The sequence below is a fragment of the Babylonia areolata genome, chromosome 1, assembly GCF_041734735.1.
Source record: "Babylonia areolata isolate BAREFJ2019XMU chromosome 1, ASM4173473v1, whole genome shotgun sequence".
NCBI lineage: Eukaryota > Metazoa > Mollusca > Gastropoda > Neogastropoda > Buccinidae > Babylonia > Babylonia areolata.
The window spans coordinates 71,717,434-71,861,612 of NC_134876.1; the positions used below are offsets into that span (position 1 = coordinate 71,717,434).

General features: G+C 39.6%; 4 protein-coding genes across 5 annotated transcripts in view; 2 read left to right on the forward strand and 2 right to left on the reverse strand.

Moving 5' to 3' along the window:
• Positions 1-4,571: 4,571 nt before the first annotated feature.
• LOC143286947 (serine/threonine-protein kinase/endoribonuclease IRE1-like) lies at positions 4,572-38,384 on the reverse strand. Its single transcript, XM_076594919.1, has 22 exons — positions 38,171-38,384; positions 27,775-27,883; positions 26,571-26,607; positions 25,910-26,049; positions 25,414-25,542; positions 24,227-24,269; positions 23,655-23,713; positions 22,793-22,852; positions 21,665-21,851; positions 20,582-20,666; positions 19,367-19,523; positions 17,757-18,025; positions 16,866-16,998; positions 16,223-16,313; positions 15,657-15,786; positions 14,688-14,847; positions 13,895-14,088; positions 12,634-12,775; positions 12,052-12,179; positions 11,157-11,280; positions 6,758-6,825; positions 4,572-5,983 (listed from the first exon to the last, which is right to left on the reverse strand). The coding sequence occupies exons 1-22, from the start codon at positions 38,270-38,272 to the stop codon at positions 5,798-5,800; spliced, it is 2,733 nt and encodes a 910-aa protein (XP_076451034.1). The 5' UTR covers positions 38,273-38,384; the 3' UTR covers positions 4,572-5,797.
• A 247-nt stretch (positions 38,385-38,631) lies between these two features.
• Positions 38,632-65,713, forward strand: LOC143286955 (testis-expressed protein 2-like). 2 transcript variants are annotated; one of them, XM_076594932.1, is made up of 9 exons: positions 38,632-38,701; positions 43,794-44,942; positions 45,684-46,316; positions 46,859-47,125; positions 48,586-48,818; positions 49,943-50,032; positions 50,661-50,861; positions 51,839-51,959; positions 56,890-65,713. In XM_076594932.1, exons 2-9 carry the CDS (start codon positions 43,800-43,802, stop codon positions 57,019-57,021), a joined length of 2,820 nt encoding a protein of 939 aa, XP_076451047.1. In that variant the 5' UTR covers positions 38,632-38,701; positions 43,794-43,799; the 3' UTR covers positions 57,022-65,713. The 2 variants fall into 2 exon arrangements, with proteins under 2 accessions (XP_076451047.1, XP_076451057.1); XM_076594942.1 differs by lacking the exon at positions 38,632-38,701 and adding an exon at positions 41,941-42,057.
• A 5,479-nt stretch (positions 65,714-71,192) lies between these two features.
• Positions 71,193-119,722, forward strand: LOC143286966 (uncharacterized). The gene is made up of 11 exons (XM_076594954.1): positions 71,193-71,473; positions 81,362-81,424; positions 82,460-82,571; positions 84,643-84,774; positions 87,060-89,074; positions 89,662-89,778; positions 91,084-91,167; positions 92,103-92,160; positions 93,650-95,182; positions 96,239-96,303; positions 100,684-119,722. Exons 3-11 carry the CDS (start codon positions 82,562-82,564, stop codon positions 100,696-100,698), a joined length of 4,029 nt encoding a protein of 1,342 aa, XP_076451069.1. The 5' UTR covers positions 71,193-71,473; positions 81,362-81,424; positions 82,460-82,561; the 3' UTR covers positions 100,699-119,722.
• A 10,270-nt stretch (positions 119,723-129,992) lies between these two features.
• Positions 129,993-144,179, reverse strand: part of LOC143286974 (uncharacterized) — a 92,471-nt gene continuing 78,284 nt past the window's right edge. The window contains exons 6-9 of the mRNA XM_076594966.1: positions 140,538-142,138; positions 138,108-138,260; positions 135,667-135,886; positions 129,993-134,334 (exon numbers count right to left, since the gene is read on the reverse strand). Of these exons, the coding sequence (XP_076451081.1) occupies positions 134,093-134,334; positions 135,667-135,886; positions 138,108-138,260; positions 140,538-142,138 (2,216 nt within the window). The 3' untranslated portion in view covers positions 129,993-134,092. The remainder of the gene's footprint in view (positions 134,335-135,666; positions 135,887-138,107; positions 138,261-140,537; positions 142,139-144,179) is intronic.

A 144,179-nucleotide genomic window follows, 5' to 3' on the forward strand; every position in this document is an offset into this window, starting at 1 on the left:
TGACATTTATACACACAGGCACACTGACTTCTGTGCAGATATATACATATTTCTGCCTAATCTTGATTTTGGTGGATTATTTTACTTTACTGTTCATTGGGTTTTGTATTGAAGGCATTGTACTAAAAGAGAGCCTATGAGTGTTGATGAAAGATTGTGTCATCATCATTCATTGTACAACTTGCAGTTCAACAGCTATCAGTCTGTTGTGGTTCTTAGTACCCCATGGGTCATGTTTGGGTGTCAAATGTTTCATCAAGTGGATTGTTTTGTATGTGCTCTGATTGTACATTGCAGCTTTTGATTGTTTGCTTAAGTCTTAACCAGTAAACTATTTTGTGTATGTTCAGCTGAAGCCAGAATTTGTCTGTTAATGACAAAATGCCTGTGATGCCTGCTTAAAAAAAAAAATATATATATATATATATCTACAAACATGCTTGTCCAGATTAGCAGCATACTGGTTGCTTTTTTTCATTTATCTTTGGAGTGGGTGGGTTATTATGATAACTGGTGAACATTTCTGCTTTGGAACATTTATACTGTTGTGAGTGTGTTGCAATGTGCTGCATGGACCGTTTCGTTTCCATGGGTTGTGTCTGTTATGTGTCCAGGTATCTTCTATACAAGTGTACCTGCTGGTATAAGCATCCATACTTGTTTGTCATTCAGGTGATTATCAAAATAAACAGCATGTATTGTTTTCATAGTTTGTTTTCATAGTTTGTTTATGCCTCTGTGTGCTTGTGCGTTTGTGTGCACACATAAATATGTGCATTTGTGTGCACTAATGAATGTAGACATGTGGGGATGGTGGAAAGTGTTAAAATGAATATCTTTTGAGACAAAACGATCAAAATTAAAACCATCAGCTCTTCAAAATATATGGTTTATTTGTTATCAAGACATTAGTTTAACATGATCACTTCGATAGTAATGTAACAAAAATATGGGATAAGCTTACATGGACATTTTGTGGCAAAACAAATTGTCTTCCTTGTTTCCTTTTAATATTAAATCAGAAGTGCATGGCTGAACTATAAGTGTTAAAGTAGCAATCATGCTTGTAGTTGTATATTCAAAAAAAAAATTTTTTTGCAATACCAAATAGCATTGAGTAACGTGCTGGGTTTGGTAATTCCATAAAACCAGAATCTCTACCTGGGAAAATTATTGGTATTTCAGTTGAATTGTCTCCCCCCCAACCTCCCCTCCATCCCCCCCCCCTCCCCCCCCGCACCCCCCCCCCAAAAAAAAAAAAAAAACCCTTTTTTTTTTTTCAGTGTAACTGGGTGTTGTTTTTAAGGCTTAAATATATCTTTTTTTTCATTTATTCATTGAGGCAGACTGTCCAAATTCAGCATTCTTCCTTTTTTTTCTCCACTGATTGTGGGAAGGAGAGGGGGAAGCAATGGGATGGAGCCTTTTTTTTCTTTTTTTTTCCTAATCCATCAACAGAGTTGTCTGGACTTTGGATAATAGCAGACTGATGTACAATCTTAAACAACAATAATATGTAAAAAAAAATAATAATAATAAAAAAAATAATAATAATTAAAAAAAAATAGAGAGAGAGACAAAACATTCAACAGTGTCCATTTAAAATTTCATTTGAAATAACTTGAGCAAGTCATTACAAATTAACATAATTTGTATCAACTTGAGCAAGTTATTACAAATGCACATGACAAAAACAAACAAAAGAAACCAAACCTGTTCCACAAGTCAGAGAACATTGACTATTGGGGGGAATGTACTAAAACATTAAACACACAATTAATGAAAAACGATTGCCAGTTGATAAAATTTGTCACTAAAACCTAAGCATTCACACAATCTTAATATAACCTTGAACTCGATAAATTATCTCATCATCAAAGAACTAAGTTTGGGAAGTTTCAGTTTCAGTAGCTCAAGGAGGCGTTACTGCGTTTGGACAAATCCATATACGCTACACCACATCTGCCAAACAGATGCCTGACCAGCAGCATAACCCAACGCGCTTAGTCAGGCCTTAAGTTTGGGAATCTTCTGATCTTCCACATACATAAGAGAACAGCTAAACATAATCATATTAAAAGATGAAAAGCGACAGTTTAAAATTTACATCACTTTGTGAAATGAGGATCATAAAAAGAAATATGAAAATGAAATTTCATCAATGGCATGAATATGCTCGTCTTTGAAAGAGTGTGTTCACTTGTTTCAAGGTAACAGTTGACTCCAATTGCATGCAACCAAATTTTGAGTGGTAATACTTTCGATTAACATCTTTTCACATATGATATCCAAAAATAATTTTTAGAGTGTGTGCATGTGCGCGAGTTCATATGACTTTCTGCACCGTTACATCAAAATTGCAGGAGGAATACTGTTGCACTCTGGGAATCTCGTGCCCAAATGTGATAATATGTGGGATCCATCTCATCATGAAGATGCCTGTGCTAATGCTGAGTCTGTGGGAATATTGTGTCAAGAGTTCTGATGCTCACAAAATTTAAACAGAAAAACACAGCTTTTTACCTGTATAACTTGATGAAGTCTGTTAAGGAGAAAAACAAAAAGAAAACAAACTGGTAATGCCAGAACACCAGAAGAAACTCCTTTGAGCCTTTGTGTTGTTGCTGACATACCATTTTCTGTGACAGCCATATCATCCAAACCCTGATATCCTTTGTGTTCCTTTCAACACCTTCTTCATCTCCACATTTACATTATATGTATTGGTCTAAACACATCAAATGCACAAAAATACACAACAAAATGGAAAATAAACAAGGACAAATGGGAGGCAAAGTTGAAATTATGCAAATGTGGAAATGCAAAATCATACATTTTAACATTCTTTTTCACCTGTATAATCATGTTGATGTTGCAAGCTTTCAGCCCCCTCTCAAGAATTTCAGAATTAAAATGCTTTGACATCTTGGGAAGCAAAATTAATGGGGGAAATACATACTGATACATCTTGGACATGGAGAAACCAACTTCAGGGAGAAAAATCAAGAAGCTTAGGAATGCAGTTATACACAAATGCACACAGATCAGATATGTCATGACCACCTGAAAATCAACAGTGCAGCATTTGTATCATGTACAGCTCGACAATCTTGCTTCTGAATGTGACAAAGGACAACACTCTTTCTGAAGAAAGGTTCATGAGAACAGAAAACCAGAAAAACAAACTACAGGAACAGTTTCCATGCTTTGTGACTGCACAAACTGAAGTACTTGACCATTTATATGCTTCTTATCAGATAAACTGAGAAAATATTATGTTCTGCCATTTCTCTTTTCTGAAACAGAAGCAAAGAGCCGAAATGCCCATAAACATTTGTCTGACCATATGAAAAATGTTAAACATTGCAAATGTAAGAAAGCATGGTTATGTACACATGAATTAAATAAAGGAAGGAACATTGGCATAATGTCCATATGTTCCCTGAAACACTTTGAAAGAAGTCAGCATCCATAAAGAATCAGGTAACAATCACATCTTCACCTGGTGTGCTGCACCTAGCATTCTGCAGAGGACAGAGATTCTCCCCATCAGTAACAAACCTCCACCAACAGTTTGGGACAGAACAGAATTCCATGCACCCTGAGAGGAGAGGACCAAACAACCAGCCAAACACCCTGCTGTAGGTGTACAGCACTGAAAGCTCACACACCCCAGAAACAACCATGTTCAACAAGGTTTCCTACATTAATTAACTGCAAAGAAAAAAACGTGGAGCACACATTTGCTGGAAACTTCTGTTTCACTTATACAGCTCTCCTCTATCTAAATGATGCAAAATGGTGGTTGTAATTTACTGATAGACTCAACATAACATGACTGAACCACTGTCAACCATTAAAATTTCAAGGAATAAATTGTAGACCAACTAAACCATCCCACCTACCCAGTTGTTCAGTTTATTTAAAATACTGTCCACCCGGCACCAACAGACGCAAGTCATGCCGTTTCATCAATTTTTCCATTTTGTGCTGTCAGAAAAACCATAAAATGTTATTTGTCAATCTAAAACAAAAGAATAATGGCTGTTGGCACTTGTTCATGTTATACACAAGGAAGATGCATTCATACAAAGAGGTAGTAGACACTTCTGATTCCCAAGTCACTTCATCCTGAGGAACTTGCATAACACACACGCATGGAATGACTGAATATGGAATGTGCTATCATAATAAACTCAATTCTGATCCACTCATTATCAATAATAAAATCAAAACTGTTCTTTCCTCAAATATTCAAATCCACAAACAAATTAAACTTAGGTTTAATGTGAGTGCTTTAAAACTAGGTTGATGCAGGTTTTGGGTTGTTTTTTTTTTGGTTTTTTTTAAAAAGAGGAAAATGCTCACTTCTGGGCAGTGCTTTCTTTAATGTTCGCATTACTGATAAAATTATATATTTACTTCACCAATAAAACAGAAAATAATGTCAGAATTTTTGACAGAGACTAGCAATGGTCTAAACATTCCCTTATTCAGACTTGGTCTTTTCCTTCTATTTACTTGTCACATCAGCTTTAATAAAATATGGTATTCAGTTCTGTACCCATAAGAATTTTCATATGCATCCTTATCTTTCCACCTTTACTCTTTTTTAATTTTTTTTTTTTGTACAAACCATTGTACCTTCCCCTAAGTCACATTAAAAAAATCAGCTTGAATGTTAAGCACTCTGGACGGACTGATATGTCATGATTTTTACACATTCAACCCAATTTCACACACTCACATACATACTACATCTCTGCAGTTAATATATAAGGCTCAAGCAATCACAAAATGAAATCAACAGCAGTGCTCTTTAGCTTGTCAGAATACTGAGAAAGTACTAAGTATGAATATGCAGAAATCAATTAGACTGGACACATATAAAAACAATGCATTCATTTTGTCTTCGGCAAAGTTACAGTTTCAAGACATTCATGGTCTATTGGCAATCAAACAAGAGCAGGAAAAACCAAGTTTACAAAGACTGGATTTTTCCACTTGGTTTGCCTTCTGCAGGCAGGGTCAGTTTGTGAAAGACATCCCAGTCACTAATCTACACACAGGACACTGCTGCTACCACTTTTTGGCTAATGATATTTGAGGCTGGACTGAGTAAAGTGTGTTGCAGTAACCTGTTAATTGACAGTTTTAACTGTAAGTACAGGAGAGTGTCATGTCATCTTAATTCCACACAGAACACTCAAGTACGAACTGATAATGGATCATGATCAATCCAATGGTAACTTTCAGTGTGCCTGGGAGAATAATGTGCACTGTATGCTGTCATCTCAAGTACAGTGAATGGGTTTCTGAAATAATAAATAGCACATATTCAGACATCATTTTCTGGTTCAGAGACATTGCACATATCCAAAGCCATACATAAATAAGTTCAGATAATCATTTCAATGTAGACCAACACGCACTGATGCTTTATCCCAACTCAGCTAAGGCACAATGGAACTTCATTAATGGTTTTGTTAAGTCAGTTACTGATGAAGGATGATTCAATGGCACTTTTCACAATGAATTCTGACAATTTGGACATGATTTTCATGTTTGAAACACAGTGATTCTTTGAAGAACAGCATCAGTCAGGACAGCCTCCTCGGTAATGTTCTTAGCTCAACTCAAGGAAGCTGTTTACACACTCCCATACAAAAACATGCATGCTCAAAAACACTGGCATATGCATATACCCACACACGTACGCTCACACATAAAAACACACACACCCTCTCTCTCTCTTTGTCACAGATACGGCCATCAATTGAGCACTGCCTCGCATATCTCATGTCTGAGCTGAGGAGCTGTGATAATATTGTCTCAGTGTTGACTCATCCTTGCAGATTTCCATGGCAGTATAGACATGCATGAGGAGCCGTGGGAAGCGTGATGTGAAATACTGAACAAATTCATCAGGAACACGTCCCAGTGATGCCTTCACTTCCTCTGGAAGCTCCCGGTAATGGTGTTTCTGGATAAAACCCAAACATTTTGTTTTTCAACATGGTTCCTGTATATTGTTCACAAGTTTCTGTGGGCACACATTACATTTGAAAGAGCCAGTGTCAAACATACAAAATTTCTATTTCAAGTTAAAGCATTTGTTTAATACTGTGCTAAAATAATTACTTTTAAGTCTCTTTATCTTTAATATTTTCTTACAATTACCTTTTGTCTACTATGAAACTGTAAGTGGAGCCATGTCCAAGTGGTAATGTGCCTGACAGGGAAACAAGAATGCATAGTCTGGGATTTTTACTCCCACTCAAGTAGACCTTCAGTGGTGTATGTGTGTTAGTCTTTCAGAGGAGACAAATAAATGAGGTCCTACTTGCAGCATGCACTAAGTGCACGTCAAAGAACCAACAGCAATGAGTTGTGCATGGAAAAATTCTGTCAAACAAAAAAAGAAAACAAAAAAATTCAACTTTTATAGCAGACCACATACATTTGCAGACAAAACCAAATGGTGGTGCTGGATTTTGTTGACATGCTCTCCCTGGGGAGAACAGCTTGAATTCCACACAGAGAAACCTGCTGTGGTTTCAAGTTTTATGTAGTCCAATACAAACCACATGCACCAGTTGATTAAAATACACCATTCACATGTTAAGGAGATATTATAATACAATATAATACAAACCACATATACAAATTGATTAAAATAGCTTGCTGACAGAACATAAGAGAGACACTGACAAGCCACTGTGCATGAGTTGTTGTTTTTTCATAACTCTTTACTTACTTTGTTTCGCATAGCTCGTAACAAATCCCGAACAGAACGGCCTTTGTAAGTGCGAAACCGTCTCAGATCTGAAACATGACAACAATAGATAAATAAAACAAATTAAGATAAAACAATACATCTTTACTCATTCAACTGGAAATTGTGCATCTACAGGCTCGTCACTCACACTGCACAATCTCTCAGCCCACAGTTGAGTCTAACAAAAATAATGGCTGGACTAAAAGGTCAAAAGGTAAAACATATTACCCTGAATGCACACAAGCAAGTAACAAAACACTGCTTAAGATTTATCAAGCAAAAAACCAAAAAAATTTTATAAAATAACACATATTTTAGGAAACAATTTTATAAATTAAAAAATCACCACAAAGGGTTCCTAATGTACGTAGACTACATAGAACATACACATGGAAGAAACTGAAATGATGTGGGGCTGGAACAATTTCAATCAAGGCCTGGAACACTGGATCGGCATGGCAGAGGATGTACTTGTCAAGCAAGGTAAAGAATACCACTCACTTTACTGCACTGTGTGTCTAATGTGTCACTGCTTTATATTGTCCATTAAGTGAACATAAAAAGAGTGGGCATGGCACAAAGAGGTGTGGCAGCTGAAGGAAGCACGTACATGAATGTGTGCATGCATGCGTGTGAGTGTGCTCATGAGTGTGTGCATACGCGAGTGTGAGTGTGCGTGCATGCATGTGTGTCTGTCTGTCTTGTGTGTGTGTATTATTTGTTGAGAGCAGATGAGAGCAGGCAAAGAGAGGTGTGCACAGCAGAGGAGCTGCCCAGCAGTAGGGCAGAGAGCAAGGAGTGGTCCTTCATCACTGTGCTTCATTCTTCACTATCTGGTGTATACAGTGTGCTGTACTTTCTGACAACAAATGTATTCTTCATTACTAGTTTTCTTGAAAAACTTGACTCAAAGAAAAGTTTGCTGTCTACATTTCATTTATTGTGTGAATGCTAGACCGAATGTGTACAGAACCAGAAGTTTGGATTATAATTCAAGACTATGTTAACATGTTTCAGAAAATTATGTGAAATTTGTTTATCGCACATGTACAGTTCACTCACTGCTAATGGCATCTATACTTGATTTTAAAATGTTCTTTTAAAAACAAACTTTTTTTTTTGCAATGGTGAAAAAAAACAAAAAAACACCAAAACCAACAATTATATGATGATATGCAAACATAAGCAATGCATGCCACAGTGCAGTTCTACATGTTCAAAAGTTAACCCTCAAAGTGCTGGATATAATAAAAGGTGCTTCCAGAAATCATGCTTAAAATTAAGGAAAGTTTGCCTCCGCTACCCATGCTTTGCTTTTGGGCATTTGTATGCTTATTAGTAACACTAGATAGGTAAATCTATACATTTTTGGAAACTCGATAGAATGAGGAATCAGATAAAAATAAGAAAAAGACTGTACCTTGTATGCAGCTGGAGATAATCCACAGAATAAAACCACCAAGTTTGCACATGGAGTTTCGAAAACATCAACAACAATGTTTGATAGTTAATTTCATATGTGTATTACAGTCAAAATCACAAAATTCAAACAAAACTGTACAAAATAATGTTTCTGCTGCAGGAAACAGCCAGTGGTTAGTTCATGGGCTTCTTGTGGTATGCAGCAAAGCAGCCTGAGCAGAGTCCCACATCACAAGCACGGCACTCCCAGCTGGAACGAACACGTGTGTCATGTCCTGCCACACAGTTTCTTTTCTTTCCAACTGGGAGCTTGACCAGGTCATGTCCTTGCAGGGGATGAGAGCGACCAGGCTGAGGGGCTGGTGGTGCCACTTGGGGTTGGGGGTTGTCTCTGGCAGCCCTGATCTCAGCAACTGTACGCCTCCTGCGCACAACTTTCTGTGGCGGGTTAGTTTCCAGCCAGGCTTTCCACCACAGACACCATAAACATATACCTGGACAGCTTAGGGGCATCACTGGTGTTCTGCTGGTACAGCAGGTAGCTGTTGAGCACTGCCCTGCCAAACAGTGAAAATGCCACTTTTGTTGACCACTTCATTGTCTTTCAATCTGCCAAGTACTGGTAGAGTTGTGCATCGCCGAGATCCACTCCTCCCATAGTTTTGTTGTACAAAACAACAATGTTGGGCTTCTGGACCATGTTGCCCCTCCTGTTCTGAATCTCTGTGAAGCCTGCTGTGGCAGTTGTTGACAGCATAACAGGCTTTTTCCTGCCATCCTGGTATGCCACACACAGCAGTGGACCCTTTCTCCGTTCGGACACCTCCCTGTTCCTCAGTCTCCTCCTGATGCTTTCATGGGGAAGGCCTCTTCTGTTTGTCCTCACAGTTCCAGTGGCAGTAGTATGTTGCTCATACAGAGCCTGGAACAGCACTGGTGAGGAAAAATAATTGTCCAGGCAAAGATGGTGGCCTCTGTTCAACAAATCTGCTTCACGCATCAGTCACATTACAAGGGCGTATGTCACTCCATGTAAATTTTCTACATCCAGTAGATAAAAGGCCCATTTGCATATCTCAAACCTGCAAAGATAGCCATTTGTACTATCTGACAGGCACCACAGCTTGATACCAAACCGGGCATGTCTTTTGTTTGGCATATACTGGCGAAGGTGAGGCATCTTCCCCTTATAGCCAATCATACTCTCATCAATGCTGATGTCTTGATGAGGGTGGTAGTAATACAAAAATTTATGTTGCAAGTGTTCAATTACTGGCTTGATTTTGAACAGCTTGTAGTTTGGATCCTGCCTGTCAGGCACATTTTCATTATTTGCAAAATGTAGGAATTTCAGCAGCAGATGAAAACGGCCCCTTGAAAAATGTTCAGTGAACCATGGTGTGGATTGGCTTTTGTGGGTAGAATCCCAGTATGCCTGCAGATTGGGTTTCTGGATGAGTCCCATGTTCAGTATAATGCCAAGGAAGGCCCTCATCTCTTCTGTGTTGGTCTGGCCTAGTTTTATCCACATGTGGACCCGTGACTGTGGACTGTCTTGCAGATGCTGCTGATGATCCGCCACCCACTGATCTGCATAACTGTTAGTCTCATTGACTATGGTTTCCACAAAATTTTGAGTGAAAAACAAGTTCACATAGTCAATGGGTCTGGCATCATGTGGGGGGGCATGCTTGGGACCAGGGACAGCTGTGAAATCCACAGGAGCAGGCCCAGCATCTTCACCGATGATGGGCAGCCACGCACCTCCAGCACGGGCAGCTCCACCAGCTGCTCCTCCATTGCCCTCAGCACCACTGTCTTCAGCACCAGTGTCCCCAGATTCTGAATAGGAATAAAAGAAAGTCTTATGAACATTTTGCTTCACTTATATCAGTTTGCTGCAATCTGTCTTTCTGGATGATCAAAAGTTTCCAAACTGTTTATTTCAGTTGCACAAATTTTACTCTTAGTTTGCTCCTGAACAGTAGTAATTCTCAACAAGTAAACTGCTTTATCTGTGCTCACTATGAAATTAAAATGATGAATCAAACAGCACAACAAAATCATGATATGAATAAAACAGTACCAATGAAATTATAAGCATTATATTTTTTGCTTGAGACACGCCCACCCACACCACGCCCACTTCCATCTTCAATACTTGAAGCAATCAAAGGCAAAAACTGAAATAAAAGTTTTCTTTTGGATCTTGTTGCTTTCATAAGCAGCAAGAATGCTGTAAATCATAATAAATCATAATAATTCCCTATGTCCTAGCTTCATTTGGTCAAGAGACACCAACTGACCCACTTAGCCCCCCCACTCCCCCCAACCCCCAATTCTCCATCCCCCCCACTTGCTGTGGCTGGAGTGAGTCAACAACAAGCAAGCCAACATGCAAAAGTATCAAAATAACGAAGCCACTTCACTCACCACTGTCACTTTCGCCAGAATCGCTGTCAGCAAATGAATCATCACTTGTGACACTGTCACTCATTTCCCGAACTTCGTCACCTTCAGTATCACTCATTGTTTTCAAAATAGATGGAGAGCCGGTCAAGTCAACTTGGTCAATCCTTTGTGTAAACACAAGCGGGATAGCGTGGTATCAGAACGAGGCAGTTTTGCGAAGGCTGCTGAGTCTAGTCGAACGATCACGGACCTTAATGTTAACACAGCCATGATAGTGGCCCATCGCACTCCACCGGGAAAGCCACGATCGTGGCTCATCACGCTCTCTGGGTTAAAAGCAAAATAAATTGAAAATTGTTTTCCGCCTGCTACAAAACAGAATGTAGCATTTCTCTGCTATGTATATTCATCTGTGACCTGTTCACACAATTGACCCTTGCATTTATCAGGACTGTACGTTACAAGAGTGTGTTCCATGAACAGAACACAGGCAATCGAAGGATCACATGAGCTGAAACAAACAAACAAACAGAATAACTGTTACCATTCTGAAGCTCCACTGTGATGGCTTTGCGCCAGTCAAACTTGACCACAAACAGTCCATTCTTCTCCAGATTCTCCACCACAGGACTGGTTTCCTCCTCCTTCTCTATTCTGTCACTGACATCCTGCATACATGCACGTGCACGCATGCACACACACACACACGCGCGCGCGCATGTACGCACACACACAAACACACCCACACACATACGCACGCATACACACACCAAAACAGGATTGAAATATGCTAGAGTGAAAGACACTGTTCATGATTCCTGAATCTTTTCTTTTTTTATCTTTTTTTTTTTTTTTTTTTTAAGTAGCAGAGATTGTGTCATTTTTTTATGGGGTGAGTGGGAAGGAGTAAGTATTCTGTGTTTTTACTGCACACACACCATAACAAAACTGTCACAAAAGTAAATAAATAAATTATATTAGATTTTCCTAACTCATCTGATAATGGTAGAGTTAGGAAAAGATTTCAACATCTCAGTGTAATTGTATTCTCACAACTGCATGTAATTGTATTCTCACAACTGCAAGTGTAGGTTTGCTATTAGCTATGAGAAAAAGCCAGATAAACAAGTGCCTTCAAAATAAATTTGAAACCAGATATGATGGCACTAAATTATTCTGTTTTTTATCCAAGGATTTAGGTCTGTTTTCGCTCAGAACTGTTTTATATGTTATTCCTTTAACCAAACTCATTCAGTACTTTGCTTCCAAACTAAACATAATTCCTGAATCATCTTTGCCTTCATCTTCTGTGTACATTTTTGCAGAAATTCATTGAAACTACACACACACACGAGTTAAGATTTTAAAAGAAAAAAAAAAAAGAAAGAAAAGAAAAAACAACAACAAAAAAGGAAAGGTACAATTTAAAGGTTTCAGACCTGAAAGAATGCAAGCTGCCTCTCCAGACTCCAAAAGAAGGGGTGCTTTAACACAGCTGATGCACACGGTCGGGTATCAGGCTTGAACTGAATCATTGACTCCACTAATTCCCGACACACCACGTTTTCTGCACACAACAGTAACCAAGTTCAATCAATGCCAATACAATACCAAAGCATCTTTTATTGCAAATATAAACTAACATATTGAATAAATATGCTTCACTGATTATTCTCACATGTAGAACATTCTATACCAAGTGGGATTTTTTTAACATCCAAATGTATGACTGCATTTTGCTCAATTGCTTTCTACAAAAAGATAATAATCAGAATCTGAAACACCGCACTTACTGACACTGCACCTTTCCTAAACTGCATTATTTAAAGCTTTTCTACATAACTTTTGCAGCCAACCATTTCAAGGTTTAATCACTTTGCAATCACACACTCACACAGAGCTATTTAAATCCAGAAAATTAATCAACTTTGACCACACACACACACACACACACACACACACACACACACACACTTTCCTTTAACAGATAAAATGTGAAAAAGAAATGTCTGCAGCCTTACCATCTCCTCGTAAACATTCCAAGTAAAAATCCCCCATCATGATGTTCGACTGCCGCTTCAGTGAATCACCAAAGGGATGTTTTCCATTTGTCACAGCATAATATATCACACAGCCAGCTGAGAAGATGTCCACTGCACAGGTCTGAAACATGTCCTTGTTGATTTAAAGCCGTGTTAATGACAGGTGTCATCATATTTTTCCAGGCGGTGAAGAACTTTCGGAAGATTATTAAGAACGCTTTTCTTAAGCCAAACCTGAGACAGTAGATATGAATTCACTGCCCTGATAATCATATAAGGCTATAGGACTTTCCCTGATAGTCTATAAAGCTATGGGATCTTTAACAGTTTTATGCACATTTCCCTTTTTAGCTGACTTCAGAGCATTCTGTGCCAGTGCAGCTCCAAAGAGTCTGTCATCATAAGCCTTCTCAGAGGTTCTATATGCTATTCAAATTGTTTTGTTGACATCTTTATGTAGTATACTGAACCAAATACTTTGAACAGTGCAAATGGTGAGAACTACAAACTGTGAAGACTACATCACCAAAATTCTCCATTTGCACAAATGAATAGATATCATTATTATGATACTTGGGCATGACTTATCTAATACTGGTTATATATTATGCTGTGTAAGCTTGTTACGTAGTAATGTGCTACACTGACTGATGCAGCAGATAATGAAGTTTTTTTAAGTTTAAAGTTAAAGTTCAAAATAACACAACTGAGCAGGAAGGAAAAGCTCCCACTTTAGCACTGCCATTCCACATGATTTTCCTTCCTTGGATTATACTGCACTGACAGTTTATATCATATCATATCATATTAATAGATTATTTCATCAAGACTATGAAAGATTGATATTTTCCCTCCTCTTTTGGTGTTGACTAAACTTATGGCCCATATAATAAACAATCTCAACAATACAACTTTGCTATGGTGTTTGATTACTACACAGAAAGTGAAGAGCTTTTCAAACAGTGTCAGAAATCCTCTCTGTATGCAAGACTCAAATAAGGACAGTAGGGACAGAATATGCTGCGATGCTTTCTAACAGTCCCCTTTGTTTCGTAAAAGAGCTTGGTATAATTTAGTCAAGTGCACCTTAAACTACCTTTTTTTTTTCAAAATGGTTGTTTTATCACTGCTACTGTTCATGAAATATCCATAATGACTGTGGGTCAAGGAATGCTGGTGAAGCTGAGACAAATACAAAGATAAGAACTTAGGTGATTGTGACCACCCAACAAACACTCACTGTTCTAGAATCTTCCTCAAGCATCTCTGGAGCAATCCAACCCTCCGTGCCTGCTGCACCAGAGCGCCGAGAGAAAGACAGTCTGCCTGCTGCCAGTTTTTTGCACAGACCAAAGTCAGATATCATGGCGCGCACCTGGCCTTTGGCATCTGGCATGGAGATGAGCACATTGTGGGGCTTGACGTCCCTGTGGACTGAAAGCACAGTACAGACAGTGTGTTCTGTGTCCATGTTAATCAAACATGTCCCTTTAGTACATAGCACCCAGTTCTCTTCTTCAAATTATCACTGCTGCTAAGACATCAACGCTTTCTTCAAGTTTTGCTTATACCACAGCAATCCTCACATCTGACTAGCAAACTAGCAAACTAAATGCATACGCTCACTGTTGGGTTTCTTTCTTCTTCTTTTTTAAATTCAGTTTTATCATAAATGCACATACACAAAATTTACTGCAGATTCTTTACATAACTGCATCATGCAGATAAATACCAAGAAGCTTTTTTTTTTTTTTTCAAAGTGTGGAATAGCAACCCAGCAGCGACTTATGCTTTCATGAACTGGATCTTCCCACCCTTTCAACCTCTGATCAGTAAACAATCACCACATCAGAGAAGTACATTGATGTAACACAGTCTTGTCTGTGTGTTGCTTTCATGCACAAAAGCGATGACACTGATCAACAGGAGACTTCTCTGCTAATGTTATAAAACGTATCTGTTACCAACAATAAATACAAACCTATTCTGAGAAAGCTTTAACACACACAGACACATACACAGTCTATACTGACCAATTTCTAAGGAGTGGAGGTGAGCAATGCCGTTCATGGCCTGGTACAGTATGGTCTTCATGTCTGGCATAGGACCAGGCATGTCTTTCCCTGCCACAAAGTCAGCTAGTGTGGCTGCACACAACTCAACTGCAATGTAACGAAACTGTCTGTCTGCTTCCTGGAACAACAACAAAAAAAAAGAAGAAGCAAATTATGATAACTTCACAACTCCATATCTCACTACAATTTGCACCACACTGCGCCTGCTGTCTGTATTTATGCCAATACACTAGAGGTTAGTTCACATGAATTATCAATAAATCAAACACAAAAGCTACTCTTATCAGGACAAAGCAGTATCAGTAGCTCAAGGAGGCGTCACTGTGTTCGGTCAAATGCATATATGCTACACCACATCTGCCAAGCAGATGCCTGACCAGCTGTGTAACCCAACACGCTTTGTCAGGCCTTGAGAAAAAAATAATGATAAAAATAAAATAAAATAAAATAAAATAAAATTTAAAAATAAACAATAAATAATTAAATAAATAAAAAGCAAAAGAAAATGTATTGTGAGGTAAGACAAAATCTTTTGCAAGGGTTACTTTTGTAAAGGTTATGATTCAAGTGCTACCTAGCATGCAATTTCTAATAAGTTTAAAAGTGTTACTACATTCTGATGTTTGAATGTTGTGCTGTGAGCACTCTTAGGGAAGTAATGGGAATAATTACTCTCTAAGCGACTGGAAAATGCCAAGAATCACAAAAGCGTATAATACACTCTGAACATAGCCAACAGATAGCGCATAGTTTAAGTTCATCAAACAAAAGATTTTCTACAATTTAACGCTTCAAATGTATACCAACTGTAGTTGTCTCAAGATGGAGAATGTTCATAATCTTTGCAGCACTGGATGTTCATTGTACATTCTTTCAAGAGAAACAACATGCACAAATACTCTGAACAAGCAAAGAAAAGATACAAACCATGCAGAAGTAACGAACAACATTATGATGTTGATCAGACTCTCTCAAGAGCTCCACTTCACGATCCGCAAAGCTGAAACATTCTGGCAGCAAGCGCTTCACAGCAACCGCACGCCCCTCAAAAGTACCTCTGTCACATAAAGAAGAACGGACTGACAGTTAAATTTCTGTTAAAAGTTTTGTGCCTTCCTCAGAAGATTATTATTTAATCAAAGCTCCAACTCTGACCAATTTCATTAAGTCTCATGCGCACGTGTTTTAAAATATGCATGACTTCAAATCACAAATGACTTGATGAAGAGTCTCAACAGCTTAAACAATCAATCATTATGTGAGATTAAGTCATAAACTCATGTTTGTAACTTTCTCCTGCCATCACTGAATTGTTAAAAACATTTCTCGCTAAATCTTAAACATATGTTCAGTAATACATCAAGCACCCAGGAATGCATATTAGCATTATTAACAAAAAAGATTACTAAAAAAAATTTTTTTAAACATCTATTAAAGTCACCAATTAATCAAACAATACACGCAGATTCCAGGTGAAACACAAATGCACATACCTATAGACAAATGTTCCCTCACAGCCATGCCCCAGAACATCCTTCGGATTGAATGTTATTTTGCCTATCTGAACATGACCGTTGGTCAACACTGAAACGAAAAGCAATCAGAAAACAGTCTGGTTTTATGAATACAAGCAGGAACAACAGGAACCTGAAAAGAAGTCATCAGTCTAGAGAGGTCAATCATAACACCATCTCTGGTCAGTGATAAACAAGAAAAACAGAGGATCAGAGGCAGTGAACCACCATACAGATCTGAGTCTATAAAGCACTTGTGTGCAAAATTGTATGTAACATATACATATATATATCTCTCGAGTCATTCAGACTTCATTTTACTTTATAGGAAGTTTGAAAACATACATGCTTCCTCAGTTGTTTTACTATTTAGTTCAGAGTACTGAGAATGGAATCAAGGAAGCGTACAAAAATAACCCGCATTTACTTGCAAGTCAGCCTATCTGAACGGTCAGTAAGAGAGATGAAATTCCAAAATTCATAACAGCAAAGCTTTTATTTAATCCAGATCTAAGAGATGCTTGAGAATGTGTAGCATTTAACCATAAGCCCCAGACGCTGACACTGGGGTAAAAGAAGGTAAGAAACTGGATTCCCTGACCAATACTGACTCTGCACTCACCTGTACTGACTCCGGTGTGATGCAGTGAAAAGGTGGAGTGTGCTATGGACGGAGGAGTCATGCCCATCTGCAGGTGTCGCTGCTGCTCCTCCATTTGTTTCTGTAGTAACATCTTGATGGAGTTCTCTGTTTTCTATCAACACAAACATTAACTATGTCAAATGAACACACACATACAAACACACACACACACACACACACACACACTCACTGACACAGAAATACAGACGTACATACACATGTACCATACCACAAACTGCAAAAATAAGGCTGACATCAGAAGTCATGTTATCTTTGAATGTATGAACAGTTCTGAAATTTTAGACAAAAGATTTTCAGCTTCTATTTTTTCTTGATATACTATTAAGTTACATAGAGCTGAATCCTTTGAAGCTAAGAGCATGGATACTCTTTCTGGCATGATGAGATCATTATAAAAAAATTTTTTTTAAAGATTTAAAAAAAACAAAAAAACTTGAAAGTGAAAGTAAGATAAAGTTAACATCTTCTACTTCAAAACAAGATTAATACCCATCTAACAAAATAAATGTTAACATCCATCTAACAAGTTCTGTACAAGTGGATACATACCCAGAAAAAACTGCTTTAGTACCTCTTCCTGCTCCCTATCCCTACCTGGAAAAAGTGCTTCGAAAAACTGCTTCAATACCATTTCTTGCTCCCTGCTCATACCCAGGAAAACTACTTCAAATGTTCAATACCTTTTCTTGCTCCCTATCCCTACCCAGAAAAACTGCTTCAATACCATTTCTTGCTCCCTGCTCATACCCAGAAAAACTGCTTCAAATGTTCAATACTTTTTCTTGCTCCATACCCCCCAAAATAATCAATCAACAAAACAAAAACACTTGGTTATATAAGATTTCTCACCTTGGGATAATAGTAGAGAGCGCCAACAAGAGTGATCAGAGATATTGTCACTGTCACGATAAACTTGAACTCGCTTCCAATGAAGGCGATCACTTCATCTTTCATTGTCAAAGTGTTGTTGTTCTTCACCTCTTTCTCCTCTCCGTCTGGTGGTTTCACCACTGCTGGCTTTTCAGGCAGCACAGCAGGTCCTGTTATCGTTGACCCATCAGTGATTTGCCGTGCTGTTGAAATCACTGTCTGACTTTGTACAGGGACTTCATGGTAACCTGTAGATGTTGATATATATTTGAATTAAATGAACTTCGGGGTGGAGGAGAGGGGAAAACAACAATGTTTCAGTTTGAAATTTCTTACAACTAGACATAAATGGAATAACTGAATAGGCAGTGATACATCACCTGATCAGTCCACCAATATATCTCCATACCACCTCTCTCAGTGGTACCTTGTTTACAACAAAAATAATGAAAAATGAGTTGTGCAGATAACACTACCAATAAGATAAAGTAACTTTCTGTTTTCCAAAGACTTAACAAGTATCATGCAAAGGGCTTTCCTGAGAAGCTAAGGTTCCTACCCATTGTTGTGAGCATGGTCAACATGACCATATGTGAAGTTCTCTTTGGAAATAATAACAGCTGAGTTGACTTAATACAAGAAACCAACTGACAAGGTCTTAGACAGACCAAAAACTGACGAGGGAAATTCCAACAAAGCACTACCCCCCACCCCCACACCCCCAAAACACACACACACATGCAGGATCTCTGTTCCTGTCTAGCCACCAGGGCCAGTCCACAATATGCAACAAAAAGCAACTTAAACAAAATTATTGTGGTGTTCTGAAATTACATCAGCTGATACAATGATATGCTTGATGGCTGCAGTTAGCATGTGTTATTTAGATCTGAGATCTATAGCTGAAGTACTGTGGATCTGACCCCGTGAGAATAAACCTTGCTGTGTTGTATTCGGGACGATACTTCTGTGTGTAAACAAGCTTGAACAAAGAATTGAAAAGGTTTTTTTTAATGAAAACATGTCTTTTTTTTTCTTTCTCTTGTTCATGACAGACAATATTAGAACTAACCTCTGTGTACAGTAAAGCTGGAATAACCAGAGATTAGTGCCAGAACCAACCTGTGTGTGCTGTAAAGCTGGTATGAGTCTCCTAAGATGAGTGTCAGAACTAACCTGTGTGTGCTGTAAAGCTGGTATGAGTCTCCTAAGATGAGTGTCAGAACCAACCTGTGTGTGCTGTAAAGCTGGTTAAGTCTCCTAAGATGAGTGTCAGAACTAACCTGTGTGTGCTGTAAAGCTGGTATGAGTCTCCTAAGATGAGTGTCAGAACTAACCTGTGTGTGCTGTAAAGCTGGTTAAGTCTCCTAAGATGAGTGTCAGAACTAACCTGTGTGTGCTGTAAAGCTGGTATAAGTCTTCTAAGATGAGTGTCAGAACCAACCTGTGTGTGCTGTAAAGCTGGTATGAGTCTCCTAAGATGAGTGTCAGAACCAAACTGTGTGTGCTGTAAAGCTGGTATGAGTCTCCTAAGATGAGTGTCAGAACCAACCTGTGTGTGCTGTAAAGCAGGTATCACTCTCACTCACCTAAGATGAGAGCGGAAGGTGGCCCCCTGGTACTGCGTGACATGGCGTCAATGGGAGACTTGCTCTGTTGTTGCTGCCTGTCAGGCTCTGTGTGGGTGTCTGCTGTGTTGTGGTTGTTCTCAGCTGGACCTTCAATCAGCAGCAACTGACCTCGGGGCTGCCAGACACATCAAAACATGTCAGAGTCCGCTGTCTGAAAAATCTGTACAATGCTAGCCATACATAATTCTGCATATATATCCAAAAACAACACAATGACTGAAGTGCTGACCTTCATGACAGGAGTAATTAGAAACCTCCTCAAACATCAAAATGTTATATACAAAAAATGAATTAAAAAAATAACTATTTTTAACAGAATGTATTACTGCAACATAACCAAATGGTGACAAAATGTTCATTTTCAAGCAATGTAAGTACTGGAACTAACACTAATTCTGAATCTTGATGGGGGAAGAAAAGAAGTATAAGAAACTGGACATAAATATATTCATTTCAATAACAGTAAGCACCTGATTCACATTGCTATGAAAAGAAACCTTGACAAAATAGCTATTAACTTGTTACCAATGTAAAACAGCTTTTTATAAATTCACACAAGTAAAACAGCTATTAACCGTTTACTTAATATGTAAAACAGCCTGCACATTTTAAACATTTATCTAGAGCTAACAGGAGGAAGGTGGCAGAATGGTTAGGGCGCCCAGCTGCCCATACGAAGAGTCCGTGAGGGTGTGGGTTCGAATCCCGCTCGCGCCCTTTCTCCCAAGTTTGAGGGGAAAATCTTGGCGCACTGAACAGGAACCCATGGCAATGAGAATGTTGTCCTATGTTAAAAAATTTTTTTTAGAAGAAATCCACTCTTACAAGTACACAAATCTATAGGCATGCACTCAACGCCTGACTAAGTGCGTTGGATTATACTGCTGGTCAGGCAACTGCCTAGCAAATGTGGTGTAGCTTATATGGATTTGTCCGAACACAGTGACACCTTGAGAAACTGAAATTGAAAACTGAAACTAGAGCTGTAAAACAGCTATTAACCGTCTACTGATGTAAACAGCTACTAACTGTCTACTAATGTAAAACTACAAATACCTGTCTAATCAAAGTTGACTATTCCAAAACCTGACGGACAAAGAATTCATTAAGTTGATAAGACTCATTAAAGTTAATAAATAAATGGTTTAATCAAACAAAACACAGAGGACTTACAGCTATGGAATTGACAGTTTTCTCATCCACAAGTGAGCTCAGGGCAAATGCTCCTTGGTCAAACTCACCCACATACAGAGTGGAACTGGAACACAGGGTACATATATATATATATGCATATGTGTGTGCATCTGTGTGACTGAGTGTGCAAGTCTGAGTATTTGTCAGTGCGTTAAATAAATGAGTGCCATGATCCTTGAACATGTGTGTCATTTACAAATACAAAGTATCCAATCAAAATCAATTCCTCTGTCAAAGGTCATCCCATAAATAGTCTTCCAAGGCTCTTACAAAGTATCAAAGAAAATGCTGACAATGTTTATAGAATGAACAAAGCTGATTCTCTTCATTCATCAATATCCTTGTTCATCAGCTAAATCCAGTTAACATTACCACAGAAGTGTGTTTATTCATGAGATAATAACAGAATAAATCTTAATATAATGGGCTTTCACATTAACACACAAGCTAGGCCTCCTTTCTATCAGTTGGAACACACAAGGAATGGATAATCCTTATCTATCCTTGACAACAGTAAATGCCACAGATGCAACCGCTGTTCAGTATAAAATAAATGTAGGTTCCCTTTTATCATATTTTATTTTTCACACAATTCCCTTACCCATTGCTGTACTGTGTTTAGATCATGGGTCAGAAAGATAGGATAAATTTGGGGGGAGTGAGTGTCTAGTACAGAATAAGATTTAATATTCTTAACTATTTACTGAATTCAATTAAATCAAATAAGTGCATTTTTAATCTGCACTGATCTGTGAAAATTCCGTTCTACTGACAAGAATACGCATGCACAGACACTCAGGCATGTACATGAATACACGAACAAGCACACACATACATACACACTGAGCACACCCACACACCCACTCACACACAAACACAGTGAAAACACATGCAAATAAAAAGGTATTTCAAGTAAAAACAAAAACAAAACAAAAACAAAAAAGAAGAAAGAAAACAACTGAAAACAAAAGCAAAGAAAAAAAGACTAAATTAATCTTCTTCTTTTTTTTTTTTTCAAATGGTCAAAATAAAATAGGAACAAACACACATATGCCCACTCACTAGAAGGAAGGTTTGGAGCCCAGTTCAAGAAATCGTGTGCGCCAAGCAACATCGGTCATCTGCCCTGTCAGGTGTTCCAGAGTTTCAGGGGCAAAGCTTGTGAAGGGGGCGCGCTGAAGACTGTCTCCCTTCAGCATGTACAATGCTACCACAGGGGAGTCAAACTGACGATGCCACAACACCTCACCTGCCAACAGCAATGTGCTCTTTCACTGCATGTTCCCGGACTCCACACAATATCACATGCAGGCTAAACCAAACATTTTCTTCTGTTTTCAAACTAAACCAAACATTTTCTTATGTTTTCAAACTACACATTTGCTAACATCCACTTCACTTTTGCAATTTTGTGACTGACAGTCTGAAAGTAGATACACCCTTTCTCAATCACTTATCACCTGAAAGGTGAGGATCTTCTGAGGTGCACTGTTTTCAAATGTACTGTTTTAAAACACTCTTGCTAACATCAACTTCACATTTGAAGTTTGGCAACAGTTTAAAAGTAGGTCAGTCCTTTCTCAATCATTTATCATCTGAAGGTGAAGATGTTCTGAGGTATTACCTTATTATGAACTCTTGGCATTAACCCATTTTAATCTCAATGCAGGACTCACCACTTTTTCTTCCTTTTCTACTGTAGTTCCCATTTTCAAAAGGCATTCCTTCATTCATTCTAATGTAAGAGAGTAAATCAAGTGCAGAACAATCAACAATCCAGGAGAAAATTCACACACATACACTCACACACACACGTTACATGAGTTATATAAACATACTCCCACACAACCACCACACATACCAAACTGATTTTCCTTTGTAACAAAATAAATTCCGTATTTTATTAACAAGAAAGAAATTAATTCAGTGTTTTACTAACAATTTCTTCAATCAGTCAGTGGAAACACACCAAACACTGTCTCCATGCGCCAACAAGAAGAGAAAATACACAGGAGATTAAACAAATATGTACTCTTAAAAAAAGTGCAAGAGTAAAAACGACACAGCATGATACATAACATTCCTCACCTTTTAATGCTTTACTGCATTTATTTCATCAGTAAAATTTCTGTAAGATTTGCAACATCAAACAGATGTTAAGGTGCTTTCAATCAGTAACAATGAACATACCTGTTCTACTGTCTAAAGTGACAGCCATGCCATTGGAACTGGCAGTGAAATGCCTCAGATCTGAACAGAATGAAAAAAAAAAAAGATCAAACTCACACATGCACACACACAAAGCAATCATACATAAACTGACAAGATGTACCAACTGGCTTGATTAAGTAATTCATCATGCCTTGATGGTCTACTTATAGGCTGGCTGGTGGTTACTGACAGTCTATTTGAACACAGACTGACTAAACGAGTGATCACATAAACAAAAAAGAAAGAATTTTTCTGCACACTTTAGTTTTACAGTGAATACAAAATTTCACATGTTCTCTGAAAGGACAAAAGAGCAATCTACCATGTAAGATGTTAATAACTGATAAATATGATATTGAAAAAAGAAAGTACCACCTCTCTTAATAAGACAAAGGCACAGAACTGTATCTTTTTTCTTATCAAGAGCAGCAGTACTCATTTCTTCTTTCTCCTTGCCTCACATGTTTTCCAAGTAAACCTAAGCCGAATAATGAAAAGACTGAAACCATAACAAGGACTCTCTGAATTAACAAAATTATCCATTCCAAGATCAGATTCTTTCAAAATTCTTGGTGCCAGCACTCACACATCATACGACAGAACTACAAGTGTAAGATTTAATGGCAAAGCCAAAGGGATAATCAGTTAGGATACAAAATCTAGTTATTGGCAATCAGTTGGATTTGTTAAATTTTCTTCTTTTTTTGTTTTTGTTTTTTGTTTTCTCTTAACAGCCTGCGATGCCTTACCAAATGAATAGCACATAAACTGACAAAAACATTACTGTAACTATTACCAAGTACAAGTAATGAAGTAAAAAGGCAGACAATCTGAAAAATACCATAGTCCTTTGGATCTGGGGCGATGTGGGAGGAATAATCCATATATGTGGCATTCCAACTGTAACAAACATAAAATGATGCATCAATGTTTTGTAAAAATCTGGTATTGTGCTTGCCACAAAAATGTCAAGGTACCTTTCACAGCAATCAGCTGGAAAAAAAACACACAAAACAAGTGGATTCACCTGGTTTACAACAGTGTGTAAAAAAAAAAAAAGTTTGTATGTTTCCGTATCAATGAACTTTTTAGGGCTCCCTACTGCAAACAATAACCTGTCACTAGCTTTTTAGAACTCCCTTATGCACATAATTACCTATTCAGAAAATGAAAAATTGGTCACAAACAGTGTGTGACATAGCAACTAACACAATCTTATTTTCTTTCACACACACACACACTTATTCACAAGTTTACTTACTGACACATTATGTGCAAAATAAGATACAATAAAAGGGAGAGGAAAGGGATAAAATAAAATTTGTACTACTTGTATAAATGCACACATATTATCTACACCTCTAATTAAGTTTCATTTAAAAACTTTAAGAAAAAATATTGCAAACATCTTACCTCTTTTCCCCTGTTTGAGTATCAAACATGACGATGGTATATTCTGAAAATCAAACAAAAGATGATCAGTTCTCTGAACATATAAATCATTCACCAAAAGCATGTACACCTATTTTGCACATATCCTGTTTTCATCAAGCAGATATACACAGTCTTCCATACCACAGATTTTTTAAAAATCAAATCCACATGTAACTTAAATGAAAGACATAAAAAATATAATTCAGTCACATAAATATGCTTTAGAAGCACAAGTTGTGAAAAATAGCAAACTGATGAACATTCACACCACCAATCCCTTCTCAGTGTGGTGTCTCCTTCCCCACTTCTCACTGTTACACTTTTCTAAGTGTCTGCCAGAGGTATATCTTGACAATCAGTCCTACAAACACTGCCTAAGCTACAGTTGTTGCCTGCTCTGAATGCTACAGTCATTTTGAGCTTGACATTTAATGCAGTATTCGTTCAGACTACTCAGAACTAAATAGTTCAGACTACTCAGAACTAAATACACGGAGATTTTAAAGACACAAATCTGAAAGAAAATTTTCAAAAATTCAAAGGTAAATTACGTAACATGACACTGGTTGAAAATAATGCAGGTAGACAATTTTTTTTTTTTTTATGAACAACCCTTCCATTATTAAAAATCACTTTACAAAGATGTGTCAAAAAATAAACAATAATAATAATAATAATAATACTTAATAGAAAATAGAAAAATCAAATGCTTTTTCAATTTCACATCAATATTCCACAGAGCTAAGTCGTTTGATTTGCAGTATGCAAAGACAATTTCCCACTGCCAATTCAGTGATTCCTGGCACATTTGTATTGGAAGGCTCTTTCATTTTCTTTGGTACTTCCGTTTCATTTGGTACTGGGATCAGATTGGATGTTTTGATATCCTTCCACTTGTTGTTGCCAACTGCTCTAACAAATCTAAAATGGCAGGCCATACAATACCAGAAACCAGTATGAATGAGTAGATGAACACAAGAGGTGCTTCTTAAAAATCAATTTTGGCTGCAACAAAAATTTTATTCGATGTTGCTAGTGGTTCTACTTGACTGAAAAAATTTACAAAATATGCTAAAATTGTACTGGCCGGCAAGTCTAAATTGATGATGTTCAACAAGAACTCCAATGGACCTCTGGAACGAGATCCTGTAAAACGACCAGCATACCTGTGCGCCCCAAATACAGCAGGTTCTTGGAGGAAGAGGGACAAGTCCTTTGAGCTCCATCCATGGTCAGTGTCTGAACTTTCATCCCACTGACTGGATCTATTGCCAGCCATACATCCTTTTTTGTACCTGTCAATCCCAACGCAAAGAATGTAGTGTGGATTCTGAGATTCGTTATTTGTTTCAAATGTCTTCAACATAATCTTATCATTCTTCTCTAAGCAGAAACAAATGCCCTCGGCACAACTTTACTATTTTCTTTAAAATGGAAGTTATTGTTAAGCAATATATTTTCTTATGGAAAATACAAAAAGAAAAATTTCATAAAATTCTTTCTTGGTATGTACCACAAATACCTTGGTAAAAACTCCAACATATTAAATTACTAACCTTCACATACGTCTAAGTACAGTTACAAAAATGCACATTTCTAGTGGACGTTCTAGTGACGCTAATTATCTACCTGTCCAGTCTGTTCGTTTGATTAACAACTGACCTGTGTATAGAATTCCTTCAGAACTCTTGCAGGGTGAGGCAGTGACCAGTTCTGGTATGGTGTAGGGCTGTTTTATAATGCCATCCACTGGGTTCACCCAGTACAAGGAACCATCCTTTGGGTCTGGTAAATAAGGTACCCTAAAAACACATTAATTACCCACAAACCATTGGTTCCATGAATACAGAAACATAATATAACAATAACTTGAATAAGCCTATTTCCTGATCAAGATAAATTATAAGATAAATCAATGAATACTGTTTGCTTTTTTAATTAAATTTAAAAATCGCAAAAAAGGCAGTGTACTGTTTTCTTGTATCCATCTGAATTGTAAACACGTTCTTCACATGTCATGAAAGAAGTCTTGACAGCTGACCACTGAAATTTCTATGTAAGTGCAAAGGTCTAATAGCTTAGCGTTCACAAAATATTATTAACTAGGATGCTTGATATCTTTACAAATCTGACAAATTACTTGCATTCAGTTGCATGATGTGTGATCATCAATAAAGGTTGACTGAGTCAGTCAAAAATGTAACTCACACTAACTGCCATGACAACAAACAACAAATAACTTACACATAGTAAATAAATTGAATGTATGCTTGAAATTAATCATAAATGCTACAAACTAGTACAATCAACAGTTCCAGCTTACCCAGTAATATCATCATGAGGCATTCGCAACACAGGATCTGCAATGATAAACAAATCATCAAGCATTAACATGTTCAAGCTACAGTGCCATTTCCTTGAGACAAGCATATCGGGCTACATTGCTGGGCAGGTATCTGCTTAGCAGATGTGGTGCAGTGTGTTTTTACATAGATTTGTCCAAACAGTGTCCAAACTAACTGAACAGAACTGAACTTGTCACAATCATTTTCTTTCTTTTGTTTGTTAGTTGACAATAATTGTTTTTTTTAGTCCAGATGCATCATTATTGTTGCATACCAGTAAACATGGAATTCTGGAGCAAAACCACATGTGTGTGTGTGTGTGTGTGTGTGTCAGTGTGTGTGTGTGTGTGTGTGTGTGTGTGTGTGTGTGTGTGTGTGTGTGTGTCACTGTATGTGTGTGTGTCACTGTATGTGTGTGTGTCACTGTGTGTGTGTGTGTGTGTGTGTGTGTGTGTGAGACTTTGTGTGTGTTACTATGTGTCACTGTGTGTGTGTCACTCTGTGTGTCACTCTGTGTGTATGTGTGTTTGTGTTTGTGTCAATGTCCTGTCACACATACTGGTGATTGTAGACATTTTGTTAGAGTACTGATTTTCACATTTGAGTGTTATCGTTTACAAGAGGAGGGGGAGGGGGATGAATGTTGAGTTGGGGGAAACCGGGTAAATGGGGTGTGGAATTTGAAATAAATATATAAATACAATTACAGAAAATTTTTTGATGGACTTTGTAAATCTTACATTGTTACAAGCGAAACAACTGATAATGAATGCAAAAGTCAAAATCATCAATGTTCTCAGCCGCTTGTGATGACACTTTCGTGCTGGTAAAGCATCATCAAATCACAGTAAAAAATTATATGCTCAATTGTCACATTAATGAAGTATATATGCATTTGACTCTAGTCTAGAGCAATACCTAATTTGTAATGAATTGGATAATAGTCTGAAAATCAAACTTAGAATTGGTCTGCGAATCAGACCAAAGTCTGAGAGAGAGAGAGAGAGAGAAAGAATGTGTGTGCGTGTGCGCGCATGTGTGTGTGTGTGTGTGCAAAAGGTATCCCAATATATAATATTGTAAATATCAATTATCAGATGTCATGGACAATTTCAAACCAAAAAAAAAAACTATCAATGTAGTCAGGAACATCACCTAAATCATTAAACAATGGAGTCTGACCTTCCTTCAAAGACCAATGGATCCGACCCGAGCTCTTGCCAACAGCATAAAAGGATCCACTGAGTGTTGACACAAACAGAATAGAGTCATGGACAGACAGCTGGTTGACCTGGAATCAGTAACACCAACAAGAATGTTTAATTACAGAAATAGCAACACTGAAGAACAATAGTATAAAAAATAAAATAAAAAATAAAAAAGCAAGAAATCAAGAGGCAAGGCCTTCCAGATTTACATGGGTATACCCACTTAATCCCCTCCCCTCACTTCCTCCCCCAAACCTGCAAAAAAAAAAAGGAATTATGCCATATGATAAATGGGTTTCAGTTGCTGTTCTTGACAATGAATTTTGACCTATCACTCATTCACTACCTATAAATTATAATGTCTGATGTCGTGATGAAGAATGAACGCAAGAACCACCTTCAAGCTTTTCAGAGTTTCCTACAAATATCATGTGCCATATGACATTCACACATACACAGTGACACACACAGTGACTCACACACACACAGAGTCTCACACACACACACACACAGAGTCACACACACACACACACACATACACACCATCTAATTTCACTTATACTGAAACAACACTTATCCAAAAAATAAAATAACAAAAATAAAAAAGAACACACATGTATGCATATACAGACACACTGAACAGCCCTTAAAAAAAACAAAAACTTTTTTTAAACAGGAAGAGATTGTTTTTAGCAGGAAGAGAAATTGTACAATTTTATTGCAATACATATAAACTCGTGTTTCTACTGGTGTGGGTGGGTGGGGAGGTGTGCGCGTGTGAGCATGTGTATGTACTTGCACTATATATAAAAATAAAAAGTATGCATATATCATGTCAAAAATCCTACTGTATTTATGTTTCTACAATCATAATGACTTCAGATTCATGTTTGCATGACCCTGATATATTTGGTAATAAAAAATATTCTATGGATTCAATTCTATGCACTGAGCAACATTCGATAAAAGATTAATGTGTGCGAACATCTTGTCCACAGAAAAACAGTGACCTGTACATCTGTGGTTCGTCCATCAGGATCGACGAGGACCATCTAGTCATCCTGGGGGTGGGTGGGTTGGGCTCTGTGGGTGCGCAGATGACTGGTCAGGCCAATCCGCACCCGGAAGGTTCTGACGCAGTGTGGACAGGGGATGGTGGCGGCTGTCGGGGACTTGCTGGCACTGCTTTTCCTGGCCTGTCTGCATTGCTCTGCTGCAGCGATTCTGTTGGGCTCACAGGATTTGGCGCCTTTGTAGACAGCTGAACGCCACTTTGGTCTGTCCAATGCATTCAGCTCCCATGTGTCATGGCTGATGTTGAAGGCCTTCAGAGAAGCTCTCAGAGTGTCTTTGAAGCGCTTCTTTTGGCCTCCATGGGAGCGCTTGCCATGTTGGAGTTCGCCGTACAGCAGTTTTTTGGGGAGCCGGTGGTCTGGCATGCGAACTACATGGCCTGCCCAGCGCAGCTAGGCCTGCATCAAGATGGTGTAGATGCTGGGCAAGTTTGCATGAGTGAGCACCTCTGTGTCAGGGATCTTCTCTTGCCACTTTATGCCGAGAAGTTTTCTGAGGCTGGTGGTGTGGAAGTGGTTCAGCTTTTTGGCGTGGCGTTTGTAGACCGTCCATGATTCACATCCATAGAGCAGTGTGGTGAGAACTATGGCCTTGTATACTTTGAGCTTCGTCTCAAGGGTGATGCCTCTCCTGTTCCAAACGTTCTTATGGAGTCTGCCGAAGGCAGCGCTGGCTTCGGTGAGTCTGGCATTCACCTCATCGTCGATGACAACTGTGCGAGAGAGTGTACTGCCCAGGTATGTGAACTTGTCCACCGCGTTCAGTCGTTGCCCGCTGATGAAGATGTTTGGTTCAACGTAAAGCTTTCCTGGAGCTGGCTGGTGCATCACCTCAGTCTTCTTTGTGCTGATTGTGAGGCCAAAGTTGTCAAAGGCAGCAGAGAACTTGTCGACGCTGTGTTGCATGTCTGCTTCAGAGGCAGCGTTGAGAGTGCAGTCATCAGCAAACAGGAAATCGTTGATGGTGTCTGTCCTCACCTTGGTTTTTGCTTGAAGCCTCCTGAGGTTGAAGAGTGAGCCATCTATGGCTGAAAACATGAGACTGAACAGGGTGGGGGCAAGAACACACCCTTGCTTGACTCCGTTGGACACAGGGAATGGTTCTGAAGTCTCTCCGTTGTCTTGGACTCGGGCCAGCATCCCATCGTGTAGTTGCCGTATGATGGTGATGATCTTTCTGGGACATCCGTACTTTGCCATGATTCTCCAAAGGCCATCTCTACTAACAGTATCGAAGGCCTTGGTCAGATCGACATAGGTGGAGTAAAGGTCGGCGTTCTGTTCCTGACACTTCTCCTGGAGCTGCCTGGCAGCAAACACCATGTTGATAGTCCCGCTTTCTTTCCGGAAGCCACACTGGCTCTCTGGTAGGTGACCTTGCTCAAGGTGTGCTATGAGACGGTTGAGTAGCACTCTGGCCAGAGTCTTGCCTGCGATGGACAGCAGGGATATTCCACGATGGTTGTTGCAAGCCTGATGATTTCCTTTGCGCTTGTACAGGTGTATGATGGAAGCATCTTTTAAGTCCTGTGGAACTGCCTCATGCTGCCAGATGAGCTGGAACAGTTGATGAAGCTTCTCAGTCAGCGCCATACCACCTTCTTTGTAGACCTCAGCTGGAATGGAGTCTGAGCCAGGGGCTTTGCCATTGGATAGCAGACGGATAGCTTTCTGGGTCTCCTCCAAAGTTGGAATGGCATCCAACGACTCACTGACTGGCACCTGGGGGAGTCGGTCGATGGCTTCATCATTGATGGTGGAAGGGCGGTTCAGTACACTGTCAAAGTGTTCAGCCCATCTCTCAAGGATCCCGTCCTTGTCAGTGATCAGGGTAGAACCATCAGCACTGAGGAGTGGAGCAGATCCGGAGGTGGTGGGACCGTAGACTTCTTTCAGGCCGTTGAAGTTCTTCATGTCGTTCCTGTCTGCAAAGCCCTGGATCTCATCAGCTTTGTTGCTCAACCAGGAATCCTGCATCTGCCGCAGCTTCAGCTGGATGGTGCTGCGTGCACTCTTCAGTATATCTTTCTTTGACTGTGACTTGGGATCTTCAATGTGGGCTCTGTAGGCTTGGCGTTTGTCTTCCAGCAGCTGCTTGATCTCAGTGCAGTTCTCATCAAACCAGTCTTTGTGCTTCCTGGCAGAAGGCCCCAGGCACTCCATGGCAGTGTTGTACACCATCTCATGCAGTGCGCCCCATGCTGCCTCCACATTCTGATTGTCCAGCACGGTGGACTCAAGGCGTTCCTCCAGGGTGTCAGCAAAGCTCTGCTTGATGTTGCCTAGCTCCAGCTTGTTGACATTCAGGCATTTGGGTGCTTTCATGCCCTGAGGCCGTCTCTTGGGCTGGATGCAGAGGTTGAGTTTGGAGACGATAAGGCAGTGGTCTGTTCAGCACTCGGCACCGCACATGGCCCTCGTGACTCCTAAGTCCTGCCTGTCCCTCTTCCTGACGATGACAAAGTCGATGAGATGCCAATGCCCAGAGCGAGGATGCATCCATGACGTCCTGTTATGGGTAGTGAGGCAGAAGACGGTGTTTGTGATAAGAAGGTCGTGCTCGGCACATGTCTGGAGAAGTAGTTGACCATTGCTGTTACACTTACAGTTACCAACCCCATGCTTCCCAATCACGCCTTCCCAGGTGCTGCTGTCACAGCCAACTCTTGCTTTAAAGTCACCAAGAATGATGAGCTTGTCTGTGTTGGGAACAGTGGTGATGACAGCATTCAGGTCCTCATTGAACTTGTCCTTGATCTCATCCGGGTTGGTTATGGTGGGCGTCTACTAGTACTATATATGCCATTTGTGGGCTTTCTTTTTTTTCTTTTATACACACACACACACACACACATATATATATTATTTTATACAACCTGAAGCCCTGTCTTCATTTTGCAAAAGGAATTTTCCCTGGATAATGCAGATTACTTTCAAGTTTAAAAAGAGAAAGTGTACTTTGTAAGACACCATTATCCAAATAAGACACCAGTAACAAAGGATGCATAGGTGCAACTGGCAGAAATTAATAATAACTGAAAAGTTGGGGTCCAGGTGGGGTACATGGGCATAGCCGTGTTAGGGGAAGGGAGGATCAGGGGGGTGGGGGTCCCTGAACTGAACCAGAACGCATTTGGCTCTCAAGCAATCAAAAGTATACAATTTCATCTAAAAAAAAAAAAAAAAAATAATAATAATAATAAAAGTATTTAACAAGGTGCATGCTGAATCACTGAACTGGTTATACTTAACCCATATGAGCTGAAAAACAACACACAACAAGAGAGGCAAGGCCTTCAAGACTCACTTGTGATACACTTTTTAAAAAAATCCAAGCTTTTTATGTACTGAGTATAATTTCAAAATGTAATGTTTAAGATGAGAAAGATCAGTTTAAAGCAAATTAACTCCCCTAGCATTAATCACAGAGTAATTTCCCTTTTTTACTATCTGCACCAAAGACGTTTGCAAAATAAATAAAACTTCCATGCTTAGCAAAAGAAGTTCCTGTTTGAACAGAAAATGATAATAATGACTGCTCTTGTTGTTGGGTCAGAATATCAGATCAAGGTGCCAAGTTTAGAGAATACAAAAAATATAAATATAACAGTAAATGCAGTTTGCATATAATTAGGCTTCATTTTTGACTCACTTGTGTAAACAAAGTGAGTCTATGTTTTAACCCGGTGTTCGGTTGTCTGTGTGTGTGTGTGTGTGTGTGTGTCTGTGTGTCCATGGTAAACTTTAACATTGACATTTTCTCTGCAACTACTTTGTCAGCTGACACCAAATTAGGCATAAAAATAGGAAAAATTCAGTTCTTTCCAGTCATCTTGTTTAAAACAATATTGCGCCTCTGGGATGGGCACAAAAAAATAAAGAATGAAGCCTAATTATATGCAAACTGCATTTACTGTTATATTTATATTTTTTGTATTCTCTAAACTTGGCACTTTGATCTGATATTCTGACCCAACAGTTAGAGCAGTCATTATTATCATTTTTTGTTCAAACAGGAACTTCTTTTGCTAAGCATGGAAGTTTTATTTATTTTGCAAACGTTTTGGTGCAGATAGTAAACAAGGGAAATTACTCTGTAATGCTAGGGGAGTTAATTTGCTTTAAACTGATCTTTCTCATCTTAAACATTACATTTTGAAATTATACTCAAAACATAAAAAGCTTGGATTTTTTTTTTTTTTTTTAAGTGTATCACAAGTGAGTCTTGAAGGCCTTGCCTCTCTTGTTTATCTTTTTGTGCCCATCCCAGAGGTGTAATATTGTTTTAAACAAGGTGATTGGAAAGAACTGAATTTTTCCTATTTTTATGCCTAATTTGGTGTCAACTGACAAAGTATTTGCAGAGAAAATGTCAATGTTAAAGTTTACCACGGACACACACACACACACACACACACAACCGAACACCGGGTTAAAACATAAACTCACTTTGTTTACACAAGTGAGTCAAAAATGAAAATTCTAAAATCTTGATTGGTATGCATGCATGCAGGAAAGAGTGCAGGTTTGTGTCTGTTCATGTTTCTGCATTACTTTCAATACAACTCTGTGTGTGTGTCTGTTAAACTGTGTGTGTGTTTGTATAATTTGTGTGTGTGTGTGGTGTTTAACAGAACTCTGTGTGTGTGTATGTGAGAAAGACAGATGGACAGACAGACGGAGACAGACAAAGAACTCAGAACTCAAAATGTTTTTTATTCAAGGATTAAGATTTTAGGCATGGCCCATTCTTCCAAAAATCCAATCTGTCCTTGCTAATCTACATCAGTAACAACAGCACATGCACCCATGTATTTAATGGAAAGGGGTGAAAGAGAGAAGAAAAACTAAACAAAAAAGTTCTGCAGAAAGAATATGATAAAGAACGCACACATGCACACACACACACACACACACACGCACACACACACACACACAGACTGAGAGATGGATAAGAGAGAGAGAGAGAGAAAGGGGAACATTAAGAGAAATATGTCATCAGCATCAACAAAGAGATATAAATGTGGATGTGGGGGGTGGGCGGGGGGGAAAGAGGGGGCTGGGGGGTCATGGGAGGAAAGAGTGTTAATTTGTATACATGTACATATGTCAATGTATGTGCTTTGCCAATTGCTGTCAATACAAATTACAACTCTGTGTGTGTGTGTGTGTGTGTGTGTGTGTGTGTGTCTGTGTGTGTGTGTGTGTGTGCAAGGTTATGTGAATTATATAATTATGCATTAATTTTAAATACTGTTGAATAACAGCTGGTTTTGATCATGTACATCATTGTTTTAATTATACTTATACTTGTTATAGTATAATATCTTAAAGTTAATCTGTTCTCTTACTATCCTTATCGATTTGTTGTTTTGTGATTATTGTATGAGAATATTTAGCATTAACTTTGCATTTACGCGTTTCATGTTCCTTATGTATTCATGATAAATGACTGAAAGTATGTAATCATTACATGTGTGTGGTTATGATCATTGTCGAAAAGGTCCGCATCAACACGGCATTTCAGCATTTTATGTCTTTTAAGTTTTATGTATTCACATTGAATGACTGTTATTTTCATGTATTGTTTGTATAGCATACACCACACATGAATTTATCTTATTGAGATAACAAAGTAATCTGTATATTGTATTTCAATCAAGAAGTAGCACACAACCTTCAACATTGACAGAAGCTGAAATTTTACTATTTCTGTTTTTGATTTAAAGTTACATGTAAACTGTTGCATCCTTCGTCTTGAGACTTCAGCAATTTTTGTCAAAATCATATTTCAGTCATTTTGTGAAGTTCAGTAGCTAATAATGGTTGAGCAGTTGCTATAGATTTGTGCCTGAAGTGAGGCACCCCTTCCCATTGATGCAGCCAGGCTAAAACATGCCAGGCTGGAAGGGTTGCACAGGCAGAAGACTATTAAAGGGCTGAAAGGGTTAAGCTCTCTGTGAGAAAGAGAGAGAGAGAAAGAGAGCATGTGTGTGTGTGTGTATGTGCATTTGTGTGCCTCTGTGTGTGTGTGTGTGTGTGTGTGTGTGTGTGTGTATGCGTTGTTTCAATTCAACTCTGTATGTGTACATGCAAGAAGAGAGAGTGCGACTGAGTGTTTGTGTTCTATCAAACTATTAATTAATCTCTTGTGATTGTGTGAGCCCGCTCATATGTGTCCATATGTATGAGTGTGAAGGAGTGAGAGAGAGAAAAAAAAAGAAAGAGTGTGTTCATGTATGTGTGCATGCATGTGTATTCTTTTCCAAGCGTGTGAATGTGTATGTATGCATGCACTCACATTCAATTCAGCTCTATGTCTATGCGTGCGTGTGTACCTTTGAGAATTTAGCTATGGACCTCAGATCTAAATAAAATAAACTCACTCTCATGCTGCAGCATCATTGGCTGAGGTAATTTCAGAAAAAAAGCATTGATGTCAATTGCTACAAAGTTACTTGTGCATTATGAAGCATAAATGTTTGCAGCTTTTGTTTAATGAACACAGAGGGTCAAGCAGATGAATCAAAAGCCATAATGGCTTGACTGGGATGGAGATCACGTACACTGGCACTTACAAGTTACATGTAGAATCAGAATCAGAATCAGAATCAATTTTAATGTCAATTAAACCTGAACAAGGTTTATAAGACACGCATGCAAAGTTAAATGAAACCACGCACAAAAAGAAAAAAAAAAAAAGCAAAACAAAAACAGATAAATGCTGAACAAGACACTGAATCACTCTTGCACGCTATGGTGTTTTTGACAGCAGTTACTGACAAATTTCCCAAACAGTCCCTCAAGTTTGTCTTCCAGTATTAGCTGACTGGGTTTAATAATATTTGGAATGTAATTTTGAATTTTTTGTATGAATTCTATTCTAATTTCTTTGTATAATTCGCAATCATCTAAGAAATGAAATTCATCCTCTATTGTTTGACATTGTAAACATAGTCTCCTTTCTTTTGGAATGTTGAAATATCGGCCTTTTTCTATTGCTAAATCATGACAGGATATTCTTAATCTGCACAATAACTGTTTTTGATTATAATTAAGATATCCTTCAAGCAAATAAGGCTCGGTTCTGTATTCACGAGTAACTTTATTATAGAATAGTAGTTTAGATTTATTTTCAGATTTGTTTCTCTTCCAGAATAAAACATACCAATATTCTAGTTTATTCATTATAACGTGGCTAAGTCTATGAATTTTGAATGTTAACTGATTATTCCAAATGTGTCCTAAACCAAGATTCTGTAATATAATTTCAACGAAATTAATCCATGTTCGCTGTTTTGTTTCCTCTGTAAACATGTCATCATACACAATTTGGGGGCCTAGGCAGGTCTGACACACACAAACACAAATGTGCATGCATGCATGCACAAATGTATGAATTTGTGCATGCATGCATGCACATTTGTGTTTGTGTATGACTGTGTGTGTGCATGCTTGCATGTGTGTGTGTGTGTGGCTGTGTGTGTGCTTGCATGTGTGTGTGTGTGTGTGATTTGCTTTTCACATTGATATCAACAAATGCCATGTAAGGATCGCCTTCTGTCATAATCAGCATACTGACAACTGCAGGCTTGACTTCAATTGATCGTAAAAGGACAAGCTCGGCACTTCCTTTTTGATGAAGTGTCTGGGGTTTGTTCCTATATATACCTTTTATTTCACAGAAACAGAAATGTTTGGCTATAGGCTAAAAGCCTTTTGCCCTCATAATCAGTGTCCATTTACGTGCTTTTGGATCACTTGTTGTGAACAGACCCTTGTTTAAATCTGGCATAGTGTATACTACATTTATCTACAGCTCAATAAAGATTTAACTCTGTGGAAAATACATGGTCCTTAAACCTTTTGTCAATGTGATTTTTGAAGGCGTTTACCGATGGTGCATTGATGATGTCATAGGAAAAGTTATTCCACAGATTTATGATAAGGTCAGTAAAAAACTTGCGGAACTGGTTAGTTACGAAATTAGTTGTTTATTTTGAAGTTGTGCCCTTGAGTTTTATCGTAGTTAGCCATAGTAAACAAGGAAGAGGTGGTGCAAGGATCATAAATATTGTGCATGATCTTGTATACGTCAATGAGATCACCTCTTAATCTTCTAAACTCTAGGCTAGGCATATCAAAAAGAGCCAGGTGCTCCTCATAACTAAGATCACGAGTACTATTAGTATTACTAGTTATACACTTGGTAAATCTGTGTTGAACACCTTCAATCATATTTATGTACTTTTTAAGTTAAGGGCACCATACTGAGTTTCCATATTCAATAATGGGTCTAACCAGAGCTTTGAACAATGGAATCATAATTTGGGGAGATTTATTAGTTATAGTTCTCACAAGAAGACCAGAAATTTGATTTCCCTTTTTCACTATATTATTTATATGTGCCTCAAAGCTTAGTTCTGGATCCATCGTGATCCCTAAATCTTTTTCGCCAATTGTACTATCCATTGTTCCTACAAACAGAATCGGTAGCATAAGCAGCATTAACTTGAAGTTGTGTACCTTGTAAATGGAGAGAATTACCACTCTTTACTATTTGTTAATGATTTGTCCTCATTGTTTATTAAAGTAAAAAATACCACAGAGGCAACCATGTGTTTGTTCTGTATTTTGCATATATTCTGTGCAGCTTATTCAGGATGAAAAGGCTATGCCAGTATTGAATAAAAAAAATTAATTTGTGTTTGCACATTTCTTCAGTCATTGCTGCTGTGTGCACATGTAAAATGATCAGTTTTAGGAAAACCATGTGCTTACTTTTTTGAGGAAGTGTCTGGGTATGTTCCACTGTACCTTTCAAGTGAATGGAGACAGTTACCACTCTTTACTATTTTTAATCATGGGCAGTATCCTTTTCCTCTCAAGACGAAATGAGTACAGAGCAGCGCTGAACAAGACGGCACGGACGTTCATTCCGCCAGTCACAATGAGGAGTGGTGGGGATGACATGGGGATAAAGCTGGAAACATGCAACTGTTCGATGACCACCCCCTCGCCCTCCACCCAACCCCTTCCACTCCCTCCATCCCTATCCGTCTTCCAACCCCCTTTCTTCGTTGAGAATTTTTTTTTTTTTTTTTTTTTAAATGGTGTGTTGCTAATATGCTAAGTTTTTCCTTTGGTATGGCATTTTCTTTATAGCTCTCACTGTTTCAGTGTTTGTTACTTCTGACGGTTGACACACTCTCGCGAACGAGTCTATTCAGGGTTTAAGGGGGGAAAAAAAAGTTTTTTCCTAATTGTTTACACTACAGATGTTTACTGTTTTCTTACCTGTCTTCCTGCAAAACAAAACGTGGCTGAAAAAATCAACAGTATTCCCAACAAAGCGACAGACGACGCACGCTTTCCTGCTTGATACATCATTTCGTTCATAAAATAATATTCTCATACTCTAAAAGGTCACAATTCATCTTCAACAATTGTATTTCTGTCGTGTACAGCAGTTGTTGCTTATCCTGAATGCGTTCACGCTGTCCACACAAACTATCGCCATACTTGTATTCACAATACGGGATATAATAATCCTTGTTCTTTCATTTGTCAAAATTGGTCAAATAATTGCATCAGATTTTAAATGAAATCAAAAAATTACAAATACTTAATCCATGATATGAAAATAAAATTACAATCCATAATACAACGAAACATTTGTGTAATCTTTGTTTATTTTGAATGACACGTCTTGTTATGTTCCGATGATTTCTTTTCAGTGCGGATGTTCTAAACAGGAAGTTTGTTTTCGACAAGTGTGTTCGCCCACGGCCGACTGTTGATTGGACACAGTTTCTGGAACCCGTTTCGGTGAGCTTTTTCAATGGTCTGTCTTGCTCATACCAAGAGAATATTTCCTCTGCCTGCCCCGTTTCTTGATTTGATAACTGAGGTGGTTGCATATCAATTACAGTCTAGTTTCATGCAAGGTGGAAGTTTCCTGGTTTTGTTTGTCTGGGAAACAGAAAACATAGATTTAAATCCCCACAACCACTCCCCCGATCTTACCAGATGTTAAAAAATAAATAAATAAATAAATAAATAAAGGGGGGGCACTGAGAAGTGGTATGCGAAGAAGAATAATGGGCCAGTTAGAATGCGAAGGAAAGTTGTCATTTGACTGACTTGTTTGAATCTAAAGCCCGTTGAATTGTGAAAACTTCTGTCAAAACTGCCTTAACTTCGGACACCCCAATATCTCCGAGCTAAAACCTGCCTGTTCACTAGTTAGTATCGTAACCACATTTGGAAAAAATCAAAACAACACACACACGCGTGCGCGCATATCTATTTTAGCGTCCTAAATTCAGGAACCTATTTTCATACACATACACACGTTCTTAAACACACGCACAATCATGCGCACGTGTGCACACATACATGCATGTACGCATGCAGACACGCCCATATAGTCGCATCTCCCTTTCTCCTGCAACCCCAACCCCCTGCTCTTCTCCCCTCCACTATTTCCCCCCATCAAATATAAGTGAAAAGATAGAATACAGCTAATATTACTACCACCACCCCTGATCCACACCGCCACCCCCCCATCCCCCCCCCACCCAGCACACACACACATGCACACATAAGAATTGGCTAAATCATTTTCATGACACACCTGGATCTTGCCTTTCACAGATACAAACAGGATGGTTATGAATGCATATCATGCAGGTGTGTTTTTGTGTGTATGGGTGTTTGTGGTGACTGGGTGTCAATGCTGAATTGAAAATCAACATGATTTATAAACACTGACTAGATGTGTAAGAAAAAGTACTTTCATAAACTCCTCTCCCGATCACCGATTGCAAGCCTGAATGGTTTGACAGTATCACCATGAAATCCTTCTTTTTCCCAAATACTTGGAAATCATAGGTAACATTGAATCATCAAACTGTAGATAACATTAAATCATCAAACATTGACAACAGCCAGCGTATATGCATCAATTAGTTGCTATGGTGACCCAATATCACTGCCCCCACCCTCCACCCCTATTTCTCAATTCCCCCTCTCAAGAAAAGTATTCACACTCTGATCCATTAGAATCCAAGTGAATAGAAAATTATAAAGAAAAAAAATATATATATAATAACCCGAAAGTTTGATCATCCTTTGCATGCCTTAACTGGCTTTAGTTTCTCTAGTATTGAAGGTAAATGCCTCTCAAAACAAATTAACACACGAATAAGGGGAAATGCACCATCACTCCAAGTGAAAGTAGTTCATCCCCTTTGTGTGTTTCACATGTATGTAAAACATCAAATACACACACTAAAGATTCTGTAATTCATGTCGGCTTTGGCAAGTTATTTGACTATGAATATACCCAACATGTGCAACCCTGAAAATTAAATATGGCTGTGTATATATATATATATATATATATATATATATATATATATATCATGGTCAGGTAAAAATGGTCATACCCATAAAAATCCACTGTCAGTTCTCACAAGTGAAAATGGGAGTTAAACCTTTGAATGCATAAAGAATGAAATATTGTCTTTGTCTTTTTTGTATGTCTAGTTCCATTTATTAAATTAGCATTCGAAACAATGTGTTGTCATACTAAGTACTGGTACATCAAGTTTATGTGAGGGTTGGAAAATGTTGGACACATTTCATACTATTCAAATTTAGCTCTGTTATTAATGTCTCAGGATGGTTGATCAAGTAACTTTACCCTGTTACATTTGGCAGCATTGAAATGATTGATGCTTGGTTTCTATAACAGGAATGGAAATTTGCTCTCTGGAGCTTTTCTCACATAAATTATTATCTTGGTTGCTGATAAAGTTGTTGTTCACAGTCAGTAAGTCTGGCATTTGAACTTCAATTTGAATACTGGTACCAAAAGTTCATGTGATGGGGTGGTATGAATCACCCAAACTAGTCAGTGCTATGTCCAGTTTGTGGGCTGAAAAATGTTTTGTACAAAGTACGTGAAGGGTTTACTTGCATGGCAAGTCTGTGTTCTCCCTTCAAGCATTCAACAATGTATGCTGTATTACAATATTTTTACTGCCTACTGAGGCAGTACATTCTCAACTGTTCTAAAAAAGCTTTGTCTTTGTAAGTTTTGTCAAAGCATTTTATGGATGGCAGATAGATTTGTCGCCACACACACTGCTATCTCCTCTGAGTTTTCTAATTTCTGTCTCTGTCTCTGTCTGTCTGTCTTTGTCTCTGCCTCTGTCTCTGTCTGTCTGTCTGTCTGTCTATCTGCCTGTCTCTCTCTCCCTCCCTCTCTCTCTCTCTCTCTCTCTCTCTCTCTCTCTCTCTCTCTCTCTCTTTTCTGTGCAGGAGTGAACAATATAACATGGGTTTGTGATGTTTGAAATGATTTGTGCAAATTTGGTTTGGGGATAGTTTGGGAAACCAAAGTATGGGGGATACAACACTGTTTTTGTCCAAATTAAAACAAAAGCTTGTAGACTGCTTAAAACAAGATTTGTCCTTTGCTATGGGTGCACAATATTTTTACAATGTATATAATTATATTCAACATACAAGACATCATTGTAACTTGTTGTGTACTTAAGTCTTAAGCTATGTAAATAATATTTCTTGCAATTTAGCAGCCGCACAGATACAAAAGATTCTTATCGCCCCATTTATGTTCCCAAAACAGAGACATGTACATTTTTTGTCCAGAACACAGTGGACTCATGATTAATGAATTCCTGTTAGCTATCACAGGCATCCATGTATTCTATATTTAAATGTGTGTAAATGATGGCTGCAGAAAACAAACCAACAATGCCAAATGTTGCCAACTTTGTACATAATGCTCTAGGCATAAGAAAGCACAGTTTAGGTTTGTGATTCTTTCTGTATAACTTAATGTTCACTCCACATGCACAGGCCAAGGCCCTTGTCATGTTTATTGTCTGTCTCTCACTCTTGTCTCTGCATGCATACAAAACAATACCACATGTACCTGTCACCAGAAAAAAATGTGTTGTCTGTTTCCTGTACAGTCAGTAGGGCACTAGGAAGTAAAATACTCAACTCTTCATAATATTGCACATGAACAGATAAAAAAAAGACCCAGTTATTCCTTCCTGTGTCTGTCACAAGGAAACAAATCACCATTCTGTTACTTCTGACATCCGTTGTTTGCTATTTCTCTTTCTATAATTTTTACCTGCTCTGTGAGAGTAAGTTGAATGTTAAGATTTTATGTCTTTTGTCTGTCTTTCCATTTTTCTTTTTGAGAAGGGGACAAAATCAAACTCCTCCTTTTGATATTCTTGTCTTGAATGTTTTTATATTATGAACATTAAAAGAGGTATGCACACATAATGTTCATATGTAATTTTTTCAGAAAGTATTTTTGTTCTGTTTGTATCAGTTTTTCAGCATGTCACTGTCTTTCCCTGTCTCTGTCTCTGTCTGGGTGTGTTTGTGTTTTTGTAGGGATGTATATGCATCACTGGGTATTTGTGGTCTTTCATAATTTTTACTCTATGATTTTGTGTAGATTGATATCTTTTTGTTGTTGTTTTTGTTTGTTTTTTGTTTTTGTTTTTTTTATATATAACTTGTTTTAATCACGAAGTCCATTAAGTCTTCTTCCATAATCAGAATAATTTCCAAAGCCTTGTATGTTAGGTCATTTTGTGTTGGCTTTTGTACAGTCCATTCAAGTCAGGCTTGTAACAGCTTGAATGTATCTGTCAGTGACACTTGATGCTTACCCCTATCAGAGACGTGTGGAAATGCACAGCTGTTGGCAGTATTGGGTGGAACTTTCCCAACTGTGCTGTTACTGATTACCAGTGTGTGCGGCTGTGTGGAGCTTTATTTTGAATTCTACCTGCTCTGGGTTGGTGTTCTGTTCTGGATTGTTGTTCAAAAAGATAATTTGTACATTTGGTGTACTTAAAACTGCTGCTGCCTGCAGAAGTTGATAGGTTATTCAGAAAATAATGGCAGATTGAGGCCAAAGGAGAATGATAGTGAGACAAATGAACAAGCAAGCAGTGGAACAGCAGATCATATTACAGGAGGCAGACAGATGAGATACACAGTGTAAGTTTACATTAGTTCTTCCCACTTGATTTTTGGCTGTTGGTGACCACATGACAACAAAAGTGATTATCACTTCTTGTGAATTTTTTAGGCTTGTAATGACCATCACCATATCATGATGTAAGTGAATATTATTAAGTTTAACAAGATTTATTGCTACTGGTGACTGCTAACTAGATTTGTTGCTATTGGTGACTGCTAGCTTGATTTGTAGTTATTGGTGACCACTAAAATCTGGCAATTTGTGAATTTATTTACAGCTTAGTCTTTTATTAAGGACTATGACTCTTAAACTTGGCAAGATTGCTCTGGCTCTTAGTGTTGCAGCCTTGTGGGCTAGCTGGCCTTTGGGAAACATCCCAAAGAATGTAACTTTGGCAAGACACTATCCACATTAATAAAATTCTAGCCCAGATAGACAGAAGGTGCCTCCTCTGTTGTTCTGATGGTCATAGCCAGGCACAGCTGACTATCATACTACTTGATTAGTAGTTGTTGTTGACCACACACAAGATATTGGTGACTACTAGCGTATCGGTGGCTGTTGGTAGCTATCAACCAGATTTGTGGCTGTTGCTGTGTATTGGTGACCACTGACTTGATTTGTGGCAGTTGGTGATCACTTGTTTGATTTGTGGCTTCGGGTGTTTACTAGCTTGATTTGTGGCCATTGGTGACTACCAACTAGATTTGTGGCTGTTGGTGACCACTGACCTGATTTATGACTATTACTGTATTAGTATTAGTGACACTAACTAGATTGAAGGCTTATTTTAAACCACTGACTTGACTTATAGCTATAGTGACCACTGACTTGATTTGTGTGTTTTAATGACCACTCTCCTCCTTTGACTGCTTTCAGATAAAGATGAGCTCAACTTCAAAACAGAAACCAAAGCCTCCGGCACGACCTCCCCTTCCTCGTGGAAATCTGTCATTGGGGGGAATATCCTTCAAGAAACTAGAGAAGGGGGATGAAGAAGAGGAGGAAGATCTCACTATCACAGACAAATATAGCAGTCAGCTGCATCAACCAGATGTTATTGCCTCCTCAGATAGCTCAAGCCCAAAGAACAATACTCCAAAGGCAGGAACAATTGTGGAGAGAGAGGAGGGAACTGCATCGTTTCCACTGAAGAAAGGCAACAAAACTGTACTTGAATATAAAGAATTGTTGTCAGGCCTGAAAGGAAAAATCCAGGAAAAAATTACTAAAACCATTGAGGATTCAGCTGCCTATGAATCATTGAGCAAAAAGCTGGGTGTGGGTTCAGGCACCACTGACAGTAGTAAAGAACGTGCCACCAAGGCACCAGTATCAAAGCTGCAGAAGTCAAGCACAGATCCTCTCATCAGACCCCCAGTGCCTGTTATGGAACGAGCAAAAAGTGAAGAAAAGCAGGACCTGACAGAGAACCCACCACCTCAGCCAGTGGAGCTCAGTTTGGTCACAGATGAAGTCAGTGGTGAGGAAAACATAGTAGTCATGGATAAATCCTTTATGCAGCAACCGCCTGAAACACCAGACAGCAATACTGCAATTCGTTGTCGTTCCAAACCTACAAAAAACACATACAGCATGTCAAGAACTGCTGCAGCTTTGGATTTGCCAGGTGATAGCCTGCGGCAAGACGTTGATAAGAAGGATAATATATCAAAACCTGATCAGTCTGAGCAAGTTGATAAGTCATCTAAGACTGATGGGTCTTTGACATCACCTAAGCCAAAACCAGTGTGGTATTTTATCAGCCTTGGTGGTCGCTTGTCTCTACGGCAACAACTGTTGGTGGCTATGTTGTGTTTCTGTGCTTTTTCCATCCTTCCCATCCCTTCCTTCATGGCGGGGCTGATCATGGGGTGTATGTTGTCATCGCTGTGCCTGTCACTGTACAGCTACATGATGTGGCCGGGGGAGGCCAAAGAAGACATTCCACTGATCCCACTGGAGGATCTGCCACCAATGGAAATACCTGAAATGAAGGAAGCAACCCTGCTAGATGGTATTTATAAAGTAAGTGTATATATAGACACATTAAAGAGAATGCTTGGAAAAATGTTTTCCACCATAAGCTTTTTCATGCATATGCAGCATGCTTACAACCATGATACAAATATACACACACATGCACACACACACACAAAATGCGCATGTGTGCTTTAGAACATGTTAGTGACATGATAAGTCCCTCCTTAAGCATGTCATCCCATGAAATGAATTTGAACTCTTTTAAGTTCAGTATGTCCTATATTCATTAAAAGTCACTTTGAAATGTTCTCATGCCCACAGAATGTAGAAGTAATTATCTATAAGTTACTACTAAGTTACTGCTTAGCACTTTGAATACAAAATATTAAAAAATATATTACCTGCAGTTGCTCCAGCACTGTTTTGATTCACAATTTGTGATTTGACTGTTCAGTTCTCAGGTGGTTGAATATGAGCACAAGCTACAGTAATATTCAAGGTGTTTTCTATTATTCCCAGCAGTTTATAATCTGTCTGCCAATCAGTCAGTAAGTTTGTCTGTCCATCCACGTCTGTCTGTCTGTCTGTTTTTCTTCCACTAAATTTTGCTGTAGAAAATTTAATAGATATTTATTTGATGGTAGGTTTATGTTTACAGAAAATAGTGTGTGTTTGTGTGTGCACATGCATGCAAGAGAGAGTTGTGCAAAAGAAGATATTGTGTATGTCAGTTTAGTGTTTTGATCTTTCTGCTGTCCTCAGCAATAAATTGACTGTCTGTTACAGGGCTGGATGAATGAGATCACCAGCTATAATGTAGAGGAGTACCATATCAATCAGACAACCACCGTCTTCGTCACTCTCGAAGGAACAAAACTACGATTGCAGAAACCCAAAAACTCTGTTCCCAAGCGGGCCATGCATGATGAAAACATTTCTACTTCACAGTTTGTTGAACAGAGAAGTTTTGAACTAAAGGGGGGCCGTGTTTCTCTGCTACCTCCAGGACTGGTCAGAAAGCGAGTGTGGAGCAAGAAATACCCCATCTGCATAGCTCTTGCTGAGCCAGGAACAAAGATGAAGACTCTGGGTAACCTGTCAGTGGACCTGGCGCACAGTGATAGTTCTGGTCAAGGGACCGGCCTTGAACTGTTCCCTGAGGAGAAGTGTGACACCAGTGTCTTGTTCCTGTTTGCTCGTACAGGAAGAGAGAAGGAGGAGTGGTTCCATCGCTTTAATGCAGCCACACAGGAAAAGCCTCTTGCCAACGCCATTCTGGAGATGCGCCAAGCAATTGAACGTCATCGACAGTCCCATCCAAGGAGGGCCAGCTTGGAAGGCCTTCCACTGCAGCGACGTAACTCTGAAGACTCTCAGTCATCAACAGTGTCAGATCCCACAGAAAGTGCTGCAACTGAAGTTTGTATTGATTTGTGGTCTTGTGTTTTTACTTTTCAAGTTTTTAAGAACAGGAAACAGTTTACAGTAGGAGGATCAGGTCACATGAGTTTTTGTTGATAGGTTTTGTCATAAACTGGTGGGGCTTCAGTGCACTGAAGACAATAATTTCAAAGAAAGGTCCAAATTCAGCGGTACTAATGGTACAAACACTCCATAACCAAGGTGCATCATACATTTTCTATCATTGTATGCTTTGCTGCTTCAGGTTAACCTAATTGATATTTCTAGTTAATGGATTATGAGTAATAAGTTAATTAAAAACAAAGACTGGTTTTTGGTTTTATTGTGAAATAAAGTGTGTGTGCAGGTGGTCAATAAGTAATTATCACAGATAGGTTGTTTTTTTTAAATGTGTTCTGAGTGCATGGATTATTACTGCATAATAAATCATTTCTTTTGTTGTGTTGGTTTTTGGTTTTTTTACTTATATTACATCAATTATGAATCACAGCATAACCACAAAATCATTCATGGAAGATGTACTTTTTTGTGTGAAATAGATGGAAATCGTTGACCCAGTTCTGGAATTCACTCGCTACATGGGCCATCTCATGCCAGCCACCACATTCTCTCAAATCCTGTCGCCTAAGAACAGCAAGGAGTCTGGGGCCACGCCGCGACTGCCATTTCCTGGCTCAATCATCTGTGACAACCAGCTGTATTGGCTCAATGCACTGATTGGCCGCTGTTTTTTCGACTTCCTGCGGGACGGATGGTGGGCTGACAAAGTCAAGGACAAATTGCAGAGGAAACTCAGCAAAATTCATGTAAGAAGCATATTTGCAGATACATTGCTGAGACAGCTAGCTGGTGGAGTTTAACAACCTGTTGGCAGATGCCCTAAAGGTGGAATTGTTCCAGATGTGGTCTTGCTTCGTAGAAGGTGGTGTGATTTGAGGGGTGATGATGGGCGCAATAGCCGAATGGTTAAAGCGTTGGACTTTCAATCTGAGGGTCCCGGGTTCGAATCTCGGTGACGGCGCCTGGTGGGTAAAGGGTGGAGATTTTTCCGATCTCCCAGGTCAACATATGTGCAGACCTGTTAGTGCCTGAACCCCCTTCGTGTGTATACGCAAGCAAAAGATCAAATACGCACGTTAAAGATCCTGTAATCCATGTCAGCGTTCGGTGGGTTATGGAAACAAGTACATACCCAGCATGCACACCCCCGAAAGCGGAGTATGGCTGCCTACATGGCGGGGTAAAAACGGCCATACACGTAAAAGCCCACTCGTGTATATACAAGTGAACGTGGGAGTTGCAGCCCACGAACAAAGAAGAAGAAGAAGAAGAAGGAGGGGTGATGAGAAAGACCGTCAGAGATTTTATTGTACCAGTGTTCAAAAACATAGAAAGTAGTTGTGGTTTACTTTTAGCTAAATATTTCTAGGATTAGCAGAATCAATATTTCTTATAGATTGTTTTTATTAGATTGTCTATTCCAGTTCCAGCTAAAGACAGATTGTTTTCGTTAGAGCGTTGGGTAAGATGGATGTCTGTTTATTGTTCAGTTCATCCCTTATCCATGCACACACTTTTCTTTGTCATTTCCTTAGTTTTTGTAGACACTCGTTCCATGGAAATGACAGCACTGGTAGTACAAATCAGATGTCCTCTGTGTGTGTGTGTGTGTGTGTGTGTGTGTGTGTGTGTGTGTGTGTGTGTGACTCATTGAAAACTGTATACGTACAAGATATTAATGTCAGTGGATGTGTTACATCACACTCTCACATTCAGGTCAGTATGTCAGTAAATGTGACATACTTAGGTTAGTGTGTCAAGTATAGCATCCTCTGACATTCAGGTCAGTATGTCAATAAATGTGACATACTGAAGTCAATGTGTCAAGCATAGCATACTCTGACTTTCAGTCAGCATGTCAATAAATTTGACACATTGAGTGTAGCATACTCTCTCTACTTTTTACTTGCTTCTCATGCAGACTGTTGGGTATCTTATTTCGTATTTATTTGAAGTTCATTCCTTTTTCTTTCTGTATAAGAGAACTTTTTTTCTTTCCTGTTTTTTTATTGTCTATTTATTTGCCTACATGCTTTCCAGATACCATAGCAATATTGATATAGTCTTTGATATTCAAAATACAATGTCCTAGTGTATTTACTACTTGTGCATTCTATAGAAAACTATACCAACCATAATTGTTTTGTTTCCTTATTTGTTTGTTTATTTTAATTCAACATTTTATCTTAGCTGAATGACGTTCCAGGTACCATACTTCATTGAGGAGCTTCAGGTTACTGCGATTGATCTGGGAAAAGAGATGCCTGTCATTCGACGAGCTGCAAACCCTTACCTCGATGAGCAAGGATTCTGGGTGGAGCTGGATGTTTCCTACAGTGGGGGATTCAAGATGACAATCGAAACCAAAGTCAACCTGATGAAACTGAAGCGTAACAACCCACAGGAATCTCAGTCCACTGAAGACAACAGATCAGACAGGTCAGTGAATTGTCTCCTTGCTTGGAAACTAGGTTTCATTCAGATTATCAGTGAGTCTGTTTGAACAACTTGAGTAATAATAATGATAATGATAGCTTGATAACTAAAACTGGAATATTTTCCCCCCCAAAAAAAACTGACTGAGGAAAAAAATAACAGGTGTACTGAAATGCACAAGTAGGAAGCTAGAAGAAATTTCAAGCAAGGCAGCTTTTTCTCTTCTTCATTTCATATGCACCTGAATAGCTTCTATGTATTTGGCAGTTGAGTACCACCTGAAGGTTCATTAAAAGAAAATAATGTTTATTTATTTTTTCTTTCTTTCTTTCTTTCTTTTTTTTTTTTTTTTTTCTTTTTCTTTTCGTATGGTACTGCATTTATTCTGATATGTGTAAAGAATATCTGATAATAATTTGACTTTTTAACTGAAATTTTTACAACTTCTGATAGTTACTTCAGTGTCCACAATAATCATTTGACTGAAAACCATATGTTTACACTAGATTTCTTAACAGATAAAGATGTACTTGAAATTTTTTTTATAATTATTTTAAATGTTTGGATGCATGTCTGTCCTTGAAGTTTATTGTAAACACTGTTCAACTTGTCAGACATTTGTTTGAGTAATATCTCAAATCTTCTTCTTCTCCCTCAACTGTGTGAAGTCATTGGGGTGCTGCACAGAAGATTTGTTCACCAGGTTCCTCCTGGTCTCTTTGTTGTGTGTCAAAGCCTGTGTTTCTGCAGATGGTTTTCCTGTCCATTCTGCAGTGCTGTCAGTCCATTGTTTATTTCAGTCTACCCCACTGTTCCCTTCTGTGAACAGTTTGGAGGACTGTTCTGGCAAGGCCATTGAATCTCGTTGCATGGCCATTCCAGTGTAGCTTTCTTTTCTTAAGCGATGTCACCACATCTTCATAAGGCCTAAAGTGCTGCTTGATGGTTGGGCACACTTGTTCAGTCGTGATGTGATCCATGTATCTGATGTTTAGTATCTTGTGATAACACCTCATTTCCATAGCCTGAATTTTTGAAATAATTATCCATGATAAAGGTACATGTCTCACGTCTTTTCATGAAGGAATTTGTCAAGTTTTTCATGAAAATTGTGTTGGTTGGTACAGGTCACCAATAACAGATCCTGATGAGGAAGACAGTGCTGAGTCCTCCACCGATGATGAAGAGGAAGCAGCATGTCCAGAAGAAAAGGAAAGGTGAGCCAGTCTGGGATACTATACAAATATGATTATTGAAAATGTGAAGATAAAATAGTTGACTTACTAAAGCTGAGTGTTGGGATTTTGTTGCTGTTGCTGTTTGTTTTTGATGCAATGGAGTTTTATTTAAAATGTCCTGTTGCAAAATATCTGTTGTGCAGTGTCCTTGGGTAACATACATAAATATTGAAGCCCTTGTTTCCCTTGATCTGGGCTTTATTTTGTTTTATTTTTTCATCTAAAAGAGTGGCATCAAGAAACAAAGTTTGTGCAGCATTAGTAGCTAGTCCTGAAATGTACCAGGTTATCACATTATCTGATGTACACATCATATTACATAAAATGTGATGGTCACTATTTTCTTATTTACAACTGTAATCAGTACAGCTGTTGACTTAAATGCTTTGCCAAAATCAACAGTGTAGATGGAAAAGTTTATCTTCAAATCAAAAATGCTGCAAAATTACATTGTGGAAGAAAAGTAGATAGCCTGCAGTCATTGCTCCTGGTGATGCAACTTGTGATTCAGAAAAGATTGTGTAAGTTTCCTGTTTGTTTTCATTCATATCATATCTGCAAAAAGATGTTAAATGAAATAAAGAAAGACTTACTGATGTTTTGACAGTGGTGGGGGCAGCAAAAAGCTGCTGAAATACCTGAACAAGCTGACCTCCTCCAAGTACTTCCAGCAGGCCACAGAGTACAAGTACATCAAGCGGGCCATGGAGAACGTGTCCAACACCCCGCTGCAGCTGCAGGTCAGCGTCAAAAACTTGGTGGGGAAACTGGCCATCAACATTCCCCCCCTACCTTCTGACAGACTGTGGTGAGTCAACCCTCTTTCAAACTAATGCAGTTAACATAACCACTATTACTACTATTGCTACTAATACTGCTACTGCTGCTGCTGCTACTACTACTATTACTTCTTCTACTACTACTGCTACTTCTCTTCTCCTACAAATTGATGCTCACACCTCCCAGGCAGGGATCTTATGACATTTTCTTTAAAGAGGTGCACATACATAAACATACATGCTTCAAGTACACTATACACAAACAAGCATGGGCTTACACAAATATGCAAACAAAAACACCTGCACATGGTGTTCCAAACCACTGGCCCTGAGGAAGTTAATGGAAAGTGAAAATTGCATTTCTTATGGATAGGATTGGTTTATGTATTCTTTATTAACTATTCACTGTGTATCAAAATGTAAAATATGATCATGGCTTTAGTGAGATATTGCTGGAGTCTAAAGTACGCCAGTGATGCAGTCTGTTTGATCACTGAATGTGCTGAAAAGGTGTGCATACTTTGCAGGGCTGTTTTACTGCTGTAACTGTTTCCAATCACAAAATACATGTATCAGATACAGACAGGGCCTGGAATTAGCTGAAGCCTGGTGCCAAAAGGAATGCAAAAACCTATTTGGATTTGCGAACTGTCATGAGGTTTCTCTGAGTGGCACACACATTTTCAGCTGCAAGTCTCAGTCAGTTTTTCTTTCTGAACAATGATTCTCTGTAATATTGCATACTTTTGAACTTCAGCTCATGTGACAAACTTTTGTGTTCCCGCACACATGCATTCTCTTGTGCAGTATCTGCTCATGCATTGCTTCCTTTGCCCTGTGTGTGTGTATGTACAAATGTGCATGCCAAGCAGCCACGTGCAGACAGTCTCAAGCAGGGTTAATGCTTTACATATGTTGAGTCAGTCAAGGCAAAGTGAAGAAAAAAGTACATTCAGTTTTGCACTTTAAGTGTACAGTAAACAAGTGTCTGGTACTATCTTTGCAGGTATGGCTTTCGTGGCCCCCCACGACTGTCGCTAGTTGCCAAGCCACAGGTAGGGGAGAGAGTGGTGACCATCACCCACATCACTGACTGGATTGAACGCAAACTGGAACTAGAATTTCAGGTCAGTCAGTCATTTTATGTTGTTGTTTTTTGTCACATCAGATATGTCTGTGAAAACTTGGACTGCTCTCATCAAGGAGAGCTGGTTGTCATTGCCCTGCGCAAAAAGACTCCTCTTCCTTCTGCTTACACTTTATCTGAACTCCCCAGTGTCATCTCCTCTTTCTTTTTCGACACAGTCCAAAATATTCGTACCATCTTAGACCAAATGTCTTTCCAACCTGTTCATGCTGATCCTCAATTCAGCGGCACTCCTCTCCATTCCTTTAACTCACTCGATACTAACAACGGCTATAGCCATCGTCCATTTCCAACTGGTTGTATACTGACAACGGCTGTAGACGTTTCAACCTTCAAAAATTTCCACAAGTGACGTCGTGACCCATTGCCACAGACACAGCCATCCATGTCAGAGCCTAATTAGCATAGGCCAACCTTTGACCACTGGAGTGGCTGGCAAGTCACTTGTTGCCGTACTGCTGAGCTATTTTTATCGTCACCCAGGCCTTTGTGTTCAGACAAACAACAATGGCGTCGCAACCCAGTGCAAGTGGTTCACAGAGCAGACAAGGCAGGCATGTTTACACCCTACGAGAAGCCGTGGAACTGGTCTAAACAGAAGAATCAGATGCAGAGTATGGTGAAGAAGATGAGGAGAGTGATTTTGTACCATCTGAGGAGAGTGAACATGAAAGTTCATCAGATAGCGAACCTGATGTGGAAGAGCAGAGAGGCGTGGCAAGTGAGGCGGACAGTGACAGTGAAAGAGAGGCTGGTGCACACGGACTACTGGCTGACCAGAGCACGGACATTTTTCTTCGATTTGTGAGCAAAGAGTGGCATGAAGATTTTAGATTTTTTCCTGCAATTCCGCCATACACGGACCAGGAACTGCACGGACTGCAGTCACAAGGTATGACTGGCCACACCCCCATAGCCATGTGTTTTTTGGGGTTTTTTTTGTTTTGTTTTTTCCCATGTGTAGACTGCGGCTGTTTTGGATATCAAATAGTGAGTTTTTTCAGCCCTATGATTAGTGTTAGTGTATTCTTACAGTGCAGAAACTTTTGATATGATTATCAGTGTGATGTGTGTTAAAAACAGCTTCTTTTTTTTCCAAGAACAATGTGGATTACCTAGACAAGGATAAAGGATACCCCATCTCCATTCAGCTACAGACAGAGTACCATAGAGTGAAGAGCTGCTTACAGTGCTTATTTACTATATCAATAATAATGTCTCCAAATTTCAAGACTGTGACTTTTTTTTTCAGACCATACTAATACATACTGTACTGAAGAATGCCACGAGACAAATTACGAATTAGCTACTTTTATGGGATTTTTTTTTTTAATTTAGTTCATTTGTATGGTGCAGAAACTCTCAGAAAGCCTTTTTTTTATACTCTGCAGGGTTTGACAATGCAATTTATGTAGAAAATAATCCTTCTTTCAACAGTGCTGTGAATTTCACCACTGTGATGTGCAACCACCCTCAATGTTGTTATCATAAAAAAAGATAATCCTATGTATCTCTGGCTACAAAAAGTGAACCATGGCAGTAAGAGCTTTGAAAGTTTGTGCTCCTCTTGTTCACTTTATTAGTAATTGTGTCTCCAAATTTCAAGACTGTGTGAGTTTTCTTTCTGTATATATATTTTTTTTTTCAACGCTACACTAAGGCCTAGTATGCTGAAGAATGCCACATGAAAAATTACGAATTTGCCAATTGCATGTTACTGATATTAGTTCATTTGTACAGTGCAGACACTCTCAAATAGCCATTTTTTACATTCTGCAGGGTTCCTCAATGTGATTTATGTGGAAAATAACCTTTCTTTCAAAAATGCTGAAAATTTTTCTTCTATGCATTTCCAACCACCCTCAATTTTGTTGTTGTAAAAAAACTATGTTTTATCACTCCAGCTGCAAAAAATGAACCATGAAAGTAAGGGCTATGAAACTTAGAACCATGCTTATTCCATTTATCAATAAACATGTCTCAAAATTTCAGGTTATTGTGTTTTGTCATTATTTTTTGGTGATTTTTTCAAAAACCTATACAAATGCCCAGTTTCCAGAGGAACACGTGATTACAAAAAGCCCAGTATCGAGTGAGTTAATCCATTGACTGAAACAGAAGTTCATGAAATCCTGAAAGAAGTGACAATAAAATCCTGTGAGTTCGATCCTATTCCAGCCTTGGTCTTTTCCCAGTGTGTCTCACATCTTCTCCCCACAATCACCAATATTGTCAACTCATCCATTCTCACTGGAACATTTCCATCCACTTTCAAAACTGCAATCGTCCGGCCTCTTCTGAAGAAACCCAACCTTGACGCAAACATTTTGAAAAACTATTGACCAGTTTCTAATCTTCCATTCATGTCCAAACTCCTTGAAAAAGCTGTCCTCAAGCAGCTCAATAACCACCTTTGTTTCAACAATCTCGTCCACCCATTTCAGTCTGCCTATCGTGCTGACCACAGCACCAAAACCACTCTCCTCCACATTCTGAACAATCTACTGATAGCGTCCGACTCAGGAAAAATTTCCCTTCTCACTCTTCTCGACTTGTCAGCCGCCTTTGACACGATAGACCATTCAATCCTTCTTTCCCGTCTTCATTGACTCACTAAGTGTATCACAAGTGAGTCTTGAAGGCCTTGCCTCTCTTGTTTTACATTTGGTATCAACGGCACTGTTCTAAACTGGTTCAAATCTTATCTCACTGATCGATTCCAGTCTGTCATTGTTGATCATTTCAAATCTGAACCCATTAAAATCGAACATGGAGTCCCACAGGGATCTGTTTTAGGCCCAGTGCTCTTCATACTGTACACTGCTCCTCTCGCTGAAATTATCAACCGCCATAATATCAGTCATCATTCTTATGCTGATGACACTCAACTCCAGAAGAGTGATACCCCTGAAAAATTGTTGTCGCTCTTGCAAGAAACATCCAACTGCTTCCTGGACATTCAAAACTGGATGACTCGAAATAAGTTACAATTGAATGTGGACAAAACTGAAGCAGTGATCATAGGAACTAAACAAAAACTGTCTTCCATCACAATTGACACAATCAAACTTGGCAGTACATCCATCCCTCTTTCCACGTCAGTCAGGAACCTCGGTGTTGTCCTTGACAATACACTGTCCTTGCAAAAACTTATCAGTCAGACATGTCAGTCCTGCTACTGTCAACTGCGGCGCATCAGTGCCGTCCGGAAATATCTGTCCACTGACACAACATCTAGACTTGTCGTTTCTCTCATTCTCTCTCGCCTTGACTACTGTAACTCTCTATTGTCTGGTTTGCCTGCTTCATCCATTCAGTCCCTTCAGCGCATACAAAACTCTGCTGCCCGGCTCAGAAAGAAAACATCTGAGCACATCACTCCTCTTTTGCAACATCTCCACTGGCTCCCTGTCTCACACCGAATAAAGTACAAGATCAGCACTCTATGTTATAAATGTATTCACAAAACTGCCCCTTCCTATCTCTGTGGCTGCCTTCACCTCTACACTCCATCTTGCTCACTACGATCGGTTTCGGATCCACTCTGTTTACGCATACCCAGATTCAAACACTCAACTGTTGGCCGCTGTTCTTTCTCTGTCTCTGGACCGTGCGATTGGAATGAACTTCCTCTTTCGCTTTGTCAAGTCTCTACTCTCAGCTCTTTCAAGTCTGGCCTTAAAACCCACCTCTTCCCAAAATAGCCCCCCCTCACCCCCCTTGCTTGCCCTTCCTGTTTTTAGTTTCCACAGTTTTAGAGTTATGCATGTGTGTGAATGACTGGTGCGAAAGCGCTTTGGTTTGTCTCTGCACAAGATTCAGCGCTTTATAAATACCATTATTATTATTATTATTATTATATCCATGTATAGAGCTGGAATTTCAGGTCAGTCATCGGTGTTGATTACATCAACATATTTGACAATCAAAACTTTGGCTGCTCTCCTTGGAGAGAGTTTGGCATCACAGTCATGCCCGTCTTTTGTGAGGAGGGGGAGTTCCTTTATTTTGCTTCATGTATATGGGTCTGCTTGTTTATCCATCAGCATGATTTGATACAGAATATTGCTTGGGGCAATCCTTATATTGCAACGAAATCTTTTATACATGCTGAGTGCATGCCACACATAAAACCTTGATTTTGTTTCTTTGTCAGAATCTTAAATTGTATAGGTATGTACACTGTGGTATATGTGGAATAATACACACACAATTCTGAGCACACATGTGCCCACCGACATACATATGCTCATGGCATGCAGTACTGGCAGAAAAAAAATTAGTCGAAGAAATTATTCTTTTATTAAAGATTAATCATAATTTTATATTCATAGTCAGCAGGCTCATGTTAGCTTTCACACATGCACAAGTATCTATGCACAAAGGGCACAAACTCTCTTGCACAGACGTACATATGCAAAACAGGCTAACTCATAGGAAGGCACCATTAGATGTTGTACACGCATTCACAAATACACACACACAGACACAGACGCATGCATACACACATGCGCGCGCACACACACACACACACACACACACATGTATGCACATGTACAAACAAGCACATACACAGAGACACACACATAGAGACACATTCATGCATGCACGCACACACACGCACGCACACGCACGCGCGCGCACACACACACACACACACACACACTGCACGCGCACGCCTGCCCACCCACCCACACACACACACACACACGCATGCACGCACGCACGCATGCAGAAGAGAGAGATAATGAAGATACACAGAAGATACATATACAATCACCAAGACACGCCTGCTGTAAAGTCTGTTGTACAATATTCAGGATTAGCATATATCTGTTGACAGCGAGTGTTTGTGATGCCCAGCATGGTCTGTTATACAATAATCAGGATCAGCATATATCTGTTGACAGCGGGTGTTCGTGATGCCCAATATGGATGATCTCGTGATCCCCATTCTACGTGCACCGGATGATGAAGAGCAAACCCTCAACTTTGCAGGAGCTGCATCTCCAGATGTTGCCACCTCCATGGAACCCAACTGAAATTTGTTCTGTTGCTGAAAATTCAAACATGATCTTCTGTTGCACAGTTGCTACACTTTCGTAGCTTTCTGAGTGTTTTGTTTGTTTTTTACGGAATGAGGCGTATATATAAGATAATAAGTATATGTTTGTTTGCAGTATACACTGTTATTTTGATGAATCTAATAATCTTATGTTCATAAGTGTTAAAAGTCTCTCCTGGTGTGTGTGGTGTGCATGCATGCATGTATGCATAGGCTGATTGGTTTGGAGGTTTTTTGGTGCTTTTTTATGGAAATGATAGAATTCTCAGAGACGAGAGGATACTATTGTTAGACTGGGTGGTTGCTTGGCTGGTGATTTCATTTATTTATCTTTCTGTGTTTTTGTGTGTTTCCTATTGATTATACTTTTGCTGCTGATATTATTGAATCCACTCAGTCTCTGCAGTTTGTTTGTTTTCAGATATGTTAGTGGATTTTAGAAGAAAATGGAAAATGAATATTTATTGTCCTTGTTGCTTTATCTTTCATTCTTTTTTGGGGAGCACATGTTCACAGTAAGTTTCTGTCTTGAAATACTGTGATCTGCAAACTCTTTGTTCTGGTATTCTGTTTTCAGAATGTGCTTGACTATCTTTTGTTTCATATCTTTCACCTGTGCCACATGTGCCATCCAGGGATATGCCTTATTGTGAACTTACTGCTCATTGGAGCAACTGTGATGGAGAGAATTGCTCAATTAATCCTGGTTACCTGCAAGAGTTTATCTCATATGTGTCAGGTAACTGCATCACTGTCTTTCTCCTCTTACATGATTTTGGCAAGCAGTCACCAACTGAGACTGACTGGTATCCAACCTGAGAACAAGCTTGGAATCCCCATATGATACAGCCATGTCATGTTAGAATATTTCTCTATAAATAGTGCTGTAATAGATGCTCAGTTTTAGACAAAAAATATTTTCCCTTTGAAAGTATCAACACAAAATTAAAGAGTGGCCTTTGTGTTTGGATATTAGTTATTTACATCTGATGTGAGTGAGAATATGAAATTAGGTGCTTATTCTGAATTTATTTTACAAGGATTGATAAATATTATTTGTGTGTGTTTATGCAGACTGATATTACATACAGGGAAGAAGGGGGGTTGGCCTCAGTGGGTGGGTACAAGGGTCAGGGCTGAGTATGATTCACTTTTTAAATGAGTGTTTTGTGTGTGTGTGTGTGTGTGTGTGTAAGCAATCACATGTATGCATGTGGATGAATGGGCTTCCTTCTTCACACACACACACACACACACAATTGATGAGTTTTCTCATCTTATCTACTCTTGTGGATTGTCAAACAGTCAACTGCTGACATCATGGGAAGGCACAATAACTCATGAGGCCATAAAAAGCTTGTGTGATGTGAAATACAATGGTGGCTGCTAAATTGAAGCTAAGAAAAATGCTGCCCCAGCATTGGTTTTTGGATTTAAGTGTGTGTCTGCTCACATCACCTCAAAGAACATGACTGAAAAGGTAGCTGATAAAAGCAAACTCTCATTGATTACTAACATAACTCTTTCAAGCATTATCACGTTTCCAAGCTATGTGTCTGTATGCTGAAGTTCAAATTTGTGCATTGAAGATCTGAAATCCATGACATTGTTTGATAAGTTATGGAAACACAAACACACCCAGCATTTATACAGCCAAAATGGATTCTGGCTGCGATGATATGGAACTGGCAGGGTAGAAGCAGTCAAACATAAAAAGTCCACTTATACAAATAAGTGATAGTGTGGACGGCAGTCCATAAAACAAAACAGAAAAAAACAGGCTCATGTAAATGCTGACTAAAGAGTTAAGTAATAGGATGTTCAAGGGTTTAGTAGTAGAATGTTCAAATTTGATATTTTTTGTTGTAAAATGTATTAATTTATTTTCAAAAATGATTCTGTAAATGCTGACTAGTGTGTTTAGCATTCAAGAACAGTAGTAGGATGTTCAAATCTGATTTTTTTTTGTTGTAAAATCTATTGATTATTTAAAAAAATATCAGTGATGTTGGAATAACTGGTCTCTGTTACTTCATGATTTTTAGATTTTTAGACTGATTGAAACATAATTTGATTCAATAATTTAGATTCTCATTTTTCGCTTAAAAACAAATTCTTGGAAGACTCTTACGATCTAGTAGTCTTATGGTGGATATGGCAGCAGGTGATGAAATTCTGTAAAGCAGACACTGAGCAATCACCGGTATACTGATATTTGGCTTATGCTTTATTTTGCAATTTAAAGTTGATTTGATTTGCCATTGCCCATCATTAGTCATTGTGGTGTTAACTGAATGAAGGTATTCTTTGTGTATCAGTTCATTCTCATTTCATACATGTGGTTTTTGATAATGATTGTTCTAGTAAAATCCACTAAATGTGTATCAGTTGTATATCTAGTCTGCTCTAAATATATCCATGAATAGACAACGGTTTTACATTCAGAGATTTCTAACTCAGTCCATATATGTAAAGGTTGTATAACAAGACTGTGATAAACAGTTGTGATTAAAAATATTGAACTCATGCAGAACATGAGAAGTTATGTCATTGCTAAATACTACTTGTTTGTAATAAATGTGATATCATGTTATATCTGATTCAAGATATGTAACATAATTTGTTTGACTATTCCTGCTTATGGCAAAACTCTTCTTGTATATTTGCTGTATCAGAGTACATGTATTCAAATATCATAAAATTGATATCCAGCTGAACATCATATTCGAGGAGATTTTTTATGCGTAATTTGCCCTTAACAGACAAAATTAAACACCATCAAGATCTTGTTCTGTTCCATTTCCCCAACACAGTGAAGTCGTGTGTTTTATTTTTCTCTCTGTTTGCATCTCATGTTCAGTCAGGACCTGGAAAAACTACCCCCCCACGCCTACCCCTACCCCCACCCCACCCACCCCCACTCTCGCTCTCTCTGTCCATTTCTTTTTGCAGTAAAAAGGATGATGATCTGACTGGAAATTGATGGAGGGAATTATATGCTCTGATTAAAAACTGTGCTTTGAACATGTGATACCTATATTGGCTTCAGTCAGCTTAAGCTGCACTGCAGAGAGATGAATCATTTGTTATGTGCGATGAATAAGTCAGTATTAATCTATGTGTACTCTATGTGTTGTCCATCCAACTTATCAGGACATTATTTGTGGGCAAGAAGTGGCTGTCTGATTCAAGTATTTGTCAATAGTGTATAAACAGCATGTTTATTCAGAAGAAAGGGTTATGTTTCATGACTGCCAACCCCTCCAAAGAAACTATATTTACTCCTTGCAGTCTGTTCCTACACGTATGTCGACGCCGTTCATCAAACTGATCAAAATATGATTTGTAAGTAGTGGAATATTTTCACGAGATCTGAAGTTGTAAGCTGCTGGCCAGATTTTGAAAGGCAGCCTTAGATGGACAGAGCAGCTTCTAGGTGTGAATGTTTCTTTGCCTGCACTATGGCAGTATGCAAGGACTTCGCATTTGCTACCCTCTAGCTGTTTAGCTAAATCAGTGAAGCAGAATGTCTCTAGGTGGTTCATTAAAAGTGGATTCTGGGTATACTCTTGTTCCGATTATAAATAACGATAAGCAAGGACTCACATATATTTTATACTGTAGTATATACATATATTGATAAAGAGACTTGTATTTGTTTGAAAGGTTGTACTTTTGCTCTGAATAAATCCTTATATATACATATGTATAAAAGAATATATATATATATATATGTAAGCTAATATTCATCTATAAATAGAAAGTGAAACACAAAATATATTAAAATATATTATTTTGTATAATATACCACTGTTGAAACAATAACCAATTTGTTTGAAGCCAAAAATATGTTTCAGATACATCTGTTGATGCCATCCTTACCCCTGAAGGCACCTCTGTTAAATAATCAGTTACTGCATATTTGTATTGAAAGAATCCCATTTAAATTCATCTGTTATTACAAAGGGACAGGGATTGCTTTTGATTGAGATGTACAGCTATATCACCCTTTCTTTTTTAATCATGTCCTGATACTCTGTTATTTATTTATTTGTTGCATGTGATAATCTCATCAAAACAAGTCTGTATGTATATTATTATTTGTTAAAACAGGAGGGTTGCATGTTTGATTGCCTTGTCAAAAAACGTGTCTGGTGTGACAACAGATATTGATTTGTGTACTACTGTAGATCTTCAGGTTAAGCTGTCACGCTTTTTTCTTTCTTTTCCTTTTTTTGTGTGCCTTTCAGTCTTTCCTTTTTATTTTTGTTGTTGTTGCCACATCTTCCATTCTTCTAAGTGGCATCCTCATACCGCTCCTTCTGAATCCCTCATACATCACAACTTCCAGATTGATTCTGTCACCGTTAGCACCAGCTGTCCTTCAGGAACTATCAATGTCAGGTCACCGTGAAGCATACCAACAGTGGAGACGCTGCATTGTTGCTTTGATACTCTGCTGGTGTTGAGTGGTGTTTGTTCTGATATGCAGGACACCTGCTGCTGAGCCAAGAGGGGCAGTTTTTTCATTGCTGCCCTACATGCCAAAGGGCATTACAGGCAATGAAGAAGGTCTGTTAAGCACCTCCACTTGCAGCACTAACATTTTAGCTGTAGAGTCGGATTGATGGAGCACCTTCCCTGAAGTGGAGACCATGGTCTTATCTCCCAAGTGTTAACTTTTATGAATCTCCCAAGTCCCAACACAAACTTTGACATGAATTCATCACAGGCGTGGATGTGGACAGGAAATCAAAACTGAAATCACTATGAGAGCAGAGTATGAATGGCTACCAAATTTAGGAAAATACAAGATACAGAAATACTTTATGATTTTCCAAGAGAAAAATTAACATGTTTACTGGCAACATATGCATCACCTCCACAGAACAACACAAAGCCCAACTATGTTCCCACATTCCAGCACAAACACCCATCAGTTGTAAGCATATGCCCAACACATTAAAGGTCATATTACCAGTGTTATGCTATGACCAGTATACTTAGTAGTCTTTTGATTATTGTGATAAAGATGCTGCTACAGAGATCAGTTTATTTTAGGTTTGAGACAACATTGTCTGACAGCTCTGTCAGAGCTGTATTTCATGCTGCCTTTTATAAATTAGCCACCATTTGATATTTTTTTTTATTACCATTTCTAAATACAGTGTAATTACATCATGTGATGTAAATTGTATGCAGCTGAAATAGATGTTATGCAGGCAAGGTCCAAGATGGCTTCCCTTGTATGACATCTGAAGCCTCTCAGATTATTTTTCTAAAAGGTTTTGAATTTAGAAATGGGACATGCAAACTGCTACACAACAAAGTTGAGTTTTTGTTGTTGTTGTTTTCTTTTTCTTTCTCTTTTTTTTTTTTTTTTTTTTTTTTTTTTTTTTTTTTTTTTTTTTTTTGTTGTTGTTGTTTTTTTTTTTTGTTTTTTTTTGTTTTGGTTAGTTTTATTTCATGGTTTTGTTTATTTTTAGCACTACATGGATATTATGACTGTAATTGTCCATAGTTTTTAACCAGAAATATGTGTTCTTTGAAAGTGCCCATGTGCATTATTTATACAACGTGATGAACAAAAATGCTTACAGCTTTGGGTTTTGTTTTTGGTTTTTCACTTGTGATTTAGTTGTTTGGTGTTTGGGCTTGTATGGAGGGGCATGTTGAAATGAAAAATGAATTTTAAGGGTAATTCAGTCAAATCAAATTTTCCAAACAAAAATGTTTATTGTTAAAATCAAATCTTTTTTTGTTTTTCTTTTGTCATTTTGTGTTTGTTGTCAATTGTTTTTGCATTATTTGATGTCTTTGCTGAATTACCATTATTTGATGTCTTTCTGAATTACCATTATTTGATGTCTTTCTGAATTACAGGCAATCGGGTAATTTGATTTGATTACATACTTTGGTATATTTTGTTTGAAAATTTGGTATATATACATTTGTGTACACTGACAAGGTTTATATTGTTGTGAATGGTTCTGTTACTGTCAGAGATCATATACCTTATTAATTATTGTTCTTTGTACTGCTTCTTATTTGTTAACATGCTTTACATTTTATTTCTTTGGTGGTATGGCATGATGTGCAGGGATCAGCATGGAAATGTCTTCACCAAAAATGCCCTAGTTTTGCTGGTGACTCTTGTTTGCTTTAATCTACTGACTTGTCTCTTTATTTCATTTTAATTACTTTTTAATTACACACTTTGAAAGCTGTGAAAACCATTAACTGTTTCTTTACAGAATATGTCCTTAATATTTGTACATCCTTTTTCTGAAAATTAAAGAAAAAACAGAGGAACCAGCTTGCAACTACAAGATTTGGGTATTGTCTACAAGTTGGTGAGTGTGATCTGTCTGTAAGCTGTGTTTTGTGGAAATTACAGTGATGACCAAAATACTACAATATGACAAAAAACAATTTACCTAACCCTGCCTGAATGTTACAGTGAAGGTAAGTGGGATGTGGTGGAATCACATCACTATTAGTCATGGCTAAATTGCCTTCTTTTTTTGTGATTATTTTTCACAAGTTATTAACAGGTCTATCAAAATATCAAAAGTTCAGACCAACATTATTAAGATTTTTGTCTTGTGTTTGATTCTTTGACAACCACTCCACCAATTAATCTCAATGACTGTAACACAGTATTTGGCAGATGTATAAGTCTGACCATTTTCAAGTTAGTTTCCCTTTAATGACAGAGAATATGTACATGTTAAATATTTTTTTAAATCAACCCAATTTCTAAAGATTGTATGATGAAATTAAGATTATTCTTATTGGTTAACACAACAGGAATAATGAGCAGTATTATGTGAGAGGTTAATGAAATGATGAATGTTTAGTTGTAACCTGCACTTATTTTCCTCCACTATTTGTATTACAGATTAAAAAGGTGAGAGAGAGAGAGAGAAGGGGGGAGGGAGAGAACAGATGAATGATAATTCACATGAGTACAAGACATGAAAGGTTTATTGTATAAAACATTGACAAAAATCACAACTGTCTACATTGTTGACTTCAAAGAAAAAAACCAAGATTGCTTCAAGATTCAAAAGGGTATCTACAAAATATAAGGTAGATTTCTCAATTCTCAATCACAAACTAATCCTGACAGTTGAATCTGTGACCTTTGTAACTCATATCAAGTAAATTAAGATAATAGATAAAGGAAAAAATAAATGTAATCTATGATATATATGTTATGGTTGTTGGGTGGATTGTATGATACAGCCTTTGTGCAGAGACAAGACAATGGGGAAGAAAGGGGAATTAAGACATCACACAAGGGGGTCATTTTAGAGTGGTTCTCTGTTTTGGTCTCTTGAAATACAGTGTGTGAACTTCTGCAACATGAATGAACTCCACATGAGAAAATATACAAATATTCCTAAAGCAATTTAATAAAGCACACAAAAATATTCCTAAAGCAATATAATAACTATTTACTTGATATTATTTGCAATGTGCAGCATGAAACTTGTGTAATACAGCTAAATGGAAAATATACAGACAATACAAGTATAAAACTATCATATGAAACTCTCCTTTCTTTACTAGCAATGATTCAACACTAGTTCAAATACTGATTACCCATAGTAGTTTTTACACATTATCCTTGAATGAATTGATCTATGATAATGACAAAGATAATTGAGTGTAAACGAACAATTACAAACCATCCCACAAACGGTTTGTCTTTCCTTTAGTTTTCTACAATAAAATTAAATCCAGTAATCTAATTCACAGCAAGAATAAATACAAATTGTTTGATAGATAATGAAAAACTAAAAACATATAAATAATGACAGTAATGACAACAATGATAGGATCTGCTAATAATACAAAGTGATCACAAGGATATCCTCACCTGGTCAGTGTGACAAAAGGCAAACGGCAAAAAAAATACAAGGATGTGCTTAGTCCAACCAATTCTCATGCTTTGACCTGCTTATATTGTGACGGAACCAGTTCAGCCATCCAGAATTCTTCTCAGTGCATCTTAAAGATGACCTTAAGGAACAATGATTCCAGCAAAATGCTGTTTAAAAGAAACACACAGTTGCTTCCCATATGAATAATCATACATTCCCCTCATATACATCTAAATATTGTATGTACATGTCAGACTGTTTCCACTTTCATCCATGCCACTAACACATTTGTGCATCGTAAGTAACACACACATGCACTCTCAAACACAATCATTCAAAGTAATACAAAAAATAAATGCTATTACATATTCACACATTACTCACAAATATGTATTGCATGTACATAACATTAAAAAATACTGATAAAAAGAAAATGAAAACATGGCTTAATCATTCATTTTCTACATCTGTGACAAGCTTTAGTTTATCTCAATCATACTTAATATTAAAATCATCATCAAGTGTTGAAATGTGCACCCCCAAATTTAAAGTTATGGTATTTATGGTATGGTTTATCCTGCTGAAAATCCTCTCTTCCAAGGAAAAGGTAGATGTAAGAAAATATTTCATTTAGTTCTGCAAATGTAAAATAAGTCACTGCAAATGTTCAGAGACAATGTCATGTATGTTATCCTGCTGTATCTTTACATTTGAGATAAGTGCATAAGACATTTTTATTTTTAATCATAACAGAAGAAATAAATCACTGCAAATCTTATGTAGTGTTTTTGTTTATCTGTTAACCCACTTTACATCCCAAAGAAAGAAAGAAGACTGATGACATCTATCCTCCTCCTCCCGATTCTCTCCCACCCAGTTCCTCAGGGCTGGTTTATAGAAGAGAGCCATGCGCATAGACATAGAAATGAGGACTGCTAGGCTGGTGAAAAAACTGGTGCCACTCAGCTGCTTCATTGTAGTAGTACAATGTGGAACTGAGAGCAGATGGTATGGTCCATCCAGTTACTGACTTACTATTGAGTATTGTGTAGGGGGCTGAGTCACTTTTTTCTAACACTGAATGTTCTGTACTCTGTGTGCCTGTGCGCACACTGACCAGTCTGTATGGATATGGTGTGGACAGTGATGTCTGGACTGATTTTCATGCAGTATTATGCAACAGATGTTCAAGTTTGAGATGAAAATGGTAAATTGTTTTGATTTTGATATTACTTCAAGGTCACAATGCATCGTAACATATTGTGCTGTGTTGCGTAGCATTGTATTGTGCTGTGCTGCATTAATTACTGTCTCATCAAACAGATTTCTTAAGTGAAATTTCATAAACTCTCCTTGAGGTTAAAGTGTTCACTTAATATTGCACTTCCTTTTTTTCTTCTTCTTTTCTTTTCTTTCTTTTTTTTTTGGGGGGGGGGGGGGGATCCAGTAAGCCACTCTCTCACTTTCACAAACACAGGATTACAATGTGCATTGAGATTTTTTCCTACCTGCTTGTGTATATATCACTATGTGCATGTATGAATGTGTGTGTGGTTGTGTATGTGTGTGTACGTGTGCGTATGCCAGGAAGATTCTAGATTTCTTGCTGCTCTTTTAACCACTTCTGACCAAGTACACTGGTTGTTTGCTTCATGAGATTGTTGGGAAAACTGGAAAACAGTATCTATTCCACAATGTCCTGAACAAGAACAAAATGTCCTGATCAGATACATACTAGATCACTGTACATTATTATTATTATTATGAGCATTTACGCCTAATGTTGAAAATAAGCCATAGGCGTTTACAAATAGAACATGTAAATATCAGACAGGAAAAATTGAACACAAGATACCAAACATCATTAAGAATTATTCATTCCACCCCCACTCCTCCCTCCCGCACACACACCCACACACACACACTTGCACGCGCACACACGTCATAGCACACAATTGTAAATAGTACATAAGCAGAAATACTACCAACAAATTCTGAAACTATCAAAACTCAGTCAGTCACTAATAGTCATTTAATTCATACTGGAAAGGGATGAGCTGTTGAGAATTAATCAGGAGGGGAAAAGGTGGGTCTTCACACTGGCTTTGAAAGATAGCACCGAAGATAAGTGACGGAGAGGCTGAGGAAGCTGATTCCAAAGAAAGGGGGCTTGAAATGACAAAATGCATTGGCGATACATTTTGGTTCAAACAGGGGGGATCCTAAGCATATGGGTGTCAGAAGAAGAGCGGAGTTGGTGTGAGGGTATGTAAGAATGAATGAGATCAGAAAGATACTGTGGACCAGAAGCTTCAATTGACTTGAAACAAAGAGAGACGACTTTGTAAAGAATTCTTTCTTGTGCTGGGAGCCAGTGTAAAGCATGAAGGAGAGGAGAGACATGATCAAATTTACAGGAACGAAAGACAAGACAAGCAGCATAGTTCTGGACTTTCTGAAGCCTTGCAATGAGGTAGCTGGGTGAACCAACAAGTAGGGAATTACAATAATCCAGGCGGAACAGCACAAAGACACAGAGTGGAGTTTGGGTTGCATCTTCAGTCAGGAGATGACGAATGGATGCAATTCTGCGAATTTCAAAGTAACACAATTTGCATATATTTGCAACATGCTGCTGACAGGAAAGACTGGTTGAGTATGACAAGATAGCGGACAGAAGAGGAAAGAGGAATGTCGGTGCCACTGAGGGAGACTGAGGAAGGAAGAGAGACTGAGTGGTGAAATCTTTGTGGGGTGGTAATCATGATTTCAGTTTTATCCTCATTTCGTTTATGCTTAAAATGGTAAAAATGGTTTAAAATCAAAGGTGCAGACCTACTAGTGCCTGAATCCCCTTCACATGTATACATATGCAGATGAAATATGGTGGTTAAAGATCCTAAAATCCACATCAGCATTCAATGGGTTATGGAAACAAGAATATACCCAGCATGCACCCCCCAAAGAAAACAGAGTATGGCAGCCAAAATGGCAGGGTTGGAAAAAAAAAGAAAAAACAAATGGAACAGTCATACATGTAAAGGTTATATGTCTGTTAGTGTGTGTGTGTGTGTGTGTGTGTATGCATGACTGATACTTGACTGAATGACACAGGATATGAATTATAAGCACCCAAGGGCACCTCTCAGTCAGCTCTTCCCAGGTAGGCTGTATAAAGCGCGTATAGTGCCTGGTCTCTGACCAAGGATAGGTGCTATATAACTATCCATATCACCATCATCATCATGTATGAGTAGTAATTTCTTCTGCATTCATAGTCTGCAACCCATACATTTGCATTGAGTGGGTTTTTACTGATATGATTACATATGTTACCATATACTGTTTAAGTATCAGTATCATCATCAGTAGCTCAAGAATGCGTCACTGCCAAGCAGATGCCTGACCAGCAGCATAACCCAATGTGCTTTGTTGGGCCTTGAAAAAAAAACAGAAGAAAAAAAAAATAAAATAAATAAAAAAAAAATAAAAAGACAATAATGATGATGAATAAGCAAATAAATGTAAAACACGCAGACACACATGCATAACAGATATGCAACAAACATGCAGTTTCACAGATACGAAAACACAAAGACACATAAATGTACACGAGCCCCCCCCCCCCCCCCCCCCCCCCCCACAATATCCCAAATTACCCTGCATCCCCCTTCCCCCACACACTCATTCCTAGGCTATGTATCACACACACACACTCACTCACTTATACAAGCATATGCCCATACCCACTCCCCCTACCCCCACCCACCTCCCCACCATATATATACAAATACATATATGCACACCCGCCTGTTCCAGTATTCCGTTGCTCCCACAATACAGACAGGCATACACACACACCTCATCCTTTACACACACATATATGCACATGCACAGCTCTCCTGACACATGTGTACACTTACACACTCACGCACACACATACACACACACAGGCTGCCACTGATTGGCCTCAAGAGGGGCGGGTAAAGATCTCTGATGCCAGGAACCTGTTCTCTTTGGTATTCTTTGACTTTTATGAAGATTTCTGATTTTCCTAGATATAAGCCGCTCATTGTTGTTGCGTTACCAGCAAGTCTGTCAGCTCCCTCATTTCCCTAACACTTGCATGTCCCTAGGCAGTATGACCATGTAAGTTTTTCAATTTGAAAGTTACACAATGCCTCATGCCACTCTGGGCTTCCCATTCCACTGTCAATTTTCTGTATGAGCTAGGTTCATTGAGTCTGTTAGAATCATGGCATGTTGGTTTCCAGGCATATGATAGATGCTAGCCACTGGAGAGTATGTGTCACAGCTTCAACTTCCATTGTTAGGCTGGAGGTTGTGACTGTGTAGGCAGACTGTTTTTTCCATTTTGTTTTGCAGTGAATCCCTGCTGTTGCTGTTTAAATTAAAGGGATGTAGATGCAACGTTGGGAATGATTGGGGTTCCTTAATCCACTGAACTCTGACATAGGTTACAGGATTTTTTTTTGTATTGGTGTGTGTGTATGTAACATTGATGTAATGTTTTATGTTAACAAAAGTGTTTTTGTAAAGCACCAAGAGCAGATTTCTGGATAGTGTGCTATATAAATATCCATTATTATTATCATTTGATCTGTCTGTGAAATTGCACAGTGAATTGAGGCACTGTAGCATGTCTGCACATGAAGTTACATGGGAGATCAGGAAGATGGTTGCCATCCTTATCAAGTAGGTATTGATTGTGATAGAAGGATCAAATCCAGGACCCTCTGATTAAAGTTAATGCTCTAACCATTTGGCTGTTGCGCCTGTTGAATGGAAGAGTATGAGATTCCAGCTGTGTGCAGCAGGCATTTTCAAAGGATTCTGTCATAACCGAATTCCCTCATTGTAAGGACATTAAAAGGACGAATTGTTAAGGGCCAGCTAATCCCTTTCACCCAGTTCTTCAGTGGCTAGATCTCTTACTGAGCCAGTCTTAAACCAAAGTGATTTTCACTCCATGATATTCTTTGCCAGATAATGTTTTGGGCATTTCTCCACCTTTGACATAAAAAGAAAATGGTATGGACATTAGGTAGTTTCCCTTTATTCAACATGAATTTTTAATGTGTTGAAACTGCAAGAAGACATGTACAGGCATATCCAGAAACACAATTAAGTGTGCATGCACACACTCCCGTGTGTTCGGGCACATAAATATTTTCTCATATATTTCTTTCTATGAATAAACTGTGGTCTGAACCCCATTTATTACAAAATATTTACTTTCACCCGTGAAAGATTACAAAGAACCCACCCCCACCCCACCCCAAGAAAAAATCTTATTAGCACATATGAGTGCCATTCATAGACCAATTCTTTTTTTAGGTGGCGACAATTTTAAGAAAAAAAATCTACTTGTCAAGGCTAGTTTCAGTTTATGGAGGTGTCCAAGCATGAAGACTGATCAATTCAAGTTAGACATCTGCTTTTAAGTTTGTTTTTTAAAGCATAGGCCTATATGTCTGACCATCACAGCAACCTAACAGTATGGCCTTGAGAAAGTAGGAACCAATTTCTTTTAATTTTCTTAATATTTTTAATATCCTGTTACCAAATTCTTTTGTATAATCTCTATCTATGTGTGTGTGTGTGTGTGTGTGTGTGAATACACGCGCACGCTTAATTGTGTGTGTTCATGTGTGAGTAAACACTTAACAGTCAACTAGATGAAATAAAAATTGTAAAATAATATTAAACACAACATTGTAAACAAATTGAAACTGGTGGTGCAAACACGATTGCGACTAGTCTTGATCCACGTCTCTGATTCCAGAATGAGGTGGGGTATGTTAGCAGGGCCTATATATACTAAATGTGTCCACGTAGCCAAGATTTTAGAATTGTGGTATCGATCCATTGCCCCAGACCGAATACTAACATTGAAATATGTGAAAATGCCAGGAGGCCGCCGAACAGAACCAAATATAGCCGTTACCACTTTCGGGAAACAAACAAACAAAAAAATGCCCCAGTAATAAGCCTATTATCATGCGCAACGAAGCACAACAGCCTCAAACTACGAATGACAAAAATGGGTGGAATATGGTCCTGGCCCATGCGGATAACACGTTCATTCGGAAGTTTTATGTTTGACAAATGCACTGTCTACAGTTAAGGCCCGGTAACCGCTGCGGACACTGGTATGGGCGGCTCACGCAGCGTTTTGCATTTGTGTCACGTGACTTGACTGAGCATGCGCACACCATAAGGCTGGGCTAGTGTTCAGCTGAGCTTTGCCAACCAAGTTGCAGACTGATGGCTTGTTCGGCCCGAAAAGAAGGCCTGTCAGCTCAAATTGCACCGGCGCAGATTCTGCTGTTTCGGCATCAGATATGATGGAATTTTTGTAAGTGCAATGGTAGCATTTCATTTTTGTATCGCAAGTTTATGCTCTACCAGAATCTGTGTCGAAAGTGCACCCAGTTTCCCATCGACTGATCGAGAAGGCCTAAGCTATTGCAGACGCACTTGATAGACCTGCGGACTGATCACTTGTTATTTTGTCAGGTGAGTTATTATTTTTGTAACGAAATAGATGTTGGCAGTAGGAGAGATCGTACATTTTGATGGTGGCACATGTGTTGCAAACAGACTTACGTATTACCATGTTCAGCCTGTTCACATTTTGCAGGTTTGACCTCATTCGCCAGGTCAACGCGAAGTGCGAGGGAAATCAGCAACAATAAGTCTGCCGGTGAAAATAAACTAACAAGAAAAGCTTAGTGATTTGCCTTGACTACCATTTATAACTCTGCCGAAATATTGTTCGTGGCCAAACGTCTCGGCTAAAAATTCCAATTTTTGTGTGAAATGTTTGGTTTGGGGATTGCAGACGCAATCGTTTTTGGTAGCCATGTTGTTAGCCGAAGTTGCAATATAATATTCAAGATGGACGCCTGCAGACTTAACTGAAGTATTTTGGTGCAGTTATTCGTTAACGTATCTTGTTGCATAATTTGCGTTGTACTTCGTTACCTTCAGTTGTGGAAGTTCTTGCAACCAGGGAAAATTGGAAGTTTTCAGCCGCCCTCGACAGCTCCAGTGTCATTTCCAAAACTGAAAGCTGAAGTTAAAACTAAAAATGAGAATGAACATTCAACCTGCGAGTGCGATTTTGTTTATTTGTCAAAAAACAAAACAAAACAAAACAACAACAAAAAACAACAACTAATAAGTTACAGGTGATAATAGTATAGATAACGATACTGATGCTGGTAATTGTAAACTAATATTTTTTTTAGCATACTCATGATACTGGTAAACTATGTATGTGCATTGAGGTAAAATGCGAAAAAGATAAAAATTTCGTTTGCCTTGTCTTGCATTTTATGCAGGGACTGAGACTAATTGACTAAAACAGTAAAAAGTTCCAGTGCTTAAATTAGATCTGATGTAACATTTCTTAAGAATTATTCTAAGTATAATATGGTTACAATGTTCATCAGTAAATGTCTGATCCCAGTTTGCAGTTTTGTGTCACTTTCTGTATCAATGATTCAATCACGAATCTTTTACTTCAGTTTTTGGGATGTTTAAAAGCCTTTCAGCTTTTTTATGGTCCCAATCTAACAAAAAAAATATTGATTTGAGTTGCCAGTACACTTGCTCAGGAGTAATAGTAGGAATTTTATTTAAAAAAAAAATCATTTATCATAAATGAATTTCAACTTGCTGATACTATATACCTGTTGTAGGAGATTTTTTTTAAAGTGTTAACATTGTTAACCATCCTAGCATGCAGAGGTAATGTATTCCAATAAGGTGCAATTCTGTTACAAAAACAATTTTTTCTGTTACAAAAACATTTTTTTTTTTTAATGTTCTTTAATACTTAATAGTTTGTCAGTGGCATTCCTTGTTATATCCGTGAAAGGTTTTTTGAAAAAGGACTCTTTGTCTAGTTTATCAATATTATTGAGTATTTTATATGTATGCGAGACCTGTACGACCGTGCGTCGAGAGCAGCTTTTGCACTTCTGAGGAAGACTTATCAATTAAAGCTCCCTGTTGATCTAATTATCGACTTATTTGATTAAACAGTTCTTTCTGTACTCACATATGGCTGTGAAATTTGGGGTTTTGATATTTCTGGTATTGTGGAAAAATTGCAATTGAAATTCTACAAATTGGTTCTGAAGCTTAAGACAGTCCACCCCATCTTACATGGTGGCTGGTGAAACTGGGAAGCTTGCTGTGTCTGTATTTGTAAAAACCAGAATGCTTTCATTTTGGTTTGAGCTTGTTACTAACCTAGTTACTTCAAAACTCTCTTCTATTGTTGACAAATGTCTTTTTCAATTTATACATCACAAACATATACCAGAACCAATACCTTAAATGTATTCACACTATCTTGAATGAAATTGGATTCAGTAGCTTTTGGTTAAACCAGCACAGTCTTGAAGTACATCCCACTTGGTTAAAGAGAATGTTGAATGTTGTTTAAAAGATCAGTTTTTGCAAGATTGGTATATACATATAGATAATGATACTATGTTTAAGCCAAATTTTGGTCAAGATGCTTACTTTACTGTGCTACCAAATAACTGTTAAGTTTAGGACAAGCAATAATGCTTTGCCTGTAAATAGTCAGCGCAGCTGCTTCAGCAATTTACCAAGAAACGAAAGAAGCTGTGATAAATGTTACACAAATGACATTGCTAATGAGTTCCACTATTTGTTTGCGTGTGCTTTCTTTGAAAGTGACAGACAAAAATATCTACCCAGATATTATAGAAACCGCCCAAACTTCCTTAAATTCCACTTACTGTTTTCCGAAAAAAAACAAAAGAATATCGTTAAAACAAAAATCATTTGTCTCTTCTATTTGTAGTTCCTTTCGGTAAAGCTAAGTCTGTGGTTAATGGATGAGGATGAATTATTAATGTATATTGGCGGTGCTTATTGGTCTGTTGTTTTTTCCTCTTTGTTCTTTTGACATTACTCTTACTGTTTGTATGGTATATCTAAAATATATATGTATGTAACGTTTCGATGCCCCCAGGGGGCGCAAGAAATCAACTTTTGCCTTGCCTTTGTCTTGTCTTGCCTTAAGAAATTTCAGAGATGGTAAATTAAGTAATTTCAGTCTTTCTTCATATGTTTTATCCTGCAATCCACTAACAAACCTTGTTGCCCTTTTAACTTTTTCAACTGCAACAGATTGCTTTTTGTATAGCAGGTACCAAATAACAATTCCATAATCGAGGTGTGGTCTTAGTAATGTCTTAAATAATCTAACAAAAGTGTCACTGTCCATATTATATGAGAAAGTTCTTTTAATAATCCCAAGTACTCTGTTTTCCTTTGATATTACATAATTTATGTCTGTCAAATTTTAAATCGTCATCAAAGATAACTCCCAAGTCTTTTCCTTCTGAACATTTACTTAAACTCTTCTGTCCATTTGTGAGTCTGATAATGTAATCATTCTGGGGGTGGTTCTTTCCACCATGTAATACTTTACACTTACCTGCATTAAAATACAGGTTCCATGTGTTGGTCTATTCTATTAGCTTATCTATATCTGTCTGTAATGTACATTTATGGCTGCTCAGGTTATGAATATTAGTGTCTTCTGCTAAGATTTTGTATGTGCTAACCATGTCTGGTAGGTCATTAATGAATGTTGTAAATAGAATGGGGCCAAGTGTGTATAACTAAAAGATTTATATTTTATTAAGTCATGTGTGTAAGTTGTATACAGCTGCAAGTGTCATAACTTGTATACATTTTGTATTATGCCACAATATATATATATATATATATATATATATATATAGTTAAACCATGGTTTATGTATTAGTTATACAGAGACATTCAAACTGAGATTTGGTGTCATATACTGTACCATGTCAAACTGATGCAAACTAGGCCTATGGTTTGCTCTGCTTGGCCAAATTTCGCGCGGCTAACAGTGAAAAGACGGGCCCGCCCGCTGTCAGCCAATCAAACGCCTCTAAAAGCTATAAGCGCTGAATCATCAATTCACAACTGCTGCAATATATATACGAAGCATGTTTCACATTCCCTTAGTTTATTATTGATAAATGTATCAAAGAAAATCATATTTAATCACACATACTTAACCGTGACCCAACTAGCGCAGACTCCGGCAGGGGTCTGACATTCCTGTCCTGTGCAAACTACTATCCGCCTATGCGGAGAAAATGAGAGAACTACGGCCGATAACCTCCCGGAAGTAGGTAACGTCCCCTTTGTCCCCCTGGTTATCGCCCTCTTTTTCCGGCAGCCATCTCGACACCTGTACCTGTGCACTTCATACGGCTAAGTTTTTCGCATTTTCTACCTGTCTATCGATTCTTTGGCGTTTCTGTTTTGTGTCCGATTATGTCTTCAAACAGGTCGCACAATTATGTAGCCCGATTGGGAGATCGGGCTAAAATTAAGGCACGATCGCAATCGATTCGCGATCAGTCTGGGCCCTCTACCTCTGCCGCTCTCAGCAACGCCAACCCTACGCCACCCCCACTTCCTCCGCTACCTCCGGTCGACTCCAGACCACCACTACCCACTACGCCTCCTCCGGCGACTTCTACAGGTTTGCTTACCAATACACAGGTCAGTGGTGCCATTCACAATTCTTTTTTCGATTCGCGATCGGACTCGTCGCGATCCGCGATTTCTCGGCTCTGCCAGTCGGCAGTACCCGAGTCGACCTCCTCTATCCCTTTCCCCATGCCCTCAGTCTCAACAAGGGATTTTTGCACAAACCCTTTGGGGAAACAACGCAAGTCACTTGCTCTGGATCCGCACACTAGTCTGGGCCCTACGTGCGATGCGTCCGTGGTGGCGGCCGTGACATCGGATCACGAGCCCCCCACGCGGCATGCCTCGACCGTCTCGGATCCTTTGGCGACCGTGGCGTGTAGGGATGCCCTCCCATTGTGCAGGGAGGAAGGTGGACCACTAGGGGACACGCTTGCCCATGCGCGTGCACCCCTCCCCTTGTCACGATTTTCCAATCCAAGGGAGGCAACTCCTGCTTCGGTCCCCTTATCGGTGACCACCGCAGTTACTTCCCTTGCACCGTCACTGCCCCTTGCCTCCAGTGCAGGCGCGTGCACGGTTCCACCAAGCCATGCAGTGATGTCCACATCTGCCATTTCTCCAGCTGCTGCTGTTTCCCAACCACAAATGGTCTCTCAGCAAGCTGCTCAAACAAACAATCAGCAGCTCATTATCAGCTTGCTGCAGCAATTATGCTCCACTGTCCTTCCTGGTGCCACACCTTCTCCTGCTTCTGCTCCTTCTTCTAATGCAATACCACCACCCCCTGCCACCCACCAGCAGCTACCCTCCACTTCAGCAGGACACACTCAGAGCACCCAGGACAGCCACACTGGCCACGTGCCCAGCACACAGCCTGATCCATCACCCGATGCCACTGAAGAGACATTTTCTGATGGTGACACAGACACAGAGGAACCACCTTCAGAAGAAAACCAGTTGGTTTCCCTGCAGGAAGCACTAGGACACCTAGCTTCCTACACTCCAGACAGGGTGGAGACAATTCATGCACCGGGCACGCCTCAATCCTGCGGTGCTATGGAAATCATGGGCATCCACAGATCCTCCAATGGCCCTCACTATGCCCTCACACAGTCGCCCATGGTACTTGATGCCCTGCATAGTACGCTGGCACGCATCAGGGGCCAACCCATCAGCGAGGTCCCCTCTGATTATGTACCCGATTTCCCTGCAGCAATGGGTCGAGGCAAATTCTTAAAAACCCAACCCAGACCCACTTCAAAACCCCCACTGTTAGCTCCGGGTCCTATCCCGCAAAGGCCCCTGCCTCTTTCTCAGGAGGACCTACTACTACTCCCAAACAATTCGCAGGCCAATCGCTCAGTCACAGTGACAGACAGATTCTTGATGGACCTGGAAGAAGCTGCAAGGTTGTCCCTTGAATCAACTGCAGCCATAGACAACTTCCTGGCGGGCCTTGCCACAGCGCTGATGGAAACGCCAGCTGATCCACCAGCCGGCCTTGACATCTCGGTCTTCTCTCCCTTCGTACAGCAGATCGCCCAGCTCCTTATGCGCTCTGCCAATATACAAGCGCAGGCCTACATGAACGTGATTTTGGCCAGGAGGGACGCTGTGCTCGACCACTCTCCATACGTGCATTCTCTGCCAGAACATGCTTCCCTCAGAGCGCTTCCTCCCGCCGACGGTTCCCTTTTTGGTCAAGGCTTGCCCACTGTGGCCATCAAACGCCGCGCAGACTTGGGCAGGGACCTTGCCCTCGGCGCAGGCCCTCTCCGCACTCAGGCACACCCGCGGCGCGCTCAACGGCATCAGCCCTACACCTTAAGGCGTACCAACATTACCTCCTTCGGACCGCGCCCGCGCCAGTCCACAACCTCAAATGCCAGAGCACAACCCAGGCCACAACCCAGGGGTCAGCCCAGACCGTACAGGCGCCAGCCGCACTCACTCCGCCCTCCACGCAGGCCAGCAACCAACTCCACTCCGGCCCACCCCCAATGACTTGCCCCCGCCCTTCACCCGCCACTCGCGCACCAACAGCCAGCAGGAAGCCTGTCCAGGCACATGCCAGCGTGGCTGTCTCTCCCAGCATGCGAGTGGGTCCTTCGGGTGATAGGGTCGGGGTTCCGCCTGCCTTGGCTCTCCTCCAAGGCACCTCTCACTCTCTCTCCTCCTCCCTTCCCCCCCCCACAGGGCGACACAGCCTGCTCAGCCCTGCGGGACGAAATACTCTCTCTTCTCCACAAAGAGGCCATAGAAGAAGCTCCTCCTCTCTCCCCGGGCTTCTTCGGCCGCATTTTCGTCGTTCCCAAAACATCCGGCGGATGGCGGCCAGTCCTAGACCTTTCGCCCCTAAACAGATATCTCCAGCACAAGTCATTCCGCATGGAATCACCTGCGTCAATCAGGGACTCCATCAGACAAGGCGACTGGGCAGTCTCCATAGACCTCACAGACGCTTACTTCCATATCCTCGTTCACCCCAGGGACCGCAAGTGGCTCCGCTTCTCATGGGAAGGCAAGTCCTTCCAGTTCAGAGCCCTTCCATTCGGCCTGGCTCCAGCCCCGTGGGTCTTCACCAGGGTGGTCAGGGAACTATGTTTGGCCCTCAGGAGCAAGGGCATACGCCTGAGGGTCTACCTAGACGACTGGTTGATTCTCGCAGAGAGCAAGGCCCTCTGCCAGCATCACCTCAACCTCGTCAGGACCCAGTGCCAAGCACTGGGCTTTCTGATGAACACAGACAAATTGGAACTGGAGCCCTCTCAACAGTTCGAATTCCTGGGTATGGCGATCGATTCGGTATCAATGACCATACGTCCGGCCATGCCTCGCCTCCACAGGCTACACAGCCTCCTTTCTCATCTATCACAGGCAGCCTCGGCGTCAGCCAGGGAGCTTGCCTCTCTACTGGGCTTCATGGAGTCTCTTGCTGCACTGGTCCCCTTGGGCAGACTACACAAACGCCCATTTCAGCGCCACTTCCAGAACAGGTGGTCCCAGTCTTCTCAGACGTGGGACACCCAGATTCCTCTAGGCACATGGTTCTCACAGTCGACCCAGCGCTGGATGGACATGCAATGGCTCAACGCCGGGGTTCCCATCTCGAACCCAACTCCAGATGCAGAACTATACACAGATGCCTCCAACATGGGCTGGGGTGCCCACATGGAGAACCACACAGCGTCGGGGACTTGGTCCCCACAGCAGCAATCATGGCACATCAACAAACTGGAACTGGAGGCGGTCTCCCTTGCCCTCCAGCACTTCCTCCCCCACGTTTTGCGCAGGTCGATCTTGCTATGCACAGACAACACGACGGTAGCATGTTATCTGAACAAACAGGGGGGAGCTCACTCTCACCAGCTGTCCCTGCATGCGGAGACAGTCCTCCTCTGGTGTCAGGAGCACAACATCCACCTGACAGCACGACATGTCCCAGGCAAGCTCAACATTCTAGCAGATTACCTCAGCAGATCCCACACAGTGCTTCAGACGGAGTGGACCCTGTCACACTCAACACTTCAGCCGATCTGGGACCATTGGCACAAACCACATGTGGATCTCTTCGCCACAAGGTTCAACTTCCGCATCCCCACATACGTCTCCCCAGTCCCAGACCCGCAGGCCTGGGCCGTGGACGCCCTGTCGATCAGCTGGTCCAACCTTTCGGGGTACGCCTTCCCCCCACTGCCAATCATGGGAAAAGTCCTCAGAAAGGCAAGGCTGGAGAGTGCCGTCCTGATTCTCATCGCACCCCACTGGCCAGCACAGCCGTGGTTTCCCGACCTTCTCCACCTCACTCACGTCCCCCCACTCCGCCTTCACATCGGCAGACACCCCCTAGTTCAGCCCCGCTCAGGCATTCCCCACGGAAACCCAGAGGTTCTCAACCTACACGCCTGGCTACTGTGCGGGAATCTCTGTCAGCACTAGGCGCCTCTGATGACACAGCCGACCTCGTATGCAGGTCACATCGCAAAGGCACTCAAGGCGTTTACTCTGCACACTGGAATCGCTGGCTCTCCTGGTGCTCTACCCACTCAGTCAATCCCACACACCCATCCAACATGGACCTCGCCAACTTTCTCGCTTTCCTCTCCTCCTTCAAAGGCCTCTCCGCCTCTGCAGTACGCGTCCATCGCGCTGCAATCAGCTCCACTCTTCGGCAACTAGGCGGACCCTCTTTCTCAGATGACCCCCTGCTTAGGGCATTAGTCCGAGGGGCTTCCCTCAGCCACACACGTACATCCCCTCGGTCCCCTTCTTGGGACCTGTTTCTGGTACTACAATACCTCCGCAAGGCACCCTTCGAACCCCTTGCTATAGCTCCCTTCAAGCTACTCTCAATGAAGACACTCTTTCTCGTCTCACTCGCCTCAGGCAGACGTTGTAGTGAGGTCCATGGCCTCAGTGGCGTCACACAGGATATAGCCTTTGAGCCGGACGGATCTATCTCACTTAGGTTCCTCCCTGAATTTCTTGCCAAAAATCAGACTCCCGATACACCCTCTCCCATTCTTTTCATCAAACCGCTCTCTTCCATTCTAGCCCATGATGACGAGGATAGATTCCTCTGCCCGGTCAGGGCCCTGCGCATATACCTCAAAAGGTCGCGTCCTTTCCGAGCGTCCAAGCGACGCCTCTTCATTAGCTGGAACCTAGACCATCCACGTGACATTAGCAAAACGTCGCTGTCTCGATGGATAGTCAACGCGATCAAAGGTGCATATGCAGACGTAGGTTTGAGACTCGATGCCTCCTCAGCCAGAGCGCATGAAGTCAGAGCGTGGTCCTCCTCTCTTGCCCTGGCGCACTCAATACGGCTACAAGACATCTTAGATGCCGCCTACTGGAAAAATCCTGCCACCTTCATCGACTTCTACCTGAGAGACGTCGCACGCCTGCGGGATGATGGCTCAAGAGGCATCGCTTCTGTGGTAGTTGCACAGCAGGCTATCGCAGCACATAGACAGTAGAACAGGCTAGCCCGCCACCTTGTCGCGCTATTCTGCACTAGTTGGGTCACGGTTAAGTATGTGTGATTAAAAGGAAATTTTCTATCTAAAATTACGTTTAAATAACATACTTACCGTGACCCAAATTTAAGACCCTCCCGGCCTCCCCGCTTCCTGTTCTCCCTGCTCGCTGCGCTGCTGATGGCATATTGCCGTCAAAAGAGGGCGATAACCAGGGGGACAAAGGGGACGTTACCTACTTCCGGGAGGTTATCGGCCGTAGTTCTCTCATTTTCTCCGCATAGGCGGATAGTAGTTTGCACAGGACAGGAATGTCAGACCCCTGCCGGAGTCTGCGCTAGTTGGGTCACGGTAAGTATGTTATTTAAACGTAATTTTAGATAGAAAATTTCCTTTTACAAGCTTCAGTTTGACTTTCCAGTTGACTCTTGAAAGTTTTGCAAGTGTGTAACTGTAACATTACAAAGCGGCAATGTATCTTATAATTTATATTACAGTCTCCAAATGCAGGTGATGGAAACTTCTATTTTCATGTCTTCAGCAGCATTTGATATTTTGGGTTGACAGTTTCATTCTGTTGGCTTGAATCTCATTTAACTGCATTTTTATGATGGATAACTTATAGAGACTTTGTGTCTTAAATCAATGTGAGGTGGGCTTGTCCATTTGTCTCAGCATCTGAGAGTGGGAGCTCCACTCTGTGCAGTGACCTGCAAATTTAATACCTGTGCAGATTTGGGGGGGGGGGGGGGGGAGTCTTTGATTACTAAAGATTGAATATTTTCAAATTTAGTGAGAGTGTGTGTTTGAGGACCAGTTTCATTGTTGCTCTATCAGGCCTCAAGGCCTAACATTTGTAAAGTTTCAGGAATTTTAAATTTAACTATGTGTGTTTGTACAGGTGTTGACCAGATCTTTGGAGCCAGACCAAAACAGGTGGCTTTGCATGATAAATCTTGAACAGGTAAGAATTATATTTGCATTTTGGCTGGATTATAAGATTATTGAAATTTGTAAAACATTTGCATTTGAAAAATGGAAATGTATACATGCTCGTCTCTTTCAGTTACATAATGTGCATGCTTGCACTCACAAACATGCATGCATAGACACTATCAATGTAGTATCATGATTCTGTTGAAATTGTTGCCACATCTTGGAAGAGCATATCACCTTGATGAATATATAGATACATGTAAAACAAAGTCTTAAAATCAAATTATTATTAATATATAGTGGATATTAAGTGCATGTCTGTGAGTGGTCCTCTAGTTAGAAACAGGTGTGGTGTTATGACTTGTTTTAAAATAAGTATTTGGAAGCTATTACTTTTGTGAAGTTTTCAAAAAGTGTGGTTTTCCCCTGTCAGCATTTGTTCTTTCTATATTTATTGAAATGTTTTGAATGTAATTAGAACTGAACAACCTTTCCTGTGGTTCAGGTAGAAACCGAAATTTTGTCTTTGAGCACAGATTTCTTTGAGGGAAATTGTTTAACTTTTCTCCCTAAAATAAGCAGCATTGACTAACATTACTTTAGTTATAGATATGTAAATAAAACAAAAAGTGATTGTGATAAGCTGTTACAAAATGTGAGTCAAAGGGATGACAAAAGTTAAACCTTGGTACGTTGTTATGGTGAATGAAATATCAAAACTTTATACTGTTTGTTATTCTGGAAGGTTTGCTTTATCATTCATGGTGTTGTAATTTATTCTATACATTTTCTGATTTTATGTTTGATATTGTTATTTTGTCCGTAAAAGAAAAATGATTCACTTTCCTTTGTAGATTTACGTATCCTTTTAATTTCTTTTAGTGTGTAGGTTTCCATCTGTTTAAATAGTGTTATGGTTAATTGGTTGAAAGATAATGTTATTCAACTTCAAGTAGTAATCATGCATGAGTACATTTTTCATTCTTTCAGGTCTTACTCGTATTGTTGGAGCATTTGTTTGCTTTTTCATTTTCTCATTGTATTGTTCACTCATGTTTTGCAGCTAGGTTTTGATGATCAGTGCAAAACACTGCAAGGCTCTTTGTTAGGAAAGAGTACCAAGGCGACATTCTGCTAATCTGCATTTTTTCTACAGACAGAAGAGATGCAGGAAGGTAAACATGCCTTTTGCTTGAAAGGTTTGAACGGGGGAAAAAAAGAAAAAATGTCAGAGCTTCTGTAATTATCATAATGAAGTAAATCTCACTTTTTGTTAATAGGGTTCACTTTTGATCTGTTTCAATTTAATCTTTATAGAATGATACTTTTTCGTGAATGTTGGACAGCTACATAATTCGTTAAAACCTAAAGCGAGGCGAAAACAGTGAAACCTGTGGTGATATTCATTATTAATCATGTATTTTGCTACATTTCTATATTTACTGATGAATGGTGTCATAATTTTCTCCATCTATTGTCATTTAATCTTGTATTAAGAATTATCTCCCAGTTTCAGTAAATCTGGAATTGAGTTTTTGCTGGGCCATGCCATCAGTCTATGGTTTTACATTCTGGGAGGTGGAACAGCTAATGATATCTGATTAGATAAGTCCAAAATGGAACATGACCATGGTTACTCTAGACAAATACGCTTTACCAGAATTCGAAATGTGTGCAAAATCCAGATTTTGGAACTTTGATTTTACGATTGTTCAGATCAACATGAGCTGTAGTGTAACAATGTTGACAAGAATGAGTACAAAATCAGAATGTCTGAATCTGTATTGATATAAAAAAATATTTTTAAAAATAAAAAAATAAAAAAGAATTTAAAAAAAATGAAGAAGAAAAAGAGCAGCAAAGAGAATAGTTACAAGTTTATATATATCAGTATCAGAAAACTGAGAATGTTATTCTTTTCTTCTTTTTTTTTTAAATGGAAGAAAAAAAATTTGATTGCATAATGTCTTAAAACAACAGAAGCTCTGATATACATTTGCACTACTTGGCACGCAACTAATCTTTTGTATTTCAGTAGTTGCAGTCTTTTGCTTTTTGGTTTGTTTGAAAGATGGGTCAGTCTTCACAAGCAAATGTCTTGTATTTAATGACACTTGTTTTAGATGCATTTCATTTGCTTCTGTTTGGGGTCCTGGAATAGGTTAAGTGTTTTTTTCAAATGAAAATAGGAGGTTTGTTCTATTTATTTATACATGTTTTATTCCAGACACATGGTACTTTTTCTTTTTGTGTTTTGTATATATATGACCAGTTTACCTTCCCCAGAATGACAGTCTTCCAAGAAACTATTTAAGAGAAAATGGATACTTGAGATTGATTTAAAATGTTTAAGGACATTAATATAAATCTAGGTTGAGAAAGGCACAGTTCTGATGGCAGTAGATCAGTTGTATTATTTCAAGTGATGGCCACACATAGTATACAACTACATGTAAAATTACATTGTGAATTGGATTTCAGATTTCAGAGTGATGTGTTTTTCCTATTCATCTGGAACCAAACCAAGTTCAGAGAAAAGTTCATTTCTGGTGATATTTCATATTAGGGTGATGCAATACAAAGTCACTGTGACAAAGTAGAATTATTTTGTGAGAATTAACTTCAATTCTGAGTGATGCATTTTCCATGTCATCTTAAATCATTCAGCTCTGCATGTATAGTTTAGCCTACATGAATTACGTTGTAACTTGTATGGTGTGTATGCATAGGGCTTGTGTGAGCCATGTATCCTGACATTTTTACTTCATGAAACTGCTCCTTTTAAAAATATGAGATAGAGCTGATGTTAGTACTGTGCATGTTAAGTTTGCTGTGTTTGCAGTGAAATATGAGCCAGTCCAAATTTTGTTTTTGAATGAGCAACTCCGGTCAGTGGTTTCAATTTTTGTCTCCAGGATAGACCTTTTCTGTCTTTGGGAATGTCTGAATTCTGTGCTTGGCATTGATGCAGATTTCAGCCTGTCCAGTACCATTTGATACAGATAGTGAGATACATTTCAAACTCAGTTTATAACTGAAAGTATCTTTGTTTTTGTTAAAAAAAAAAAAATTGTTGGGTTATTTTGCATTAATGAAACATTGATGATAATATGATTCGGTGTGCATGTTTGAACAAGTGATAGGCTGGAATGCACAGTTTGGAGCAGTTTGCAGTACAAATAACCTAACAATTTTTTCCTGACGAGATTTAAGGTTTTCTGATTCATTTCCTGTTTTATGTTTCAGTTGATCGGCACCCAACGGGTCTGAATCAGTGGGCTATAGGGACAGCTGGCTGGGGACAGAAAAAGAGCTCAGATAGTGACATTGACTGGAGTCAGGAACATCATACACCCTCTTCAGACCATACTGTTACAAGTAAGAAATGCTACCTCCAGGATTAAAAACTTCACAGAAAGAAAAAAAAGAAATAAAGGTTGAGATTGTGTTGTTCTGTTTTTGCTTTTTAGGGGGGAAATCTGGTTTTGTATTTAACAAAGATATTAAATGTGTTTGGAAAAAAAAAAAAGGAAGGGTACTGATTTCTTCCCTTTTTTCTTTATCAGTTAACACACAAAAATGTTCAAAATTAACCATAAAGAAAAAAAGGAAAGACAGTCCGTGTGCATCTTTGGTGGCTTTGTTTTCTTGAAGATGGTTTTGCAGAAATTGTCTCCAGCTATTAAGTTGTCTCTAGCTATCAACTTAAGTTTTATTTTTCTCTTTTTGTCCCCTTAAGCCTGTTTTCTAAGATTGAATGAAATTGTTATATGATTTAATGAAATTGTCACTGTTGATCTACCCCTTTCCCTTACCCTCTGGCCCCCCATGTTGGATGCTGGGGGTCTTAAATTATAATAGCATCCCCACCTCCTTCTGGAAATTCTTTGCTAGAATTTCCTCTTTTCTGTTGCTCTTTATATCTGCCTTTTTTCTTCCATCACTGTTGTCTCCTTTCTGTTGTCTCCTTTTTCTGTCTTACCAGTCCATTCCGGTTTCTTTTTTCGGGCAAACCTTGACATTTTTTTCTATTTTCCACAGCCTGTGATGTACTGTGAGTTGTTTTGTTGTGGCGAAAAGGTAGTGAGACTGTAAACACTGGGATAGACGCTAGCATCCATTCTGCAGTGTTATTTGCGTATATGGCCTTTTAGAAAAAATAGGGTTTTTTTTTTTGGCTTTGGAGTATTGTTTTTTTTTTCCCTTTTTTTATGATTTATTGGTGTCATCTGGAGATGATAAATCAAGCGGAACGGCTGACGTCCTCAGCATGGCCTAATCTCATTTGCCCTAAGGAACTAAATGATTAAGATAATGTGTCAATAACTGTGTTTTGTAGGTTTATTTAAATGATTTTTTATAATTTTATATATCTGACAGTTTTGTGTTATCACGGTAAGACATTTGTGTAGTTGGGTGGTCCTGATTTGGCCCTGTGCGGTCAGCTGGACTATGAGCAACAATAATGATAATAGTAATGTCCTGTGGCTGGTCTTCATGTCTCGCCTTACACTGCTCCACTCTCTCTCCTCCCCCTTTTCTCAAATTACTCAAATGTACTGCATGCTTACTGTCAGTAAATGTCACCGGCTCAAAATTGATATATGATTGGATAGAGGACTGAACAAAGTGTCAGACATTTTTTTCAGTTTAATCACTGTCATTGTCATTACCTTCGAGTTCAAACCAATCATCAGACAAGATAGATGCATCTCTCATCGTTATTGCATATAATATAATTTGTGTTACCCACCTTTCAAGCATGCTTGAAGAAGTCCAGTTAGCGAAACATTGAGAATGAAGAGGTCCTCTGCTTGATGTATGCTCATTTAATTAGTGTGTTTATAGTCAAAATACATTAAATGATTCAGAATCTGTTGATATTTATTGTACCAAACTTAATGAAGTAAAACTTAGAATAGATGCAGGACATCAGTGGACAATTTATACTGTTATGGGCAACATTAAAATATATATATATATATGTATATATAAACATTAAAAAAAAAAAAAAATCTTGTAGACAGATATGCAACAACTAATTCACACCATATACCATTGTAATAAGATAGACATTAATAATAATTAGTAAAATAGGATAAAGTAGATAGAGCATAAGTTGATAGATGAGTAATGCTAAAGTCAGCAACAACAGTTTACCCCTGAATCAGTTACATCAATCTCTGTGGCAACATTTTGTGTAGGATGTCAGTTGATGTCCTATAGGCACTGAATGGGTTAACACCAGAAATTGAAATTCTTCAGACTGAATCAGAACACAATGAACATAGCTGATCTCTGGGAATATGTGCACTCACTAATGCTTTATGGCTACTACAGATACCATTTCCAGTTCTTTTGTTTATCGTTGTGAAAAGGAATATGACCAGATATGGGTTCTATGAGATGCTCGACATTAGACTTACTGTTAACATAGTTTGTTCTTTTCCCACATTTCATGGTTTGTGAACTGAGCAGGCAAGCAGAGTTTTTGTTTGGCTCTGTGTTTTAGTTGTTAGTCATCATTCAAGATCATTTTGAGAGAGATAACACTAATAGACAGTTCATTTGAGAATACATATAAATTCTGATTTATGAACAGTAATATTATGTTTAGCAGTGAGGAGCCATGCACATTTTAATTTGATCACTGAAACTTGCAGGTAATGTGGTGCAGCCAGCTTTGGAAAAAACAGAGGCAGCAACTGAGCTGGGTGGTGCTTCCAAATCTGGAAGTGTGATTGCAAATTCAGGGGCTGCCAACTCCAGTAACCAGGACAAAACTCAAAACTCCAGCAAGATGGCATCTGTTTCGTGGGGACCCAGCTCTTCTGCTGTTGGACTGGAATCAGGTCTTTGGAGTGGGTTGAGTGCTACGTCCTCTGGTAACAGCTCTGCATGGGGGTCCTCCGTGACTGCAGACAACCAAGGACATAACACGCAAATTGGGGCCAGTTCTATGGCAGAGGGCCCCAGCAGCAATGGATCAGCATCAGCAAGTGGTACTTGGGGTATATCTCCCTCAAATCAGAATGGTGCCTCACTACCAGGAAGTCTTGCCCAATCCCAGTCCAATAACTTAACAGGCAACACTGCTGCTCTGCTGAGTGGCCCTTCCAGCAATCCAGGGTTGGGATCTCTGGGAACTAGTGCCATGACCTGGCAGAACAAACCATTTGGGATGCGTGATTTTTCTCAGGTGTCAGATGCAAATGGTAACAGCACCTCATCTTCCTCCATTGGCAGCAATGGTTCCAACAAAGAAGGAATTGGCATGAAGACAAGTGGACCAACCGAGTCTGGCAACAAAATGGATCTCGCTGCAGGATTAGCCAATCTAACCATTGACAAGACTGCACCCCCACCAGATGTAGGATGGAAAATGAAAACTGCTTGGAATAGTACTGGCGCTAAACCCCCAGCTGCTGTTGGTAATCCTGCTGACCTGTCTTTTGCTCGGGCCACCCAGAAAGAGAAAAAGCCTATTATTGGTGGCTTCAAAGATGGAGCATTGTCTGCCAAAGAGGAGGAAATCCGTCGTGCCATTAACAGCAATGAAGGATGGGGACAACGCCCTATCCGCCAGGATACACCTTGGGACACAGAGTCTATTACACCTAAAAGTAGTCGGAAGACCTCTGTAGAACCAAGCGAAATGGCCCCATCCAAGATGTGGAATGATAATGGCACGGACATATGGGAACCATCACGAGTGACACCTGGATCAGGCTGGTGTGGTGGAGCAGCTGGCGGAGGCAGTGTCTTTGCTGACAAGACTCCCAATTCCTGGAACATGCCACCAAAACCCAACATGGATTCTGGAAACTGGGGAGGAGGCAGAATGAATAACCCTATGTCTGATAAGACCATTGGCACCTGGGGTGGAGAGAGTCAGCAGCAGCAGCAGCAGCAGCAACAGCAGCAGCAGCAGCAACAGCAACAGCAGCAGTCCAGCAAACTGTGGGGAGGTGCTACAGAGACAGGGTCTTGGAATGAACCCCCACCAGATCACAGCAACATGGCATGGAATGGGCAAGACACAGATGTCGGAACCTGGGAAGACCCCGCCCAGCAGTCTGCTAATTCACGACGCATTGTCTCCAGCAGTGGGATAGGCCCTGCCAGCATGGCCAATATGGGTGGGGGTGGCAGTGGAATGAACAATAACAGCATGTCGATGGGAAACAGTAACATGGGTATGGGAAGTGGAAATATGCCAATGGGAAGTGGCATCATGGGTATGGGAAATAGTAATATGGGCATGGGAAGCAACGCCATGAGAATGGGAGGTGGCAATATGGGCATGGGGGGCAACATGAATATGCCCATGGCTGGCAATGGTGGCAACATGAGTATGGGAAATACTGCTGGAATGGCTGGAAACATGGGAGCAACAAACAACATGGGCATGATGTTTGGGGCGATGAACAACATGAATATGGCGAGTAATGCAAGCTCAGGGAATGGCAGTGACCCTTCACTCTACTGGAATGACCCCACCCCCAAATCTCAGAGCTGGAACCCAGGAGCCATGCCTCCACACCCCAGAGTAGATGAGCAGTGGAATAAAGGTGGAATGGGACGTCCCAGTGGCAGCAGTGGTTGGGGTGAACCCATGGGTAGTGGCCAGAAAGCAGATGATGGAACCAGCATCTGGGAAGATGCTGCTCGGGATCAGGTATAGCGCTTTATATGTTTGTTTGCACACTAGAGCTCTGTTTCTGCCTGTCTTTGTCTCTCTCACGTGTGCAAAGATTCACTCAAACTTGCACATAAGCCCTTTATTTCAGAGTGAAACCAGTGCTATTTAAAAGCAACAACAAAAACCCCATAGAAATTGGAGTTTGCCAGCATGAAATACGAAGCTCACACAGCTCCATCGTATTTGTAGCTTACACATACATACTAGTTTCCTATGGTGTGAAGACAGGATTAGCATGTTAAACACTTGAAACACTCCTGTATTTGTTGTAATAATGAAAATTATGAATTTTACAGCATTTTTAGCCTTGATATGGATACAGCCTTTATATGTATATATATATATTTTTTATTATTATTATTATTTTTGTGTAAATACGAAAAATGCCAATTATTATATAAAAAAAAAACCCAACTTTTTTGAGAGTTTAGTCATGTTTTTAGAACATTTTGATGTATGTATGCTTACACAAACACTAGTGGCACAGTGTTACACTGTGTTGGTTGTTAGATGATTGAAGGTGAAATTCTTTCTGTGCAGTAAAATGGATTTGTTCATTGCAGGGGAGAACAGGAAACTGGGAAGACCCCAGTGCAGTGTGGAATCCAGGGCATGGGGCACGTCCCAAGACATCCCCTTGGGTTAACGGAGGTGATCAGAATAACTGGCAGTGCCGATTGGTAAGTTTGACTTAAATTAGTTGACAAGACACATAGTGTAATGACCGATAGTTATGTGTGAATTAAGCTACAATATTTCATCTGGTGCGATATAAACATAAAGGACCAAGACCGGACCTGGCAGAGTAATAGAGCTGACCAAATTTATTAGGGAATTAATAGGACTTGTTTCTTTTGGCAAAAGGTCATTGTGGTACAGTCGCAGTGCAAGTTATAACAGTTTTTGTATTTGGAAATATAAGTTTCTGAAGCTGTCATAGAGATTGTTTTGTACTTGGACATTGTGATTGTAAACCTTTTTTTTTCTTGATTTATTAGTATTTATAAGTCACTGTTTGGTTCAGCCCGTGAAGCTCTTATTTTCAATGCGTGGCGTGGCGGCTGGGCTTTGCATGTTTGTCAGAACTGACATGATTCATAAGTGTTTTGGGATTTTTTTATTTAGTGACATTTTCTTGGGATTCTTCGTTCGTGTGCTGCAACGCCCACGTTCACTTGTATGTACAGAAGTGGGTACGTGTATGACTTGTTTTTACCCCCCCCCACCCCACCCCCTGTAAGCATCTATACTCCATTATCGGGGGGTATGCATGCTGGGTATGTTCTTGTTTCCACAACCCACTGGATGCTGACATGGATTGCAGGATCTTTATCGTGCATGTTTCACAGGGATCAGGTTCGACATCGGTCATCGGTCATTGACGCATTTAAATTTGAAATGACCTATTGTTTTTCAAGTTGCCAGGTCACATGACTTATTGTTTTTATGACCAGTCGGTCAACCAAAGTAACCATCTCTCTCTCTCTCTAACGATCGCGATCGCTTTGTCGTCTGCTCCTACAGGAAATGACTATAAACTGGTTTATTAAAATACGGATCCGTGACGAAACGAAATCCAAAACGAATCTTTATCGCTGCCTTTCGCGAGCTTCGGCGAGAAGAATTGGCGTTCCCACTTTTGCATTAACCATTAGCCCGGGACGGGTGATATTTGACCTATTGATTTTCAAAATGACCTATTGATTTTATGTTCTTCCGGTCATATGACCTATTGTCTATTGAACCCAACCTGATCTCTGGTTTCATCTTCTGCTTGTGCATACACACAAAGGGGGTTCAGGCAGCACAAGCAGGTCTGCATGTATGTTGACCTGGGAGATCAGAAAAATCTCCACCCTTTACCCACCAGGTTAAAGAGATTCGAACCCAGGACCCTTAGATTGAAAGTCCAATACTTCAACCATTCGGCTAGCCTGTCAAGATTACACACACACACACACACACGTACCTGATCTGTGTTTTAGGGACAGCAGCGGTACTCCGGTTCTGGTGGCCAGCCACAGATGAGAATCAAGCTCATTCAGCAGCTTATGGACATGGGATTCAAGGTTAGTTTACATAAATGATTCACTCAGTCCATTGTGATACTTTTATACTTCAGTGCACATACAACTGGTATCTTTGGATTTTGACTGCTTTTTTTTTTTTTTTTTTTTTTACTTTTGCTTGGGAGCTTGACATGAATGAAGGTATGTTCTTTCATGAATGTTTATCTGAAAAGAAGGCAAATTCAAAACCTAGAAGGTTCACCCCCCTAACCCCCGCCCCTTTTTCTTCTCTCTTTTTTTCTTTTTTTTTTTACTGTTATTTTTTTTTTATCACTTATGATTTGAGATATTTTGTTTTAGTTACGTAAATCATGTTTGGTTTTAGTGGCTTGTAAATTACAATCTTTTGATTTGTTTGACTAAAATATATAGATTTAGTTCTTTTTGTTTTAGGGGTGAGGAGTGGGGATGGTGCAGGAGTAGTTAAATCTTCTTATAATTTTTTTTGGTTTTTTTTGTTTTTGTTAGAAAGCTTATCCTGTTATGAAACTAGGAAAATGATTGAAGTGCTTTAAATGAGTTTAACCCAATCCTCCCTTGGTAGTTCACAGCCACGGTAGGCTTCCTTGCCATACTGATGTGGAAAAAATGCAAAAAATATACTTTTGTTTTTCCTCCAAATTACATGTGGACTCCTCTGGAAATATTGTAGAAATTAGTTCCCTTTCTTTGGGGTTTGTGTATTTATAGGAATGTGAAGACCATTCTAATGAGAATTTTGACAACAGAGCAGTGCTCTGGTGCTGGGCTTAATGTTAAACATTTGATGACAAAAAATGTATTACACTTTGTTGACATTTCTTGGACAAAGTATATGCTTGTTGACTTTTTCGATATGGATTTAGTTCATAAATAAAGCAGCTGTATCTAAAATGGTTGAAATGCAAGTAAGAAAAAATCATATCTGATAGGCATTTCACTTTTGTTCAATGCAGAAAGAGGAAGCCCAAAATGCCTTGATCAGCAACAACATGAACCTCGACAGTGCTCTGGGTGTGTATACAGTTAATTTGCCAGTGGTTTATATATATATAGATAATATATAAAGAGAAACAGTTATGTGTTTGTTTATTTTTATTTTTATTTTTTTTAATGTTAGGGTGGATTTGAAGTTTGACATATGGTTTTAATCAATAAGCACAGAACAAAATTTGCTTGAATTTGAATGAATTGATATATTGAAGTATGGAAATAATTTTTGACATGTAAATTAATCCCTTGCCTGCCTTGGGAATTGAGACTTGCATACCTTTTCTTGCACTGTTAAAAGCCAACATGTCATCTTCAAATTTTCATCAGCAACTCATGGTTGATAAATACAGGGAAACAGCCCACTTTGTTTCTCCCTGTCTCCTGGAATGTTTGAAGACTCTGTATTTCTCTTTAAGCAGTAGGAAACTTAAAGTCACTTGCAGACATGGTTGGTCAAACTGGTGGTGTCTAGCTAAGATTGATCTTGGCTCATTTTTCGAAGGTTTACAGCCTTAGATCTGGCTCTGGAAATAATAAAAGATATGGACAGTGGGGAGGAAAGCCTGTGTAATGGTGAGGGTGATGATTCAGGTGCAGATTTGGATTATAAGTCACTTCCCACTTTGTGGACGTAACAGTGATGTAAATTTTGCTAGACTGTCCAGTCTGTATCTGTAGCAGGCCAGGTGTAAGTTGATGTGAACATGAACCAGTTGGTAGCAAAAACGCTTTCATTTTACATGTGCAGCTGGAAAGGGAAGAGGGATAAGGAGAGGGTTGGTTAGTTAAGCTCGTCACCAGTAGAGGAGGAAAAGGGAGGGGCAGTATCTGTTCGCCTGGTGCCAATACACAGCTAGCTGGCCAGTTTCTTTTTCATCAAGCTGTGGTGTAATACTGGGCCACAGGCACCCAACAAAATCATTTGACTGGAAATTCTGGAATCTTGTGATGCAGAGAATTTGTAGCTACTTGATTTCATGGAAATTATTTTGGACTCGGATTTAAAACAATAGTCATACAGTTATAATCTGATAACAATTATCATCTACTTTAAGTACAGTGTATGAGCAATCATGCAAAATTTTAAGGAGATATTTGAGGAAGTAGTGCACATTTTTTTTTGCATTTAGGTGGATACCCTGTTTTTGCTCGGCACACAGGAATGACATAAAATGTTCAGCAGACAGGAGTTAAAATCTGAACAATGCATTCACATAGTTTGTGGAAATGGATTTGAGTGTTAGCTCACATTATTCCATAGAGGGAGGTGAAGGGTTGGGGGATGTACAGAGCTACTCCATTTTCCTTTTCCATGTTTGAACCATCAGGTTGTTTGTTCTGATCACAGTTTAACTTAAATTACTTGGTTTAAAACCTGCAGCATTTAATGATTTAGAGTCATTGTAATCAACAGTTTATTTTGAAAAAAATTAAAGAATAAATCATGAGCTGTCCATAGACAGCATATTTCTTTTTGTTTCATTATTTTGTCATTACCACTTTATTTCAGGAGAACTAACTTCAGGACTCCATGGAAAGAGAGAAATGATGAACGATGTGTTTCACTCTGGTGAAAAAGTCAACCACCAGGGCCTAATGTCTGACAACTCGGGTATCATATGTGATGACATGTCCGAAAATCGTGCAGACAGCAATCCACATGTGCCTAATTTTCCAATGCAAAATACTCCATTTAGCAATGCTCAAGTGCCCAACCAGTCCTTCATGTCCTCTGGCTTGAATATGTATGATCGCAGCAAAGCTGGACCGCCAATGCCTCCGAGCAGCGTGGGTAATATGAACAACATGCAACACAAATTGAAAGTGCTGCAGCAGCAGCAGCAGCAGGGTGGCACAAACCCAGTCTTCAACAATATGAGTCCCAACCAGGTGAGAGGAGGGGCGATGCCTGTGAACAACACCCAGAGCATGGTGCAGCAGCAGGCAGCTCAGCAACAGATCCTGCAGCAGCTGCGATTGGCTGTTCAGTCTGGCTTGATCTCCCCACAGCTGCTGAACCAGCAACTTCCACACAACATTCTAGTCATGCTCCAACAGCTGCTGCAGCTCCAGAATGCCTTGCAGAACCTGCTGCAGCGCCAACAATTCCTGCAGCAGAACAAAGTCACTCTGAACATCCCTCGCACTCAGTTGGACCAGGTGTCCAACATGATCAGCCAGTACAAGTCACAGATCCAGGCTCTACAGAAACAGCTGCAGGCTGCCCAACAGTCCTTGCTGATAAAACAACAGCCCCCTTCTGTTCCCACACCCAGTGTTCAGCAGATGCAGTCCATGATGCAGCAGCAGCCTCCAATGGGCATGCCTCCTTCCATTTCCACCTCTATGCATAGTGATGGTGGGAACAGTGCCCTGATGTCTCTACCTGGTGATGCCAGCGTTTCTTGTGGAGGCACAAACATGGTCAGCATGTCTCGCCTAAACCAGTGGAAACAAGCTTCTGTAGAACATGATGGCCAGATGGATTTGAACAAGGCTCCAGGCACCAAACCACAAGGTCTACAGCTTCCACATTCCACTCCCACCATGGGGCCATTTGGAGATCTTCCCAGTCTCAACATCAGTGGCGACACCACTTGGTCCTCCAGTGCAACGTCTGGTGCCAGTAACTGGCCAACCACATCTGGAATCGGCCATTCCTTTGATGGAAAGAATGATGATGGCATGTCCACCTCTGGTCTGTCCTCCAACCTGGGCACAGGCACTGACGTGATTCCAGAATTTGTTCCTGGCCAGCCATGGCAGGGGCTGAACAGCAAGAGCGTAGAAGATGATCCACACATCACTCCAGGCAGTGTCTCTCGCTCCCTTAGCGTGAATGTTGTGAAGGATGACTACCTGAACAACCTGACAGGCAACAAATCAAGCGCTGCAGAGGCATCGATGGCGAATGCTGTGACCCTAGGCACAGCCAGTCTCCAGGCCCAGCAGACTAGCAACAACAGCCCCTGGCAGGGAAATATGGACTTCAGTCGCCAACACTCATGGGCAGGCAGGTCTTCGGGGTCTGCATTCACTCAAGGTAAGAACGGGCATGTGTGCGTATGACGTGTGCATGCGGGTGTAACTTGTATGTGAGTTTGCATGTGGCATGTAACTGCATGCATTTCTGTTCTTGATTTGACAGGTCATTTCTTATATTGATTTTTGATCATTTTTTTTTCTTTAAATTTGTTAAGTGAATGCTGAATGCAGTTTGGTGGTTTAGGTTTTGCATCCGGAGAAACTTTTAGTTTATACAAGAACTAGCATAATTTTCAACCTACAAGGTGCTGCAGTGCATAAAGCGTACCCACTAAATTTAAAGAAAAAGGTTATTTTGAACTTGACATGACGCACACATCCGACAAGCCACATCTGTTGTAAGTGAATGTCCTCATTATTTTTTTTGTCTCTGCTAACAGCGGATGTCGTTTTCCATGTAGTGTTGTCATCTTCAGAAAACTGGATCAGAATCCAACTGTTCATCTGCATGTTGACCCTGCTCTGTTATCTGCTGCTTATTTCTCTTCTTTTTTTCTTCACTTTTTGAAATATTTTTTTGTAATTTTATTTTACAGCCTTCAGTCGAATGTAAAGCCACATTTCATTAACTTGTTCAATTAGAATCCAGTCTGCTTGCCTCACTTTTCAGTCCCGTCCACCATTTTGCTTTGCATTCTGCTTTCAAAAACGATCAGTTCACTTCCAGTTTATCTTTTTTCACACCATAAATTTATCCCCAATTCGGACACTACTCTTTTCATGGCCTAAGGGTGAACTGCAATCACATTCAGTTGAAATTTTGTGTAGTATGCAATTCGGTTTCAATTCGATGCGATGGTGAACATAAACCATCTCAAATTGAACAGTGGTATGACTGAAGTGTTGCTGTTCATGATTGTGAGCACTTACTGCACATGATCAATAATGTTGTCATTATATTGAGTTTGTTGTGTCAGGTGTAAGTTACCATATTCATTAGAGATAAACTACAAAATGTGATAGTTGTTTGCTCAGTGTAATAGTTGTTGCTATACCTGTGGTTACAGTTGAGGTGGAGTGGCTGATAAAACTGACCTCCACTTTTATTTTGCAGTGAGTGGTTCTGGCTGGGACAGCCGTCAGACACCTTTGTGGATGCTTAAGAACACTGTCTCCCCGGTAAGAAGTTTTGTGTTTTCTCTTGAAAAGCTTTCAAAGATTTTGCTGCTTGTATTCTGGTTGGTTTAAAAGTGAAGTTTTTTCCCATGTTTAGAAATTTCATCAAGTTTCTTCATGGTATTTGAGTGGCACAACTCATTAATAGTTTTATGAAAGATGGTCTGAAGTCATTTCTGTACTGTTCATTGGAGAATATGTACACTTGTACACATATGTACACATTGATTTAGTAAATGAGGTTGGCCTGAAAGGATATTTTGGTTGACGGTGATGTGATACAAAGTTGTAGGAAACAGGAATCATCAGTGCCAAATAGGTGACAATATTTAATTGCACTAGATACGATTAATGGAGAGGTTGGGCTTACCTGGTAAGTACCCTGTAATTTGTAAAACTTGTCCACCCAGAGAGCACTGGCCCAGAACTTAAGAACCAGTGTATTTAACACCAAAACTGCTTTGTATCATCAGTGAAGAAATAGATGGAAATATTGAATGTGTGCATTGATGTTTGTACAGATGTTGTATTGTATAGAATTAGTTCTGTTCTCAAACAGTGGAAAAGCTTTCTTGACAATACGATGGAAATACATGACAGAATTTCTCATAGCAAATGCTAGAACTTTGGCCTGGTTTTATTGAAACAACCTTACCAGTATTTAAAATGAAGGTCTGGCAGACTGTATTTGCAAAAGAAACATCTCTTGCATAGCAATCAATCTGCCATCAAGTTGAAAATGAGGGGTACAGGATTGATATAGCTACTGAGCTGGTGTAGATATAGTCTAAATATGTACCAAGCTGGAGTAAATCATGTCACAAAGGTATAAACTCGCCGTTTGATAGTTTTATTGCTTTAGTCACATTTGCAACAATACAGTTGACATTATCTGACCAGGGAAAGAACTCCTGATTAGATGTAGTTGTTTCTCAAAGAGGCCTCACCGTGTTAGATATATATCCATACACACAAAACCATATTTGCTTGGCAGATTCCTGACCAGCAACATTACCCAATGCATTGGTCAGGCCTTGAGTTCATACTTTATATCAGACCTGTCAGCTGTACTCTTTGGGCGTAATGAATTAAGCTTTGGGCATAATAAATTATACTTTTGAAGGCATCATTCCACAGTTACACTTCTTACGTGAAAGTCTATCTAAGAGATTGCTAAAATTAAGCTTTCGTAAGAGCTGCATCTGTGGTGTCAGGCTTTTATCAAAGGGCAGTAACCACAAATGACTTTGGTAGGCTTCCATTTCAAGGTGGCATGGAAGAGGAGTTTGCACAAATGGGATTGTGAATTGGAATTTTCGCCAGATCAACAAATCAAAGACCAGAGAGAAGATAAGAGCGACTTGTCACAGCACTCATTTCAGAGTCACATGTTTCCAAACGGTCAGTTGCAGTCAGTCTTGCAATTGTCAAAATGTTGACCCTGGTAGAAGGTGATCCCTCCTTGGACGCACTCATGCGCATTCACACACAAATGCATGCACTGTTCATTCAGCATGCTTGATCTCCTTCCCTGTCAAGCCCCTTCGGCAATGGGTACTTCGGGGTGACCCTTTGTGCATGTTATTTTCTGTGCAGAAGCCATGAACTGCTGTAAACATTTGCTCTTTAGGCAATAGAAGTGAGATTTTTCTGTAAAATTTACAGAAATCAGTAAATCTGAGAGCCCCAGGGGTTGATCCTGAGATTCATGTGAATCCATTAAAATAAAAGGGGTGTATATATATATATATATATATATATATATATATATATATATATATGTGTGTGTGTGTGTGTGTGTTCGGTTTCTGTTGATCATACTCACTGATCAGTGTGTATTCCCAAGCAGTTTAGAATCTTGTTTGGTTCAAAATGCAGCAAACTAAGCTTTAGAGAACCGGTTTGAAAATGCCACTTACCACCATACTTTTCTCCACATTGCACACATGGATCTGAAACATAAGTGTTTTCTGAAAGCGTCAGTCTATATTTTATTTGAAAACCCTGTACTGAAGAGGCTCTAAGAAGAGTGACTTGTCAGAGTGCCTAATTTGAAGTCGCAGGTTTCTGAATGGTCAGTTGAAGCCATGCCCACAGTTGTCAAAATGCCTGTTACGACAGAAAGCAGTTTCTCATTAGCATGTGTTAATGCCATTATGAAAAACAAACAACTACACACACTCAGACGCACTCGCACTCACATGCACATGCACAGTTACACCCATACTCCATCCCTATGCAACAGGGTGGTACTGTTCATTCAGCAAAAGCCAATTGAATCACTGTTCACATAAGGCAACAGAAACTTTTGCAGCATTTGACAATGCCTTTTTTGGTGCTGAAATTACATCAGCCAGTGATGGGGCAATACTCTTCATGACTGCAGATAGTATAAGCTGTTAAGATCTGGGATCAATTGCTGGAGTAACAAAAGATTCAGCCACATTACATCAAAATAGTATTTTGTTCAAACGTGCATGTAGTCTTCTTCTTCGGCATGGACTGTGTTCTGACAACGGGTGTAGTCCAGTGGCAGAGTCTGCTGAACTAACTAGGACTCTTCTTTTAGATGTCGGTACCATTGCTGTTGTCTTCAGTCTTAAATTCATCCTCACATGACTGTATTTTTGTGTGTGTGTTTGCATAGTCATGAGTTAAAGGAATGGGACACTCAGCATACAAATAACGCATCTACTCATTCAAAATAGAAAACACACTTGTATGCTCGCTCTCTCTCTCCCTCTCCCTCTCCCTCCCTCCCTCCCTCTCACACATGCGCGCGCACACACACACACACACACACACACACACGTGAGTGCTCACTCTCACACAGTTGAAGTGAAAATACATGCATGCGCACGCGCGCGCGCACACACACACACACACACACCATGTTAACATAACACACATCTCGCATACACACCATCACAGACACACACACACACACACACACATACAGAGTTGCATAGAAAAGAATATGCATGCATACAGACACTTTTTCTCTCTCACACACACATGCACACATTCATGTCTCACACACACACTCACACACACACACAGATGCATTGAAAGCATACAAAGTTCAGATGAGTTATTTTATACTGTTCCAAATCTTGAAAAAAGTGTATGGTACTTAGGTTTTAACTTTATTTGTATCTTCATGTTTATAGATAACAAAGTCACTGATTCACCATGCACCTCTTAAACATGTTCAGGTGAAATTTTCAGGTTTCAATTTCAGTAAAGCCTTCCAGATGCCTATTAAAAAGCTTTTTTTTTTTTAATTCAGGTTCAGGCCTTGCCCCTGTACCTCACCATGTAGGCATACTTTTCAGTGCAATTATTTTTAAAAAGATGTTCTGTTCAACTCTAAGAGAACCTTGCTCCCAACCAGAGGCATCATCTAATGTTGTCTCCACCCCCACCCCACAGTATACATTATTTAGATGTGGGATCTGTAACTGAAGTAGCAAAGACTCGCCCGCATTACATGTGTATGTAATAAGTATTTTGTTTTATAAAAACATGTGTGGAGACTTAAATGTTGGAACATTTCACTATGGCTGTTGTCTTGTCAAATCATGTATTGCATCTGTGTTGCTTGTGCGCACTCTCACATAGTTGAATTGAAACAGTCTCTCTCTCTCTCTCTCTCTCTCTCTCTCTCTCTGAAACACAGAGACATATCAACATGCACGTAAGGTTTTTATTATAGACATACACACACACATGTACACAAACAAAAATTACATGCACACTTTCCTCGAAAACAATATAATACACATGCATCAACTTTTACACACACACATTAGCTCACTCTAGCTCTGTCTCTCTCTCTGTGTCTCTCTCTCACTTACAGATGAACTCTGAGACTCACACGTGCGCACGGGCAAACACACAGATACACACACATTTATGTGGTATTTAGCCGTGAGATCACACTTTTCACCCTTACCCATGTCATACTTCGGTCTCTGAGGGGGTAAATGGGTCTGATCGGATTTCCTACAAGATCACCATGGTATTCTACCAGTCAGAGTGGATTTCTTTGCAGAAATTTGCCATAGACATATTTGTTGCCATTGGTTCTTTTTCAATGTGCCAAGTGCATGCTGCACATGGGACTTTAGTTGTCTCATTGTATGATTAGACACTCAGATTTTCCATTCTAATTGAGAAAGGGTGAGACCAGGATTTAAACCCCAAGCCGTCATGGACCTTATTGGCAGATAAGTGTCTACCATTTTACCACCTAGTCCACGCCATGTTGCATGTGTCTATCACTGATTCCTGTTCTGGTATTAAAAGATGATGCTACACATTTTGACTTTACAGCAGGGTTTTACTTTGGTGTACAGTATTTTTTTCCCCTCTTCTCCACAGGAGGAGAGCCAGTGAAGAAGTGACCAAGTTTCTGAAAGTGCATCGTGAAAGAGGGGTCCTGTCTCCACTGCACTTTCCTACAAGATCACCATGGTATTCTACAAAAGTGGCTGCATTGCTGTTGCTGTAGCAAACAAGAGAAGGGCAGGCAGCAGGAGTCTGTGGCAACTTAAGCAGTGTCATACAGCATGATTTCTACCGTCCTTTTTGTTCCCTACTACTGACCTCCAGTTTATCCCAATATTCCTGGGACTAGTCAAGATATTCTGTCATCTAGTTTGTCAGAGCAGCTGACTTGGGACATGGCCTCTGGTTTCTGCACTGACGTGGTGCTGAGGGGGTTTGTGTAGAATGTACTGTTCTATTGGAGGCTAGGGGGACAGGTGTTGGGATGCCAAGTTTAATGATCAGCAACATGGATATCTTTCACTGCTGTCCACTGTACTCTGTTGCTGCGAGTGCATGTCTGTCCTGAAATCCACCCTCACAGACCCCTGTTTTCGTAACCGGAAGCAGTTTTGAGCCCAGGTTTCTTTCAATGGGTACTATGTTCTTCATGATCTCTTCACATCTGTGAGTTGATGACTGTGCATGTAGAGACGTCTGTGAGAGAAGCACAATATGCTGAATAGATAAGACACACCTTACTGCATATGATTTAGCATGTTAAATGTGTTCCTAAGACCACCAGTTAAATAAAAGTGCTGCCTCATTGCCCATATTTGTGCATAAACGGTGCTTTGGACTTCGGGATTAAGAGCACAAGGTACTGAATTGCTATATAATTTTGGCTTTTTCCTTTCTCTACTTGAAGTATCCAAGTCTTTCAGAATTCCTTTTGTCAGTCGGGGGCCAGCTTACTCAGCATAGGTGGTCTAGTCATCACTTTCCTTGATGACTTAGTTTGCAGCCTTGCATTCACTTGTAATCACATGTTGATCCGGTTTTAATATATTGGAAAAATAAGAATAAAGGGTTGGAGTGGGGATGCGTGGGTGTTGATGTCAGATATCTCAAAGATGACTTGTGATGCCATGTAAACTGAAAAAGTGCAAGTTATGTTTTGATGTGAAAATATTTTGACATGTTTATGTTGGCTACAGTGTTGTTTTGGGGGAAAAGTGAATCTGTCATTTGGCAGGATGAGGGGGGAAACCTGTGATAAGTGATGTCTCAATGTTCAATATTGTCGTTAATCATGCAACAGAATCAGGTTAGAGGTGCTTCACCGGCTTCCTTCATGTGTTGATAAAGTGACTTGCAATTTTTGTTTGTTTTTGTTTTGTTAAGTTGAATCAGATTGCATTACCATGTTGATTGAGTCTTTGTTACGATTATTCATAGAACATTTAGCCATTGTGAACTGCTGTATTGATGTTGATGTTTGTTGTCCGCTTGTCGGTTTTATGAGATTTATCAAAAAAAAAATGTGACAAAAATAGTATTGCACCCATGTTATAAATGTGCAGGATTACATTTGAAAGAAGTCTTCATTTCACCTATGGTATGAATTTTATGCATGTGCTCTTTTATAATCATGATCTGGTTTTGGCTGTGATGTGCCGCATGGCTGGCAGCAAGATTGTAAGTAGTAGAGAAATCAACATTTCCATGGCGGTGGTATGATTCCTCCCTCCAAATGTTCATAGCCTCAAAGTCCACTGCACTATAAAGCCTGTTTCAGTGTTTGTATTATGTATGTACCTGTATGTATATGAGATGATCCCAGATGAAAAGTTCAATTTGCTCAGTGATCAAGAACTCTCTGTCCCATGTTTATATTCAGTCAGCTGACATTTCTGAGACAATCTGTGGAACGGATTCATTGTCAGTTTGTCTTTACTCACTTTTTTTTTTTTTTTTTTTTTTTTTTTTTAAACATTCTTAAAGTTCATAACTTCTGCTTTTTTTCTCTCTTTTAAAAACAACTGATGAGCCCATTGTTTTATGCTGTAAGTATTGTGATTTTCTTTTTTTTAAAAACACACCAAAAAACAAAAAAACAACAACAATTATTATAACATTAAGGCATTAATCCTGAAGAACACAGTGAAGATATCTGTACATTGCACTTTTGTAGCACATTTGGTTTGCTGTTGTCAGGTTTAGGCATGTTGGACCATGACGCTTGTGACTTCTAATAAGGTAACAATACATGTGCTGATTTGCATTATTAAGTTCACTCCTGGAAACAAGTAAATTTGTGAAAACATAAAGGAGGAAGAAGTTCCATGATTTCAGTGAATTGACAGGTCGCCGATACAAGTGATTATAGCTGCATATCTTGATGTGCTCTGAAACATCACAAAACTTAATTTCATAAACAGAGAAACTTGCCAAAGTCCATGTTTCATATTGGCTGGCTGAATACAATAGTATTAACATGTTTGCTGTCACAGATTATCTTTTCAATGTGTACTACCATCTTGGAGTTCAGCTGAAGTACGAAAAGATTATTACAAGCTATAAACCAGTCTTCTGAAACTATTTTGAATGACCCTATGAAAAAAGTACCACCAACTGAGAGCAAGGAGACAAAGGGAAATAAATGTAGCATAAAGTCTGTCTCCATTCATCAGTTCGCATTATGAAGTGTAAAATTACCAGATGGCAAGCTGTATTTAGGGGAGTGCCAGTGGATTTCCATTCAGGTGCATGTTGACACGGGTTTGATTGTTACGGAACTGAACCCTCGGTGTACCTGATGTCTACTTGACAAGCGTACTGTGATCTTCCTGCAGGGCACTACCACATTTCCAAGTGCTGCTATCAGCATTTTTCGCACCACATTAACTCCAGCTTACAATTCTCCAGTGGATACCTGCATTTGTTTTGTTATATGATGTGAAGTGAAATACGATTAGATGTGTGTGTAGCCAACTTTATTAAATTTTCTTTTTCATTACTTGCTAATATGCTGAAGTAGCATTTGAAAGCTTTGTACAGATCACAAGACAAACTATCAATTTCAGGTTAAGGAATCGGGTTCTTCCTTAATATATGAATTGAAGAAAAGAAAGCAGTCGTGTGTAAATGTCGATTAAAAAAGCAAAAAAAACAAAACAACAACAACAAAAAAGTCGTACTGTTAAATTTTGTAAGTTGATTATTCACTTAACCTTGTACTGACAACAGTAACAACACTCGAGTATCAATGGTAGAGATTTCTTTTCTGTTACTGGTAGGTCTTGAGTAATCACTGTGGCTCAACTGGCTTCTGTGCATGTCTGGTCCGCCCTCTGCAGTCAGTGGTAATAGGGTAGGTGGGGGAATGATTTTAGTGGCTTGTGTTTTTGGTTGTAATTGCTGTTCATGATCAAGCTTGATTGGCTTTCCTTTTTAATTTGAATTAGTAGAAAAACATTTAAAAGTGTGGGCTTTAAAAAACAAACAACACCACTAATGTCAAACTTTGAATGATTTTTATGGAGTTTAAAAAAAGGAAAAGCAGTTACAAAGTCAAATGTTTTCAGTTGCAGTAAATTTTGACTTATATCTTCCATAGTGTTATAACCAAGGAAACGCATTTGTCCTCATCCTTTGAGTTTACAGCTTTCGTACTGATGTGAAGTTTCCTTAAATATTGAGCCAAAAGACCCATCTCCAATAGATTCCTTGCCTTCATTTTAACTTTTATATCATTACTTACTGTACTGTGTACATCATTACTTACATACTTATTACTCCTTGCTAATTTAAACAGAGTTAAGTTAACATATTTTTATATAATTGATAATTGCATATATATTTTTTCATGATGCTGCTCTTTGCACAAATGTGCATGGGTGCTTCGATTGTGTTTTGTCAGGTATGCTGCTTTAAACGTTTAGTGTTCTGATGTTAGGCTTGTTACTTTTTTACCTAAAGCTACTTGTTTTCTTCATGATGCTGCTTTTAATTGTATTTGCACAACGAATTGGTCTAGAAAATCGAAAAATGAACAAAGTTTGGGTTTTAGTGTGGTTTCTAAAATCGCAATCTTTAATTATAATAATTTTCATAGAATGAGATCCTTTGGAAAACAAAACAAAACACAAATGATATTTATCCTCTTCAGACCCATTTGCAAACTGGATGTGTATATATGATGTTTATTGTTCCAAGCTGCCTTTGTCCTGTAACAGATGGAAGATTCTAGTCTAAATTGGTGTCTATCGCAGTCATTGAATCTGACTGCACTTTCTGTTTCCATATCAGTCTGCTGACTTGGTATTCACACCATCAACCTATCAGTTGTTGACAATGTCTTGCATTTAATTTCTACCCAGTGTCCCTGGTCAGTTTGTAGAGTATACTCTATGGCAAGTGCGAACTTCTGAAACTGCTTGTATAAATTAAGTGTATACAGTATAGATGCGCTGTGCTTTTTTTTTTCTTTTGTGTGTGTGCGTATTGTTGGGAGGGCAAGAGGAACAGGCCGACAGTCAGATTTTTTTTAAAGCAGTCTTTGTCATGATCTTTATACTATCTCCTTGGCCAACAGCAGATTGTCTTCAGTTTGTTAGTTCAATAGATTTATGCCTTTTGGTTTATTCATTGTACTGTTTTGCATTCTGTACTTTGGCATGTTAGAACTTCTTTTTCTCAACAGCATATGATAACGCATTCTTTGTATGTTTGAATTTCTTCAGTGATGTAATGTGGAACAATTTGTTCAAAGCAATAACTTGAATAAGTTTGAAAAAAACCCAAAAAAAACCAAACAACGTTTTAACACTGGAAAATCTTTTAGATTTGCACAGAATCAGAAAAGGCCCTGAATATCAGAAGCAAAATGTGACCTGAATGTCAAGTACTTTATTTTGATTTATTGGTTTTAAATTGTATGGTTGAAATGTTTAGATATTCACTCATATCACCCTCCTCACTAAAAACATTGCATGGATTTTAAAAAGACAAACATTGTAGATTTTTGAGATGATAGACAGGCTTGTGATCCCAAAGTAGATGCTTTTTGTGGTATGTTCCAGTTGAGTCTAAAAGTTAAGGAACTCTTGTTGACCAACCAAGTCCGCATTTTCGATTCTGAACAACTGGAAAAAAGATAAAAAGATGGTTTGAATTGTATTATGTTGTAGTGAAACAGCATCATTTTGAGGGGATAAGATGTGAGTCTCTTGATCTGGTCCCCATCCCCTTTTTTTGTGCGTGCAGGACTTATGCATTGGATGGGAGATAATATCACTTAGTGTGAACTTTATTGTATTATGGAAACCAGCTATTGTGAGTTGGCCGGGGTGTGCTTGGTATAAACATACTGGTTCATTATCTTATTGCCTCCTCTGCTGCATTCCAGTTGTGAAAAGTGGGAAGAAGATAAAAGCGGGTAGTAGTGGAAAGCGTATGTTGGTCAGTCCATCCGAGGACAATGAATGATCCACTAATAGCTCACGAACATTAGACTGATTCTGATACAGATACCTTTTGTAAATGGGTCAGGGTGTTTTATTTGTCCTTGACCTTGTTTCAGTGACAGTAAACAGTTCAGTATGTGTTAAGGTAAGTTTTACAATAGCAGTTGACTGAAGAAAATGTACTTACTGCTTTAAGTTGAAAATGTGATCATAATGAATGTGAGAAATCTCTCGGTGTGAGCTCTGAGTAGATGCGTGTTTGGAACAGTGTGACATGGTTTTCGCAACAAATGTTGAATATCAAAATACATCAACAAGTAAATTGATCTCTTTGACTGGGTCTTGGTTCAAAGTCAGGCTGCTGTTTTTAATGCTTGTGCTTGTTTCCTTGTATAGCACTACCATGCACCTTCTGCCAGCTGAAATTACTGGACCGTATTCAGAAGTTCACTCCATTATATATAAAATAGCTGATCATTATTTTTTCAAGAATAAATTCTGAAAGGTGAACAGCAAGAACTTGACCCATAGTGACTTAAACATAGTGGGATCACAGCAGGAAATCCATTTCAGCATAGTCTGTAAGTGTACCAAAGTGGTTACTTCACATAATAAACTGAAAACTCAAAAGTCTGTTGTTTTTTATGTTAGCATTTTGCAATATTCCTCATTGGAACAACATGTAGGCTAAAATCTTTGATAAATGTTTGCAAAATATGTGTGATATCTAGTTTAACATCACACTAGTCAAACGCTCGTTCAGATCATGACAATACATACTTGATTAAATTTTGTATTCTGATATAGTTATGGCATTCTCATAATTTAATGCCTCCAAAATAATTTTCACCAAAGATCCATTTAAACAGGTTTGATTTTACCATGGTTCACCTGACTTTGATATTAAGTATATCATACACAAGTTCTCAGCAAATGGGTTAAAAGGTAACTGATGTCACAATCATTCTGTGACTATTTTTGTGGCTTTGATTTGTCACAAGCAAATAAAGGGATTTTCATATTGATGAGGCTTAACAAGATATATATAATCTGTTCCAGTGACCTTGCATCTGTTCAACCAGGATAGACAGTTCACATGTTTCTGTACAACCCGAATGGAAAAAAAATCTAGCTTAAGCACATTGTTAAAAGTTATAAATATTGAACTCAGGTATTGGAAGGTAAATGATATACAGTATTCCCATATCACAGAACGGAAAACTGGCATTAGTTGCTAGAGAGGGTTGTTTAATGTATAGTGCTACATTTGAGCAACATGCTGTACATTGTATTCATGTGGTAGCTCACAAAAGTCTGAGTAATGTATTTTATGTAGCCAGATATGTGTGTGTGTGTGTCTTATCCAGGGGAGGGTGGGAATCAGTGGTGGTACCATGGGAACAGTCTATGTTCTTTCCATAGAGGAATATGTGAGAAAATTTGTGATAATGTGAAAAAAGACTACAATAAAAGTTTGTCGTGATGATGGTGCAAATGCCAAACTGATAATCTTCTCATTCTCAGATTCTGTTGACATCAATGTTGCAGTTTTGACTATTACAAGAGAAAGCAGTGTGTTTGCATGTTTCACCTGAGCCCTTGCATTCCAGACCAAACATCCGGAGAAAGTGTCGTGTTTTCTCATGGTTTGCCAAAGTGTGTGTGTGTGTTTTGTTTATTTGTTTCTTTTTTTAATTCCAATGCCATTAAGTGTTGATGTATATATATACTCAGTCTGTTCATGTTTGATTTCCATCACTCCCTTCGTTAAAAAAAAAAGGAGAGCTAACACAATTCAAGATCTTATCAGAAGGGACTGCCTGTTCATATTTTATCAAAAAAATGATTTATCATGCAACTGACATTGAATGTATCAAAATCCTGTGTATAATATATATGATATGAATATATACTTAAATGTTAGTTTTTCCAAGATGTGTGGTGAATAACTTTGTGAATGTGTTGTTAGATGGATCTTTTTTCTGTAGTCTCTCCCCCCCCCCTCCCCCCCACACACACACATCCCACTCTTTTTTTTCTTTTTCTTTTAATTATAAATATAAACGCCGGCAATAAAATGTATATGTGATAGTCAATAGAGGGGGTAACAAGCTTGGATTGTTCCATGGATTGTGTATATATATCTGTTTAATCAATGGCCGTGTGCACTAATATTTTTGTATGTGTTAATATTGTGAGTGATTTACCATGTTGCCATGTTTGCCTCCTCCACACGCTTCTGTGCACAAGGGGCTTCATAGCCCAATGATGATAACTTATTTGTGTGTGGAAAGACCTAGTCCATTGGCCAAGTACATATGCCTGAAGACGAACCAAAACAACTTGCACCATTTGCCAGTGCAAATTTTCTGTCTATATTTCATGCTGCTCACAAGTATTTATTGATGCAATCACGTGTTTGTTAGTTGAGGATATTTTGTTGTCATCAACCACTCCATTTCAGGGGAATTGTGGACGATAACATGGAAATCGCTTTCACTTTCTCATCACCTGATCTCTTTGTGCCTGCTTGTGGACATCCTTTTGGACTGCTGTATTAATGTAGAGCTTTTGGTACATCCCATGTTGTTCATGTATATTGGTGCGATGTAAAAAGGGCATCTGCTGTCTACCAGTCAAAACAGCAATTGGTAACAGTGAAAAAAGTTTTGTACTTGATCCGTTCTCTGTACATGTTTTGTTATCCTTCTTTCTGTTCTTTAGTCAATGACACAACCTCCCCTACACCCTCTCCCAAAACATGTTGGGTTTTTTGTGTGTGGAAACCTTTGTTTTTATTACAAAGAATCTGTGTTGTATATATCTTATTTATTTTGTATAGTCTGCCAGTGGTTTTCTGTTTGAAGAATTTGGAATGTCAGCTTTTCTTCCCCACCAAGGAAGGGTGAGAGTTGACCCTATGTGAATGTTGCATTTTGTTGGTAATGGAGCATTAAGAGGGATGGTGAAAGTCCGTATTTGTTTTGACATTTGGAATGTGATGGCCCAATATCTGCCACAGCTGCACAGGGATGTTGACTGATAGTGCTGTGTTCAGCTGTGTCCAGTAACAGCAACGAATCAGGATGTCTTTTCTGCAGTACATTTTGGTGGTTTTGTGGACATTGTGATGAAAGTATGTACCTGGCCTTCCCCCCCAAACACCCCTCTGGGTTTTTTTTAAATTTTTTATTAACAGTAAGCAGTCAGCTGGCTGGTTGTAAACCATCAGAAGTTTGTTAATTTGTGTTGCCTGTGAAGAAGTCCCCTCTTATTATTTTTTTTAAACCTGTTATGTATGCTCATGTTTTTTGTCCATAGATGATTTGATGATTTTAGTATGTTCTTGAATTTTTTTGTGTGTACATGAAAATAATTGGATTGCTTCTCAATGAATAAGTCACAAATGCTAAACCGATTTCCTAGCTTCAACAATAACCTGTGCTGGGCCTGACAAAACTGCATGTGCATCATTAATCGCTGTGAACTTACCTATACCCTTCCCCACCCATACTCATATCCCCACCCCCTTTCTCATTCCTCCCCATGTTTCCAATTCTTTTTTCATGTGTAAAAACCTCTCTTGGCTTAACCAAAATGTTTCCCTATTATGCTGATGCACAAAATGAACGTATGCCCATGTACCTTCCTTTGGTGATAAGATAAAAGGCTGCTGTCAGTTTTCAACAGTAACAAACCAGTAAACAGTTTTCGATGTGTACATTTAATTCATAATAGTTTGCATATCATTTTGTCTGTCACCAAAGTAAACATCGGCAGTCTTTGACCATGACCCTCCTTTTCTTTATCCTGTAAATGGATTAAAAGTATCAGTAATCAGTAATTCCAGACATTGATTAAAATAAATCTGATAAGATCAGCTTACCAGATGCCTGTGAAATACAACTGTATTTATTGATATTTCTGCAAAAACATTTCAGAATTCGATTCTGTAATGAAATTTTCAAACATTCAAAACAATATATGAAAAGGTTAAAAATATTACTTCTAGAATGTACACAGGAAAGTGAATTTGGGTTGTGAAATTGGTTGATATATAATGCAGTTTTGTCTGATTCAGACTACGAAAAGAATTTTAAAATGCTGTTTGCGCACATTTGACAAAACATGCTGTTCTAACTACTGAAAATGCAGGAAAGGCTGCATACCTTTTTGGCATTAATAATTTTAAAACAGTGACTGATGCTGAAAGCCAGAGGAACTTGTATGGACAGTTTCACAATAGGAAGTGGATAGAATATGGTCTACAAAGTAAACCACTTTCATGAAATAAGGATTAAGTGAAAGGTATGTTGCATCATATTTACCCTTTAAGAAATACATGCTGTCAGCTGTGAGCAAATACAAAAATGAACCTGAAATTAGCTTGAAAACTGAAAGCTGCCTTGATAGAAAGGTTATCATGGCCCATGTCCCTTCAAAAATTGAAAGCTGCCTTGGTGGAAAGGTTTTCCTTCCCTTACCTCGGTTGTATGATGCAGGTGAATGATTGAATCATGGCCTGTGTTTTTGCTGTCAACCAGTCGACTCCTTATACTATAAGTTATATTGCTTGAAGACAAAATGCTGTGCATTGTATAATGTTATGCTTTTCGTCAGCTGCAATCAGGAATTGGCCAGACACGTAGAGCTGCAAAGCTGATAATCTTATTGGACTGATTCTGATGAAAGATTGTTGACATTCTTAATGAAACTTAAGTGAAGACATTAATTTTTACCTGTCTTGGAACATCATGGGAATGATAAGATGTCATTCATTGAATTCTTGCTTTTCATGTAAGGTCAGTTAATGTTTATTGATGACTGTGCCATGGCTTTAAACAGCATGTAGTTTTGCCCAGTCTTAATGTCAAGAGTTGCAATGATGAAATGCTGCTGTCTTTCAGGTACAAATACATTGCTGTTTTCCAGAGTGATAAGTTAGAGGGTAAGCCATTCAGTTGATGACATAATTTATTGTGGTTGTTTGAGTGTAGATGATCGAATTGTATTCCATGACTTCCATTCCAAAGTAAGTTTTTGTCACAAATGTGGTTCTGTCTTTCTGGATAAACAGAGGTGTTGATATGCTTGCTATATCACCCCCACCTCATCCCTAACCATCCCTCATGCTGCCCCTCCAAATAGTAGCACTTGTGGGGTTTCTTTTTTGCAAAGAATTATCAGTTGAGGTGTATTGTAAAGGATTACACCACATCTTGTCCTATGGAGTACAGGGAGAGGTGGTTTCTTGTTGGCTGGGCTCCTTCACTGGAAGTGGCAGTATTGATTTGAAAATCATGTACATTTCATTGTATGCTTGTGAAATAATCCTGGATCTCGGTTTCACTGCAGTTACAATTATTATAATAATCTGTACAATGTGCCAATTAATTTTTTTAAACTAAATAAAGATTTCAGTCATACTTTGAAGTGCTGTTTGTGAACTTAAACATATTGTCCATGACAGTAATATTTGTCTCCGAGTTTCAATTTGTGTCAGAAGCCTCGCCACCTTCATGAAAAAGTGTTTGAATTTCTGTTGGGTGAACTTTGTTTACAGTAAATAGATTTAATGGAGTCACAGAAGCTGTGCAATAAGAGTGCATTTCAAGTAGCTTTATGGGCTCACAATTTGTCTCCTTTTTTTTCTTTTGAAAAGAAAAATGATCTTTTTTTTTATCAAAACTTGAAGTTAAATGATTTGTATGATTATTGATTGTAGTGTTTTTTTAAAATCCTTTCATTTGTATTGTTTTGAACAACGATAGGTGAATAAAGATGCAAACAAAACGTATCCGATAAACTTTATTTCAGCAGAGCGTTAGACCAGTGACATTTCATTGAGAATATTCTATAACGATTATTGTCTCGGTGAAACAGAAGCTGTATTTATCAAACTATATATCTGTTCCTGAAAGTTAGGAATTGTGCTGTGATAGAATGGAGTTTGTTATTGAACAGTTCCATGGTTTCTAACACTGTGTGCATCTTGAAGAAGGTCTGCGAACATTTGAAGGTGACTAGCAAAAGCAGGCTGGCTGATTGAGTTAATTCAGTGTATCTTCTGGACAAGGCACATTTGCTTCTGTTCTCACTGCTTACATGTTAAATAACATGGGGACTTGTCTACATGAACTCCCTGGTCTATAAGATCAGAAAGACACGAATGTGTAGACATCACTGTGCTAAATCTTCCTGGAAATATTCTTACCCTGTGAAAGCAGCCAGCTAACATCAGGCAAGTTGGGCACCAAGTCAGCCTGAGTGAAATGGAAGAGAAGGTGCCCCAAGTTGACCCAGTGACGTGACCTGATGGAAAATCTGATGTAGGTGGTACCAGCCAAAACTTCAAAAAGCACTTCAGCACTGCTGGAGGTGTACAGTCTGTGTAGAGCATTTCAGCACTGCTGGAGGTGTACAGTCAGTGCAGGTCCACCTTCACAGGAGCTAGAATGAATGACAACCACCTCAAAATGGTGTGCCTTTCTCAGCTTTGGAAAGGCAAAATTCTTATTTTTGTCTGCACCTATATTTCTTTTGGTATGTGGTTTTCTGACCTGTTGTTGGCTAGAAAGCTGTCGAAGTTTGCATGCTGTAAAACGCCAGCCTTAGCTTGGATGTCTGCTGATCGCTGGCCTTCAGTGCCTGGTTCCTTAATTGCTCCTGCAGCCCCCAGTCTTCCCTTGGTTTTTCAGTGCATGTCATTCTGAACATCATTCTGCTCCCTGTTGCACACAAACCTCACTGAAACAACACTTCGCATGTTCTACTGATGAATACACACTCTGTAATCTGGATAATGTGTTGCATTCTTGTCATTACCCAGGATCCTGTTATCTTGCCTGCAATTTTGAGATGTTGAAGAGTGAGGTTCTTTGTCAAGCTATTACCACCTACATTTTGTGAAGTTAAAATTTCTTTTAAAAATTAAAGTTCTGCAGTCTACTGCATAAGTGAAACAACGGTATTGTATAACAGGGATGACTGATGGCAAAAGTTAATTTGGCAGGAGATGTAAGGTCTCAGAATGGTTGTGTGAAAGTATGTGAATATTAGATGTGGTGGTGTGTGATGATTGTTCCTCATTATGAAACTTGGTATGAAGTGGTGGTAGATGTCATGCTTGTCATTGCCTTTGACTTGATAGATGTATTCCCCATGAGATTCTTTGTTCCCAGTGTTGTATCAAACTGGAACTGGAAAGTTTTACAAACTGCTCCATAGTCTTATTGAATTGGAAAAGCACCATGTGATCCATTGCTGCTCTCTGTTGTATCAAAATTGTTTACAACATTTGAACGCTGGTCATTCCTTGCAGAGTTCCTAATCTTAATGCAGAGAGCAGGAAGTAAAATACAAATCAAAACCTAAGTTTTTGTCGAATCCTGAACAGGACTGCACCTTTGTCAAGAATGATTGTAGATTTTTCACCAGGAATAATTGTGCATTATCAGGAAATGTCACCAGCATGCCAGATGTTTTCTGTACATGTTTGCGATCTCCTCCCCTCCACCCCCTTTTTTTCCTTCTCCCAAACTAGCAAGTGCCAGTGGTGATTTTTGTTGTTTTTGACAGGTTAAGTAGAAATGGTAACATCAAGAATCTCATAATTTATGAAAAAGAATACCGTTTTTAGTTACTAGTAATTATTAGTCTGTGTACCATATCAGTGATCTCAAAATTATCCCCTCTGATTTATTTAATATTAGTGTTTGTCAGTTGATATAGTAATAACTGACTAACATGATCTTGAAAGTAAGCGTTGACCATTCAGCTGTTCTTGCCATTGGCTAAAGTCTGAACCTGAGTTTGGAATGACAGAGACTTGAGAGTTTCTGTTTTGCCCTATCTTTATCAAACAAGGCATGCTACATTCCAGCCTTGTGAATCCCTTTACGGTAAGCACACTTTGCGCATGACAGTAAAAAAAGTTGTCCATCAGTGTGATGTGAAGCGGAAATAAAACATCTTTTACAGTTTTAGAACTTCGTTGCAACACCTGTAAAGAACATCAAGAAGTGGAAGTTTTGTGTACCAATTACCATCACTGGGTGCTTGTGTTGATGACACAAGGGAGATCTATTGATGTGTTAGATATCAGTGACAGAATATAAAAGATAATGATATCAGTAAAAATAAAACCTCGATCCATGCCTTATTGATATTATTCATTGATTTTTGGGTGTATTCATGTTCACAGACATCAGATTGTGTAGTCATCACTGAACCAGTGAGGCGTGTCACCAGCTATTGATTTGATACTTGCAGCAACTGTTGCATTGTGCTAAACCAAGCAACATAAATTATATGTATGCAAAAACACTTATAAAAGGGCAGTACAGCTTTTAGTTTTGATTTAAAGAAATTTGCACTTGATATTCTCTGAAGACTGATGTTATGTTCTTTCTTCTTTTTTCTCACCTCCAAGATTTTGTTTGCTCATCCAGTATTTGCCTGACCAAATATTTGAAAGAGAAATATAGAAGTGGTGCTTCAAGGAACGCCGAATGTTTCCATGGTAATGTTTTTTTCTCTCTGTCAGGTCAGGCCTGGAAAGAAAACTTGTGAAAATGCAACCTGAACTGACTTACCTTCAAAGAAGTGAATGATGATCCTGTTCCTCTGTTAGACCAGTTGCAGATCTAATGATACCAGCCACTTTGACCTGCAGAGACTTTCAAAGCATAATATATGTGATACTTGTCATTCGTGCCTGTGTGTGAAAAGGCAATCCAAGTATTTGTTCACACCATTTCAGTATTGATTGTTCTGGAAATTTGCATTGAGATGTTGACTTGTCTTGCATTTCAGTGAACATAGTGATTCGGTAGTATTCTGACATAAAGTCATTCTGCCCCTCACTTCTGACATAGAAATCAGTAAGGAACTGAAGTTGTGGAGGTCTTTAACGTAAAAGTTCCATCAGTGTTTACAGAAACCAGATCTTAAATTGTTCAATGAATGTCATCTCATACCTCAAGGCTCATCTGTCCATGTTCTGTACAGCAAACATATCAGTATAGACACCCTTTACCTGTCATTCCTGATTTAGTATCATAATTCAGCCCTCCATTGTGACCTAACCTCTTCTCTGACGGCCCAAACTCTTAGATTTTTTAAAAATTTTTATGTGTGATTACTTAATACAGTACAGCATTTCAATTGTGAAAATATCCTTTGCTGATTATGGCATGCTATGATTGCAGATATGTTAAGAAGAATGACAGCAATACGTAGAGAGGTTCAGTAATATACTCTCTCTCTCTCTCTCTCTCTCTCTCTCTCTCTCTCTCTTCAACCCCCTCCTCTTTTTCTGCATCAAGTCATCTCAGCTTGTTGGATATAAAATTGCATTGTGGACATGCTATCTTCTTTTTTTCCTTTGAAGATTTGGCTTTGTACTGTTCATTTAGACTTTTAACAAAATGACCAGGTCACAATAAGTCCATGCTATTTATATAGAGAGCCACAAGAAATAGAACAAACAAGTGAGCATAGAATGTATTTTTTTGTATTGTCCCATTCTCATCTCCCCACCCATAACCCCATCATTCCTAAAATAGTTTTTTCATATCATTGACTGATTGAAAGTATTGAACTATGCAGTGTATATTTGTCAGTAACTGTTGTTGGTCTAAACTATACTTGTAGACTATAGCTTGGATAAAACAGCTTTAAATATTTTGGTAGGCCTTAAAAGTACCTTTCATCCTCATGTTTTCAAATGCTGAGGTTTATATAGTTACCAGTGCTGTTTGGTTACAAGACAGGAATGTGTGCAATAAAATGATAATCTCAAAGTGGCTGCTGTATTCCTTTAAAAAAAAAAAGAAAAAGAAAAGAATCAATCGAGGCACAACTGACCCTTCAAGCAAAGACAACATACATTCTTCACTTGGATTTGGTATGTGTACTCTTTGCTCTCCACGGATACCAAATGACCTGCTTTCATAAACACAAACAGGCTTTACAGGGTGATATTACAAACAATGTAAGTGGATACACCCAGAGATCCAGAAAAGTTGCTCAGACTTTTTGTTGTAACTGTCGGGTGAAAGAAATGTAGATAGCTTTGAGTGATAACATCAAGACCAGAATTTCTTTACAAGAATGGATAATATTCAAGATAGACATGACTTTATTATGTTATGAATGTGAGTGTCCAAACTGTTTCACAGTTAATCAGATTAATTCTCACAAGAAATTCTTTGTTTTTAGATGATTTGGAGGGGTAAGGTGCTAAAAAAAACCACTAAAAAAAACAGCTTATGAGCTGTTTCTGAAACCAAACAGAAACCAGCCATTAGTGAATATAAAATACAAAATCACAGATGTCACTACATAACACTCGTGTATCTGTTATAAGTACATCCAGTTTAACTATTCAACAATTCTTAATTTTAAAACACTTCTGGTAAATGTTGGAGTTCCTTGAATGGTGCTACATGTGAAATTGTCTTCAGACATAATAAGGTCAAGAACCCAATTTCAAATTGATACTGTTGACACACATGCCATTTTAATCTAGTTCATTGAAGATTTTGTTTTGTAGACGTCTGTGTTGACTGTATCTTTCCCAGACATCTGCTCACAATCCAGATGGTTCAGTTTGAGGGTATGTGCAATGTTCTTGAAATGCTGCATGTGTTAGGATACTTAGCATACATGATTTTTACAACACAAGCCCTATTCCCCTTCTCCTCAGTGCCGTGGTTGTGTGACAGTGTTGCATGTTGTGTACAGACAGGAAGCTAGGGCGTGTTAGACATGTGGCATGTACTGCAGTTTGGATTATCCCCTGATGACCTTCAGCCAATGACTTTGCAGCTACCTCTCTCATCATTCCACCAATGTCCCCTCAAGGACACAGCCATGCCTCTGCTGTCTCTTTGGCCTTATCAGTCCTCGCGCACAGGGTGGACTGGAGGGGCACTGCATACGGTGGGACACTTCCTGTGGGTAGCCTGGCAATGTGGGAGGGACAGAACTGACACAGGGTTTTGGGGGGGGACACCTTGGGGTGAGGGAGGGTGGGGACTTGTGATAGCGGGCAGCGTTGGACACCAGTCCACTCCTGATCTTTTCCTAGTGGCCATGGTGCTGGCCAAGCAATAACCGCTATGGAGCCCCCCAGTCAGAGTGGTGCCATGCTGGCTATGTGTGTCGTGCTGTGCTGTGTCTTGTGTTTGCCTGCACTGTAGAGTGGCTCCACTGCCTGTTAGCTATGCAAGGCACTGGAGACTCTTCTGAACAACTGATGGCCTTTTGTTTCTGTGGTGGTGTGATGTCCGTGTTCAGGCTTCTAGATGGCAAAATGATGTCCCTCGTCAGGAATTAATCAATGGGTTTATCATGCATTGTGTTGTGATAGTATTCCTTTTACCAGTAAGCTCTGGCCCACTCTTTGTCTATTTCAGGACGTGGTACTCATCATTTGTGGCCTTAAAATTCCATTTCCAAAGCCCCTGTTGCCATGTGTGGAGATGTGGTGTCTATGTGTTCATTCTTGTACAGACCTGTAAAGTGACATCACCCTTTTTTTTTCTTTTTTCTTTCTTTTTTTTTTTTTTTTTTTTTTTCTTTTTTAAACTCTATCGTGATATGTACCAGTTTAATACTGTGGATATGGCATAGGTTGATACTATGAATAATTATTGATGCTATAACTCATTACTAGAGCTGCTGTTTGTCATAAGGGTTCACATTTGCATTTCTTGCTTTTAAATGATGATGATGTTATTTAGACTTCCGTATTGTAGTGTTGTACAGAAAGTGATGCTGTATTTTTACTTTTGTGAATTAACCATATTTTTTTTGTTTTGAGATAAAGGAGTATTGTGGAAATGTCAGAGGCCATTGACATTGTGACTGTTGAGACTGACCTAGCTCAGTATTCTGAGCGTTGACTTATCTCTTGTTTGCTAATTGGTGTGGTGATGGATTCTCCTGTCATTGTTTTATGTTCATCATGTACAAATTTGTTGTAGCGTAGTAGTTTAAAAAAAAAAAAAAAGAAAAAAAAAAAAGAAAAAGGAAAAAAAACAAAAAAAACAAACAAACTTTGTTTATCGTGACACGTGCTTCAAGTGACAAATCAAAATGAAAACGGTATTGTCTTGCAGAAGACTGGAATTAAAGATGTAATTAATTGATGATATGTATTTTGCAAAAGAAACTAAAAAAAAAAAAAAAGAAAGAAAGAAAGAATAGCAATCATTGTGCTGAACAATTCCCTCTCAGGATTTGGTTCCAGCAGCCTTGGAATTCCATTTTCTTCCATACAGTGTTCACCAATAACCTCTGCGCACATAATCACAAAGTATAAGTGATAACATGTATCATTAGTATCAGCCACTGGCTTTCACCATCACTGTCAATTGGAATAATATTTTGACCCCATGTTTCACTTGTGCTTTGAATTATCAGCTAGTTTTAAATTTGGATTTTCTTTTCCTTTTTTTCCCCTCCTCTGCAGTTGTCAATAATATGTGTGAAATAATAGTGCCCTTTGTGCTACTTGTACTACACATGGTGGGTGTGAATCATTTTGTATACAATGTATAAAGATTTAAAACATGAGTGAACATTACAAAATCTTTTCTCCCATTTTCCTTCCCCTTCTGTTCTTCCCCCCATCCCTCCTCACCATAAAAAAAAGTAAAATAAAGAAAATAAATTGATAAAATAAAGAGATACGAAAAAAATAAAAGAAGAAAATAACTGCATGGCTTGGCACTGAAGAATTTTTATACAACTCATTGTTCAGGCGGTACAATCTTGACATTACAAAAGTGCCAAAGCAAATTTGTGTCTGTAGACAGCCACTCTATTACTAATAGACTTCTGAATCCTTTATAAAAAATAAAATTTTAAAAAAATTTTAAAATCATTGTGTCAGTACTTTATCATTTTGTGTGATTTTTGTTTTATGCATAACACACAGAAATCTTGTTTTTCCTGAGTAATGGAGAAAACTTAATGCGGTAACAAAAAACTACAAGAAAACTGATATTTGTATTGTGTACTGCGTTAAGAGCTTTTGTAAAGTTGTACTTTTTAATGCTCGGTATTATTTTTATTTTATTAAAGAGCACTAAATTGTAACTATTTGCTTTCAGAGTTGAAGGGTCAACAAATAGCGAAGTGCACTTTTTAACGCGAAGTAAAACTAAATGGGAAATGTGTTGAATGTTAAATGAAATCTCAGACAAGCATAATTCTTCCAAATACCAGACCTTTTTCCCCTTCAGTATCATGTTTTGACTTGTTTTATATGAAGACCATTCTGTATGCTCTACAGCAAAAGTGTTTGCCTGGCCTGTCAAGTTTTAGCAGTCAACATAATGAAATAGCACTTTCCAACTTAGAATCCAGGGAAGAGAATGCTTCTGAAATGACAGATAGATGCATTTTCTCTTCTTTTGATGAAAACCTTTATTCCTCTCACATGAGATATTTATCTGTTAAACTCCACATTGTCCACAGGCATATTATGGTCCCTGTGCTGCTTTTGCTGTAGGGCAGACTTTGTAACACCAGCATTAGCTGTATTGCCCAACTGCTAATGCACAGTTTGAGGTAAAACAACTTCTCATCAGTGAATTACCAATATACTTGATGCAGTCATGAGTTGATAGAATATTGATTTGGTGACAATTTTAGTAATTAAACACTTCAGAGTTGTTACTGTGTCATGTTTTTTTATTTGTGAGAGTGTTTGCAAATCAGTGCCTGCATGCACACATACCACACTTGTATAATTTTTGTATGTCCAAGAGAGTGTATGTGTAAGATGATGGATTTGGAATTTTAATTTTTAAAAAGAACTGCCCCTCCAGCACATTTTTTTCTGTTTTTAAAGTATGTTGAATTTTAATACTGTTTAGTTAAATCAGTGGATCTCATCTCAAAATAGCTGCAACATTCCTTCAAATGTATTCTTTTGTCTTGACAGATTCTGTGTGTGTAATTCAGGCTTCTCTCCTCGGGGAGAGTGCATCGCTACACTGAGAGTGTTAACCTCTTTTTGTCCTCCTGCCTGCAATATTTCTTTTTAAGTGAATTTTCCTACAGAAATTTGCCAGGGAAAACCCTTTTTTTTCCTGTGGGTTCTTTTATGTGTGCTAAATGCATGCTGCACACACAGACCTGGGTTTATCGTGTCATGCGAATGAGTAGAATCCAGACCACTGCTCAAGGTCTTTTGGAGGGGGTGAAACTAGTACTGGCAACTGGGATTGGGATTCAAACTGCTCAGATTCTCTTTCTTCCTAGGCAGATGCGTTGCCACTGGACCAACACTTAAGACAAAAATGTTGAGAACTCACACAAAAAAAAACATTCACTGATTGACAGACTTCATTCAGTCTGCAGTGACACCACCAATCCAGCTGTGTCTGGTGAAGTCACAAAGTAGGAATCGGGGAAGAAAATTAACAACTCTGATCTGTCAGCAAAGAACACACTGGTATTTGTCAGTCACACACATGCCAAACTTGCATTCCACTCAGACTCTGACTGAAAGCAACTCAATTCAATTTTATTTGCACTCAAAATAACAAGCAAACCAATGGACCCAGTCACAAAAATAGGGAAACATTATCTACACATTACGATTACAGAATACAAAATAACAGCTTTCCTTGGAGCATACAAAATCATTGGCATATCTAAAAAGCAAAATGAAGATTTCTTCAAGACTGATTGATACCATAAAATAAAATGGACAACATAGTCTATCCCAAGGTGAAGTGCATAAACTGGACTTGCACACTGCTAGGCAGGATCACCGGTACTTCATGTGCTGCATACTGAGAAAGGGGCATGAATGCGAGGAAGGGGCCAGAACTGTACATGGAAGAGAAGAGAGTTGTGGAAGGAACAAGCGACAAATCGAACAACAAAAAATAGTGCTCTAAATGTTTGTGCCACCGGATATGTCTGAGCATAAATAACCTTTAGGCTACTTCCAGCGGCAAGAATTCATCTTGTCAATGCACTGGCAAGAATTCTTTCTGTCAATGCACCAGTGTGTTAGGTAAGCACACAAACGAGGTCAGTGCAGCAAAGCCTTGTCCTGCCACACTGTGTCATGTGTGAAGCAGTAAGAATAGATCTATGTATAGCAAACCCCACTGGAGCAAACGGCACCAATGAATTGCTGAAAAGGCTGACAAGTGAAATCAAGATTTTATATCCTTTCACCCATGGTATGGTAATAAGGTGTTAAATACATGCGCAATGGGATCTGTTCCTTTCTGTAAAGGGAATACACCGGCAATGATCCTCACATTGCATGCTCCCCATTGCCTGAAGTTCAACTTTATTGTAAGGTTCAGGAAACAAAAGTCAGTAACTGGAATCTGACTGTGACAACAGAAGACAAAGCTTCCTTCGTGCAAAGACAACAAAAGTTTTCAAATCTGCACCTTGTCTGGATCGTCAATAGTTAGAAACTCAACAAGCAATACTTGCCGGAAGCGTCGATTCACGCACACAAAAAAAACAACCAACAAAAACCAGCCACACAAATTCAAGATTATCAGACTATCAACACATTATAATCAAGTGCATCCTAATCTCCATTAACAAGTGTTATAATTCTCCATATTTGAGACAATAAATACATCAAAACAGGGAGGGGGGATACAGTCACAGGGTCAGTATAAAGAGGAACATGGGAATGCAAATTAATGACGACACACCATTGCCCTTATGCAAATAACCAGTCATGAACGCCCAATTCCGTCTGAACACACACAAACATCCTCATGAGCAAATCAGCAAATAGAAAACACACTATTGCGATAGAAAGCTGGCTGAACCAAGATGCTGTCAAGAACTTGCTGAAACTGTCCTGTGCGCAAGTACCAGGCAACATTTGAAAACAGAGGGCCTTGTGTCACTGTCTGATGTCCTATGAAAAACAAAAATCTCGACAATATAAAGTACTGTTTTCTGGGAGTCCAAATGGTGACATTGAGGAAATTTGCTATTGTAGCTCGTTTGCTCTTGGATAAGTACTGACAAATACTTTAGAAATAAAATAAGACACCACATTGTTTATTTGAAAAAAATAAATGGTTGTAACCAAACCCTGTACCTCTCTTACAGAGATAAGGTTTTTACTTTCTGGGGTTATTTAAAACATGTCCTGCCTCTCTTTCAATGGACTGGTTTCCTTTCAAATCAAACTACATGTATTTCTGGTCACAGTATCTTTTCACTGACTGAAGAAGACTCGGATGGAGCTGATGGCCTCATCCAGTTGCTACAACAGTCTCTGTACAAGACTGATATTTCTTACTCTTCTGCATTCATGGGCTGCAACTCCTTTCTTCACTCAAACATACCAGTAGGCTTTATGACCATTTTTACTCCACCCCATCCCCATGTTGGCAAACATTCTCAGTTTTTTGGAGGGTGAATTTATTATAAATAATCGAATTGAGGGGAAAAAAGAAAATGACTGGGACTGCTTGTAGCTTTTTCTGAACCACCAGGGATAAGGCTGGCTCAAAAAGGATCTGAAATGCAACACAAAATGACTGTCAATCTGATGTTACATTGTCATTCTAATCTCACCTCAATGATAACCCAACCTGGATCTAAATGTTCTAGAGCAAATGCCCTGTCATCAGTTATCATTCTGCTGTGTTCCAATGACTTCTTAATCTTGCCAAACTGAAAACTACAATTATGTTCAACAAATTGGATAACTCAGTTAAAAAATAAAAATGAAAATGAATCATTTAATGTCACCCTAGATAAACCACCGCACAAGGCCCTCTTTCACAAATGGTTTCAGCAGTGTCGCATGACTGCATTTTATAATTAAAAAAAATAATTAAAAAAAAGGAGAAAAATCCAAAATCAGCACCATAATTTGCATGGTCATCTGCCCTCCTGCATGAGATGAATAATGTGACAAAATATAAAGCTCTTTGATGCCCTGGGTGTGTTCACTCAACACCGCTATATTGCCCACTGGATCACAAGCATGCATGCATTTGAGAGAAAAAAATTCTCGATGTTCGACAAATAGGCGCTGAATGTTTTACAGCAAACTCAGTACATCAACACAGTTATCACTGTCAACTCTAAAACAAACTTCTCAAAACTGTGATTCACAGGTCAAAGAACAGGTTTGTAGAAACCCTTTGCGGTTTCAAGGTTAAAGAAGCTTCCAATTATTAACAGAAGAAGAAAAAGGTTTTACATTCACTTAAGGGTTCTACATCAAAGCAAGATATAAAATCAAACTACTTAGCAGGTCTGCATTGCTACTGGAAAAACAGGGAAACACACACACTACACATCTCCAAAACAACACTGGCGTTTTGAAGCACTCTGACAACTGTTGAAAAACATCACAATACAGAATAATTACAGGGAGGAATGAGAAACTGATTTCTTTCCATGGTTCCCCAACATTTGAAGTGGCTCCGGTGGCATTCTATTTCTTCCCCTCCTCCCCACCCTCTGAAATATAATATTCTTGAAAATGCTTTTGAACTGTTGAAGAAAAATGAGGATGACTGAACTTGTGAATGAATACTGATGCTCGTATGAGTGTATGTGTGCCTGTGTGTATTTTCTTTCTTCCAATATCAGAATCAGTCGTACAATTTGCTACCAATACTCGCTGTTGTAAATATATCTGTAGCTTTCACAAGGTTCCAAAAACAATAATTATGGTTTTGTCAAGAACAACAGAATACAAGATCTTGCAACAGCAGAAAGCTCAGCTATAAATTAAAAAAAAAACACCATTTGCAGTTTCTCTAACAGAGTGTCATTTAACTTTGCACACACACACACACACACACACACACACACACACAATCATCCGAAACTATCCAGACATATGACAGCAAATGAGTTATTACTATCATCACATACTACACAGCTTGCAGATCTGTTCGGTTTTCAGAAAGGTCAATTGTTGATTTGAAACAGCAGCTTGTTATGACACATTATTTGGAGTCGGTAAACTTTAACTCCTTGCTATCAGAAGACAAATTATACAACTGCAATTAATGCATGTTCTGGTGTGCGTATGTGCTTGTGCAAGTGCACACACACACACACACACACACACACACACACACACACACACACACCACAAATACACACACACACATTTCCCCTGCTTTTGCTGCCTAAACACTATAAGCATACAGACATGATTTACAAGTATATACAAATAATTCCAGTACAGAAACTAAAGGCTACTAATTGAAACAAATTATGTACAGGTGATTACATTTCTGCTGAAACACAGCACAATGCTTCAAAAACTCAACTTCACTTCTATGTCATGAGTGTATTCAAGGAAACTGTTTGCATGGCCTGCTATTTACAACTCCCAGGAAAGCAGATATGTTAACACTTTACTTTCCACAATCTGTATGAGCCAGAGATTCATGTGCCTTTACCCATGCACACAGCCTTCCCATCACATGATTATCAATAGATAAAGAATTATTTATGAAGCAAAATGTCTTGAAGCATAGAAATCATTTGATTTTGTCATTTACTCAGAAAAGAAAATTACCTGCAGAATTTACAGGGGGTTTTCTTCATCACCAGATTTCCTTCTCCTGATGCTTTCATTATGTGCAAAGTAAGAAAATGGTTACTGCCTCTCATACACCAGATAAACATCTATGTCTCAAGAAAGAAAAAAGAAAAAAAATCACTTGTATTTGTAAATGTTAGGAGTCATACCCGACACTTCTGTTACAACAGTGGCTTTCTCGGTATGCCCTTAAAGGTTGTTTTTTTACTTTCAGGATTTCTCTTTTGTTGTTGTTTTTTAACACACACACACACACACACACCAGTTCTGATAGTCACCCAATTTTCCTTTCTTTCTTTCCAGTTTGTGCCTTTACACTGTTGGGATGGGGGTAGGAGGGTTTAAATATCAAGTTACTGCTATGATTAGGAGGCAGTGATGCTTTTTGATCTGCTGTTGACTTCAGAAGCAATGCAAAGAGATGTAACAATCACAAGGCAATTTCCCTTCTGGCTTTCTGCCTTCTGTCATGAGGTGAAAGCAACCCTTGCAATGCAACCCTCCAAGTCTCGGTGTGATTCATGTCCAACACTTGTGTGAAGGCTGGACCCCTTCCCTTTGTACTGTTGCTGCAAGAAATCCACATGGATCATCAACAGAAATGGTGGCACCTGGTAGCCATGAGTTTTGGTGATGCTTGATCTCATACAGATTGTACATGGTGACATGATTTTTCCTTATGCATTTCCTTATTGTCCTATTCAATAAATATAGAAGAAAAACAGTTTGTTTCGTTATGTTTGGTTCACAAAGTCTAAATACATGCATGCATGTGTGTGCTAGAGAGAGAGACGTGTGTGAGAGAGAATGCATGGCTACACCTAAATATGCATGTGCATTATGAATAAGAAATAACCCATATGTTTCACTTTATGTACAATATTATAAGCATGCACATTCATTTTCCAATAAAATGATTGTCACATTCTGCTACAGATCTTGACATCATCAAGAAAATAGATATTCAGCTCTGATTCTGATACAGAGCTGCAATCTGGAATGGTGATATTCATACATAAACACACTGGCATAAAATTCTTCAAGGACAAAGAGAAAAATGAACAAGAATAAACCTGAATAACTGGAACAGAACGAGTGCTAACTATGGAGACTTGACACAGCTAAATGTTTATAAATTATTTTTTTTAAAAAGGAAAGAAAAAAAAAGAGACATAATTCAAGACCACAAATCGCATGTGAATATAATCCAAACAACAGGATGTTTGAAATCTTTCAAATTTAATGGGACACAAAGTATTCAGCACAAGCAACCCATATATATATATATGTGTGTGTGTGTGTGTGTGTGTGTATGTAGGTGTGCGTGTGTGTATGTATGTGTGTGTGTGTGTATATATATATATATATATATATATATATATATATATATATGTGTGTGTGTGTGTGTCTGTGTGTGTGTGTGTGTGTATGTATGTATGCATAATTTTTTTAAGAAAAAAAGTTCACCCCCCCTATCTGTCACCCAGGCTCCACAACATACACCCAGCCTGTATTGCAATGTGTCAGCAGTTCACAGGGAGTGTCCATGTCAGGTCATCCACCAGGCCACTCATCAGAGGAGACCCCCATGTCTGTCTGGCCACTTCGACAATCTTTCCTTCTCCACCGTCTCCGTCTTGGTGTCCATTGCTACATGGCCAAGCTGCACAGTTCTGGCGATGAACTGTGGTAGAGATTTCTTTAATTTGCTTTACTCATTAAAATGCTCTTTTAGAGGTGTAAAATCCTGCTGACTGCTGCAGAGTTCAATAATGAGCAGAGAAGCACTGCCTTCTCAAGTTCAATATGCACAAGAGAAAACAAGAAAACAGAACAGGATATCCCCATATTCACCATGACTCCAAAAACTTTTCTTAAGCAAGCTTCTTACTGGTAATGATCAATACAAACTCTGTTTTTTCTGTTGTTGTTGTTTTGTTTTTTTTGGAGTGTTTTTTTTTTTTTACAGCAAAGCTGCACAAGCACCTAACTGGAGTGGAGACCATACTACTTCTCCTTTACTAAAGACTCCCGACCCCACTCCTCTCCTGTGTTCACAGAAACCGACGGCATTCAATGGGTCACATTACATGCAAGGAAAATGAGAATGCAATTAAAAAATGTACTCATCACTGTACGGGATATGAATAAACACAGAGTTGGAGACAAATTTAGCTCTAACATTTACTGATGGTGAACGATGAAAGAACAGGCACGAATTTACTGCACGAATTTACTGTATTTCCAGTGAAAATGCCTGACATGAGAACGAACGAAACTGCGATGCACAAAACTAAAACACCAGCTGCATGCGATTTCAACCCCATCCCCACACCCCAAAGGTTTTATTTTTGAAACAAACTTATGAAAAACTACAAAATCATTTCAAACCTTATATGTTAAACATTGCTGCACAAATACTGAAAAAAATATACTTTTGGGTATACAATAGCTAACATACTGAACTGTCTGTAGACACAGAAAGCTTAAAACACAGTAATTTATAGAATCTTCTGGAAGTAGATGACAGAATGGAATTTTAGTGACTATTTTGATTAACCTGGCAGAACTGACATGTACCCTGACTGACAAGTGGCACAGGACAGGCGTGGGGCCCTCCTGCCGTTCATTCACCACAGTACTTTGAGCTCCATTGTATGAGAATCCCCACCTGGTTCCAAACCCCTTCCACAGCTACAATCCAAAGTTGTACTCTCTCTACCATGTAACAAGGCCGCCTGAAGATTTCTTTTCTATGGAGTATCAGGACATCACGCCAAGTTAAAGTCTGTCCAGGTGTGAACCTTTAATTTACCTGGTTCAAGTCCTGCAGTAGCCATACGGCCATCTACTCATGACTCTGCCTGCAGCCAAAATGCTGTCATTGCTTGATTCCTCCACCATGCTTTTCCCACCACCTTTGAATGCCATCTCCATGATACTGTTGCTTGTATTGGTCTGTGTGCAGTGTCCATGCCATCTGATCAGTCAGTACAATGGTCTGTGTGTAGTATTCAGGCCATCTCATCACTCAGTACAATGGGCTGTGTGTAGTATTCAGGCCATCTCATCAGTCAGTACAATGGGCTGTGTGTAGTATTCAGGCCATCTCATCAGTCAGTACAATGGGCTGTGTGTAGTATTCAGGCCATCTCATCAGTCAGTACAATGGGCTGTGTGTAGTATTCAGGCCATCTGATAAGTCAGTACAATGGGCTGTGTGTAGTATTCAGGCCATCTCATCAGTCAGTACAATGGGCTGTGTGTAGTATTCAGGCCATCTCATCAGTCAGTACAATGGGCTGTGTGTAGTATTCAGGCCATCTGATCACTCAGTACAATGGGCTGTGTGTAGTATTCAGGCCATCTGATCACTCAGTACAATGGGCTGTGTGTAGTATTCAGGCCATCTGATCAGTCAGTACAATGGGCTGTGTGTAGTATTCAGGCCATCTGATCAGTCAGTACAATGGGCTGTGTGTAGTATTCAGGCCATCTCATCAGTCAGGCCAACAGTACAAAGGTGGCTAATGGTGGAACAGTGGCCTAGTGGTAACACACCTGACTTGCAAATGTATGTAGAGTTTGAGTCCCATATACAGGGACCAGCATTTTTATTCTCCCCTTCACTGGACCGGAGTGGTGTCTGGCGCTGGTCGTTCCAATGAGATGATAAACAAAGGACCTGTGTGCAGTATTCACTCAGCATATGTAGAAAAAAAAGAATTAAAAAGACAGCAACAAATGGTGTTGTTCCTGGCAAAATTCTACAGAAAAATCCACTTTGATTTAAAAAACAACAACAAAAAAACAAAACAAACAAAAAACAAAACAAAAAACACATACACACACAGAAAAGAGAAAAAGAATACTGGTGGCTTTGCACTGTGGACAATGCTCTCTCCCTGGGGAAAGCAGCACAATCTGTTGTGACAAAAAAGCAACACAATACCAAACAATACCCAGCTCTTAAAGCCTTCCCGACTGATGATGACTGTGAATACAGCACTGATCTTGTTCCTTCAAATCCTGAACAGTCCTCTGACTGGTCAAAGAAAAAGGATGAATGTGCTGTGTCGATTCTCTTGCTGAACAGAGAAACAGACACCTCACAGTTGTTCAGTTCATTTAGTCAACATAGTCAAAGATAATGTTTTTCAGTTAATTTAGGTAGCACTGTCAAAAGACGTCTTCTCAAAACTACAAAAGTGGATGACACTCAAATGTTCAATTCTTTTTTTTGTAACTTTCTAAGTTGATACTGAACGAATCTGTGGACAAAAAGCTGTTTGGGGCTAGAAAATTCATTAAAAATATATGCACCAATTAAAAAAAAAAAAAAGTCTGAACCCACAGCTTTTAATCATCAACCCATTGTACCAATAACTGTGGATATCCCCCCCCCCCCCCACCCCAACCCTCCCCCCTTGATCCCACCTACACCCCCACTTTTTTGTTTTTTTGTTGTTGTTTTTTGTGCTATCTTTTTTCCATGCTCCCTCAGAGGTGCCCCTTGAATGTTCTGTTCTGGGCTTCCCCATGCACAGCCACAACCAGCCTCACTGGGTGAAAGTCCACAAGGAGGTCTTCAGGTCTGGCTGCCAAGGGCCCACCCACAAGAAAAGACTCTGCCCATGCACAAAGTTGTTTTGGTTGTACTCCCTCATGCATATTTAGATGCAAAAAAAAGGTGGGACACTGCTTGATTATTAACAACCCCCTTCGGCGACTATGCTGGTGATTTTGTACATGAAGTGTGAGAAATGATTGACACATAAACAGACACAGTCTTCCTTGTTTCATCAAATCGTTCTTGACTTCATATTTTTAAAAGCTTGTACACAATACGCACACAAAAATACGCAAAAAAGAAAAAAAAGATGAAAGGAAAAGAACTGAAAAGATCCACACCACATCACTACACCATCATTACAGTCCCCTCACTCGGCTGCAAAAACAATGAGGAAAAACAACAAAAAACAAAGAAAATCAAAGAATAAAATGTTCACAATACGATATATAAAGCTTCAAGCAAAAGAAGTATTCAAAAGAACCCAACAACAACTGAACTATGTTGTTCACCGAGATTAAGAAACAAAGGCATCAAATTAGCCTATAAAGTTCACCGAGATTAAAAAACAAAAGTTTTGAACTCGCCTATAAAGTTCACCAAGTCTAAGAAACAAAAGTTTTGAACTCGCCTTCAAAGTTCACCGAGTTTAAGGAACAAAGGTTTCAAACTAGCCTATAAAGTTCACCGAGTTTAAGAAACAAAGCTTTCAAACTAGCCTATAAAGTTCACCGAGTTTAAGAAACAAAGCTTTCAAACTAGCCAAAAAAGTTCACTGAGTTTAAGAAACAAAGCTTTCAAACTAGCCTATAAAGTTCACCGAGTTTAAGAAACAAAGCTTTCAAACTAGCCTATAAAGTTCACCGAGTTTAAGAAACAAAGCTTTCAAACTAGCCTATAAAGTTCACCGAGTTTAAGAAACAAAGCTTTCAAACTAGCCTATAAAGTTCACCGAGTTTAAGAAACACAGCTTTCAAACTAGCTAATAAAGTTCACTGAGTTTAAGAAACAAAGCTTTCAAACTAGCCTATAAAGTTCACCGAGTCTAAGAAACAAAGCTTTCAAACTAGCTAATAAAGTTCACTGAGTTTAAGAAACAAAGGTTTCAAACTAGCCTATAAAGTTCACCAAGATGAAGAAACAAAGGTTTCAAACCAGCTCACAAACTCATGTCCTCTCTGCAGTTTGCAAAAGGACCCCCTCCCCACCCTCTCCCCCTCCTTCACCCCCATCCTGAAATAAAAATAACCGACTGAATGAAGCCTGGAGCTGTGAAATGTATCTCATGATATGCCAAATATGCCACATCCTCTGTGTGACTGTCTCCCTTGTCCCACGATGGAAAGCCTATCAAACGTTGAACGTTCAATGCACATCATTACTTGATTACAATGAAGAAAAAGAACACACAAAAAATGGCTTGCACTCAACATGAAGGAAGAAGAAAAAAAACAAACAAAAATGAAAACTAAAAAAAAAATTTCAAGACAAAACATCCATATAGAAACAATATCATGAGTGATCATACAAAAACGACAACAAACATAAATCTATAAATAAAAATCCATAGATCATCAAATTAACAGTTAAACATGTCACTGTTATTTAGCACGCATGGGGGGTGGGGGGGGTTCTAAAAGAATTAAAACACAATGATTAAAACAAGAACCCAAAACAAAAAACAACAAGAAAGAAAGATCCAGTAGACACAAGTTTCTTTTTCTCATTCTCTAACAGCTTAAACACTGAATTGTATCCCTTCAAAATCACAGATTTCTTTGAGTGAAATTTGGGTGGGGAGGGGTGAGGGGGTACAAGTAACTATCATCCACCACCATCCATTTTTTTTCGCTTTGTCTTAAACTTAAGCTTTAGACTATCAAAGTGGATTTGTCTCCACAACTTTGCCAACTTCCTTTGCTGTAATGGATGTGTGTGTTGGGGGTTGGGGTGGGGTGTGTGTATGTGTGTGTGTGTGAACTGCACATTGTACATTATTCTACCTACCTACATTACCTCAGTTTGTTGTCTTACCTGAAAGGCTAGCACCTAGACCAACACCCCAGGTGAAGTAAAAAGGGAGTGAAAAAATCAGGCTTGTGAATGACTTGAACATGGACTTGGAATCTCCTTGCTTTATAAACATGGGATATCATTTACTTGACCATATTCCCAAGTATCTGTGTTTGAGGGATGATGTTCTATTTTACAACATAATCAGGTGACAATTTTTGAACAGTCTATCAGAACATGAATCTTGATTTTCTTTAAAAAGAAATTTAAAAAAAGCATTGTAAGTTCGAGTTATTCTGTGGTATCTTTTATGAGTCATGTAAATTAATTACCTATGCAGGTAAATGCTTAGAAGAGAAAAAAAAAAAGGTATGAATATTTCACCGAGTTCAACAAATGAGTAAGTATGAGTGAAGAAAATCTTGAGGATCTAGTATGTTTACTTTTTTTTTTTTTTTTTAATCATGTATAGATTTCACCGAGTTTCAATATGAGCTGTTAAGATTCATGAAAGCCATGAAAAGTGTTGAAACTGAATTGTTTCATACCATCAAAACCGGACTCATTTACTGCCTATGGAAACAAAGGAAACGTTTTGCAACGAGTTTTACCACAAACACAATATATATATATATCAGTGCAAAGATTCATCCAGTGTCCACTTACAACAAATTTCTGGAATACATATGCATATCATGTAATTAGAAAAGAAAAAAAGAAAAGAAAAGAAGAAGAAGCTTATATCATCTTTCTCTTTGTTGGTTCACCGGGTTTGACAGAAAAACGGCGCACAAGTATCGCATGAAGACATCCAACAAAGGGCGGCCCTATATGCACGTCAAGTTCAACATCTCAAACAGGCACCTCCATGGGAGGCTTCAACACTGCTGACGCAGCACCACACACAAAAAGTTCTTTGCCATTTACAGCCTCTTTCACAGAGTCCTCACTGCTCCTCACCTTTCTCTCAGTCACACAACATCCAATGTGATTGATAAGCAGCATCGGAGGATTGATCAAATCAGTTGCAGATCACAGAGATAAATGTGATGCCAAACAGTCTTGTGCACACACATTCTGCGGCCATTTTCATAGACGGGTCACTAGCCCAACATGACAGACACTGCGGCTGGAACGGTATCACATGCCCTCTATCACATGCAGTGTGTGTGGTGTGTGTGTGTGTGTGTGTGTGTGTGTGTGTGTGTGCAGCCGTTGAAAGACTTGTCTCGCCTCTGTTTGTGAAGCCAGACTCAGCAAGAAGAGAGTGTTCAGTCTTCTCCGTCACTCCCTGTCCACCAAGGCTTGATCGTGAGGTCAGAACACTTCCCATCCATCCACAGTTCATCTCCAAGGTCGCTCCATTCACACTGCATTCCAAGGTCCCTATCAGTGAATGCGTCTTCGGTTCAGGACTTCCCACCATGGAGCAGCAGCCGACTTGCCATTCCCATCAATAAACAGCCCATTAACAATTTTGATTCATGATCACCCGACTACCATTTCCCAACAAAGAGCAGCCTATTGTGCAATCTCCCTCAGTAAACAGATCACTGACATTTCTAATGAATGAGGAACCAGTCAACAGTTCCCTTTGCTTCCATTTGTAATCAGCTGGTTTACAACTGGCCATCAATGAGTTGCCATTAACACATCTCCCTCAATGAGTAGCCCATTAACATTTTCCCATTAACAGGCAGCTGATTGACATTTCCCATCAATGAGCAGCCATTAACACATCTCCCTCAATAAGCAGCCCATTAACATTTTCCCATTTAAGGGCAGCCCACTGACATTGACAGCCCATTAACACCAGTCCCTCAATCATCCATTAACACCCGTCCCTAAACAAGCAGCCCATTAACATTTTCCCCATTAACAGGCAGCCCACTGACATTTCCCCATTAATGAACAGCCATTAATACTTCTCCCTCAATCAGCAGCCCATTATCACTTCTGTTCACTCTGACAGATAATCGTACCATCCACAAACCACATCAACATTCCCCATAAACCTCTTCACTGTCACATGTCACCATTACCCCACTAGTACCAGCTGTTTGTCAAAGATACTTCAGTTGTAAATGGGTTTAGTTGAAAAACAGGATTTGAGCAAGCAAAAGATCATGGAGAAAAAGTGCATGGTTGAACTGTGTCTGAAAGACAAATGAACAAATACACTTCTCATTTTGAAAGTTTTGAAATACACACTTTACTGAAAGATAAACACACTACCTTGAAAGGTTTAAAACATACATTTAATAATTTCATGAAGAACCACAAACTTTAATTTTTATCGGGCCTTCTGATTTCTTTTCCAGCCAATCTTACTATACAGAAACAAACTTAGCTGAGAGAAAACAAAAAACAAACACACAAACCAAACAGATCAGTTTGGAATTCCTCTGACAAATAGAAACTGGTTGTGCCTCTTCTTTCACTGAAAACGAGCCAGTATGCTAGTCTAGGGTCATTTGCTTCCATTGTCAACTGTGAAAAGAAAACTAGTGGGGCTTACTTTCAGCAAACTTAAACCTTGGACATCACATTCCCAGTAAACATCACGAGTTATTCTAGATCTCTTGAAAAAGAGGGCTGCTCATAAAATAGTGCAATCACCGATAAGTTGGGTCTCAAGGAATGCTTGGTACTTTTCACACCTGCGTGTTCCCTGGAACTGGCTGTACACAGATGACGCTCACACTATGACTCCAAGGGTACTGTCACACACAAACCAGACAGCATCACACCCTCCTGTCCCTTCCCTAAGCTTCCCTGCAGCGTGTGCCACGCACGACAACTCTCCTCCTTCCCAAACACACACCGCCAGCCAGACACTTCAACACAAGACGCTTCACTCCCAGCTTCACTCCCAAGGAATGGCCTTCATCAAGGAATGAGGTCAAAGGTCTCAGCATAGAGGTCGTGGTCAAAGTTCATTTGACCTTTCAAGGACTCCAGCATGCGGCGGTGCTCCACGCCCAGCTCCCGCAGACTGGAGATGCTCATGAGGAGGCGGGGGAAGAGGCCCATCTCGTCAGGGTGACCCGCCCCTATCTCAGCCTGCAGGGCCTGGATCAGCAACTCCTGCAGCCGGCTGACCTTGTCCCTGTTCCTCAGGCCTGGCCGATCTGGACACAACACATCACGCACACCATGCAGACACACACCATGCAGACACACACCAGTGGAGATAGTTTATAAAAACTGTAGGCTGTAAAACAAGACTCACTTCAGACTCTTAGACTCACAGGGCGTAACAGCCGAGTGGTTAAAGTGTTGGACTTTCAATCTGAGGGTACTGGGTTTGAATCTCGGTAATGGTGCCTGGTGGGTAAAGGGTGGAAATTTTTCTGATCTCCTAGGTCAACATATGTGCAGACCTGCTTGTGTCTGAACCCCTTTCACAGAAGATCAAATACGCAAGTTAAAGATCCTCTAATTCATGTCAGCGTTTGGTGGGTTATGGAAACAAGAACATACCCAACATGCACACCCCCTGAAAATGAAGTACGGCTGACTGCATGGTGGGTTGAATAAACAAAATTGTAAAACACATAAAATGTAAAATGCATGTCTCTTTGAGTGTGTATGTGTGCGTGCCTGAAATCTGATTGAATGACATAGGAAACAAATGAAGAGCTCCCAGTGGCAGCCGTCAGTCAGCTTTACCCAGCTAGGCACCCCGTTGTGCAAATGACCCTTACTGCTACTGCTACTACTAATAAATAGATGTATAAGAAATAAACAAAACACAAATAAATTTAAAAATATACTATAGTAATAAATTATAATCAATAAAACACATGAAAGGAGGAGTTTGTATTATACTCCATGTTTGGTGTTTACATATACTTACCATGTCAAACTGATGCAAACTAGGCCTATGGTTTGCTCTGTTTGGCCAAATTTCGCACGGCTAACAGTGAAAAGACGCCCCTCTTAGTCTGGCCCGCTCTTAGCCAATCAAACGCCTCTAACAGCTATAAGCGCTGAATCATTCCGTGAATAAAATTTTTTTAAAAGACGGCGGTGGGGGAAGGGCGAGATGTTGTTTTATCGTTTTAAGATTTTAAAAATTATTTCTGTTTACAAAACTGAAAAACAGAATGTCCAAAGAAAGACAAAATGTCAGAAACAATCTACCGGTACCTGATATTCTCAGACTGGCACAAAAGCTGAGCGCCTAGGTGCAGCTCTGAACTTTCACACTGAGTGCACAAATACCCATCCACACACACTCACGCACACTCCCCCCCACCACTCCCCCCTCACACACACACATGCTAGCACACCCATCCAAGCAACACACACTCACACACACACGCACACACACACACACACACACACACACACACACAAGCAACCCCCACAACACACACACACCCTCCTCCCCCATCCCACCCCCATACACACCCTCACCCCCACACCCGACTCTCCTTCACACCCCCACTCAGCCATACCAGGTGAAATGAGAACAAGGGCGGAGAAGAGGGCCTTCTCCGTGTCGTGCAGCTGGAAAGCGTTGAAGCGGATGGAGAGGTTGAAGAGGAGCTCCACAAAGTGCTCCCCCAGGGGAAAACCTTTCTTCATGTCTTCCCGCCTCACAATCGTGCTGTTGCCCAGCAGGTAGATGGTGTTTGACTCTCCGTCAATGAAAGGCGCACACACCACACACGCCACCTGAATACAGGACAGAGAAATTGTAAATTTCCACACTTGCCACCTGAACACAGGACAAGAGGATATGTTGCACACACCATACACACCACCTGAACACAGGACAAGAGGATATGTTGCACACACCACCTGAACACAGGACAAGAGGATATGTTGCACACACCACACACACCACCTGAACACAGGACAAGAGGATGTGTTGCACACACCACACACACCACCTGAACACAGGACAAGAGGATATGTTGCACACACCACCCACACCACCTGAACACTGGACAAGAGGACGTGTTGCACACACCACACACACCACCTGAACACAGGACAAGAGGATGTGTTGCACACACCACACACACCACCTGAACACAGGACAAGAGGATGTGTTGCACACACCACACACACCACCTGAACACAGGACAAGAGGATGTGTTGCACACACCACACACACCACCTGAACACAGGACAAGAGGATATGTTGCACACACCACCCACACCACCTGAACCCTGGACAAGAGGATGTGTTGCACACACCACACACACCACCTGAACACAGGACAAGAGGATATGTTGTACACACCACCTGAACACAGGACAGAGGATATGTTGCACACACCACCTGAACACAGGACAAGAGGATATGTTGCGCACACCACACACACCACCTGAACACAGGACAATAGGATATGTTGCACACACCATACATAACACCTGAACACAGGACAAGAGGATATGTTGCACACACCATACACAACACCTGAACACAGGACAAAGGGGTATGTTGCACACACCATATATAACACCTGAACACAGGACAAGAGGATGTGTTGCACACACCACACACACCACCTGAACACAGGACAGAGGATATGTTGCACACACCACACACACCACCTGAACACAGGACAAGAGGATATGTTGCACACACCATACATAACACCTGAACACAGGACAAGAGGATATGTTGCACACACCATACACACCACCTGAACACAGGACAAAGGGGTATGTTGCACACACCATACATAACACCTGAACACAGGACAAGAGGATGTGTTGCACACACCACCTGAACACAGGACAAGAGGATATGTTGCACACACCACACACACCACCTGAACACAGGACAAGAGGATGTGTTGCACACACCATACACAACACCTGAACAGAGGACAAGAGGATATGTTGTACACACCACACACACCACCTGAACACAGGACAAGAGGATGTGTTGCACACACCACACACACCACCTGAACACAGGACACAGGATATGTTGCACACACCATACACACCACCTGAACACAGGACAAAAGGATATGTTGCACACACCACACACACCACCTAAACACAGGACACAGGATATGTTGCACACACCACCTGAACACAGGACAGAGGATATGTTGCACAGGACAGAAAAGATACATTGCACATACCACACACACCAGCTTAACTCAGACTGGAAAGTTTGTTTTAGTTTCAAGGAAGCATCGGTGCGTGCAGACAAATCCATATATGCTACACATCTGCTGTAAAAAGAAAAGAGAAAAAAAAAAAGCAGCAAATGCCAAAGCGCTGATCAATCCTTGAGGAAACAATCAGGCCTTGAACGGAAAGCAAGTCATTACGATATGTTGTATAAGCTTCATGAACAATAAAACAAAAGAAGAATTTATGCTTAAATCAATAAAAACACATATAAGGAGGCAGCACTGCAGGTGAGGCATAGGACTTGTGATCCAGTGTTCACAAGTGATCAGGGTTCGCGGCATCATCTCAACCTGCTGTTGTGTCTTTGGGAAAGGCTCTTCACGCAATCCACCCAGCTGTAAATGGGTACCTGACTTCAGTTGGGGAAATGCAAAATGGTGAGAGGAGAGGATTGGGCCTCTGCCTTCTGATGCTGAGCCCTGGACATTGGATATCAACTGACCAACTCACCTTATTGTTATGAATATTTCATCGCACTTTGATATCAAAAGACTGGTTTCACATTTCAGTGTAAAATTATGGGATATATGCCTGGATATGCCTTGTCACCCTAATACCCATTTTCATGATAGTCGCCCTATGGTGGGATGGCTTTTAAACTCTATGGTACCTACAGCTTTGTCTAAGAATATGAATCAACACACACACACACACACACACACACATATCTATACATGGCCTTGTAGTATACACGTATCCAATGATACCACTGATAGCTCCACTGCCCATGACCCACCTCAAAGCAGCCCCCTTTGATGAGTGAGATCTGATCATCCTGGTCCAGAGCGGCAAAGCCAGGCAGCTTCTTGGCGAAGATGACCACATCCTGTATTGTCCTGTTCAGCCGCATCTGGAACCCCTGCCAGCAGGTCTCTCCAATCTGGTTGTCCTGAAACACAGTAAGGTGGCACAGTGGTCAAGATGCTTATCCACCAGCACAGTGTCCCTGAAAGTTTGGGTTTGAATCCTGTTCTCGTGCTTTCTGGAAAATCAAACAGCATTTAGTCATTTAGATGAGATGATAAACCAAGGTCCCGTGTGTGGCAAGCATTTGGCTTGCAGAAAAAGAACCCATGGCAACATAAGTGTTGTCCTCTGGCACCATTCTGCGGAAGAAATCCACTCTGATAAGTACATCAATACATGCATGCATTCAAGGCCTGACTAGACTGCTGTTCAGACATCTGCCTAGCAAATATGGTGTAACATATATGGATTTGCCTGAATGCAGAGACACCTCCTTGAGTAAACTGCAACACCAACACAGCATACCAGCACAGACACACAGTGCTATCATCACACTCCAACTCCAAATGCAGGTGAAATGTTCAGCAGTGAAGGACTTTGAGTAACATTTTCTTGTTGTCCTGTTCATCTTTTCACCTTGTAGTATTGTGACAGGTTCAAAATGAAAATACTGTCTCAACCAAAAAATCATCAAATTCAATCAATGTTTTTGTACTCATTGTTGAAACATAGGAGCAATACTATTTTCTGTTTACTTATAAATACCTGCTGATCTCCTTATCATCTGATTTCATTCTTTGACTTAAAACTACAGAGCATGAAGCAGTTATGACAGACTCTCTGAGGTTGAAGAAAGTGTAACAACTCTGAGTAGCTTGACGTAAAGGAGGCACCATAGCAGAACGGGTGAGGCGTTGGACTTGTGATCCAGTGTTCACCAGTGACCAGCTTTCCCAGCTCCATTTCAGCATGGTGTTGTCCTTTGGAAAGGCATCACACGGACTTTGCTTCCTCCACCCAGCTGTGAATGGGCACTTCACTGAAGTTGGGGAAGGTGAAAATGGCAGAAGGAGAGGATGTGACCCCACCTTCCTAAGCCAAGTCATAGACACAGTCAGTCAGCATGACATCACTGCCCCGATGACCATAAAAGGGCTATGGAACTTTTAACCTGAACCTAAAGCTTGGTATCAGGTAGACATTGATTAAACACTATTCACACTTAAACAAGAAGAACACACAAATATGTATATGCTATGGGTCAAATACTATTCACATTCAAACATAAAACACACACACACACACACACACACACACACTATAGTGAAAAGACGCTAATTTAAAGAATGAACACACACAAACATATACATATATAAGTTTCAACTTGCAGATGAAAGAAAAAAATATGCATTCCAAAAATGGAACAAAACGTCTCACAATAAAAGCTCACAAAGCACTATCTTTCCATAAAAATGCAGTGCTCTCCCTTGCATTGCCTCTGATGCCCACAGCCTTGGACTTTAAAAAAATCAATTTCTTCATTTTACTTTTATCAAGACTTAAACGGCTCAAATATCAAAATCTGACTCTTTCTCCATTTGTTGACTGCCATAGTACCAGCACTATATGTCAGTTTATATAGAACTTTTATATACAGAACTTGGTTTAATGGCATGTTTGAATTGTTTCACTTTCAGCTTCATCCATATAATGTTCTCTTTGGAGTTCTGCTTTCAACAGCATTTTCTGAAATCCTACCTTCCAACATTTATTTCATCACATGGTGCGTGTAGAGAAAGAACTTCAATTAGGATATTCCCATTGAACTTGTTACCCAGACCTGTTGAGATATCACTTTACTCACAGTGATGGTCAGTTTCTCTCGTCTGCCACAGACAGAAAATATTGTTGAATCATGCGTTTGTCTTTAGGAATTCCATAAGCATTAATATTGCAGTCTACAGGGAAAGGGAATACTGTTGCTGAGGATATGAGGGCATGTATGTGTCAGGAAAAGGAATTTCATTGATGAAGAACTAGTGAGCTTCTGATTGTTAACATGGAGTGGGTGGCTGCAAGTTTGTAAAATGATGACAACCTCAATGATAATTTTTTCAAAACCATTATTTAAAACTGACTTAGCAATAAACAAAAACAGAAACACAACTAATTCATCAGTAATGTGATAAATCAGAAGCACACAAAATGAAAAATCAGAATGTAATTTTGATGAAACACTCATTATGATTTCTTACTCTTCCCCCTTCTTGCTTTCTTCATTCTCATGCCAATGACACATTACATGTTAAAAACAACTTTATAAATCCATATTTCGTTTGAGTTTTTATATCCTACCATTACCACCCCTTGAGAGAAACATTATGTACATTCTCCATTCAGGACAAACACTTGTGCTTACGACGTTCTGAGGAGGGGAGGGGTTCTGTGAAATGATCCTGCCGATCATCCGCTCCATGGTGTTCTGGTGGTTGTAGTCCCTCAGCTTCTGCTTCATCTCACGGAGACGGTCCTTGAGGAAGGTGAAGGTGGTGTGGTAGGACTCGTGCAGACGGGAAATCATGTAGGGCACAGTCAGCTTGGCGTCCTCCTCATGCTTCTTGGCAATGGACATGGAGGAGGTGGCGGTGGAGGAGGAGGGAGAGGGGGAGGAGGAAGGAAAGGGGGCTCTGCTCTTCCTGATGGGGAGACCCAAGGTGTGGGTGGAGGAGGAGGAGTCTGACTGGGAGCTGACCGGTCGTAGGACCTCCTTCATCATGTCGTAGCGCCCCGAAGACAGACTGTCTGGAGAGCGTGCAGCACTGAAGACGTCCGAGGACTGGCTGGGCTCCTGATGCTCTGGCTGGCTCACCCTCCTCTCCTTGGCTCGGGGGCCTTCCGGGGGTGGTGGTGGGGGTCCCTTGGGACTGCCGCCATCTCCCCCACCATTGTCCCCCCCCTCCTCCTCCTCCAGCATCGAGGACGGGATGTAGGGCCGCTTCTTGATGGGGCTGCGACTGATTTGTTCGTCAGACTTCTTGCGCAAGTCCAGAGTGGCGTTTTGTACAATCACAGACGGTTGTGCATGGAGAGGGAGGGGGATGGTGAGGTGAGCCATGGGGGTGGTGCCGTGCTCCGGTCGGGTGCCGAGGGATGCGGTCAGAGCGGTGGACAGGCCTGTGGGGCTGAAGACAGTCTGTGCCCCGTGGCTGCCCCCCGCCTCGCTCTTGATCAGCACCTGGGGCACCGCCACCCCCTCCGTCTTCACCAGCTGTAGCTGGGGCCGTGCCAGCGTGTACTGCACCTGTGGGGGGGAGCGCAGCATGGACCCCACCACCGACTCCTCCCCACCTCCTCCCCCCTGGCTACGGGCGGCAGAGTGCGAGGCCACCATGGACATCAGCGTCACTGCGGCCGACGACGACGACGGAGAGGTGCAGACAGGGGAGGAGAGAAGGTGAACACGGGGATCAGGTGGTGGGGGTGGTGGGGGTGAGGGGGGAGGGGGCCGTTGGTACTGGGAGGTGACGGTCTGTGTCTGGGGGGGCACCACCACCCTCTCCACCTTCAGCATGAGAGGCTTCTCCTCCTCGCTGCCCGAGTCGTCCGGGGGCCGGAACTCCTTGTCCCCGCGGCCGTTGGTGTGGGCCACGGCCATGGCCTGCAGGTGGGGGTCCGCGGCCACCATGGGCTGGCCGATCAGGTGACCCATGCCCGACCGCTGCTTCAGCAGCAGGGACAGCGCCGCCATGGACGACTGCGAGGGGGCGTCACTCAGCGCCACACTGCTGGCCACACTGTCAGGGGGCGCCACTGTGGAGCTGACCCCTGATCCCATGGCCAGCGACACGGGCAGCACGGGGGCAGACATGACAGAGGGGCTGACGGCGGAGGGGCTGGCGGAGCGAGAGTTGGCGTCAGGGTTCAGGCTCAGCAGTCCATGCAGGGCCTGCTCCGTCTGCGTGTCCTCGATGTTGCGGATCATCTCCCGCATCTTGCGTGAACGTCGCCCCAGCTTGGCGGCTGTGTGTGCGTGCACACAAATAACATGACACGTTAATCCAGTCTCCTTAACAACCAGAATGCATGTGGTTTTTTGTTTTATTTTTCTGAAATGTTTATTACTATCAGAATTTTTCACAAAAACTAACTCAAATCTAGAATGGGCCTGAATGCAAAAAACCTGACAGGATCTGATAGGCTATTAATCAATTATTTTCCCACATTCCCTGTTTCAACACACAATTTTTCTGTCTGCTCCACACCTTCGTACCTGAAAAAGCTACACTCCTTGTGCTTTCTTCTTGTTAGCCAAACATTGCATGATTTCATCCCAGGTAAACCAATACTTATCCAATCTTCTTATTCCATTTCTTGGTCTAAAAGATTTTTTTCTTAAATCATTCCAGTCTTTTTTCTCTCTCAGGGCAACCCAACATTTATCTGACGAGAAACAGCTCATGGCCATGGTCTGTGTATAAAAGGTCTAACCGAAGGCAGACAAACCCAGGTGTGGTTGTATATGGGGGAGGTGGAGCTGGAATGATCAGCATGTGGGTAACACCACTCAGATGACACATGTAAGGGACAGCAAACAAACAAACAAAATAATAAATAAATAAATAAAATAAGATATAAAACAATTACTACTGATAAATGCTGATGATGAAAATTTGCTCATCCTATAAATCTGCACCACGAAAAGTTAACATTACAATATATATAGCTGCTGCATTAATGCACCACGAAAAGTTAACATTACAATATATATGGCTACTGCATTAATGCACCACGAAAAGTTAACATTACAATATATATGGTTACAGCATTAATGCACCACGAAAAGTTAACATTACAATATATATGGCTACTGCATTAATGCACCATGAAAAGTTAACATTACAATATATATAGCTACTGCATTAATGCACCACGAAAAGTTAACATTACAATATATATGGCTACAGCATTAATGCACCATGAAAAGTTAACATTACAATATATATGGCTACTGCATTAATGCACCACGAAAAGTTAACATTACAATATATATGGCTACTGCATTAATGCACCACGAAAAGTTAACATTACAATATATATGGCTACTGCATTAATGCACCACGAAAAGTTAACATTACAATATACATGGCTACTGCATTAATGCACCACGAAAAGTTAACATTACAATATATATGGCTACTGCATTAATGCACCACGAAAAGTTAACATTTCAATATATATGGCTACTGCATTAATGCACCACGAAAAGTTAACATTACAATATATATGGCTACTGCATTAATGCACCACGAAAAGTTAACATTACAATATATATGGCTACTGCATTAATGCACCATGAAAAGTTAACATTACAATATACAAGGCTACTGCATTAATGCACCACGAAAAGTTAACATTACAATATATATGGCTACTGCATTAATGCACCACGAAAAGTTAACATTACAATATATGTGGCTACTGCATTAATGCACCACGAAAAGTTAACATTACAATATATATGGCTACTGCATTAATGCACCGCGAAAAGTTAACATTACAATATACATGGCTACTGCATTAATGCACCGCAAAAAGTTAACATTACAATATATATGGCTACTGCATTAATGCACCACGAAAAGTTAACATTACAATATATATGGCTACTGCATTAATGCACCACGAAAAGTTAACATTACAATATATATGGCTACTGCATTAATGCACCACGAAAAGTTAACATTTACTGCATTAATGCACCACGAAAAGTTAACATTACAATATATATGGCCACTGCATTAATTTGTAATGAAAAAAAAGGAAAAAAAATGTCCATCAGTTATGCCCTGATAACATTTCATTTAAAAAAAAAAAGAAGAAAAAAATAGAATACAAGTGAAAAGATGTATGTGGTGTCTGGAGAAAACGAGGCACTGCAGGTGTTACAGACAGAGTGACCTATCTCTCTCTAACCTCACATGTCTGCATCACACAAAATGCCCTGCAGAACCCTAAAGTAAGACACGGCTATTTGTTTCCATCTCAGTTACAAGAAAAAACA

Excerpts from the sequence above, each read along its gene's own strand:
- LOC143286947 (XM_076594919.1), bottom strand. The coding sequence starts at position 38,272 with ATGAACGAAATGATGTATCAAGCAGGAAAGCGTGCGTCGTCTGTCGCT. Across the intron at positions 25,543-25,909 it reads TGAAGGAATTCTATACACAG|GTACAAAAAAGGATGTATGG; the intron begins GTCAGTTGTTAA and ends TGGGATTGACAG. Across the intron at positions 6,826-11,156 it reads CACAGTGGAGCTTCAGAATG|ATCTGAGACGGTTTCGCACT; the intron begins GTAACAGTTATT and ends GTCATGTTTCAG.
- LOC143286955 (XM_076594932.1), top strand. The coding sequence starts at position 43,800 with ATGAGCTCAACTTCAAAACAGAAACCAAAGCCTCCGGCACGACCTCCC. Across the intron at positions 48,819-49,942 it reads GAAGACAACAGATCAGACAG|GTCACCAATAACAGATCCTG; the intron begins GTCAGTGAATTG and ends TGGTTGGTACAG. Across the intron at positions 51,960-56,889 it reads AACTGGAACTAGAATTTCAG|CGGGTGTTCGTGATGCCCAA; the intron begins GTCAGTCAGTCA and ends ATCTGTTGACAG.
- LOC143286966 (XM_076594954.1), top strand. Across the intron at positions 84,775-87,059 it reads TTCAGACCATACTGTTACAA|GTAATGTGGTGCAGCCAGCT; the intron begins GTAAGAAATGCT and ends TGAAACTTGCAG. Across the intron at positions 91,168-92,102 it reads TTATGGACATGGGATTCAAG|AAAGAGGAAGCCCAAAATGC; the intron begins GTTAGTTTACAT and ends TGTTCAATGCAG.